We start from the raw sequence: 144,179 nt of genomic DNA on the forward strand, positions 1-144,179 counted from the left end.
TAAAGCTCCATACAGTATAAATATGTTTGTGTTAAAGCTCCATACGGTATAAAGGTAGATGTTTGTGTTAAAGCTCCATACAGTATAAAGGTAGATGTTTTTGTTAAAGCTCCATACAGTATAAAGGTAGATGTTTGTGTTAAAGCTCCATACAGTATAAAGGTAGATGTTTGTGTTAAAGCTCCATACAGTATAAAGGTAGATGTTTGTGTTAAAGCTCCATACAGTATAAAGGTAGATGTTTGTGTTAAAGCTCCATACAGTATAAAGGTAGATGTTTGTGTTAAAGCTCCATACAGTATAAAGGTAGATGTTTGTGTTAAAGCTCCATACAGTTTAAAGGTAGATGTCCATGTGTAGTGTGATTATAAAGCAGCTCTAGGTTATATATTAATACTGTGAAAGTATCAAAGCCTCAGTCCATAGAGAAATGCACACAGCCTGTATTCAGAAACTGAGCCTTAAAACCAGCCGTCAGGACTTCCTGTCACTTTGTGATGTCACAACAAAGCAGTCACCCAAAGCCCCGCCCCCTCACCACCTGGACCCACCACCATCCAACACTTTGCAGAATTTGATTTCTCTGAGTGTTTTATTCGGAAATCGGTTCTATTTTTATTGGATTACACAGAAAACAGTCAGCCAATCAGAAGAGAGGCTCAGAGCCTCATAAAACCTTAAAATAAAACACAGGAGAAGAAGGAAAATACAGAGCTTGAAAGTTTGTGTCACAGTATACTTGTATGGTTATTTTTGTGGTAGCCTACACTTTTGGTGTGCTGTATAAATATTTGAACTACCATGCATAAATATTAGTTTTGCTCTAGGTAAGCATTTGTGGTGCAGTAAAGATATTTGGTTGATTGCACATAAATATTTATGTCTTGGCATTTAAATATCTGTATTCATGCATAAAAATTATGTGTGCTGCATATGAGTATATAAATATTGTATATACATATTTCATTTCCTTATTATGGAAATATATTTTGTGTTATTCATGAATGTTTATGGCGCTGTTATTAGCTAGTTAGTTTCCTGTTGTAACACAGGTCGGTCTCTCTGATATGAAGCTTCACATGTGTGATGCAAAACAAGGCCGTGATGCTCGGCTGCTCTGATATCGATGACTGCAGCTCCTCTCTCCCTCTGGTGCTGCTGGAGATATATTTAGTCCAATTACAGTGATCCAGCTGCCAGACAGCAGCAGGTTAGCTACTACAGCCTGAGAAGGTAACTGAGAGAATGAGGACAGGAGGAAGAAAGAGGAGGAGGAGACCGACGGTGTGAAGGATGTTGATACTTCACCTGATTTCAAAAGAAATCAGTCGACTCTTTTTTTTTTTTTTTTACATCCTCTCATCTGGACCAGAAATTATACAGTCAGCTCTTAGCTTAGCTTATCGCAGTTTAGCATAAAGACGGTTGCTTTGTTTCCTGGGGTCCCATTGTCATGGGCTGTATTCGAAACCACATGCGTTAGTCTGTAGGCTACTGCATACTGAATGTGTGATTCAGTAGCCTATGCCATTTTGGCTGCACTGCAGTGTGAAGCCTGTACAAATATCCCAGAATGCATTTCACTCCAACCGGCAGCGATAGCAAAAAAGCAGGTTAAAAGTTGCAGCACTGTTAATAAATGCCTTTATTCAATTTAAATATTTTTTCAGGTGAGAAACTGACAGAAGAGCAGCGCTGCCTCGGGGCTCTGTATGTACACAAATCAACACATATCAATCAATATTAGGCTATATCAATAAATAAATGTTTTATAATGAACCGTTTGGTCTACATCAAATTTAATTTAAGCTTAATAAGCTACATAACAGGGCAACGATACTTCACTAGCTACTATACCGTCTTTGGTTAGGTTTGGGGCGCATTGCATTGTGGGATACAGTAGGCTACGCGATGTAGACAGGTCAGATGAGAATCCAACAACTCCACAACGCTCTGGTGGACAAGTTGTGACCTACACATTCATGATGCTATGAGATAATCATGTAACATTACGAGACAGAGTTGTTTTAGAGGTAAATGTGTAGCCGGAACTACATTTCAGACACGGCTGCTGGGCGGAGTGATTTCAAAAGCGCAAGTAGTTCAGAGTATTTTCTTTGTGTGTCGTAACGTTACATAATTAGTATACATGATTATTTCATAGCGTGGTGAATGTGCAGGTCACAACTTCTCCACAAAAGTGTTTTGGAGTTGTTGGATTGTGTATTTGATGAGTTTGATGAGGGACTATAGCCTACTGTTTCTACCGTTACCTGAGCAGCTCGCGCGCGCGGATCTCAAAACAACATGCACCAATAATTAAAGGTAACAAACCCACACAACAATAGGAAAACAGCTTGTTTAGCTACTAATGGTTGCTTTGCTACTACTAGTACCACTTAACTACTACTTTACTACTAGTAGCTACAAATATCCAGAAAATAATAACAAATAACTTCCCTTATCAGCTCCTGCTCTAATGTTTTGGAAATGTTGCATTTGTTTGGGACTGTTTTCAGCAGTGGATTAATCCACATTTGGTGCTCTAGTGCACATTTGGGACAGCAGGATGGTGTGTGTGTGTGTGTGTGTGTACCCGAGTCATAATAAAGTACACAGTGTGTGTTCACGGTGATGGATAATGGAGCTCCATGGCTCCGAGGAATCAGATATCTCTCTTTTTTCCCTGTGTATGTTTGTGTGTCAGTGACGGATTCATCTGATACGGATTAAACACAAACACTCACACACAGCGAGACGTTCACTGTCCTCTGTATTCGCCAGAACAGCAGATGTGTAATGCAGAGCTGAGGCCGGCCACCACAGTGACTCTCATGTTGCATAAGCACTTAAAACAGTGTGTGTACAGGGTATGTGTGTGTGTGCGTTGTCCCAGAAATGTGACAGGCAGTGGAGGAAGCAGCAGCCCCGAGGCTCCTCAGACCTCTTGAAGGATCTTGAAGGAGTCTGGGAGGCAGAGATGCATCGTTGGCTCTTATCGCGCTCTGCAGACGAAGCCTGTGGTGTTTGGCGCTTTGAGTTTCTACCTCTGTGACGCCGACACCTGAGAGATACCTGTGTGCGTGTTTGTGGCGGTTTGCAGGTCTAGACTTGTTTAGACTGGACTGTTTTGTGTTTGACATGAATAAAAAAAACACTGAATTAAACACTGGGACCAGCTGGGAAACTCTCAATTTTTAATTATGAGCCTTTTTTGTTCCTCTTATCAAGCCTGTTGCATTCTGGGTTATAACACCGTGACTGCGTCAATTCAGAAATGAAGCGCCACATGATCAGACATTAAAGGGATAGTAGCATTTTTTAAAAGTGGGGTTGTATGATCTACAAATAGCCCCTAAGTACTTTAATTGCAGTAGAAGACTCTCTGCACTCCTCCCGTTAGCAACGCCAGCCCATAGCCCTGCCCAGAGATTTACAACATACAGTGTTGTGAACAGACCCAAAGAAACGGCCTATTTTCGAGGAGTGCAGAGAGTCTTCTACTGCAATTAAAGTACTTAGGGGCTATTTGTAGATCATACAACCCCACTTTTAAAAAAATGCTACTATCCCTTTAAAGTTGAGGGATTTGTAGACAGACCTGCATTTGTTTTCTTTGCTACTTTGTTTGTCCAATGTAGACAACAGCTGGGGGACAAAGTTTCAGTCACCACAGAGGATCAAAGAAGATAAAAGGATAAACTATAAAACAATAAAGTACTAGTCAGAAATGTTAAACATGTGGGGGAAAAAACCTCCAAACAATCAAAGGACTATGAATAAATAAACATGAATTAATGCAGGCTCCAGAGGGACCTTAGGAGTTAAACTGTTTTTATAGCAGTACTTGGTTTTTACACATTGAGACTAAAAAAGCTGAAAGTCACTGTGTAAAGCTCCAGGTTGTCAATTAAAGTGCAACTGGATATCTGCTGTAACTTTCCAGTGGTAAACACAAGTAATAGACTAGTAACACAGCAGAATAAATACTATTAAGACTACTATTAATTATATACTACTACTATTAAGCTATGAAAGCCCATTTCTGCCAGTGAAAAAAATAAATCCCTAATGTAAGTCATAATTATGAGATAAAAAAGTAGAAATTGTGAGGGAAAAAAATCGTAATTATGACATGAAACGGCATAATAATGACATGAAATTACGACACAAAGAGTCATAATCATAAATCGAAATTATTAAATAAAAAGTCATATTATGAGATAAAAAGTTGAAATTATTAAATAAAAAGTCGTAATTTTGAGGTAAAACATCAAATTATGAGATAAAAAGTTGAAATTATTAAATAAATAGTCGTAATTATGAGATAAAAAGTCATAATCATGATAAAAAGTTGAAATTCAATTAACCCTGCCACTTCAACCACATCAGTAAACTTATCTTTTCGACACCAGAGCCTCTTCTCTCTCAAAATCCTGTCAAGAATGTGTTTGCTCATTCATTCATAATTTTGACTTTATGTCTTATAATTTTGTTTTTAATCTCATAATTATGATTTATCTTGAGGATATTTATTTTCTTTCACTGGCAGAAACGGGCTCCTATAGTTTGCAGACTTGGACTGGTTCTATAGATTCAACAACAGTGTCAACTCGTCATTGACCCTGTGAAGCTTATAAATGTCACAGTAAGTGACTTTACTATAAGAGGCTTAGATGCAGCGAGCGCCAGACCATCTCTGACCAAAGACACTTAATCTACTCGTCTGGTTTCTGAAGCTGCAACAAGTGATGTTTCCAAATGTCAGGATGGCGACGAGCAGCTCCCATCAGGCTTCAGACCAGCTAAACACGTCCGTCTGTCTCTAATGTCTTTAATGTCAGCAGACAGATCAAAATCAGCAGAATCTAGTTCCCCTCAGATTCCCATGGGGCCTTGTTGGTATTTTTATGTGTCTAGACCAAAAATACACAGCATCATCTTTATTTGTTACCACAAAATAAAATAAGAAGACAGGGAGAAAAAGAAGGATTGTCAAATCATTTGGATTGAGGTGTTTCTTCCTGAATGATGCTGTCGTGATGTGAATACACAGTGTTTGGTCCTAGAATTTGTGCTTGGAAAGTCCTGGAAAAGGTTTTTGAATTTGATGTAAGGGACGTTGTGGGAAACCTAAACTTTACTTTAAAGCCCCAGTATGTAACTTATTTGGTTTTTTATTAGCAAAAATCAAATATTGCTTCCATAAATACGTATTTCACTGAAGTCGAATCACACCCGCACACAAATGAAAGCTTTCTCGTACCTTAGAATGAGTTGTTACAAGTTGTTACAAATATACAAGGGAGGGCGCACCGAACTTTCCAGGTAGTGCCTGTTAAAACTGTCACCACTGTGTAGTGTGAGGAAGGACGGAGGCACTGATGTTGCATTCAGGTGCAGTCAGGCAGATGGCCGTCGGCAAACCAACTGGATGTCATTTTACTCAACGAGAGAAAGACGGTAAAACGTGGGTCAGGTAAACAATACGGCATCACCATGACAACATATTGTCAGGCCTGTATTGTTTTGCCTCGTGCTGGCGGATCACTTGTTTACATAGACGCTGGTTTATCCTGTTACATGCAGCGTCTGTTGTCTGTCTGATGTCTGCCCGATTTCACGTGAATACAACATCAAGAATACGTTCAGATATGCAACCGCACCGCTAGATGGGGGGAATTCCTACACATTATACCTTTAAGGAAACCACAATAAAGTTGAGAATCAAATGTCAAAATTTCTCCCTTTTTATATTTGCTTTTACTTTTACATTTAATATCAGATGGCTTTTGATACTGGAGTGCAGTGGATAACACTTTTACTCAAGTAATATTTCAACATGGTGAGGAGACACTGAGATGGTTTGATTAATCCAGTTTTTGTGGACTCACAGGCGAACATGTGACTCACACAAACTGTTTTGTTTTGAAGTGTTGATTCCTAAAAAGATAATTTTGTGGTTTGATGAAACACAAACCATCTCAGTGTCTCCTCTCTCAGCTTCTCTCTAAAGCTGACAGGTCGGTGTGTCAACCAATCAGAAGAGAGGAGTCTCTACGTCTGTATAATTTTTAATTTCAGAATAAAACACTCAGAGAAACCAAATCCTGCAAGTCCTTGGATGGTGGGTCCAGGTGGGCGGGGCTTTGGGTGACTGCTTAGTTGTGACATCACAAAGTCACAGGAAGTCCTGGCAGCTGGTTTTAAGGCTCGGTTTTTTTTTAACACAGTCTGTGTTTGACCTCCATCGTGGTGACGGTTGTTCCTCTGGGGAACATGAACATCTGTGTAAAATGTTCCAGTCTGGACAGATGTCAGTCGTGCTCCTCTGCTGCTACTCTCCATTTCAGTCAGATCCACTCACATCAGCTCCTCTCTCCTGATGAAACCGCTCTGACAGACGACGGCGGAGGCAGCAGCTTCTTCATTCAATATGAATCAGCCCTGAGTCTGTGTCTGTGTGTGTGAACCTGCAGGTAACAGACCACAGACTGATGAGCTGCAACACCTGTCCACCGTTAAATTAACCTCTGTTTTATTCATTCCACTGCACTTTATTAGCTTGTTAACATTCATTCATTCCACAACTTATTTATTCAATTCTTAATATTAAAATTAACGTGTATCTTATCTCATGACTAAACAGATGACTCATTAATCACAGCAGAGGTGAAACAGCAGATTTATCACCCCGGATATTGAAGATCACTGAAACATTGTTTTTTAAAACAGAGGTAAAACCACTAATAAAAGCAGACTGACCCCTTTTCCACTGCCAGTCAAGGTTATCTTTCTTTTTTATTATCTAATATTGTATTTTTATTGCCTCATGCATTTTGATATTGACTTGTGTGTTTCTTCTTTTTCTTGCACTGTGATATTTTCCCAATGCGGGACAAGAAAACTCTTATCTTATCTTTGTATTTACTTGAGGATTTTTGCCTTTAAAGGGATAGTTCACCCAAAATTCAAATTTCATTTCATCTCATTTTCTACTCACCCTCATGTCGACTAAGGGCTGGGAGAAGTTTCAGAGTCTTCCGTGCCTTCTTGGAGTTACAGGGGGTCTCCACACGATTTGCACTGACACCGGCAGAGCAGTGAGCTGAGACACTGGGAGCTTCCACTACAAACAAGCTTAAAGGGACAACGAGGAGTTTGTATTTGGTTATAAAAAAGTCTCACATTAATGTGGATGAATCTACGCTACCCACACTTGTTAATGGCTCCATTTTCGATCAATATATCGTTTTGTCTCTATCGTTGTTTTGTCATTATAAGTGGTGGTGGAAGTGCTGGGCGAGCCGACCAGCGTTTCCTTACTTTCGGTTTATGGTAAATGTAGTATGAGAACACTTCGCTTTCCAAAACTCCTCGTTGTCCCTTTAAAATATAGATTTATTTAATTTTTTTCGGAACAATTTCTCATGTCGGGGCTTCAGTACAAGAGGGACATTACAGACGAGCACTATGTTTTTATGGTGTGTCTTTTTGGACAAAGAAAAGTGAGCTCCGTTCGCGACCGTCATATGGACATGCAGTGCTGAACGGAGCCCCGCTGTAACTCAGAGAAGGCACGGAGGACTCTGAAACTTCTCCCAGCCCTTAGTCCACATGAGGGTGAGTAGAAAATTTGTGAAATTTGAATTTTGGGTGAACTAATTGATGGATACTGGATACTGGGGGAAGGATATGCCATAAAGACCGTCTTGGTCGGGAGTCGAACCAGTGATCACATGAGATTGTGCTCTAACTACTCAACCACTCGAGCAAACCACCCACACCAGATGATTTTAGGCCTGACACCACCAGACATGGGGGTAAATATCAAATGAATGAATGGATGAATGACTTCTGATCAGCTGGAAATATCTGCAAAAGCCAAATGAGAGCAGAAGACTTTACTTCTTCTGCAGTTCATGATCATGGCTGGAAAACCAAAAACATGAACAGCTCCTAGTGGAATTAAAATGTCTAGGAGAAGTGTGACTTCAGTGTGATGTAAGTTTGGTCACGTTTCTGCGAGTTCTTCTGTCTGGGGAACCTGCACTGTGACATCAGTCCTGCTGTGTGTTGGGATGATTATGGTGTTAACAATCAGTTCAAACTGTCCTCATGTCAGCGATTTCCCACATTTTGTATGTATGGTGACCAGGTTTTATTGTAGTGGGTGATATTGTCTTTCATGGTGAATGTGAGTTTTTCCAAATTTGAATGTTCAGTTAGCATATTATACCAATGTTGTATTGAAAGTTTTGTTCTGTCTTTCCAATTGAGTAGTATCGTTTTTTTGCCCATGGTTGTGGAGATGAGGATGAATGTTTGATGATGTTTTGGGATTGGTGAGTGAGAAATGTCACAGAGTAAGGCTATGGTGGGGTGGATTGGGATGCTGGGGCCGAGGATCTTGATCCTCAGTATTCAGTCAGACTTATTGGGTTTACTGACCAGTTAAAAACGGGCTCGAGCTGCTCAGACAGTGGAACGCTGAGGTGTCCATGACCTCTGAACCTCTGAGTCCTAAATTAAAAGTGGTGTTGGCTGTTGAAAAACATATTGAAATGATGTGAACTGGTGATTTTGGATTGATTTTTTTTATATATATAATAAAAATCTAACAAGAGAAACAATGTGAACTCCACTCCTGGTGTGTTTTTGGACTGAAGCTGAAGTTGATTCAATTCATAAATTCATGAGTTCTTCTGCACAAGGGGTTTAAAGTTATTTTTATTTCTTCTGAGAGAAAGAATCAAAAAAGAAAAAGTTAAAACCACCTTCAAGAGACGGAGCAACAAACCGAACATGACGTGACCCTGCTGAGATTCGTGTGAAGTGCCAGATGGCGACTCGCTGCCCGTCGAGTATTTTGAGCGGCTGTGTGAACTGAACTGGTGTGTGTCTCTCTGTTTGTGTCCTGCAGGATCATTACCGCCACCGCCGCTTTCCGATAGAGCTGTGCGATACTGCAAAATTTGGTATCGATCCAATACCAAGTAAATACAGGGCCAGTATTGCCGATTCCGATACCAATACCAATACTTTTTACTACTACCATCTACATGCATAATCTATATGCAAATTTGAATAAAAACTTCAATTTTCATGATTATTTAATTATTTTGTAAGTTTTCCTTTAATTAATCATGTCTATGATGATAATAAAACACAGGACAAAGTTGTCTTATTCTATTAATCAGTCTGCTAAATTACTGTGATGACCAATTACACTGAAAAATAACATTAGCTGTAAAAAAAAAAAAACTCCAAACGTCACTCCTCTTCCGCTCTGCACAATCATGAAGCCACAGCAGTGCACTGCTCGCCTCGCAGTGAGTGAGTGAAAGTGGAGGGGGGGAGCGGAGGAAAGGGGAGGGGCTAGTTGAGCATGAGTGAAGTGAGAGAAGAGCGGTGTTGTACGGCTCGTCGGTCACTTTGTAAATAACTGGAGTTGTACAGAAGAGAAAGTGAAACTTAAGAATCGATCTCATCACACAAGTATCGATCAATACCCAATACCAACGTTAGTATCGATACTATCGATATTTTAAATCGATCCGCCCACCCCTACTTTCCGAGCTCTGTCTCTGCTCTCCACTTCCCTCCCAAAAAAAAGGAGGAGGAGGTTAATTACTCCTTCCTTCGTCCGTCACATGTTTACACCAACGTGGACCGTGCTGCGGCGCCCGCTGAGGCCCCTGAAGGCCACTGGCTGATGCACAGTTTGATTGGCATGTGATATTTGGGTGGGCGAGCCAGGGGGGAGAGAGAGAGAGAGACGGGGGGGGGGGGGACACTGAAAACACTGTGGTGACACATAAACACACACACACACACACGCACACACTATACAAAACCACAGGAAGGAAGACAATATGAATATGTGTCCTGAAATAACTTTGTGGCTACTCAGTGCTGCGGAGATTGAACTGTGATTTTCATCATAAGAGAATAAAACAAAATGAAAAAGGAAAAATGACCTTTTGTCCCGTCGGTGGATGGAGCTCTGTAGTGACTGTACTACTGGGTGTTGTGCGGTCATGGAAGCCGTGGGGCAAGAAGTATGAAATAAACCATCCAGTTTCAGTTTGTACACTGCAAAAACTCAAATATCTTACCAAGAATATTTGTCTTATTTCTAGTCAAAATGTCATTTCTAGTCAAAACAAACCTCATTACTCACTTAAAATAAGAAACATCACATAAAAAGTAGCTTGTTTTTAGACACTTTTTACTTTTACTTTACAAGTGTATTTTCACTTGAAATAAGTAGAAAAATCTGATAGTGGATAGTTTTTCTTCCTTATTACAAGCACAAAAAAATTTGCTTTCACTGGCAGATTATTCTACTTATTTCAAGTGAATATTTGTTTGAAACAAGTGAAAGTTATCTAAAATCAAGTTAATTTTTAGGCGATGAGTCTTAGTTTTGACTAGAAATTAGACATTTTGACAAGAAAAAGGACAAATATTCTTGGAAAGATTTTGAGTTTTTGCAGTGTCGAAAATGTAGCGCCTTCTGCAGGTCACACTTTTCACTTATCTCAGGGTTTTTCAACCATGGGGCCGCCTGGAATTCAAATCGGGTCGTCTGAAATGTCTAGTAATTGATATAAAAAATGAATGATAAAAATATTCTTTTCACTAATTATCATTCATTTTAAAAACACCACATACAATCTTAAACAACTATATTCTTTCACTTTCTCGATTGTGGGGTTGCCAGAAATTTGTGATGTCAAAATGGGGTCACAAGCCAAAAACGGTTGGAAACCACTAGGTTAACTTGTTGTCCCCTCGTTAAATGTGCTTTGAAGATGAAGCATAGGTAATGATCTGACTTTTCATCCATCTGGGGGACGATATCTCCATGTATGCTAGCAAATTTTAGCTTCATGGCTAGCGTTCATTCATTTTGGCCTCATTGAGATTAAGCTATCGGAAGCAAACACTATCAGAATACCTCCATACATCTGATTTTTCTCTAAACTAAAATGAGTTATTCATAAGTTTGCTGCTAATGTTAGTTGTGCAGCAATAACAAAAACTAATGTAGCTCCTTTGAGTAGCCTAGATTGCAAAAAGAAACATGGTTTGCTTTTTTCTTAAATGTTTTATTCCTGTTTTATTGAGTCTGTTCTTACCTTTTCTTTTTATCTAGCAGTAGGCTAGCCTACAGGTCCCTTTCTGTTAATCAGAAAAATCGCCCTCAGGAGATTGTGAAGGTGTCGCAGCAAAATAACTGGACCGCTCCAGTCTGACCTCTGTGACCTGTATAAGATAAGGTCAGTGAAAAAGAAAAATCTGCTCTATCTTTGTTGATCCAGGTCATCCGTTATGGTGTGAAGTCATGTTGATGCCTTCAGGTACAGGTGCAACAGGTTCAGACGGTTGTTTGTTCCTGCAGCAAATGACATTTGGTGGCTGTAAATTGTAAATTGTGTTTTAATTCATTTTTGATTGCTTGATGAATGTGAGACTTCTGGCTGTGAACCGAGAAACCTTGAACCTTAAACATCAGAAAGTCACAGGAAGTCTACAGTACATCTACTGGTTTGGACTGTATATGGAGGTTTTATTTAAAAACACAACACTGTCAGCTGCAGAGGACAGATGTTGCCGGTCCTGCAGGGAAGTGAGGGCGGCTGATTCCTCCAGAAATGTGCACTGTTTGGTCACATAGTTGTTGCATAAGAGAAGCAGCACAAAAGAAGGATTTCTGCATGAAAGCCTATAGCACTGAGTGTACAGTACCTCTGTCTTTATGTGCGTCGGCAGGATTAGTCAAATTAGCTTTTATTTTGAAAATCCACTCAGGGGGCGCTGAAATGTGGTTCGACTCGCACTTCCTGGTTCTGCTCCTGATGAGTTTGAAGGGCTCAGCTGGAATCAGCTTCGTATTTCACTGAGGGACATTTTAGATGTTGATGGAGATGAAGTTGAGAGTCTCTGCAGGTCAAAGAGTTTGATGGAGCGATGCGACGCTGTTAAACGCAACGTCACACTTTGATTTTTCTGATAAATTAGCTCCACAGGAGGTGACGCCTGAGGTTTTCTGTTCCTTATTAACTTGGACTGTGGGTTTAAAAAGATGGATGGATTTTTTTTTTTTTTTCATTTCCTGATGATTAATTAAGATGTGCTGGATTTAAAACGAGCTTCAGACTCATGCATGAGACATATATGAGTAGGCCTAATTAAAATGAGACTATAGCTAATGAACAAATTTTGATATGACATATCTCTGCGGACTTTGTTCAAGGACATCTTTTAAAAGTCTTTAAAGTATCCAGTAAAATAAATACTGTGTTTAAATGTTAGTTTATTTTTTCTGAATTGCCTGTGAAGACGAAACCTGCTGCGAGAATCAATCAACGTCCTGTGGTCAAGGTTTTTATTAGAGCTATAGAAACAGAGACACTTGAAATCATTTTTCCTGTTAATTAAAGGCAAATATTTTCTGTTGAGCTATTTACAACAAAATACTTACTCTACAACTTCCTGTTTTATAATCTAAGCCCATACGTTGTATGTACAGCATCTTTTGTGTAGTGTTCCAGGCAACCCATAGCCTAACTCGTGTTTTTCCCCACCTGTTACCTGTGTGCACTGGAACGGCAGTCAAACCCGTAACTTTCTACCCGTGAACTTGTACCAGAGTTTCCCGTTTTGGCCGGGAAAGTCCCGTATTTTACCCTTCTTTCCCGCCGTCCTCCCGTATTAGTATTTTCCCGTAAATATCCCGTATTTTAACCTGCGTTACAAAAAAATAATAATACCGGGCCCGGGCGGAGTAAAAAAAAAAAAAAAACATCCCCTGCCCTGAGCTCTGTCACTAGCCTCGCGATAACTGCAGTAGCCTAGGTGTAGGTGGCAGTTGTCGCGAGGTTAGCGTCAGATGATGGTGACAACGCGAGAAAAAAAGAGAGGGAAGATGGACGATGGACGTGACAGAGCGGGCGCGCCTCCTCCTGCCAAAAAACCTAAGCCGCTGTGTAATTACCGTGACCGGTGGGACAGTGACTTCACTTTTTTGAAGAGGAGCAGGGTGGGGGACAGTCATGCGTTCTGCAGGATTTGCAACTCTGACTTCAGCATCTCGCACGGGGGGAGGAATGATGTAGGACAGCACGAAAAATCTGCAAAGCACAAGCGCGGGCTGGAGGCACAAAAAAGTGCCCAGTCCATGTCAGCGTTCGTGACGAAAAATACCAACGCAGACCAGGTCACACGTGCGGAGGTCAAAATGGCAATGCTGTGCGCCAAAAATAACATTCCTTTCTCCTTCCACGATGACTTCAACAAGTGTGTAGCCGACATGTTCCCAGACTCTGCTATTGCACGGAAATATTCAACGGGAAAAACTAAGGCTACTCAACTCATCAAAGGTAAGTTAGCTAGCCATACAGCTGTACACTGAGGGAAAAACTCTGGCATTGAATGACATAAGTATGACTATTGTGTAACGTTAGGCCTGGCTATTTGATAATGTGCCCATGGCATGCTTGTTCTGGGCTACTAGCTAATTACTGGACACTCGACAGGTGCCATAGCAGCAGAACTACAGGACGAGTTGGCCAAAACATGCCGATCTCAGCCCTTTTCACTGATGTGCGACGAATCTAATAACAGAAATACAGACAAAGAATTCGTCATCCTGACTAGACTCTACGATGAGGCCACTCTGCAGGTCGCTACAAAATTCCTGGAAATGCCTACATGCAATGTGGGAAATGCAGAAAATCTTTATGAAAAGCTGAGTGAAGCATTAAGGTAAGGGGAACTGCACTGTGTTGACATGTTTGTAGTTTGCATTTAGTTACAACCTTACATTTTGTCTGAGACATTTTGTGGCATTTTTTCCCCTGTTTCCAATAGAAAAAGAGGCATCCCATGGGATAACCTGATTGCCTTTAATTCGGATAATGCGAGTGTTATGAAAGGCCGACATAACTCGGTCATCAGCAGACTGAAGACCAGCCAGCCCCACATCCAGGACCTTGGCTGCATCTGCCACTTGGTACAACTGGCCACAGGCTGTGGGATCAGAGCAGCCAAGGTACCGGTGGAAGACATCCTGGTGGGGATATACACCCACTTTGATAAAAGGTAAATGCATACATATGGGCCTGCTATTTCTCTCGCCTAATATTATATAACATTTCCTGTAGCTAACTCATGAACAAGGTAGCCTAGTAGGCCTGCAGTTCATATTCTTCACTCACTCACTCACTCACTCACTCACTCACTCACTCACTCACTCACTCACTCACTCACTCACTCACTCACTCACTCACTCACTCACTCACTCACTCACTCACTATTCCAACCACTAACAGAGTAATTTTCTATCCCTCAGTGCAAAAAGATGTGAAATCTACAAAGAGTTTGTAGACTTCACTGATTCAGACCACCTGAAGCTCCTCAGGTAGGCCTACTGCAGCACCAGATGGCTGAGTCTGTTAACCTGCATCCAGAGGGTGCTGAACCAGTGGGACGCGCTACAGGTAGGATGGTAACTCCACTCAGCAGATATCTACACAGTTTACTATGCTATATTTCTATTTTAGGGGTTTACGGGTTGCCTGGAAGTTACGCACCATTATTACGACCTGGAGTTCTGTTTAGTTGCCAGGCGACATCTAGTGGCCATCATGATTATGACAAGAAAAGGGAAAAGTGCTGTGACGTCATTTAAAGATCTTGACCATCTTAAACCAGTTTCAATATTGTTACCATGACAACAAAGAGCATCTGATTATTTTAACTTTTATTTTAAGCCTGCCGCCACAAAGGGGAACCATTAGTGGAGATAGCCTACTACTACAGAGGGTTTGATTCTGCTCCAGACCTCCTGGTGGCGCTAAAGTGTCCATCACCACCTTCGATAGGCTACACAGTTGCTATTCAATTTACCTCAGTCAACCACTTTCCAGTTGGTAACAAGTGGGAAAACCAGCGCTTTTGTTAAATATTGTTGTTAGCTAATAGCAGCTGATAACACTAAGTTATAATCTGCATGGAGTCAACATACTGTAACAACATGTCTACAGGTAACTAATCTAATTACGCTAAAACAAGACTACATGGCTGATAAAGGGCTTTTATTCACTGTCGGTACACAGAGCGGCCATCTTGGATTTACTGAAGTTCCTCCGAGTTGTAATTCTGACTTCGAGGAGCATTTGTTGTCTGGTACTTTGCTAAAGTAAATAGATAAAAGAGAATCTTCAGCATCTTCAAAATGGTTTTTAATCACATTTACTTGTGTTTGTAAGAAAAGCAAGGCAACACATTTATCATGCTGAGCTCTGCCTCAAAGTCAAACTGAGGAGTCACATTTCCAAAAAAGTGTGAGAAATATAATCACATAAACAGGCCTTTTGTTTAGAGGCTGTGTTTTCTTCCTTAACTCACTTTGATTTGTTTCTTATCGATTCTTTATTAGGTTTCATCCAGTATTCATTGTGTTTCGATAAACTCCCAGCCAGACTGCCTATCAATACTCTGGCCTAATTACAGCAGCTGATAAAAACCACCCAGGGGCAATGATGAAACATGGAGGTGAATAAAAGTAAAGTCCAGTTTCACTGAAAGAGTGAAACTGGCTCCATTTTATTTCCTTAATTAAATCTCTCCACTCACAGAGTAATAAAGAACTGATTAGTTATATGAAACATGACGACGTTGTGTTTAATGAGCGGGTTGTGAAGAAGATTAATGCACTGATGGAAATGCACCTTTTTACTGTAATAAACTCACTAAAAATACCACAAAACGTCTGAAAAAAAGCCAGTTAACAAAGTGACACGCAACAAACGGCGTGTAAACAGACACAGCAGCTGCTCAGCTTCTATTAAACACAGAGGATTTAACACGATCCACAAGATTGAAGACCGACAAACTAACACAGCTGGAGGAACGTGAGGAGGCAAGCGGTGCGTTTGAGGACTCATGAATCATTCAGTGTCTGTTTTACTCCTGAGGAGCTCGGTGGACGAGGACGTCTCCGTGGGACGTCTCCATGACTTCATCAGAGCTTCTCTCAGCTCAGCTTTCAAAGGACACGTCGTCCAATCAGCAGGAAAACAATCGTTTCTAAGATGACAAAAACCTGGGCTGCGTTCAAGATCAGCAAGGTTGATGAGTTGAACTGTAGAGGTTTAAACCTTAAAGGGATAGTTCAACATTTTGGCAAATTGGCCCACTGCCATAATCCCTATAGTCGTAGCAGTAGGTTCGTTACCTTTAATTGTCGGTGCAAGCTATTTTTAGAACGGCGGAGCAGAGCCGCGAGCTGCTCAGAGCTACGCTACGGAGGCTAAAGGGATTTCTTGGTTTCCCTCATCTAACTCATCAAATACACAATCCAACAACTCCAAAACGCTCTGGTGGACAAGTTGTGACCTGCACATTCACCACGCTCTGAGATAATAACACAACGTTACCAGACAGAGTTGTTTTAGAGGGAAATACAGAGACTGCTTGCTGAAAAACTGTCCCTGAAGGCAGCACGCATCAGTGGTTTTGCATGAATTTCCCTCTAAAACAACTCTGTCTGGTAACGTTCTGTTATTATCTCATAGCGTGGTGAATGTGCAGGTCACAACTTGTCCACCAGAGCGTTTTGGAGGTTTTGGATTGTGTATTTGACGAGTTTGAAATCCCATTAGCCTCCGGAGCGTAGCTCTGAGCAGCTCGCCACTCTGCTCCACCGTTCTAAAAATACCTTGCATCGACAATTAAAGATAACGAACCTACTGCTATGACTATAGCGATTATGGCAATGGGCCAATTTGCCAAAATGTTGAACTATCCCTTTAACGGAGCAAATGACCAGATGTTTCCATCCGTGCTCAGGTTTAAAGTTCCATATTTTCTTCTTCTCCTGTGTTTTATTTTGAAAGGTTGATCCATGAGAAGATCTAAAACACTTTAAAATACCAACAATAGTTTTGTTTGCATCGTTGCCGTTTTTCAAAATGACTCATGAACCAGAAGCGACGCCACATTTCTCAGTTTAATTAGCCTGAAAACCACAGTGCACAGTCTGTGAGGGCTGTCAGGCAGCTCAATTATACAAACACACGCACACAGAGTGTATACATGTAATAATCAGTCCCTGTGTCAGATCACGTATATGAAGTTGACATTGCGTGTGTTTCCTCCTGCAGCAGAACTCATTACAACACTGCGTCTATTCAGCAGCAGAAGAAAAACTGAACTGAACTGTATTAATGAAAAAAAAAAAAAGTCACATCAAAACTAAAACGTCTTTCAAACATGGAGCAAATGTTTGCCAACACACACAGAAAGTACCCAGTGTGTGTGTGAGTGTGTGTGTGTTTGGTTCCCGTCACTGAGGTAAATGTGTCGTCAACATTTCAAGCTGTGTGTCGACTGTGATTGGTCGAAACTGGAGGCAGCAGTGGAAGGAAATAATGTAAATACAGTTTGGAGACAGAGTGAAGTCGACTCTCACTGTGGTGTTTTCACAATAAAATCCCCTGAGACATGTGCACAACTTAAAGGGATAGTTCAACATTTTGCCAAATTGGCTCATTGCCATAATCCCTATAGTTATAGGAGTACAGTAGGTTTGTTACCTTTAATTGTTGGTGCAAGCTATTTAATGACAGAGTTGTTTTCAAGGTAAATTCATGCAAAACCGCTAATGCGCGTTGCCTTAAGGGGCAGTTTTCCGGCAAGCAGTCTCTGTATTTACCTCTAAAACAACTCTGTCTGGTAATGTTCTGTTATTATCTCATAGCGTGGTGAATGTGCAGGTCACAACTTGTTTACCAGAGCGTTTTGGAGTTGTTGGATTGTGTATTTGATGAGTTCGATGAGGGAAACCAAGAAATCCCATGTAGCTCTGAGCAGCATGCGGCTCTGCTCCGCCGTTCTAAAAATAGCTTGCACTGCTATGACTATAGGGATTATGGCAATGGGCCAATTTGCCAAAAATGTTGAACTATCCCTTTAAACACCAAGCAGTCCTGCAAGTGGTATTGGTTTGTGTTGTAGAAGAGAGAACAACACAGGCACTAAATTTACATATAAGACTTTCATCACAGTTTTCCTGTTTACGTCATGCTACTTTGCATAAACAGATAATAAATTGCTTTATAAATAATATAAAGTGCTTCAAACGTGTCTTTTGAAGTGTGTGTGTGTGTGTGTGTGTGTGTGTGTTTGTGTGTGTATGTGTGTGTGTCTTGGCTTCAGACAACAACAACATTCAAATTAAAACACATCTTTACTTTGTGCACACACAAGCTTGTTTTTAATGGAGTATCATGCAATGCAAGTCCGAAACAATAATCCACTTGAAACTGTCAAATGAGCATATTATGTTTCCGACACACAACTTTATAGCAGATTGGTTATTTATTTATAGCATAAACATATAAACTGATATTATAATTGTATAATTATATAGTTATTATTAGATTTTAGATTTTCACTCCGCAGCTTTCATACAGTATAGACTTTTATACAGTTCAGTTCCTAAGGGGAATTTATGACCAGTTTTAGTTGCCACATTAAATTATACATTTTCTTTTAGTGGAAACACCTCGAAAATGTAAATGTAAATGAATATATGACTAAAATAGAAGCTTTCCATGATACAAAGAATATAAAATCCTTCTCCATCACACATACACACGGATAATCTCCCTCAGTTTTGTGTCTCTGCAGACGTCACAGTGTGAGATCATCTTCACACTGTGTTGACAGGTGATGTGTTTATGTGTTTATGTATTTTTTGCTGTAAACATCGTCTAGATTCATATCCGCTCATAAAATCCAGGAGCATTAAAGCGGCAAAAAGCAATTTTCTCCGGTAGGTTGTCAACAGCTCATGATGGAAAACGTGTATTAATGATTTCTATGTGTTTTTTATGAACACACACGCAAACACCGCCAATGAATGGTGTTCTTACGGTCCTATTTCAGTCCTGGCTTAAAAGAAATATTTACACTTCATTTACATACAGTCATGTTTCTGATGTTTTAATGAACTCGTCCTGGTCTGCAGCCGACGGACAGTTCAGCTCCACTGGCTGTTTATCTCAAAGTGTCCGACTCCGACAGGACTGGACATAAATACACTTTAACAGGAATTTTATTTTGAAGGTCCTACCTAATTTCCTGGAAACCTTCCTCATAATTTAACAAAACTTTGGTTGTGAACTAAAACTTGACATAAAAAAAGGGGGAAAAACTATTATATAGATGTAGAAAAATAAATTAAATAATACATGGAAATGTTCCACTCGGTTTATTTTCTAGATCCAGATGTTGACAGCTCAGGTGATATGTGACTCCAGACCTAGTTGGAGTATTTCCAAGGTTTTTTTTTTATTAAGAAACTGTAGTGGGAGTTAAGGGGTAATGAAGGTGGTGAGGGTGGACGGTGCCCAGAGGTCAGAGGTGAAGACCGACAGATGAGGAGGCAGTGTGCACCTGCAAAATCAGGTCAGTGAGGAGCAAGAGGGAAAAAGACCAGATGGACACGGCCACATAATGTGAAACCTGAATGTTATTTACATCAATATTCACTGATCACAAAGCTGTGTGTGTGTGATTGTGTGTGTGTGTGTGTGTGTGTGTGTGTGTGTGTGTGTGTGTGTGTGTGTGTGTGTGTGTGCGTGGGAGATGATGTACGATGTATAGAAGTGAAACTGAGTCCAGTCATTCCTCATCTCTACTGTATCTCACGATGCTCCACAGTCTAATTAAAGAAAATTCAGGTTGTTGTTGTTTTTTTTAACTGGTCCCTGAACACCTCACATGGTTTATTCTGACATCAGTGTCATGGTCCAGATTTCATTCATCTCATCCACCATCAACAACTCACAATGAAATCTTTGAATGTTCTTTTAAGGTCTTACTCTGTATTTATCTGTGCTATTCTGTATCTATCTGCTGTTTGTTTTATGTTATGTTAAACTGTGTTTTTCTTAACTTATGGTTCTTTTATGCACACGTCAAAGAAACTTTTCCACTCCTTTTTGCAGGGGACAATAAAGGTTTTCTGATTCTGATTCTCATTTAAAAACATCTGTAAAAGCAGATGCATGCATGCTACATTCACGTGAAATTGGGCAGACAGCAGGCGGACGACAGCCGCTGCACGTAACGCCGTAAACAAGCCTCTATGTAAACAAGTGGTCCGTCAACACGAGGCAAAACAATACACGTGACAATATGTTGGCATGGCGATGTCGTATTGTTGACCTGACCCACGTTTTACCGGCTTTCTCTCGACTTCTGTGACTAAAATGACATCTGGTTTGGGGCGGTGCGTGGTGCAGTGGTTAAGGCGGCCGCCCCATGTAGAGGCTATAGTCCTCACTGCAGGCGTCCCCGGTTTGAATCCCGCGTCGGGCAGACCTTTCCTGCATGTCATTCCCCCTCTCTGCCTCCCCTTTCCTGTCTATCTCACTGTGCTGTTTTTTAAAAAGTAAAAAAAAAAAAAAAATGACATCTGGGGCCAGATTCACAAAACGTTCTTAAGAAAAAAAATCTTCTTAAGTGTAATTTTTTTCTCAACTTCTGTCTTAAGAAGAAAAAAGAGAAGAAGTCATATTCTCCAAAAAAGTTCTTAAGTATTTTCTCAACTTTGTTCTTAAGTTTCTTCTTAAGAAAAAACTTAAGATCAAATGGTATTCTTGAAATCAAAGTTCTCAAATTTGTTCTTTACTTTTTTCTTAACTTTAAGACAACCCTGACCTGTCTTAAATTCCCACGGTGTATAGGTAAACCTCTAAAATCGCCTTTTTCAACAAATTTTAGACAAGTTTAGACTAGTAGCTATAGGTCATATTTGTGCCCAAAATTAAATGTTAGACTTATACATATGAAATCCGTTTTAATTATCACCTAATGGGCTTCTAGTCCTGTGTGGTGGTATTTGTTTTGTTGTGCACATCGTTTCTGGGTGAAGAGCGAGAGTTGATGACAGCTCAGGTGGAGCAGAGTGGCTGAGGGCTGCTAGCTGCACTAACTTAGCTGTCTCTGATGCTGCTGAGTGCTAGCACGTTTCTCTCCCTCAGCAGCAGCAGTCAGGACTGCAAAGAAAAAGAAATACAGTCTGAATGAAGCGCTAGAGCCGCGGACCGATTCCCGACCGACACAGGGTACTTGTAGTGAGCTAGCTCGATGCTAACTAGCGGTTAGCATCCGCCGCTAACACCGTCTTCCCAGCTCACCGCGATGGCATAACTACATAACGCCGGAGGCTCCTGTGACGGTCGGTTATCGGCTCACGGCTCCAGAGCTTCAGACTGTATTTCCTCTCCTTAGCAGTCCTGACAACTGCTGCTGTCTGGGGCAAGAGGCTACACAGCTTAGCCCCAGAGGAGGGGCTGAGTTTCAATGTTTTGTTTACAAACTGCAACGAACAAAACTCCACACTCTACCTGCTATGCTGCTGATGGTGCATACAATGCAATGCAATAACGTATTTTAAGAAGTTCTTAAGTAGGAAAAATAAGAAATTCGTAAGAAATGACTGTTCTTAAGACAGTTCTTAAGAAAATATTGAGGAATTGCACTTAAGAACTTTCTTATGAACTTCTTAATTTTCTTCTTAAGACATTTCTTAAGATCTTTCTTAAGAACATATTGGTGAATCCGGCCCCTGGTTTGTTAGCGACGGCCGTCTGCCCGACTGCACATGAATGCAGCATCAGTGTAACGCTCCATTCCTCCTCACTGCGTTACCGCGGTGACTTTTAACAGACGCCACCTCGACCTGAGCCGACAGCTCCGGTGTCTCCGCTGAGTTTCCGTGGTTTCCTACCGTCACGCTGCCACTGAACGTAAAAACATGGCGACACCACATGGCAGCCAGCACCGAGCTTACCCGCTCCATGTAGATATGAACGATATGAACGGCTCATTCAGAGCTGAAAGGAACACTTCACTTTGTTGATGGGGGGGATTACCAATTAATGAAAAACAGACTTTTGAACCAAATAATCGATTTTTGTCAATAGAAAACAGGTGAAGTTACACAATGTCCCTGTAATGGGAGGCATTAAAACCTCATCAACAGTGTCCAGAACCGCTCAGATACAAACAGACCAACACTGACTGACACATATAGATCAGAGGAAAACAAATGTCTTCAAAATGTCAGATTTTTAAATGTCAAGAAAAACACAGAACCACTGAGGCATCAAGTCGAGATTATCAGTGTTTCAGTGTCGTGTACATGAGATTTCCTCTCTACTGTAAACACACCTCTCACCAGGAGTTTGTGTGTGTGTGTGTTTGTTGTGTGGAGAACAGACGCCATATTTATCTCTGCAGTTTATCTCCTGCTAAGACTCAAATTATCTCCATCCCTCCTCCTGTTCTTATCTTTGTCCTCTTGCCTCTTTTAGTGTTACAAAGGCAGGTCAGTGTGTCAGTGTGTGTGTGTCCTGGAAGCTTTATCTTTTCCCGTCTCTCTCTAGAAGAGACACATCCTTGCAGACTGTCTGTTTGTTCACTCTGCATCTATTTAAAGTCAGAATCCACTACGTCTCCTTAAAGTCCAGTTTGATCCTTTTGACTTATGTTGTTTACGCTCAGTGTCACCTCTACATTTCAGTTTTCATCAAGTGTTTCTGTCACATTTTAAATACCTACACTCTACTAAGCCTCAGCTAAGTATTGTTAAATAGACATTTTTTATTTTTTCATTTATTTCTGATAGATTCCACACATTATTCCAGTCACTAGCTGTGTTTCCACCCACACGTTAATCCAGAGTTAAACATATATAATGTTTTTATAGATGAAAAAACTGTGAGAAATAAATGTTAAAATTTAACATCAAAAGGACAACGAGGAGTTTTGGAAAGCAAAGTGTTTTCTCACTACATTTCCCATGAGCCTCCGCGCGCACGGTGAAATTCATGGACCGGCGCAAGACGGACGAAAGCGAAAACATTTTCCAAGAATGTTTTCATTGATCAAGAATGAAAGTCAGAGGTTCGAAGACGATCAGATACCATCGTAGTTCCGACCATAAACGGAGATTCGATGGCGGTATTCCCATGACCCGCCGGGCAGCGTCCGCGAAACCGAAAGTAGGAAATGCTGGGCAAGCCGACCACTAAATAATAATATCAAAATAACTACAAAGACAAAATGATATATTTATCGGAAATGGAGCCATTAACAAGTGGGTAACGTAGATTCATCCACATTAATATGAAACTTTTTTTATAACCAAATGCAAACTCCCCGTTGTCCCTTTAAGATAGAGACAAAAAAAACATCTGAATTATTCTGATTAAAGGGATAGTTCACCCAAAATTGAAATTTCACTCATTATCTACTCACCCTCATGTCGACTAAGGGCTGGGAGAAGTTTCAGAGTCCTCTGTGGCTTCTCTGAGTTACAGGGGGTCTCGGCGTAGCAGTGCATGTCCATATAACGGTTGCAAATGGATACCAACTGTCTTCGTAACAAAAAGACACACCAAAAAACATCCAAATACCTCCATGCTGCTGGTATGTAATGTCCGTCTTGTATTGAAGCTCCGAAATGCGAAATTGTCCCGACAAAAATTAAATAAGTCTATATTTCAAGCTTGTTTGTAGCGGAAGCTTCTCTTCCCGGTTCGTCAAATTTGGACGAACCGGGAAGAGGAGCTTTGAGGAGCTTCCACTACAAAACAAGCTTGAAATATAGACTTATTTAATTTTTTTCGGGACAATTTTGCATGTAACTCAGAGAAGCCACGGATAACTCTGAAACTTCTCCCAGCTTTAACATGAGTTTCGACATGAGGGTGAGTAGATAATGAGTGAAATTTCAATTTTGGGTGAACTATCCCTTTAATAAAGAAAACAGTGTCTACTCTCAGGTAACACACACCTGAGGCCTGTACCAGGCTTCACTGCAGCAGTTGAACCACAAACCGTCCACGGATCAGGCAGGTGTGAATAAAGCTGGAGAGGATGAGCTTCACGCTCGGCCGCTCGATGTCAGGTGGAGTAAACAGAACCGTGGTCGAGGCCTCGGCTGATTGATGCCGGGGTAAAGTTGTTGTGAGAGGATCTTTAATGTGTAATGGTGTAATTCCTGCTGCTGCTGTGGCTGTGGCTGCCGAACACAAACGGGCAGGAAACAAATAACAGAGCCGGAGAGAAGCCGACAGAGCGTCGAGCGAGGAGGTGACGGAGATGGTGAGAGACACGGTGAGTGGACGAGAGAGACGGTACTGTAATTACCCTGCTGAGATCAACAGAGAGAGAGAGGGTGGGAAGAGTCACAGATGCATTTTGGGTCGTGGTGTAGTTTAAAAGTGAAAACAGTCTTCATTACGGGGGACAAATTTGGTTGGGAAAGCACTGAACAAGAACATGGTATGACAGGTATGATCAATTTTAAAGTTAACAATATGCTACTCTAAATGTCCCTTATGGAATAACTTTACATTTTTGTTTGTTTCGTTTTTTTCTTTTCTCCTTCTCTCATTTGTACTCTATAGAAATGAAACATTTTATTGGTAACTATGATTAACTTGATTTTGTCTTATCAGGCCTGCTATCATCCTTTACTTTCTGTCTGCCAGTGACAAAAAAGGAAAACATTAGTTCATAAGAGGAATATTTAAAAGCTACAGGAAGTCATTTTATCATTTATATTTATAATAATGCAGTGACGCGTGTTTTACAAACTTCTGAATTGGCTATTGCCTCCCTCTAATCTGCTCCCAGGCTTTATGCTAAGCTAAGGTAAGCTAATCCATTTGCCTGTAGCTTCATATTTGACAAAGGTCTCACATTGACCATTTACAGTGTTCACATCGGCCACGAGTAAAATGGCTCGCTCTACTCGCTTGAGTTTGCCCACTGGAGTTCAATATTTTGAACTTGAGCGAAGAGGCAAATTTTGCATGTTCGCTTCATTTGCGTCGCGCCATTCGCGTAGCCGGCACAAATTTGCATCTGTTCGCGTCTTAACATTGACTGTACGTAATCTTATCACGCGAGAAATTCGAGGTTGGTGATAAATTTCGAAAACACTTCTTATTCCTAAAAAATTTCAAGCTAGAAGGAAGCTAGCAAATTTTGCTATTTCCACATAGCTAGCAGTGCTACCAGTAGCATTAGCAGATCAAGAGGCTTCTTCAGGGAAATTTGGACACTATGATGATTCCATAATATTCATCTGTTTGAAATTAGACAAATGTATCAGCTAAAGCTATCATTTGATGGGAGCGTGCCTATGTTCCCTCAGCCCTATGTTCCCTCTGGACTCTCTCTACCTATCTGGACTCTGTCTATCTGGCTTGTCTAGCCTCTACCTGGTCTTTTTACTAAACTTAACCAACTCCTTTCTTCATTGCCTAAACCCAACCAATGGTGGGACCGAAGGGCTGTGGGAATAGGGCCTAATTTTCAGTGACAACAAAAGTTAGAAATGAGGGAACATAGGGCTGAGGGAACATAGGGCCTAATTTTCAGTGACGACAAAAGTTAGAAATGAGGGAACATAGGGCTGAGGGAACATAGGGCTGTGGGAACATAGGGATGACCCCCATTTTTGATGACGCTGTGGGTTTAAGCAACATCAGCTATTCTAGTGGCCTTCATAGCTAACTCTACGTTCGATGTAACATCAATAGGACTGTCTAGCCCAGACTAAACTCTCAAGAAACGATAGTAACAGTACATTTTGTTTTCTAAATGACTGTGGGAGTACAAGACCTTGTTGTATTTTAAATCTGCCTCATACCGTAGAACCAGGACTGTCCTCGTATTACTGATCCTGTTTGCCAACATTGACTTTTCTGTGTTCATTTTTATCAAAAAGTCATTATCTAATTTAATCACCTGCTGTTCAGAGGCTTCACACTCTGTCCGGACGTGACTGAGACAGATGGAGGGAGGACGGAGGGTCAGAGAAGACCCTCATCACAACAGTGCATTATTCTTCATGATGGATCTGTCCTCTCACGTAAAGGGCAGCGATGACAACTCTGTGCCCGGCAGCAGGAGGGAAAAATATACAGATATTAAGTCGGACGGTGCAGAGGAAAACATGGACTTCACACAGTTTATGTAAAGTGGTAACCTTTATTTCTCAGCCTCTGAAGCAGATAGAGACATGAAACACAAAATATCTACGACCTTAAACACTTGACTTTTATTATAATTCATTGGTTTTACCCTACTGTTCATGAATATTAAAAAGAACCAATAAACTGTGCTTTGGTTTAGGACACCGTAGTTTCTGTCAGATTATTTTCTTAAACTTATTAAGAATTGTATGCAGTTGTGTTGGTTTTATATAGAATATACATTGAATGCATTTGCTAATTGTTCCTAATTAGCAAAATGAACCTAGAAATCTGCCCAAAAAGGAGGAAAAGAGCACAGATATTTGCACAGAAACAAGTCAACAGTCTAGTTGTTGACTCCAGACACAAAAGAAGACGTTGTGTCTGGAGATGAGAGCAGAGCTGATGAAGTAGGAAAAGGTTTGATGTGAAATCTAAGGCTGAAACGATTATTGGCAAACACTGAGGAGAGACTTAGAAGGGATTCGCCCAGAGTTATCAGAGCTGGTCCAGCGCCTCGGAGCCATTATCAGTAAGATAGCACAAATATCAGCTCAGCATCTGGAAGCAGCACTGGGCCGCGTGTCAGCGGTTTGGTCTGCTATCTGAGAATCAGAGGCTGAGCTGGTTCTGCAGAATTAATACAATTAGACGGTGAAAGTTTATCTGCAAGCTACAGCTGGAAAACGAAGCTCATTTAACACGAGAGCTCCAGAGAGGAAAATCTGTGTTCTTCCCTTCAACATGAGTGTAAAGAGTCCAACCAAAGGGTTTAGTCTGTGTCCAGGAACAGTGAACTCTCCAAGTCTATTAATTAAGTCTGTTTATCATCATGTTTCATGTTGACTTCATGAAAGGATGCCCCAAGACTTTACAGTAAGATGTAAAAATGGATGGTTTTAATCTAAACCTGGGATGCACCGCTTGTTGTGTAGCAGTTGACACCTCGTGATGAATCTGATTTAAAGGAGACATATTCTGCCCCTTTTCCACAAAATAAAATAGTTCCCAGGTGTCTTAAAGACATGTCTGTGGTCAAAATACCCCAAGGATCAAACATCACAGCTCTTTTCATCCTCTCAAAACAGCCCTGTTCAGAACGGCTGGTTTCAGTGCCTGTCCCTTTAAATGCAAATGAACCACTGCTTGCCCCGCCCCTTCTACTGGTATTATATTACGTAGGGGTGGTATTATGTAGATTCGAAAGCTAGTTACATCACTGGAAGGCATTTGAGGGAACAGCTCATAAAACCAGAAATAATGGACCGTAGAAAGCAGCGATGGACCAATCAGAGAGCAGCATTCAATCGAGCCGTGTAATAACACATGTTATTGATCATATGTAGGCTACAGTTAGCTTAGCATTAGCCTTTAGCCTGGTTTGTCAGTTTGTTTTGTACCGGGAAACACTCAAGTTGTGTTTGGACGTTTTTGCAGCTCATGTGTTGTGTCAAACTGATTAAAATGGCTTTTTGAATGTAGCACGTTTGTGTCTTTGCATGTTTTCTTATGCTGCAATTAGTTGAACCCTCAGGGCCACCATAGTTTTGGTCCCTTGCCGCAGTTTAAACAAAAACACCTGTAACACTGCAGCGTCGATCGCCTTCCTCTGAGAGCAGCTGCAGCCCTGAGATAAGTTTTAAAAACACACCATCACAGATTGAAGCGTCACACACGGATGCTTCAACAGTGACAGGAGAAATGACAGGTGTGTTTTAGCAGTTAGCTCGGCGGCTAGCAGCGCCACTGTGAGTGTGTCCTCTGGGAGTCTGAGCAGAAAGACAAAGAAGTAAATCTGCTTTCATCATATTTGTGTTTACCTGCGTTTAAAAACCAACTTATACCTGGTGTTTCCCTTCTTCCCTGAGGGAAATATCTGATGGAAGCATGTGAATATCGGAGAAACAAACAGTTACACATGGAAATAATATAAATATCAGGCTCCCATCATGTTTTCCATCGTTTGTGATGTCGTCCTCCTCTTCCTCTGCACAGACCGGAGGAAAACACTGGATGGAAACGAGTATTAAAGCTCTGTGTCTAAATTCTGTGCTACATTTGGAAACTTGACTTAAGAGGGAGCGAGAGAGGCAGCGAGGAAGGAGAGAGAGGGAGAGAGAGAGGGAGAGACACTTAAGGAGCGAGGGAAAACCAGAGAGAACAGGAAAGAAAGTGCACAGTCAACGTTTAGAAAGAGAGAGAGAGAAACGCTTCAGAGAGAGAGCGAACCAATACGGTATGAGGGAGAGGGAGATGGAGAGAAAGAGAGAGAGAGAGAGCAAAGGGGATCCCAGTGAGAGAGCTGCAGAAAGAGAGAGAGAGAGAGAGAGAGAGGCGGCATGTGGAGAGTAAATTCATTCAGCTCCTGATCATCAGAGGAGGCGACTCAACAACTTAGCGACACCTGAAAAAAATAGAAACCACATGAACCCTCGTCAGTCTGAGCTGCTGCTGCTGCTTCACACAGGATTTAGGAGGTTTCCCCCTTTTCTCCTTCTTCTCCTTCTTCTTTTTTTTAAAAAATTGTGTATTTAATTCAGTAAAGTGACAGAGAGTAAGAGAGGAGGAAATATCCTCCCCCCCTTGGAGCAAAAGATGAGGGTTTTAAAAGCTGCTGAAGGAATCCTGAGGTGATTTACGGAGGATTTTGGAGAGTGACTGCCGGTCTCCACCGAGGGGCTTACGCAACCGGGAGAAGGAACAATTACAGGAGTATAAAAGATCTCAGGAGGGCTTTCTCGCTCTCTCTCTTACACACACACACACACACATGAGGATGCTTCTACTAACTGATGTGAGTGTATGTGTGTGTGTGGAGGAAACTTAGGGTAACACACACACACACATACACACACTCATGTCAGATCTCATCATGTTGATCATCCATCTCTATCGGCTGCTGTCGCCGCGCTCTCACAGGTGCGGGGATGAGTTCAGAAAAGACGACAAGGACGTACGTACGCCCGAGGGGTTTTCACACTGACATGTGCAGGTATGTAAGTTAACGTTTAAAACCGGACTTGTGCGTGACATAGTAAAAAAAAAAAAAAATCTGCATTGAAAAGACAAAAGTTTCTCATGGTCCGTTCCTTTGTTTGCATCGTGAAGCTCAAAGACTAAAAGGTCACGATCTGACGAGATGAGATGATCTGTAAGGACGGGATAGAAACACCTGAAGCTGCCGTCCTTCCACCTTCAGGAGATGAGTTTGTTTGGAGTAGAGTTTATAAAAATCGACTGGATCACTTCTCTCTGCTGTTGTTGTGTTTCTGCGGCTGCACAGACAGCGTTATTAACCAAGCGGGTTAATTCTGCTCCGTTCATCCATTCATCCAGTCCTTTGAGACGGAACAGCTGCTCTTTTTTTTGTCATGAGTCTATTTCTGGTTCCCCGTGTGGAGACGTTGATCTGTTGATCCTCCGACGGGGGACGATCCGAGGCTGGAGAGTCCCCCCCCACCGCCCCTCCTCCCCCGAGACGATGGAGTGAGCAGGAGATGGATGGGACGTGTCCACAAGCGACCACGTGATGACCAGACTTTCCCCTGTTGTTGTTGTTTTGCTTTGACCCAATTTCCTTGAGGCGTCCGTCGAGCTTGATACCATGAACCTGCGTGGTGGCGGCGGCGGCAGCGGTGGCGTTGGTGGTGGCAACAACGTGTCAGAGTTGATCTCCAACGCCGTCCGAGCCGCCAACCCCAGCTGGCCTCCACGTGGACTTGAGGAAAGCTCCTTACGTAGTAGCATCAGTATCAGTAACGGGACAAACTCGGGGTGTCACGCCAACGCCGGCATCGAGGCTCAGTTGGCTCAGTTGGGGAACTGGTCGTACCGCAGCGCCGGCGAGGACAGGATTTACGGCCCTCAGTGTCCTCCTCCCCAAGAGGCGGCGGCGGCGGCGGCGGTGGCAGCTGCAGCGGCGGCGGCGGAGAAGAACTGGGCGGCGCTGCTGATCCTCGTCGTCATCGCCGTCACGGTGATGGGCAACATCCTGGTGATCCTGGCGGTCTCGCTGGAGAAGAAGCTGCAGAACGCCACCAACTACTTCCTGATGTCGCTGGCCGTCGCCGACATGCTCCTGGGCATCTTGGTCATGCCGGTCTCCATGGTGACCATCCTCTACGGTAAGTGACGCTTAAATATCGGGCTTCATTGAATTGACATTTGGTGTTTGTTGTTGTGGATCACGGTGGCCGGTCGAGTTGGTCACCGGGTAGAGGTTCAGATCTGAGGTGGAGGACAGATGGACAGCAGCAGTGATGGAGGTGTTGTTGCTGTTGCTGTTGTTGTTGTTGTTGTTGTTGTGTGCACAGAGCTGCTTCAGTCCAAAGATGAAATGGAAAAATCCTGCAGCTTTAAAACTGATTTAAATGTAAATATTCAGACTGTGTCCAAAGATCGGGGACAGTCGTCTAATTGAGGACGTGGTGTTGGACCTATGGGAAATAATATTTACTGATACGACACACATTTGCATTTTACACTGAGCCTGAACAGGGCCGGATTCAGCTAATGTGGGGGCCTGGGGCAGACACAACCACCTCAACCCACCATCAGTGTTTAAAGGGGAGTTCACCCCCATGTTCCCATCATGGACACATTAGACCACTTATTATTTACATACAGACAAAACTGAGTGTTTATTTCGCAGTAAAACAATCTAAATGTTATTTTGTTTGTCTTTATTCATTGAACTAGAAAGTGAAGAATGAACTTTTGTGTTCAGATCGTGGATTTAGATTTGACACCGGGAGGTTTGGAGTTGTCTTTAGAAGTTGGTGAAATCTCTGGTCTTAACAGGAGCCTCAGACCCAGAGTTTTGGCATGTTTTTTCATATTTACTATACACAGTTTAAATGAATATTATTCAATATATATTTATGGTATATTTATTGTAAATTTACCTGCAACAATCCGGTCCTTCTGAACCAGTTCTCCACCCAAGCAGAACAAGAACCACTTGCTGCAGTCCAACATGGTGGAGTCCATTAGCAACAACTGAAGTTTCTAAATAAAACACATTACCTCAACAACAAAATTACAGTAGCTTGTAGCAGCGTGTGAGCAAACATTCAAAGAAGCATTGGTCTATAGTAAGCAGCAAACGTCAGAAATTTTGAAATTAAATTAAATGAAGTTTAGGGAAAAGACACAAAATAAAAGAGGTGGATAAAAGAAGGAATAGAGTGTGAGCTCAACATATACAGATGTGTTTCTCCTCTTATACCTTTTTCCCATTGACCTTTCAGCCCACTCTCCTCTCAAACAGTGAAACATACAGCAGTGAGTACTAATGCATGACTGTTGCTGTTGCACTGTCTGGTTAAGACTCGTATTGATTTACTCTTTCAAGGCTTTGGTGGACGTGAAGATGTGCAGTTGTGTTTGATACTCTGCTGCCTGTGGAAGTCGATTACAAATCCCAAGATGCTTTGAGCTCAGCTAAGATTTCTGAGTCGTTCGGAGGCAAAAGTTCTTTAACTTCTTTGTTAACTTTCTACAAACTGATACTAAACCTGATCATTACTTTAAGTTTGTTGTTTGTACGTTTAATTTCTCACCAACTCCTTAGAGATTTCTGCCATTTTCCAAAGTTTTCTTCTTCATTGTATTTTGCTGGTCTACATTGCTCCACGCTGCCCCCAATGGTTTCCACTGGTACTGCTTTGAAAAGTCTGTATCCGTAAGCCTCTAGTCAACTATTTTATCACCTTTACCTGTAGCTTGACAAGCCAGACTATATCATTAACATAGTCTGGCAACGACCGGTAGACCTCGGCTCAATCCAGGGGCCGGGATGAAGGCTGTTTTTCAAACTGCCTCTGCACGCAATAGGGTAGCGCTACGCTATGCTAATCAGAGCAAAGAGCAGGATGACGTAGATTTAACTTTTCCCATATCCCGTCGGCAAAACACCAAATACATCCTTCTTCAAAATGAATGACTTCAGTGCAGTTTCTTGCTCAACTGTTAAAGAAAATGACAAGTTTAATTCTTTCAAAGTTGATGCCAGTGCCGATTCAAACGATTCCTTTGCCAAAGCCATCTTGTCATGTTGTTCACCATCATAAGTATGTCGTCATTGCGTTAAGCCCGCCCAACGACTTTCTGAACAGATAGAGCGCTGTGATTGATGAACACAAACGGTGTTCGAGACTCAAAAAGTTCCTGTGGCTCGTTTCTAGACTGACCTGCTGAGCAAATATATTTGCATCTAGATTTCTAGGCTACTTTACCTGCTCATTTTGGTGAAAAAGGTTGAAATAGTCACTGTTCAAGCATGTCGGGTGTGATTTCTACAGTGAGAACTTTTGCAAACTTCAGTTTCTTGTGACATTTGGAGGGATGTTTCTGTCTGACCCTCAAATCGCCACCTGAGGAGGAGTCACAAGATCACAAGTAAGCTGTAGTTCATCCTCTGGGGAGCATGAACGCCTGGAGGAAACCTCAGTCTAGACCTGGTTCCACCTCCACAGAGCCATGGGTAATAAATGTTTAAAGCCTGAATACGGAAACCTGAACACTGTCACTCAGATGGCTGCAGATTTAAGCCTCACTTTCCTCTGCTGTGTCCCTCATTTTCCCTGTTTATCTGTCTGCCACTGTCCCACACACACACACACACACACACACACACACACACACACACACACACACACACACTCAGATAGCCCTTCCAGACACACACACCCTCCACAGTCCTTCGGTGTTGCCCCTTTCCAGCTGATCCCTGCTCTTTTCGCCTCCCTCTGCGTCTCTGTAAATGTCACGCACCGCTGCTCACGTAAGAAGCTTTAAACCCTAAGACGCAAATTCATTTGCATGAGAACGAGTGCGGTAAATTAGTCAGAGCAGAAGAGCGTCTCAAAAAAAAAAAAAAAACTCAACGACCCCCCCCCAGCACTAATGACTTAGCCTTCCTCCGTCTTTAACAAGGAGACAAAAGAACTCATTAGCGACGTCGACGGCAAACATAAACACACGCCGCAATTACTTCCTGCTGTTGTTGCACGGATTCAGTCGGTGAGTGGGAAAGTGAACACGTCGTTGTTACAGGGTGAGAGGGCTGAGTGATGATATGACAGCGAGAGAGAGAGAAATGGGTGATGGAGGTCAAAGGTTATTATTGATGCCACAGAGAAGATCACGCGTGAGATGATGGAGGGCTGAGGTTTGTGTTTGTGAAGATTAAATTATCAATGGGGTCATTAATGAGGTCAATAACACAACAACACGGCTGATAATTGAAGTTTAGACTTGGTGAGATTATTAGTTATTAATGGTATTAATGTGATAAATCACATTGCACTGGCGTTAGGAGATGAGCAACTAATACGGATTAATAATTTACTAACGGTTTCTAGAAAAGTTCTGAACCATTAATAAGAACAGCCTCTGGGTTGCCAGGTTGCGATAAATCCTCACCCAGTGCAACGTTTAATTCATTAGTGAGACGCCGGCAATGGAGAATTTATCTTCTAGATAAAAGAGCTGCAGGACGTCTGGACCAAAAACCATTAAAGCTCCATACGGTATAAAGGTAGATGTTTGTGTTAAAGCTCCATACAGTATAAAGGTAGATGTTTGTATTAAAGCTCCATACAGTATAAAGGTAGATGTTTGTATTAAAGCTCCATACAGTATAAAGGTAGATGTTTGTATTAAAGCTCCATACTGTATAAAGGTAGATGTTTGTATTAAAGCTCCATACAGTATAAAGGTAGATGTTTGTGTTAAAGCTCCATACAGTATAAAGGTAGATGTTTGGTTAAAGCTCCATACGGTATAAAGGCAGATGTCCATGTGTAGTGTGATTATAAAGCAGCTCTAGGTTCTATATTAATACTGTGTAAGTATCAAAGCTTCAGCCCACAGAGAAATGCACACAGCCTGTATTCAGAAACTGAGCCTTAAAACCAGCCGTCAGGACTTCCTGTCACTTTGTGATGTCACAACAAAGCCCCGCCCCCTCACCAAGTGGACCCACCATTCAACACTTTGCAGGATTTGGTTTCTCTGAGTGTTTTATTCTGAAATCTGCTCTATTTTTATTGGATCTCTCAGAAAACAGTCAGCCAATCAGAAGAGAGAATCAGAGCCTCCTCCTCTCTTCTGATTGGCTGACATTGACCTGTCGTTACTAGAGCTCCAGAGAGAAGCTGAGAGAGGAGATGGAAAACTACACTGAGATTGTTTTTGAGAGCCGTCCAAGACTGAAATTTCTCAACCAGTTTCTGGTGAATGATGCTGTTAATTTTTGCTCAGAGGTTCATGATCCCAGTGACTTCACCTTCAGCGCTACCTTGAGGTTCACGTCTGTAGTTTTGAGTAAAATGCCTTCACAACAGTTCAGACTTTGCTGTTCACCTGAGGATGAACTGTAGTAATAACGATTTTTTAAATTCTGATTTGTACAAATAGCTGAAAATCTTAAAATGACATCTCCTTCAGCCTCAGGTGTCCTTTGTATTCAGTACTAACAGAGTCCTTGACAGAGTTGTTAGCGTGGCTGTAGACACCGGACCACCTCTATAAGTTCTTCATCACTTCTTAATGGTTGTGAGTTTCTTATTGAAGCTTCCTGTCGTCCTCTCTTCTCCCTGTAGAGGAACAGTCACACATCTGAAATGACCTGTATCAGCAGATCAGCAGATATTTATCTATCTGCTCACCGGCCAAATACTGCTCGATACGCTGTTGTGGATGATGTGTTCGTCCTGTCGGCCCACTCTGGCATCAGGCCCGGTAATGATTTAGAAATCCCGTTTGACTCTAAAAACAAATAGTCGGAGTGTCCGGGGAAATTTGGGATTAACTCTGCCGAGCAGCAGAGGCCGAGCGGACGCCGTCTCTCCCGTCTATTATACATGAAAGGCAAATAACCTTTCAGTCACTGTGAAGTTTTAATGTGCGTGTCCTCGTCCACGCCTTGTTTTCATCCTCGGAGATTCGCTGTCATAATAAACTCGACAGACTGAGGAGCTTCCTCACCTCGCACAATCCTCCCGAGTCCCGACGCTGCTTTACAACAACTCGAAATAACTCAAGGGTTTCACTTGACTGCAGTTTGGACCCATGACAGTTGAAGATGTGAAGTTAAGAGCCTCTATTTAATCATCCTCCTTCTAAGAAAGAACTGACGGTCATCGCCTCTTTTAACAGATGGATGCCTCTCCGTTTTTCTTTGAGACGTAAATTTTTCCCTAAAGAGAGCGATGACGGCACTTTGAAGGTGAGGGCTCATTTGCACTGACGCTGGTCAACGTACTGCAGATTTAGATCTTAATACTGAGGTGATTTGGGTAATTCAGCTCTTTTTCTACCACTTTACTGGCAAATGTCAACAGAGTGAGTGGCAGAAATAATGATGATGATGATAATCTCTCTGAGCTGAGTTGACTTTACAGCAGAAAATGAGCTGACGGAGAGAAACTTAACTTAATTGGCACTTATATAATATATTTTATACTATATTAAAACGAGGGACTCAGAAAAATGAACAGATGAAGTACTGTGCTCAACATGTTGGAGGTCAGCGGGTTGATGAGCAGCTGAGAGCGAATCAGACTGTTTTTACCTCTCAGTCATGACTAACGAAGAGATTAATCAACACTAAGTTCAGAGGGTGATTAATAAAACCTATAATTAAAATCTTAAGTCTTGTGATAAAGACGTCTGCTGCAAAACAGAAACTCATTTGTAACCGTCACCGGGACAAAATGAGATCACAGGTCAGGTTCAAGTGTTACAATGATGATGATGATGATGTGAAGGCCCTAACAAGTCAATTACTGAATGCAGTAGAAAGGTAAGCAGTCCAATGACTATGCTTTTCTGACTGTGATAGTTTGAGCAACTCATCTCTGTTAATTTCCCTGTCAACACTCACTACTGTAGTTATTGTTAGAGACAGACAGGGAAGACAGAGAGGAACGCTGATGCATTTGGTAATCGACTTGTCAGGGCTTCCCCGGTTGGCCCTGGCTACAAAGACAGCAGTAGTTTGTTATCTGTCTGTCTGTGCTGAAGTCGCTACAACTAGAGAAGTCTGCTGTCGACAAACTTGATCACTCTCGGGGGTGTTGCATAAGTTAAACTTATGCCGGAATATCCCCTTACTGTAAAGGGATAGTTCACCCAAAATTCAAATTTCACTCATTATCTACTCACCCTCATGTTGACTAAGGGCTGGGAGAAGTTTCAGAGCCCTCCGTGCCTTCTCTGAGTTACAGCGGGTCTCTGTGCAGCACTGCATGTCCATATGATGGTTGCGAATGGGCCTCACTTTTCTTCGTCCAAAAAGACACACCAAAAAACATCCAAATACCTCCATAGTGCTCGTCTGTAACGTCCCTCTTGTATTGAAGCCCCAACCTGAGAAATTGTTCCGAAAAAAATTATCTGTCTATATGTTTGTAGCGGAAGCTCCCAGTGTCTCAGTTCACTGCTTTGCCTGTGTCTGTGCAAATCTCGCGTGATTTGCATTGACACCCAGTTCACAGCTTCGCAAATCGAGCAAGATTCCAGCAGAGCAACACTGGGAGCTTCCGCTACAAAACAAGCTTGAAATATAGACTTTTGAAGATTGAAAAAACGATAGATTCTTGAACAAAAACAAATATAAACGTGTCACATGCTGCAGTTGGGAGTATGGATGGTATGAAATGAACTTATCAATATCTGAGGTAAACATTGATTACGACTGGAAATGCCCTTTAAGGCTCCCACAGAGTCGGCCGTACTGTGAGCGGCGCGGACTCCATGCGCACTGTCTGCAGACGTTTGAGGTTTCATAGTCGAGTGTACAGTGTCACATTTAATATTGCTTCATCATTTGTTCTTCATTTTACTTGATTGTCTTTGTGATGTTTGTGTCCCTTGTCAGACAAGACAAGGTGGAGAGGGACACAGCTTGTTGACGTGTTTTTTATGGTCTCTTATTATGGAAATTCTTTTGCACATGACCTTTTCATTACACCACAAGGACAGAGCAAGCACACAAAACACACATAGCACAACACATTTATCAACAGTCTAGAAGAAGAAAGAAAAGTCCACACTCATTGTTTTTATGGTGTTTGTTGTGTGTACACTGCAAAAACTCAAAATCTTTCCAAGAATATTTGTCTTATTTCTAGTCAAAATGTCTAATTTCTAGTCAAAACAAATCTCATTATACTTAAAATAAGACTCATCACATTAAAAGTAGCTCGTTTTTAGACACTTTTTACTTCTTTCAAGCATATTTTCACTTGAAATAAGTAGAAAAATCTGATAGTGGAGCAAGTTTTTCTTTCTTATTACAAGCACAAAAAACCTGCTTTCACTGGCAGATTTTTCTACTTATTTCAAGTGAAAATTTGTTTGAAACAAATGAAAATTATCTGAAAACAAGTTCATTTTTAGGTGATGAGTCTTATAGAGTTTAGTTTTGACTAGAAATTAGACATTTTTACAAGAAATAAGACAAATATTCTTGGAAAGATTTTGAGTTTTTGCAGTGTAGGGTTGTGACGTAGAAAAATAGACCTCACTCTTGTTGCATTTTAGCTGCGTAACATTCATGGTCTGTGTGAAAAGACTCATAATGCAAACCAGTTAAAGAAAAATATATTGTCGGTGAATTACCCGCATGAAAAATACTTCCCCTGAGTTTAAGGGCCTTAAAACTGCAAGGGAAGCTCTGCTTGGTCTAAAATGTCAAAAAATAAATGGTCGGATTTTATGTTTTGGACAGAAAATTAGCTTCCCTGCTTAGAAAGACCAGCAGCCGCCGCTGTTTTTAGGTTTTTATACATTTTCATAATCCCACCTGACTCGGACGCCTCCTCTTGTTAAGTGTGATATAGTATGAGAGTATACACAGTATGAGAGTGTAAATGAGTGCTGGATGCAGCTCAGCTTTGTGAACACTGATGCTCTCTTCCTGGAAACTGTGGGTTTTTGAAGCAGCAGGAATTTGCAGCGGCGACGTAACTAATGTCCTGTCGTCACAGTGTGAAAAGCCTGAGTGATTCTTTCACCTCGGGCTCCGGAGGTGTTTGGTGCAGGATGAAAAGTTTATGAGGAGCTGGGAGGAGGAAGATTTCACTGTGTGTGAAATGTGCTTCAAATACAGTTTTGTTGAGCAGAACAATAAACCAGGCTCAGATCAGTGACTTTTGCACCAAACAGCGGTGACACATCATCATTATATGTGTGAAAGAACCAGAAACAGAGAGATGACACGTCTGACTTTTGTTTCAGTGGTAAAACAACCACATGTGTATGGAAGACCAAAGACACCACAGTAAAAGTTTCATATTTAAAAAAATGGAAATTAACAATAGTAATAATAATTAGGGATGTACCGATACTGATACCGGTATCAGGTATCATCCACATATTTATACAGTTGACAAAATTAATTTGTGATTTGCATTTAGTGTACAGAGAAAACAGAACAGGTGAAAGAACACATCCATGTGGGTTGTGTGGAATTAGGAATTGTTGAAATACTACATGTGCTAATCTGTAAATGGCTAAACTGCAATTAGCCACAGGATTTAACGAGCTCTCTGATTGGTTGGAGAAATGACTGGTGGATTTTTGCCGCAATGAAGAACCAGTGTCACAGAAATACTAAAATTAGAAGCTAAATAATCTAATTGATTATAGAAACAGGTAACACATCTAAAAAAAAAAAAAAAAGGAAATAGAAATTGAAGAAGAAATCCAATAATTTATTCCGATTAAAAAAAACTAAACTTTTCAAACTCAGTAATTTATGAATATGAATCAAGGGGGCAGTTGTCGGTCTGAGAAGTGAAGCTCACTTCCGCGTTCAAAAAACTGCAATCCCCTCGGATTCCTCTGGGGGCTGCTGTCAGAAGGGAGCATTCCCCATAGACCCCCATGTTAAAATCGCCGACTTTACATCCTCAGTAAACATGTTTTCATCTCAATCGATAGTTTCTACCCCCGCACACACTCTGAGGGGGGTGAATTTTTTTTTAACTCTACAGTTTTACTGTTATTAGGTTAAAATTCTGGCCAATCAGGGCGCGGAAACATTGAGTGACAGGTCCGAGCAGCTCCGTGGACAGGCTGCTTCGAGGCCAGTGGGCGGGTTCTCGGCCGGCCAATCCAGCATGGCGCTGTTCAGGCCGCCATTTTTGAGTCACAAAAACGACTCCCCAAAACCAATGGGTGACGTCACGGACGCTACGTCCATTCTTTTTACAGTCTATGATATGAATTCATAAATGATTTATTTAGTGAGAGTTGTTTGAGGGAAATCCACTTCTATATCTCATGTATTTATAGATGGTGAATCATTGTTTCTAATGTCTTAATATGAAATGAAGGGAAATGTTTATTACGTTTTCTTTGATACCCCTGGTCCTCCGTACATGTGAGTCCTCCCTGACTCCCAGTCTGTACTGTCGCTGCTTTGAGTCTGACTGGGGACAGAGTCAGCATTAATCTGCACACGCTGATGTAATCTGATTACTCCGAGCACCAGTCTACATGTTCTGATCGTGTCTTCTTGGTTCTTTAAAGGGATTATCATGTTCTTAATTATTCTTAGACGTAATTCTTCAATCCTATTTTCTGGGCTGAGTGTGTGTGAGTGTGAAATAAACAGATGACTTCAAAGATCCTCCGTGCTCCTGAGAACGTCGTCGACCTTCACCGCTTCAGGACGGAGCTCTTTGTTACTTCTCCTGGTTCAGGCCTCTGGTCACTGGGGACGAGGGTGAAAAGCAGAGGACCAGGGGGAACAGAGTCTCCTTGTTGTCTGGTTCTGGTTCTGGTTCAGCCCGACCTCAGAGGCTCATAAACCACTTAAAGGGATAGTTCACCCAAAATTCAAATTTCATTATCTACTCACCCTCATGTCGACTAAGGGCTGGGAGAAGTTTCAGAGTCCTCCGTGGCTTCTCTGAGTTACAGCGGGGCTCCGTGCAGCACTGCGTGTCCATATGACGGTTGCGAACTGACTTTTCTTCGTCCAAAAAGACACACCAAAAACCACCCAAATACCTCCACACAGCTCGTCTGTAATGTCCCTCTTGTATTGAAGCCCCAACATGAGAAATTGTCCCGAAAAAAATTAAATAAGTCTGTATTTTAAGCTTGTTTGTAGCGGAAGCTCCTCTTCCTGGTCCGTCCAAATCTCGCGAGATTTGCGCCGGCGTACTAATTTCTCATGTTGGGGCTTCAATACAAGGTGGACATTACAGACGAGCTGTATGGAGGTATTTGGATATTTTTTGGTGTGTCTTTTTGGACGAAGAAAAGTGAGCCCTGTTCACTACCGTCATATGGACATGCAGTGCTACACGGAGCCCCCCGTAACTCAGAGAAGCCACGGAGGACTCTGAAACTTCTCCCAGCCCTTAGTCGACATGAGGGTGAGTAGATAATGAGTGAAATTTGAATTTTGGGTGAACTATCCCTTTAACTCTGTATTGATTCCTGCGGTTTCCTCGTCAGATCTCTCTCCTCTGCTTCCTCCGTCCCTTGAGGATCTAACGTTTGTTAGTCAGTTAATGTCTTTCCTCTCTTTTACTTTGAAGACTTTAACCTCTCCATCCTCTTCATCCTCCTCCTCCTCTTCCTCTTCCTCCTCCTCTCCGAGGGCGTACGACACAAAGACAACAAACAGCCCTGTCTCGGGAAGCCCACGGGTTTTGTCCTCTTTCTGTGGACGGGCAGCTGTGCAGGATGAGATTTGCTTTAAAGATTATAGTCTCTGTTTCTTCTGCTGCCGCTGATTCATCCGCGACTTAAATCCACTTCCCTTCGAGTAACTATATAACTCGCCTTAAATCCTCTTCTTATCACATGTGAGTCAAAGACAAATAATCTCTGCGAAGCCAAACAAACAAGAAATCTGTTCTTTATTTACTCTCCTCGCCTGTTTTTGAGTGACCGTGACGTCGACGACGCGCCGATTCTCCGTATCGACATATTGATCTATTGATGGAGCGAAGACGTTTCCATCAAATTCTTCACCTCAAAGGAGAAAAGAGCTTTAATTCCTCTCATCTCCACAGCAACAGAAACAACTGAGCAAACAAAATAATGTCTGAAAAACCCTCCAGTGAGTCGAACCATCTGTTACCTTCAGAAAACCGTAAATAATGTATTTGTTTATCCGTCTGTCAGCTTCATCATCATCATCATCACCTGCCAACTGGACCCTGTCTAAAAAAAAAAAAAAAAAATAGGAGCAGAGGGAAACGTGAGGTGATGAAGTATAAAAAAGAGAAAAGAAAGTCCAGGTCAGGAGAGAGCTGGTGTTTGATTGCTGCATTGAAACTTTGTGTTTATTATTATTATTATTATAACCTTTATTTAACCAGGTTTGTCCCATTTGTCCCTGAACGCAACTCGCATCAGCGGTTTTGCATGAATTTTCTCTAAAACAGCTCAGTCTGGTAACGTTGTGTTATTATCTCATAGCGTGGTGAATGTGCAGGTCACAACTTGTCCACCAGAGCGTTGTGGAGTTGTTGGATTGTGTATTTGATGAGTTTGATGAGGGAAACCAAGAAATCCCATGAGCCTCTGTAGCGTAGCTCTGAGAAGCTCACGACTCTGCTCCGCCGTTCTAAAAATAGCTTGCACCGACAATTAAAGGTAACGAACCTACTGCTATGACTATAGGGATTATAGCAATGGGCCAATTTGCCAAAATGTTGAACTATCCCTTTAAAAGAATTTACAAGATTAGTCAAACATTTGCACTCAAGTAAAACATTTGCACTCCTGAAGCCTGGATGTGATGGAATTTATCATGGACTTGAATACATTCAGAGATACCAGACTTTGGAGTTTGAGTTCTGACTGCAAACTGTTCCATGTACTCGGAGCAGAAAATCTAAAAGCTTTCTTCCCCGTTTCTGTTCTCACCTTAGGAACAGTAAAATGACAAAAGTCCTGAGAGCGGAGACTGTCGGCCCTGTTAGTCAAGATTAAAAGCAGTGGCGGCCTTAGACATCTGGGGGCCCGTTTCAATATTTCATATGAGGCCCTACCCTGTTAAACATAACATTATTTGCCAGCTATGTGCCCATGTGTCGCTGATGCTTTAAACCCTGAAAGGACGCAGTAAACGCACTATCCATGCATCGCAGGTACGCACAACACATTAAGTGTTAAAATCACTATAAGGGCAAGAAACCAGGGATCTTAACACAATCAAAAACTTTAACAATATTCTGAATTTAAATTGGCAACAAAAGTAATGAGAGCAAAGTGCTCCGTGTTATTTCAGCACCACGACCACGGACAAGGAAAGGACGAGACATGCGGACAGACAGACAGACGTCTACAGGCGCTGATCCTGTCGGTGCTGCGGTGCTGGAGCAGCAGACAGACAGCTGTCTCCTCCATTATTACAATCTGTAAATAAGCTGCCAATAATGTCACATTTTAATTGTGCTCTCGCTGTGTTTTATTTCTCTGTTAAGTTAGGACGTACTCATAGATCGCCTGTTTGGAGGCATTTTAACCCGAGGAAAAAAAGAAAAGAGGAGGAAAGTGATTGACAGACGTCAATCATCAGGTTACGCAACTGGCGCACGTCAGGAGGAAAGCAGGAAAAACAAAAGGACATTAGAAACGCTAAGAGAAAAGGAATAATACTGGGAGAAGGAAAACGAGGGTCTATTGGTAGTTTGCGGGCCGTTTTCAAAGGTAAGCTACGTTGTTATTGATATTTCCTGCCGTATTATTAATTAGGAGCGACTAGTAGGCTACAGTCGCGGTGTGGCATGACACGCGCATCAGTGGTTGTAGAGCGGATCAGGGGTCGAGTGTGTGACCGCACGGTGGACAGAGCTGTGTGTGGTGGATGTAGGCCTGTGTGTGTGTGTGTGTGTATGTTAAGGTGAAACCTAGGTGATGAATTATTGTGCTGTCTTTGACTTGGTGGCTGGCAGCTGGGGGCCCCCCTGGTGGCTGGGGCCCGTTTCAATTGAAACGGTTGAAACATAGGTAAGGCCGCCTATGATTAAAAGGGATGATAAATTAGATGGAGTCATCTCAAGAATAGCACATACCAATGGCTGAGCCTATGCACATATAAAGATGGCCAATTTACTTTACTGTATAAGACACAATGATGAGTTATGTCTTATGTTTATGTCTTTACCATGACAACGGAGATCGTCCGATGTTGAGGAGCGAGGGGATTCGTCGAGGGTTTGGTAGTGAAGCGAGAGCCGCAGCAGTGGAGACTAATGTGATCCTGAAGTGATCTCAGACGACAGTGAGGCGTTCAGGGACCACTCAGGGCTGCACTTTCTCCCCCTCCTCTTCCTCCTCCTCTTCCTCCTCCTCCTCCTCCTCCCCCCGCTCTGTGATGATGGTTCTGATTCTGTGTCTCGTTGTTTTTACTCCGCGCACACACACACACACGCTCAGTATAAAAGTAACACAGTGCAGTTGTTGGACCTTCGGGTTGTTTGTGACTCATCATGCGTCACAGCTTCGTTTTCTTTTCTGCTTCATTTATTTCCCGTCGACATGGCCAACGTTCATGTAAACAAATAATTAAGGATAATTCACCAGGCAAATCAGAGCAGATTGAGTCAGTAATCAGTGGTTATTAACCTGAACCGCCTGTGACATGAACATGGTGTCGTGTTCACAGACTCAGGTCATCGATTGTAAAACTGTTGAGACCTCAGGCATTTGTGAACAGTCAGTAAAGGTCAAAGGTCAAAGTTAATGTTGTTAATTAGCTCAATATGAAAATAAATAAATGAAAATTAACTCGACTTGATTTAAAGCAACCTCTGCTGCCCGGGCTGCTGCACAAGTTTTAAAGGGATAACGAGGAGTTTTGTAGAGCAAAGTGTTTTTACACTACATTTCCCATGAGCCTCCGCGTGCACGGTCAAATTCTTGGACCGGCGCAAGACGGACGAAAGCAAAAATATTTGTTGTTGAATATTTTCATAGATCAAGAATGAAAGTCGGAGGTTCGAAGACGATCAGATACCGTCGTAGTTCCGACCATTAACAGCAATTCGGCGGTGTTATTCTCATGACTCACCGGGCAGCGTCCGCAAAAACGAAAGTAGGAAATGCTGGGCGAGTCGACCACTAAATAATAATATCAAAATAACTATAAAGACAAAATGATATATTTATCTAAATGGACCCATTAACAAGTGGGTAACGTAGATTCATCCACGTAGATTCGTCCACGTTAATATGAGACACACAACACAATCAGAGAGTTCATGCTCCCTGTGGTTGCTATAGGCGACAGGAGCAACGGATGATGCAAATAACATCCAAAAAACAATCAGGACGAAGTCTACCTGACCACAGCAGCCGTGGGTTTGATTCCGACCTGCGGGCCTTTGCTGTATGTAACTACTTCCTGTCTCTCTCTCTCTCATACTGTCCTATCAGAATAATAACAAATAATTTAAAACATTTTTAAAGCAAAATCTAATGTTGTATCTGAACCACAACGTCCTCAAACCTCATGAACAGAAACCACCGTCTGATCAATAGAATCATTAATATAAAACACATCAGTGACGCAACATGAACTTCCCCCCGGCGGCTCTCTATTAAGTGATGATATGATGAAATGATTAAGGAACAAACGAATCAACATCAGAGATGGAGTGACATCAAACAGACGACAGAGGAAAAGAGAAAAGGTTAAAGAGATCAAACACCATCAAACATGGCCGCCGCACCACTGCGCCGCCACGCCACCGCGTCGCTCAGGCCTCGATGATCATCAAACTGATCTGATGCGACAAACTCCTCAGATCCTTCTCCTTCTTCTGGATGAAGCAGTCGACCACCCTGAGAAAAAATAACCTCTAATTCCATCCTGATAAATGAAGGGATGAAGGAGGAGAGAGAGAGAGAGAGAGAGAATGTTCATCCATTTGTGCTCAAGTGCAGATGGTGGAGAAGAGTTTCTCCACTTTGTGTTTGAAAACATCCTGAAAAAAACCTCCTCCTCCTCCTCCTCCTCCTCTTCTCGTATAACCAGACGGAACAAAATGAAACAGATGTGAACTAAAGGCCAGCGACATCATGAGCCTCTGCTGTCCAGATGTGAGACGAACATAACGAAAAGGTCGAGACGTGGAAGGAATATGTCAAAATAAGAGCGCGGAGTGTCAGAGGAGGTCAGGCAGTGAATGCAACATGCAGATATTCACATGAGATGTATCTTTTCTAACTGTAGTAAAAAGTTATTATATATTTGATTGTAGTTTTGAATTAATTTCTATTAATATAATGATAATTAATGAACTCATGGTCTGGAGAAAATGAGATTATTTCCCTTTGGTCTGATGTTGTGAGATGCTTATAGAGTAAAACTGCTCTAATTTCTGTCTTTTGATGGTTTGTGTTCACTCATGCAAACTTCTCTCCTCCGTCCTGAGAGCAGCGTGTAATTAACGTGGAATAATTAGGGTTTATGATGACACACTGCTTTGGCAGCTGAAAGTTGGATCGAGCACATTTGCTTCAATCTCAGAGGAGGAAACTCACTTTTCTGTCCAAGTCCACTGCAGTGTGTGTGTGTGTGTGTGTGTGTGTGTGTGCAGGGCAGTAACATGATGAAGACTTTTGGATTTATTGTATTTTTCAGAATTTATTCATTTAGTTCTAGTTGTCAAAAAGCTCCTGTTAAAACCATGATGCCATTATAACCCTAACCCTTTGTGCACGACTTCACATGCGAGGTTATCAGTGGTACTGTACTGTATGTTCCCTGAATGCCTCATATGTAGACTACATGTTCATTGACCATTCATTGCCTCACGTTATCATCATGCTATGAGATAATAACAGAACGTTACGAGACAGTTGTTTTAGAGGTAAATTCATGCAAAACCACTGATGTGCGTTGATGTGCTTCAGGGACAGTTTTTCAGCAAGCAGTCTCTGTATTTGCCTCTAAAACAACTCTGTCTGGTAACGTTCTGTTATTATCTCATAGCGTGGTGAATGTGCAGGTCACAACTTGTCCACCAGAGCGTTTTGGAGTTGTTGGATTGTGTATTTGACGAGTTTGATGAGGGAAACCAAGAAATCCCATGAGCCTCCGTAGCGTAGCTCTGAGCAGCTCACAGCTCCGCTCCGCCGTTCTAAAAAATAGCTTGCACCGACAATTAAAGGTAACGAACCTACTGCTAAGACTATAGGGATTATGACAATGGGCCAATTTGCCAAAATGTTGAACTATCCCTTTAAACACATCACATAGTAGATATTCCTTGAAAGCCTCATGTAGATATGTTGTTCCCTGAACGCCTCACATACAGATTAAATGTACTTCCAGACGGCTAGATCCTTCTGGCAGACTATGTTCCCTGAACACCTCATATCCAGACTGAATGTTCCCTGAACGCCTCACGTCAGGATTAGACGGCCCCTTAAACTTCATACATGCAGACTACGTGTCCACTGAACACCCCACATTCAACAAGGTGTTCCCTGAATCTCTCACATACAGACTCAATGTTCCTTAAACGCCTCACATAGAAGATATTCCTAGAAAGCCTCATGCAGATTTGTTGTTCCCTGAACGCCTCACATCTAAATTAAATGTATTTTGAATACTTCCAGAAGGCTAGATGTCCCCTGAACGCCTCATATTTACACTAGATGTTCCCTGAACACCTCGTATCCAGACTGGATGTCCACTGAACGCCTCACGTCAGGATTAGACGGCCGCTTAAACGCCATACTGTACATGCAGACTGCGTGTCCCCTGAACACCCCACATTCAACAAAGTGTTCCCTGAATGCCTCACACATTAAATGGATCTTAAACACCTCACACTTAAATGCCAGTGAACACTTCACATCCAGACTAGATGTTCCCTAAACACCACAAAATTGGATCAGGTGTCCTTTGACCACCTCACTTGCAGACCGGATGTTCCCTGAACGCCTCACATGCAGGTTATCAGTATCAGTCGCTACAGTCACATCATCAATGCCCCATTTAGGAGGTTTATGGTGCAGCAGCAATTTAAGAGGGTTTACACTTGTTGTTGCCAACACGAGGGCCCATCTGGGGCCCCTCTTCTCCCCTGGGGGGCCCAAACATTCGCCTGCTTTGCCTCTGATGATGGTGCGCCTGTGATTATCGATGATTAACTCAGCAGCTGTGCTGTTTGTTTGCTGTTTAATTACCGTCATTAATAAGTTAATGAATTAAATGCATGAGCTCAGGGTGACTGTTCTCACTCACGCTGCAGAGACTGTTCTCGACTTTGGTATACATGAAGTTTTCTGAATGAATCTCATTCATGTTACATATTGTGGACAGTGACGGAGCCTCAAACACCGAGCGGCTCATGACTCAAACATCCAGCAAACGCTCTTTATCTCCAATAAGTAAATAAACAGCTCTTTTAATTCTGGTGTTCCAGTTGCTTCTCGCTGCGTCTGTGAAGTGCTTTTGTTCAGATCTTTGTCTCAGTGAGGAAAATAATCCAAACCAGAAGGAAACAAACAAACAAATCCAGAGGAAGAGGACCTGCGGCGCTCCTCGCCGCCTTCATCACAGAACAGAAAACTGAATTAAAGAAACATCTGCTGCAGAATTCAACCTGTGATAAAGTTGTGAACCCTGTGATCTTTTTTTTTTTCATCCTCGTCTCCTCTTTCTGCTCTAGGCACATGCTTCGATTTAAAACCTCATTTAAATCCCTCGTTTTAGGGAGTCAAACACAAACGCCCTCACAGCTCCATGGATGGAGAGCGAATGTGTTTATTCCCTCTATTACTATTCAGCCGAGCTCCATTAATCCTAAATATGACTGAAGCTGATTTACATTCGGGACTTAAAACAGAAAAAAAAAAGAAAAACAAATGAGGTGCCAGAGCGAACAGTCATCCAGGACGCCTCCGTCTGGACACATGTGAGTGGACACGGACCCGGCAGCAGAACCAGAACATGCAGGAGGGATTATATGTTTCCCATCTGGCCTCAGGAGCTGCACAGAGGGAGCAGCTCAGCCTGCGGAGCCCAGACCTGGTCAAACATCAGAAAACAGACGGTCATGTTGGATTTGAAACATCACCTTCAATCTGCACATAAAAACCCCTAGTCATTAAAATTTCAGTGGGTTTCATTCACGAGCTTCTCCTTTATTTCAGCGTATTTGTGTTTATGTAAGTACATGTGTTGTGTGTCTGATCTCACTGTGAGTTCGATGCCAAAGCTTTTCATGTGCAAAGCAGCTTCTCTCCCGGCTAATTAAATGTTCAATGTTTACTTCCATCTCTTCTCTGTTTCTGCTCTGATCTGTTTAGTTAAGACAATTAAGTTGATGACAAAGTTCCCTGCAGCTCTGCAAACACTCAAACACAACCTCAAACACACACACACACACACACACACACACACACAGTGGTAAACACTCATACAGGCAGAGACATGAGTGCACAGCAGTTAAAATGAAGCTAACAAGGGTTTTAACTCCGTGAAAGCAGCAAAGCTTTCACAGGAAGTGCAGATCATGCTGAAGAGTGTTTCTGCTCCACAGCTGTTGCTCCGCATCAGTTACAGCTGGAGAAGAGGATGTGGTGCTGATGCGAGACGGGGAAACTCTTGTTACATCACCGTGTCAACCAGAACGGCACCCTTTGTGCTTTTATCAAAGATATTCTACTGTGACAATGATATGAAATGTTTTATACTTCCTGTCTCCTTAGTTGGCATGGTCATCAGTCCCCCCACCTCGTATTGTGAACGTGTGTGTGGATTTATAAAAGGTGGTGATAGAGGAAAGTAAGCTATTTATATTTACTTATGATAACATTAAATATTTACACAGCTAACAGTCATATTTATGAAAAATTAGTTAGCCCGGGCAATTGCGAACATTGCGAACGTTACCAAGGAGATCTGTGCCAAATCTGGTGAGAGTGTGTTATTGAGACTGGTCTTGGACAAAGTTCATATATTCCCGATATGTCCATCTGAAATCAAACGTTCAGAAGAGATGTGGCTTGTAAAAAATGAGTCCAATATTTACTTGGGTGACTACGGAGCGAAAGAATCGACCGTAATCTGAGCTCACGTTCACTTCTCCCATCGGAGTCAAGAGAGTCAAGACCTGCTGCTGCTGCTGGTCTCCTAAAAGGGGCGGAGTCATGGTCTGCTGGTCTCCTAAAAGGGGCGGAGTGATGGTCTGCTGGTCTCCTAAAAGGGGCGGAGTGATGGTCTGCTGGTCTCCTAAAGGGGGCGGAGTCATGGTCTGCTGGTCTCCTAAAAGGGGCGGAGTCATGGTCTGCTGGTCTCCTAAAGGGGGCGGAGTCATGGTCTGCTGGTCTCCTAAAGGGGGCGGAGTCATGGTCTGCTGGTCTCCTAAAGGTCATGGAGAAACTCACGTGACACAGATACAGGAAACTGACTCGTAGTGGGGCGTCTTGTTTCTTAACCGTCTTTGTTTTTACCCCTGTGAGCCTACGGGGGTTGAACCTACCTGTGTGATGATTGGCCCCCCAAATGGATAAGGACCAGGAAAATATTTGGGGTCCCCTCAAAAGGCAAAGGGCCCCCCTATGGCCCCTCTTTGGCCACTAATGCAACGACAGCTAAAACCTCCACTTACACAAAGTTACTACAGTTCATCCTGAGCAGATCAACAATAAAAAAAAATTATATCTTTTTTTTTATAAAACAATTTTAGTCAATTTTAGTCATGTAGTGGATTAAAACCACAGATGTCAAAATGAAACATCATTCTCACGTCTTCTATGTTGGTACTCATGGCTGTCACACACATGGTCAGGTTATTATCAATGCAGATGAATCCCATTATTGGAGGAGCTGAGCAGAGGAGTCACGTGGCCGCTGCAGCTGAGTGACTCATGGGCCGATGTTTGTCGCACAGTGGAGGCCTCGTATCCACAGAGATGAAGGCTGCGAGAGCAATGTCAGGACTGAATGGTGTTACCATGGGCGATGCTGAAGCCCGTCAAGCTGCAGGCTGGAGACGTTTTCTTTGGCTGCAGATATGAACAGAGAGAACAAAGAGGGAGAAAGAAAGAGACACTGTCACCTGCATAAAGAAAGATCTCTCCTGTATTATAACCTGGAGCAGCAAATTAGACTATCACATGTCTTAGTCCTCTACGTTCATGAGACACATTAAAACTCTAAACACAAATGGCTTATAAAGTACATTGTTAAATATGAGACCACGTGTTTCCAGTCTTTTCAGGGGTTTTTTTGTCAGTTGTCATTTAATTCGTGGGATAAAAAATACTATTATGGAGGAATCTGAAAAAATAGATTAGATTTTTGACATTTTCTGTGACCCCATTTGATGTTTATACACATTTGAGCTAAATTGTGTCATAATTGTCATGAGTTATGGACAAAAATGTCTTTTATGAGGCCACAGTGACCTTTAAATTTGACCTCTGATCAGCCAATATTGAACAGTTCATCCTCAAGTCCAAATGAGTGTTTGTGCCACATTTGAAGAAACTCCGTCACGGCATTAGTGAGATATTGTGGTGCAGAATAAGATGGACGTTTGGATGGATAATCTCATCTCTCACTGAAAACAGACTGAATGGTTGTGTATTAAAACTCAAACTGTGACCTTGAAAAGCAAAAAAAAAAAAGGAAAAGAACATCAGCTCATCTGTGGAGGATAAAAAAAACAGCAGTCATAAAAACACCTGTTGGAGCGGCGCTGCCTCGAATGACATCGTCTCATCGTCTCCACTCCAACAACCTGCAGGAAACTGATGTGATTAGATGAGACAGCTACTTGACAGACAAATGACTCTGCCTTTCATCAAGGCGCCGTGATGTAATCAAAGGAAGAGACAATGTGCTGTCAGACAGTGTGTGAACAAATGAGACAAAGGTTTAAAACAACCTCAGGTTACTGGAGGATCTGAGGTATAAAGCTTCGCCTGGGGCTGTTTGTTGTGACACACTGTGATGAATGTTACAGTAAACCTGCAAAGTCTTCATATCCAACACATACATATCTGTATCTGAATTGTATTAATGGAAACAGAGTAGAAGACATTTTTTAACCACGTGGGGGCAAAACAACAATGCTTTGAACACAACATTTACACGCCATCATATTTGTAGCCTAATTGATTTGTTTGTAGGCTAGGTTAACAGTTGTTGGCATTTACAGAACATCATAGTAATTTATGGACCAGCACTGGTTAAAAATCTCTCTTTTAGCTCAGTTTTGGTCTCCACCAGCTCTTGGGGATTGGTCCACTATGTAAACATTGACATCATTTTAATTAAACATTACCATCAATTTCATGACGAAATACCTGCTAAATGAAGGACATTCCCATCAGTCTGCCAGTTGGGTGCTTCTCTGAATTCGTCTGATATTTTTAACAAAAACTTTCAAGCCTGTAACAATGACTCATACCCTAACAGTGTTTTTTGTTACAGGGCTGAATGTTACGGGGTTGAAGATTTAGAGTTAAATAGCCAAAAATCATCAGTTAGCCAAGGTATGTAGGCTAGCATCACATGACTTTAGGAAATCATGAAATTATAATATTTTTCAACATGATTTTTTCCTAAACCATTAGCATATACTTGATAGCCACTTTTCTGGCTAAACATGTTGATAAGATCATTGTGAGCTTGTTAGCATGCTACTGAACTTGGTAAACATTTGGCTAAATCATAAGCATGTTGATATATATTTGTTGTGATAATGTTAGCATGCTAAGCCAGTGAACTTGGCAAATTTTTGTCTATTGATAGGCCATTTGAATTAGACATATTTTTGACCTTATTTTGACTGACACTTCTTGTTACGTTTTAATTTTGACCAATGATGTTGTAGATTCCCGCTCAAACTTTAAGGGGAATTGCAGTTTTTTTTTACAATCTGTACCTTATTTCTAGCATAAAATGCAATCATTTACTCACCCAGATAACTTTGGTGTCATTACAAGTCGTTCCAACGAAATTGGATCCAACCAAGCGCTGCGTATATCCATATAATGCGAGTCTACGGGGCAGCGCAATGCAGCCTCTAAATAACACATTATCTGCAGCGAAACTCGTTCATTTCACCAATATTTTGTTATGCTAGTAGCCTATCATCCATCCATTATGGATACGCGGCTCTTGGCTGGATCTAATTTCGTTGGAAGGACTCGTAATGACACCAAAGTTAGTGAGTAAATGATAGTATTTTATGCTAGAAATAAGGTCCAGGTTGTAAAAAACGGCAATTCCCCTTTAATCAGTATTTCAGAGTTATAAAGTCGATGTTGTAAAATCACTATAAGAGAGGACTCAGAGGTTTTGTCATCATGTGGAGTGTCTATAGCTTCATGATGTGTTCGTTGTGGGTGGAAAACATTAATCAGAGGAGCTCACGGCTCTGATCGCGGTGTTGTTACTATGTCTCTGTTGTGGCTGCGGCTCAGTGCACTGATTACACTCATCAGCTGTTATTTATGCAATTACACCGACACTTAGAGAGTGGGCAGTGAACTTTACCACAGTGCAGTTATTGATTCAGGTTGAGAGAGAAATGATGAAGAAAAGACACAAAATGAAATGAAGAAAAAGGAAAATGTTCTGGTGTTTTTGTGGTTGAGATTGATCAGTTAAAAGCCGTGCGAACCGCAGCTCTCCACCAAAAACACTGTATTTCTTTGCACTTTTGCTGCTTGAATGTGGTGATGGGACGATTTTCAGATCCACTGAAGGCAGCCTGATGTGGAGCACAGAATTACAACATACATCAGGATTAGTTGGACAAATTGGAGCCAGACTCGTCTTGTCTGTGATCTGTAGGTCTGTTACCCTATTCGATTTGTAGTCAAACTTAACTTGACAGCTCATTCAAGGATATGAAGTTCTTCTGGTGTCGGTTCCCCATCAGCTTCCTGTGCGTCACCACCTCCTCTTCCATATGAAGCCGAAAAAACAAAGACAGATTGACCAGACTCTTTTTTTTTATTGTTAAGTTGAACCAGACTCTGATCTGACTTATAAATTTATCTGGATGCAACCTCAGGAGACATGTTGACAGGTTTCTTCACAAAACGAATCTGCAAAACAACTGCATGTGTTTGTCTGACAGATGTTTTGGTGTAAACAAAGTCCAATCAAACCACAGACAGAGAGATAAATAGGACAAAAAACTAATAAATAAGTGGTGAAGCCAATTATTTCTGATTGAGACAGAGGAGGCCTTTGTGGTTTTTGAAGACTCTTCCCACAGGACAGCTGCAGAGTCTGGGTCCAGACTTTCTGTCTCACATCACTAGGACTTTGTGGTCCAGATCCATTAGCAGATCAGAGGGAATATAAAAAGGTTCATTCACCTGAATCATGGAGTTCAGGTTGGATGGAGCTCTGTGGGGGATCATTAGTGACTCGACCTTCATGTGAGCAGCAGGTTCGGTCTGTTTCCTGCTCCTGAACACATCACGACTGTATAATAATCATTTAAATATAGATAATAATATCTGTGTGGAGTGTCACAGACTCTCGGCTCCTTGCTGTGTTTTTAATCTTCTCAAATTCGCTGTGGAAGATTTATCAAACTAATAATCTTGTTTGTATTAAGACAATTTTCTTTTTGATCCAGAACAAACAAACAATTATCAGCGTTTAAAGAGGATTGTCTCCACTGGCTCCTTTAACGCTGCAGCTTGTTACATGCCGAGATTAAGTTCTCTATCGGCCTCTTATCCACATCTGTTAACATTCAGCATCGACACCTCCCAGGAGTCGCAGCCTTTTGGTCGCCGTCACAGTCACCACCGCTCGGGCCCAAGAGCCGTGAGAGAAACAAACCGTGCTCCTGATACTAAGAGAGTTTGTAGAAAAGCAGAGCAGGAAGTGGAGCTGACAAGTGGAGATGCCGGGTCACTTGCAGGAACCAAAAGGCCGTCGACGGAATCACCGCGGAGCAGAGAGGGTCACGCAGTATGGGCTCAGGTGGACGAACCGAGGGGTGAAGGTGGATGTGTCACCATCGTGATGAAGAGTCTGAGCAGCTTGTGTCAAAGTCTGAAATATCTGAACCACTGTTGCAGGACTGAAAACACAGACCTGAAGTTACCTTAAATTAAAAAACATACACGAGTCATTTGATATTAGCTGCATGTGACCAGACAACCTTGAAGTGATCAGATGAGTCCATTCACCTTGAATTAAAACGCATTCGTCCTTATCTGCATAGAGAACACGTTTTATTGCAATTGTGTCACCGTGACTCTCAGGCCACAAGACATGGAGGGAATCAAATCAGAATAATTTACAGAAAAGAGAAACAAACATGTAATTTAAATGTGTAAAATAGACGATCAAGTTGGTAAGAAAGGTGCTGTTATATGGTGCAAAATGCAAGCGCAACCAAATCAGACAAAATAAACAATGCAATGCAAAGGGAGAAGCTCCAACAATGGGGATGGATGGATGGATGGATGGATGGATGGTTGGATGGATGGATGGAGGGATGGAAATGTTGGGAGGACCAGCCAGGTTCAATCCAGGTGCACTTACACTAACTCCGCCCACCAGAAACTAAAGAGGAGGAGGTTTGAAGGTTGAATACTGCCAAAAATCCTAATGATGGATTTGTAGAGATGGTAGCATTATTACACTAGTGCTTGGTTTCAAGTGGCCTCCAAAGGGAGATACCTCTTGACGATGAAGTGAGAAGTGTTACAAGTAGAGATCTTCCCAATGGGACACCACTTACCGTAGCCGACGTGTTAACCTACATCACGCGGAGGAGCCATAAACTGTAGTGGGTTTTCATTCAGGTTTGAATTGATCTTTCCTCGTTTGATGAACCAATTGAGAAGAAATGGAGAAAACAGAAGACGCCTTCGCCGCTTCTCATCTTCAAAGTCTGCATGTGGCCTCCCTCCAATTTAAGGGGTGGTTTTAAGGATTGAAAAGCACTTCCCTCTTGCTTTTAAAAAGAATTGGGACGCCCTACCTCTACATGAGAATATGCAATACCGAGTGCTATAGAGCCATAATCAAATGGAAGTGGTTAAAATGGGACAGCTAGGGCCTTAATGCATGCTAGTGCACTAACACTAACTGAAAATGAAGGAGGAAAAATCCCTGGAGGGGGAGGAGGTTTTAAGGTTAAATAGCTAAAATCCAAATGACAGATTTGACTGGAGCTTCTCTAAACTCATATTTACATGTGTCATGGTTCATGCTGCAGTGGTACTTCAACATCTCTGCTGTTTATCCACCAGCTCATGTGCTGGAGGTTGAATCCTCAGTCTCACCTGGATGCAGGTGATGATCCTGTTGTGTGTTTCCCCCCCTTATCCTTTGATGCACAGTGAAGTGAGAATCTCTCGCTCTCAGCTCCGACTTTCTCTGCATGAAGAGGCTGGAATCAGCAATTTTCCTTGAACAGTGTAAACCCTCGTCAGCACTTTTCATTCTTAGGAATTTCACCTCTCAGTGTTTTGTTGTGAGAATAACAAAGACATAGTTAGACGGTGAACACACTGCGAGTGAGGTGCAGGAAAGACAGACGGCAGCACATTGGCCATGTTATTAGATTTCACTGGATTTAACACATGATGACATTTTCATTCTCATCTCCATTAGGTTTTGTTTCACTCTTTAATCTTAGATATTATGAATTATGTTTTGTTTTGTTTTGTTTTTATCCATTAGATGTATTAATGGTTTTAGGAACCAAAGCCCATCTCAGTGTAGTCTTCCATCACCACTCTCAGCTTCTCTCTGGAGCTCTAGTAACAACAGGTCAGTGTCAGCCAATCAGAAGAGAGGAGGAGGCTCTGAGCCTCTCTTCTGATTGGCTGACTGCTTTCTGAGCGATCCAATAAAAATAGAGCAGATTTCAGAATAAAACACTTAAAGAAACCAAATCCTGCAAAGTTGTTGGATGGATGGTGGGTCCAGGTGGTGAGGGGGGCGGGGCTTTGTTGTGACATCACAAAGTGACAGGAAGTCCTGACGGCTGGTTTTAAGGCTCAGTTTCTGAATACAGGCTGTGTGCATTTCTCTGTGGACTGAGGCTTTGATACTTTCACAGTATTAATATAGAACCTAGAGCTGCTTTATAATCACACTACACATGGACATCTACCTTTATACTGTATGGAGCTTTAACACAAACATCTACCTTTATACTGTATGGAGCTTTAACACAAACATCTACCTTTATACTGTATGGAGCTTTAATGAAGTGATGTTAGTGAGGATGAAGTATTTTAAACAGTGTTTAACTAACAGTCGTCCTTACTTAATGTAACTTAAGGAACATTATGCTCCCTTTAAATGACTTAGCTATTGTCCTTTTATTTTGTGTGTATTGATAGAATCTGCTCACGGAGCCTTGTGCAGCAACATGTTTGTATTTTTATCTTACTCCTCACTTTTTGCTGACTTCTTTCAGACAAGTCTTTTCTGTTCTATCTATTTTCATCTATTTGCTGATTTCTCTCTTCTGTCTTTCCTCGCTGCTCCCATGTTTTAATCATCTGTATTGTTTCCTTTTCTGCACCACCATCATCATCATCATCCTTATCATCATCGTTCTGTTATTTGGACTCCAGCTCTCGGAGGAGACAGCTCTGCCTCCTCTTTCCATTGTTCGTTCCAACGGTTTTTGTCACGCTGTCGTCTCAGGGGACAGCGCACTCTTAATAAAACAAACAACACAATCAACTTATTTTAAAGCCACAAACAATCTGTACGATGGAAGCGTGGCAATAATTTCCAGAAAATGGGTTTGCAGCTGAACACGCAACCTCCACACGGATCTCTGAAAGAAGAAGAAGAGAAAAAGCAGCAGGAACAGTGAAGATCCTAAATCACCTCCTGAACATTGTTAAAGGGATAGTTCACCCAAAATTCAAATTTCACTCATTATCTACTCACCCTCATGTCGACTAAGGGTTGGGAGAAGTTTCAGAGTCCTTCGTGCCTTCTCTGAGTTACAGGGGGTCTCGGTGTAGCAGTGCATGTCCATATAACGGTTGCAAATGGATACCAAAATACCTCCATGCTGCTCGTATGTAATGTCCGTCTTGTATTGAAGCCCCGAAATGCGAAATTGTCCCGAAAAAAATTAAACAAGTCTATATTTCAAGCTTGTTTTGTAGCGGAAGCTTCTCGAAGCTCCTCTTCCCGGTTCGTCAAATTTGGACGAACTGGGAGGAGGACGGACCCTGGTTCGTCCAAATTTGACGAACTGGGAAGAGGAGCTTCCGCTACAAACAAGCTTGAAATATAGACTTATTTAATTTTTTTCGGGACAATTTCGCATTTCGGGGCTTCAATACAAGACGATATGGACATGCACTGCTACGCCGAGACCCCGCTGTAACTCAGAGAAGCCACGGAGGACTCTGAAACTTCTCCCAGCCCTTAGTCGACATGAGGGTGAGTAGATAATGAGTGAAATTTCAATTTTGGGTGAACTATGCCTTTAATAGGAGGTTCTCTACATCTGTTACATCAAAAGACAGGTGAGATACGTCACCAACAGGTGAGGAGACACCTGAGGTTGTTAACAGCACTGGGAAGAAAACCTGGGCTGCGTTCCAAAAGCGGGTTGTAAATGAACCAGAAATTTGAACAATATTTTAATTCTCACCTGGAAAGATGTTTAAACTGTAACAGGTCTCTAATTCAGTATGCAGCACACTCATAAAGTATATGTAGCAGGCCGTACAGTAGTAGGTGGCTCCAAACACAGCCCAAGTATTTAAAGTGGACTCTTGATGTTTGGAGTGGCACTGTCACCTCACAAGAAGAAGTTTCTGGGTTCGATTCCTGCATGGGGCCTTTATGTGTGGGGTTTCCATGTGGATTCCTTCCACAGTCCAAACACATCTACATTAGGTTGATTGGCTGACTCTGTGATAGGCTGTTGACCAGGCTGTTGCATGTAATTATGTTTTAATATAAAAAGTGAACATGAATGTGTTCAGGCAGTTCAGACAGTGTGATAACAAAACATGTAGTGAATTTCAGGTGTGTTTTCATGAGTTACTGCTTCGTGTGTGAGTGTGTGTGTTCCCTTTCCCTCTCTTCCTCTCCATCTTCCTCATCCTCCTCCTCCTCTTCTCCCTCTGTCTTTTCTCTGCTTCTCTTTCATCAAGCCAACCTTCCTGTGTGCATCTCTGTCCTCCTGGGAGCTCATTTTCCTGCTCTCCATTCTCCACTCACTCTTTTTTTTTCTTCTCCTTCTATCAATTATTTTCAGATCTCTTTGCTTTAGAGACAGCGTGCACACTTGGCCGTGAACAAGGACGACTCTGAGCCTCCGCACTGTGTTTTCTCCTCTGCTGCTGAAATGAGTTTCTTGTTCTCTTGTTGATTAGGACTCGTGATCTTTTTCTTTTCTTTTTTTTTGATCAGAAATCAAAGAAAGTTCCTGTTTAACTTTCTAGAAAACCTTCAGAAACGGATTCATTTGTATCCATTTTGGCCCCAGTGGCTCTGATCTTGGCAGTGCTTGACTCCGCCCACTATTTGCTAAGCCCAAAAAGAGGCGGAGCCTGTGGAGCCAACTGTTTGTTGTTAAAGTTGGACATTTACAGTCACTGTAGAGGAAACACTCGAGTGGTCATTGAAGGTACTGCAGCGTTGCACTTTACGCTTGAGCTGCTTATTTGAAATCATCCTTTTTCACATTTTGACTTAATATATTTGACCTTCTGACTTAATAGGGCATGTTTTATAGTTTATACCAACCGGTTTGATTGAGGTGACAACATAACGACACCTTTATTTTAACAATTAACCTCTCGGTGGAGGTGCTTGGCTGGTATATTTAATTTTCCAAACGTCAGATATTATATAAAACACAATGACAGCCTTATTATCGTCTTGCTCCTTCATTAATTGTGCTCTGACACTTTTTAAGTTAACAATAATCAGGCAGTTAAAGGTTGAAGCAGCAGAGCCAGAGTCCCAGCCAGGATCAGGATGGTTTCACATTATGTAACAGCTGAGGTGAACCACAGGTCAGAATTTAGAGTTTGATGTAGAGCCGCCGCAGAGTATCGATTGGCAGACGAACACGGACGTGAAGAGATTCGATCGCTGCGGTCGTCCCTCGTGGAGGTTAAATCTGGGTGACTGCACCGACCGAAAGCTGTAAAACCACAATGGAGGCTTTCAATACTACACACTGGGAGTCTTCAGTGGTTTGAAGCCACAAGCAACGACAACAAACAAAGCTGGAGGAACCTTTGTTTGTGTCTTCTCGGGTGCAGAGTCTCCACGGGCCTGCAGGTCTAAGTGTTTAGCTTTTGTTGTTGAACTCATTGTCTGGGACTTTTACCTGGAATCGGCACCAGCTGTGGGTTAAAGGCTCTTTTCAACTCTTTCATACAAACACAACTTCACTCGTGCATTTTAAAACCAGGGCGGTTTTAGTTCATGGTGCGACCGAAGTTCACAGAGAAAGAAAATTAAAAGACAAAAGCGGAATCCAAAGGATAAATTATTTTTATTCTACTAAAGTAGTCATTATTCAATGTTAAATGTAGCTTGTTTATTACACTTTACTTCTTAACATTAAGGGAAACTACACTGCAAACTACACTGTCTTATTTCTTGTCAAAATGTCTAATTTCTAGTCAAAACTAATCCCTTTCCACTTAAAATAAGACTCATCACCTAAAAATTTACTTGTTTTTAGATAATTTTCACTTGTTTCAAACAAATTTTCACTTGAAATAAGTAGAAAAATCTGCCAGTGAAAGCAAGTTTGTGCTTTGTGTTTGTGCTTGTAATAAGAAAGAAAAACTTGCTCCACTGTCAGATTTTTCTACTTATTTCAAGTGAAAATATGCTTGAAAGGAGTAAAAAAAAAAAAAGTGTCTAAAAACAAGTTACTTTTTATATGATGAGTCTTATTTTAAGTATAATGAGATTTGTTTTGACTAGAAATTACATTTTGACTAGAAATAAAACAAATATTCTTGGTAAGATTTTTGAGTTTTTGCAGTGTACAAATACTATAGTTTCCAACTTAAGCAACAACAAGATAGGCTAACTAACATTTTCTCATTTTTAGCTTTAGCCTGAAGTTTCAGTCTGGCTAACATTAGCTAGCTTCCGTCTTTAGGCCAATATAGCTAAGAGGTGAAAATGGAGAATATACAGTATGTGCTGTATTATTCCCTATTCTACCCTCTCCCCATCCCTAACATTTATTCTAGCCACAGAGAAAGCAGATTTGGTTAATGATCATTATTCTGCCACATTGAGAGCCTCAGTGTCCTGTTCAGAGCAAATGAGCTGCAGGCGGCCTGAATCATAATCATTTAAAATCAGCTCAATGATCCATTTTCCATGAGTGTCTCAGGGCACTATAATGCAGCACTGCTGCTTTGAACACAGGGAAATCGAGTCCTCTCACAGCCTGAACCGGGCTGCACACAGCTGAATAGGTCTAATTGGTGTCAGGTTATACTGAGAAATACAGTAATGTCACAGTCCTGAGGTCTGATCTCCCTGAAACTGCTGAGTTTTCGTAAGCAGAGGAAGCAGAAGCAACACAAGGACAATGTTGAGTGTAAAACTAAAGCAGAAAGTGAAGAGTCACATGTCATAGGTTGTTGTTCTCTTTGTGTGTGCGGTTCACTCTGGTTTTCATTGTTAATAACATGAAGCTGTAGAGGGGGATCCTCTCCTCTCCTCCGGGGGGTGAGATTACATCCCTGTTTGAGTGTTTTAGGTTGAACCACACGAGGACTGAGCTTAGATCAGCCAGTTTAAAGTACACCCTGTATACTGTATTAACGCTGTCCCAGTTCATGAGGCTGCGTTTGAAGACTGATTGCATCACAGCAGCAAAACTAGACTATTTCAAATCCTTCAGATGCATCCCGCTTTTCCTAAACAACAAAGCCTCTGAATCCTTTGTATCCCAGGATTCATTTCGCTCCTGATATGACAGCAAACACAGACACGGAGCCTAGGGATTACACTTTCAGATGTATCGGTTGAAAAACCACCCAGTTTTGGGCATAGTACTGGGAGGCAGGTGATTGCTCCGTAATATAAAGCAAGACTAAAAGGAGGGTGATGTAATGCGTTTCATAACCTGTAATATGTCACTTCTACAATCTCAAGTTTTCACGAAATAAAGTTGCATGCTGTCAGAGTTGACAGAACGGTAAGGAGGGGGAAGCTAGTGACACAAAGTGAAAATCTTCTAGACCAGACTGTCTCATTTTAGTTGGGACATGTGATGTAGTGGAAATATTCTTCGGTAATTTCTAACCTAAAACTGAAATTACAATTACTCCATCTAATGTTAGCTAATTTCTAACCTTAGCCATGAGCTAACTAATATTAGTTAGCATCAAGCTCATTTCTAACTAAAGCTTTAAGTCTCATCATCTCTTGCAAACTCCCTATATAGACAGAGGAGATCTGGTTAAAGGCAAGAAGACACTGTGCAATTTTAGAAATCTCATTGTTTAGCTAATGTACATTTTCTGCCATGTAAAGCAAAAGCTCAAGATTTATCTCCTTGCGCTGTTCATGTAAAAACGGCCCATGTGCCTCTACAGGCCGTCCTTGTTATTGACAATGTCAATAAAGATTCTTTTGAAAGCTCCAAGGCAGATTAATTTAATGCTAACAAGACCCATTCATCCAACGATTCGTGGAGTGGATTATTCGTTTTGGCTTGACAACAAACAACGCTCAACAAACTTTAAATTCAGCCGAACTCTAAAATAAGTGACTGGATCAGAAATCAGGTCAAAAACTGGACTGTAAAACTGTCCCTTTGGTCTGAACTGTGATGACCGCGAATGAGCAGACGATCACTACTCAGACTGAGAGTTCGTCCTACAGCCTCACAGCTCTGGATGTTACTCTGTGGATGAATCAATTTACCTTCCTGTGTGTCCAATATATCACACATATATTGTGTGGACAACACATTATTCTTATTGTCCACACACACAGAAGCAACCGTGGTCTGACAGAACCAAAGATTCATGACTCCTGCGGTCCTGATACAGCAAGATATTGATTTCAACACACATTTTCACACACACACACACACACACACCTGCTGCAGAGTGATGAAGGTGTAATTTGTCCTGCTTTGACAGGTGCAACAAAGATAATAGGAGAGCGAGGAAGAAGATGTCAATCAACCGCCGTCTGTCACACTCAGATCATTAAAATCATTAAAATCACCTGAGTGTGTGGACGTGGACGTCTCACGCTGTCTCACGCTCACTGACGAGCGTCTTGAATATCAGAACATCTACTGACAGGACTAGTTCAGATGTTCGTGGTCTTCAGAGGATGAATCAGCGACGTCCCACAGGAACAGAGAGAGGACACGAATTGATTGATTGATTATACAAATTTATCCTCGAGGGGAAATTAATTCATGACAGCAGCACCAAAATGATTTGCTGATGATGATGAGTGAAAAACAACAGGGACAAAAACAAAAAGGAAGGTGAAACCAAAAAAGGGGGGCGGAGGCGGAGGCGATGGCTGTGACCATGGCGACGTGGATGAGTCACCATCTACCATCAGGTCGTCTTTCACCTGTTGAATAGAGGGACCGACCGACAGAGAGAGTGGGACGTTAATCATCCATCATAACTCTAATTTAATAACCAGGTTCTCCGTCCTTCTTTGTCACAATATCTCTGATATCTCAGCCACGTCTTGACAGAACTTGAGGATTAACTGATTTGACCTCACAAAACACATCTATGGACATAACTCGGGAATTTCATATTGTACTCATACATTATGACTCAATTCATCTCAAATGTCCAAGACTGTCAAATGTCTGCTTGTCTTTTGGTTTGTATTATAGACAGGAGTGGAACTTTGTACAAGTTCGTTAGGACTTCTTTCCCTCCTTGCGCAGCGTTCCACACATTTTTTTTTGTGCTAAACAAATAAGCCTAAGCCTAAACCTAAATGTGAACAAGGCCTGAGACATGTGGACTGCATTGCAAAAACTCAAAATCTTTCCAAGAATATTTATCTTATTTCTTGTCAAAATGTCTCATTTCTACTTCCACTTTAAATAAGACTCATCACCTAAAAATTAAAGCAGAAGTAAGTGATATATTTGTGTTAATATAAGTCTTAAATAGTTATATCTTCCGACAACAATCACTTACATAGAGTGTTTGGTCTGAAACACGGGTCTCTCAGTCACTCTGCTGTGCTCTGAGCCGAAGAGAAAACATTTATCGTATCCTACAGTTTTTATCCAATGAGGAGAGAGAACGGCATGCAGGGCTGTGTGTGCAGCCAAGGAACGCCGTGAATGTGGCGACGTAGGGACGAGGACTGTTGTGGTGCGTTCAAGGAAACTCGTATTTTTCCGACCGTGAAGTGGTACCAGTTCGATCTGGTACGAGTTCACCGGTCGGAAGTTACGAGTGGCCGTTATAGTGACTTTCACCGGTAAAACAGGTCGGAAAAACACGAGTGGGTTGCCTGAAACGCTACAAAGTCGTAAGTTGTGACTTGAAGCTGTAATTTACGATTTCAAAAGCCTGCCTGGAACGCAGCATTAGCGAAAACGACCGGACCACTTACTTCTGCTTTAACTTGTTTTTAGATAATTTTCACTTGAAATAAGTTTTTTTGTGCTTGTAATAAGAAAGAAAAACTTGCTCCACTATCAGATTTTTCTACTTATTTCAAATGAAAATGACTTGAAATAAGTCAAAAGTGTCTAAAAACAAGCTCCTTTTTTTATGTATAACTCCTACATGTATATGTATAAATATACATATTTTAGGTATAATGAGATTTGTTTTGACTAGAAATGACATTTTGACTAGAAATAAGACAAATATTCTTGGTAAGATTTTGAGTTTTTGCAGTGTGAAGGAGTCATTGAACCTCTGATTCATGGACAAATGCAACTAATCAACCTCTGAGTAGACAGTCTACTTCCTATTTACACATGCTCAATACACATTATTGCTCATGTATGTGTTTGTTTCTGTGTTTTTTAAGACACAGGACATTTTTCTTGTTAAACGCCAGTAAGAATCCAAACACAGTCATGAGGTTGTCGCCTCGGAGCTCCTCTTGTCCTTCACACAGCGTCGTCGTCCCTGCTGCTGAACACACACTCATCCTCGTGGGGCTGACGTGTGTGACTGCACAAAGTCGTATTCTCTTCACACATTTACACACTCCTCTGATTGGATCGGTGTTACTGCTTCGTACCTGTGTCAGTCTGTTTGAACTGTCTTATGTAAAGAACGGCCTCTATAAATAAAACCTGCGTCACCTTGATGTATTGAACATGAAAGGCTTTAATATGCAGAATAATGTACAATCATATAATGTATTCAGCAGCAGCAGCAGCAGCAGCAGCCCAGTGCCTTCAACAACGATTTATAGGTCTATATTTAGAGAAGTTTCCCGTAGGAGCAACAGGACGACCATGAGGGAAATGGACCGGTGTGTGTGTGTGTGTGAAAGAGAGAGAGAGACATACAGTATAAGGTGAAGTTAAAGGGATAGTTCACCCAAAATTGAAATTTCACTCATCTACTCACCCTCATGTCGACTAAGGGCTGGGAGAAATTTCAGACTTATCCGTGGCTTCTCTGAGTTACAGGGGGTCTCGGCGTAGCAGTGCATGTCCATGTAACGGTTGCAAATGGATACCAACTGTCTTCGTAACAAAAAGACACACCAAAAAACATCCAAATACCTCCATGCTGCTCGTATGTAATGTCCGTCTTGTATTGAAGCCCCGAAATGCGAAATTGTCTCCGAAAAAAATTAAATAAGTCTATATTTCAAGCTTGTTTTGTAGCGGAAGCTTCTCGAAGCTCCTCTTCCCGGTTCGTCAAATTTGGACAAACCAGGGTCCGTCCTCTTCCCAGTTTGTCCAAATTTGACGAACCGGGAAGAGGAGCTTCGAGAAGCTTCCGCTACAAAACAAGCTTGAAATACAGACTTATTTAATTTTTTTCGGGACAATTTCACATTGCCGAGACCCCCTGTAACTCAGAGAAGGCACGGAGGACTCTGAAACTTCTCCCAGCCCTTAGTCGACATGAGGGTAGAGTAGATAATGAGTGAAATTTGAATTTTGGGTGAACTATCCCTTTAAGTGCTTGTCTATGGTACGTGTGGTGGAAGTGTGTGCACCTGCAGCTCAGGAGGCGTGGATGTGCTTTCAGCCCTCAGCCTGTGAATGACTCAGTCCATTTGCACCGTGTGGTCAGTGTGTAATTAACTTTTCAACAGAAGAGTCCATGAAAGCACCAGACCTCAGTCACATTAACACCAACACAGTCAGAGAGGAAAACAATAGTAATCTTCACTCTGTGATTCCTGTTGGTTCGCGAGGACGAGAGCAGCTGCTAAGTGGGTTTCAGCCTTTTTAGTTCTAATGCAGGTTGTGTTGGCGTTCATTTCTTTTCAAACAAATGATGGACCATAAGGTTTTTAGATAATTATCAGCATCGTTAGTCGAGACCACAGCCGGAGCTCATCTGTCTTTGAGCCAGCTTCAATTCTTTTGTCTCTACTGGTGCATTAATCAAACCACAACCAGTCCTAATGACATGACCCAGAAACACTGTAGCTGCCATAGACTGTATGGTAGCAGTGGGTGTTTACGACCTTGAATGAGAAACATACTGTACATCCTCCTTCCTCCGTGTAGAGGCTGCTGCTGCTGATATTTTCCACTATTGAAATAAAACATTTAATATACTGTATATTGATTACATATTGAAACAATAACTGACATGTTACAATGTCATTCCTGTTGAAATATATGTAACTTGTGGATAAATGTGTGATATTATTTATATTACTATTCAGAGTTGTTTTAGAGGTAAATTCATGCAAAACCGCTGATGTGTGTTGCCTTCAGGGGCAGTTTTTCAGCAACCAGTCTCTGTATTTACCTTTAAAGTTGCGTTCACACCGGACCTTTTGTTTTTCTCGCTGGCGACGAGTTTACATGTTAAGTCAATGCAAACGAGTGATTGAGTGTTTAATCGCTCAGGGGAAAGATTGCTGGGGTTCGGAGCGACAGAGCGATTTTTCACTCTGTCGCTCGAGATGAGAAATCCCAACTCTCCGGCCGTCAGTCGCTCGTCGCTCAGCGCTGATTGACTGCCATAATCCCGGTGAAACAGAGACACATGGCAGTGGGCATGGCGTCATCAAAGTGAAAATGCGAGTTTGTGACAAACTGACGAGCGAATGCAGCTGAGCGACGGAGCGATTTCTTTTGGAGCGATATGAGCGACACAACAAAAATAAAAGGTCCGGTGTGAACGCAGCTGAAAACAACTCTGTCTGGTAACGTTGTGTTATTACCTCATAGCGTGGTGAATGTGCAGGTCACAACTTGTCCACCAGAGCGTTTTGGAGTTGTTGGATTGTGTATTTGATGAATTTGATGAGGGAAACCAAGAAATCCCATGAGCCTCCGTAGCGTAGCTCTGAGCAGCTCGCGGCTCTGCTCCGCCGTTCTAAAAACAGCTTGCACCGACAATTAAAGGTAACAAACCTACTGCTATGACTATAGGGATTATGGCAATGGGCCAATTTGCCAAAATGTTGAACTATCCCTTTAAAAAGAGAAATAGAAGATTATAGAAGATTTAAAACTTGGTGTAAAAGCTGATGAAACTTATAGAGTTGAACCACCTCACCTCATTTCTGTGCTGCTGCCACTCGTCATTACAGGTCTTTGCTCCGCTACAAAGACCAGAAATCCGGACGGTAAGCAGGTTGTCCATCACTATACTGTAATTAAAATAATTAAAAAGTCTCAGTGTCAGCTGGAAAAAACAACGATCCTGAACATTCACCTGGATGGAGGCAGGAATGATTTACGTCACAATGAGCTATTAATAAAAAGGTGAAGCAGGTTTTATTTATAGAGGCTGTTTCCATAGCTACTGCCGCAGCATCACTGATGTCATGTCGTCACGTCCTCATGAATAAAATTCAAATTAAAGCAGCTGATACGAACAAACTCTTTTTCAAAATATCCAGGTGAATAAATATTCAAAAAGACAAAACTGTATATTCTTTCTTCTTTACTATGAATACGCAAAGATGAAATTCACTCGTCTAACTCTTTTATTCATAGAAAACTCTTTCAGCATAAATTCAAGCTGAAGAAAAATCATTTTATAGAGAAATTAACACAAAAAGCAACATGTTTTTTTCCCATTTGTTCCAGGTGTTGACTTTTGATTTGCAGGAACAACAACAACAACATAGGATTATTTAATAATCTTCACCGATTCAGATATTTAACCTTCTGCGTCCCCCTCTTCGTCTCTCATCCTCTACAGACTACGGGTGGCCCCTCCCTCTGGACCTTTGCCCCATCTGGATCTACCTGGACGTCCTGTTCTCCACAGCGTCCATCATGCACCTGTGCGCCATCTCTCTGGACCGGTACATCGCCATACGAAACCCCATCCACCACAGCCGCTTCAACTCACACACCAAGGCCCGGGTCAAGATCATGGCCGTGTGGACCATCTCAGTGGGTGAGGACACACACACACACACACACACATCCTTGTAAATCTATCTTTGTGAGGACATATCATTGACATAATGTATTCCCTAGCCCCTTACCCTAACCTTAACCATCCAAAACAAATGCCTAAACTTAACCATTAGTCTAAACCTAATTTAAACCTAATTATAACATAAAGTCTTAACCCTCAAACAGCCCTTTGAAAAAGTGAGGACCGGCCAAAATGTCCTCACTCTGTTGGTTAAAAACTTGTTCCGGTCCTCACAACGTAGCATGTACAAGAACACACACACACACACCTTGAAAAGTTAGACTTAGATCCGCAAAATGTTTGGTGGTTGATTGGTGTGACACTGAAGCCACATTTAGCTGTTTGTGTTTTTTGTGGTGACGTTGGCTACCTCTGTTTCGACTAAACTGTGATTATTTATGGAACAGTCCCTTTGAACAAGTCGTTTCAAACGGTGATGGAAGTGTCCAGGAAATGCAGATGTTATTAATGTAGATGAATCAATATTGTTTAGTTGAGTTGCTCATTTCTTCTTCCTGTAAGGCTGATGGAGTATTTCCCCTCAGAAAACACTTAAGTGGTTTCACCGATCGTTCAAAATTGATGCAAACACAAAACTGACCTTCAAAGGCATTATTTTCTGACAAGCAAAACAGCAATTTGGACCAAACTTCCAGCTTCCAGTACTTGTATGGCACCTCTCTCCCTGCTGCTCCATCACAGTTTTGACTTTTGGTGATGAAATAGTTTAAAGGGGAACTATGCAAGTCTGGTCGCTTTTCCGCTGATTTGGTAACGCTCCTCTCGTCCATGTGGATTTGTTTACAACGAACTACACTGATGTTGCACAGTTGGTTTTCAGTCATGAGATGCCAGGTGGAAGGCAGAGAGCCTCCAATGTCACTCGTAACAAGTCACATGTCTTGTAGTTAACGATCACAATTACTTCGGAGATTTTTAATTAAAGGGATAGTTCACCCAAAATTCAAATTTCACTCATTATCTAGAGATTTCGAGATCGAGATTTGCGCTGACACAGGAAGAGTAGTGAACTGAGACACTGGGAGCTTCCGCTACAAACAAGCTTGAAATATAGATTTTTAAATTTTTTTTCGGAACAATTTCACATATCGGGGCTTCAATACAAGACGGACATTACATACGAGCAGCATGGAGGTATTTGGATGTTTTTTGGTGTGTCTTTTTGTTACGAAGACAGTTGGTATCCATTTGCAACCGTTAGATGGACATGCACTGCTACGCCGAGACCCCCTGTAACTCAGAGAAGCCACGGAGGACTCTGAAACTTCTCACAGCTCTTAGTCGACATGAGGGTGAGTAGATAATGAGTGACATTTCAATTTTGAGTGAACTATCCCTTTAAGGTTAAAATGTAGCATAGCCACGGGAGAAATCCTGTTTAGTTCCTCTTTAAAATGACATTGACAGACTTTTAAAGAGTTGAACCCCTGCAGCAAGATCGACTCGACTCGGAGTAAAACATTGTTCAACATCAGTTTCATATCTCAGATGTCGACGTCATGGTTGCACAACAGGAAAAAAAAAAACAGAGAGTTCCTCCTCTCACATATAAACACGGGAACACATAACACAAAGTTCTGGACCAATAGAACTATTGGTCCTTTTGTCTGGACCAATAGTTTGTGTGTTTGAGTTGAAGGTCGAGATCGCACAGTGTCTCAGTCTTACACAAACAGTCATGAGAATAAAATGTACCACTCATCTGTGGACACACACACACCGAGAAATCGTCAAACCAGGGCTGAGAGATAATGACGGCGGTGACGTTTGGTGTCAAGGTTTTGGTCGCTGACGTCTTCGTCCTTGTTCGTTCTCCCTTCGTCATCGGCGAAAACACTTTGCACACACTGAACAAGATTTATTCAGTCCTGCTGTGGTAAAGTAAAAGGAACTGAAACGCTTCTGCAAGTTCATAAATAGATGAAATTAAGTCTGAGAGAGGCCACGGTTGAACGAACGCACAAAAATGTGTAGATGGAGCACTGAGAGAGGAGAGAGAGCAGGAGGAGGAGGAGGAGGAGGAGGAGGAGGAGGTCTGACAGCTCCTCATGAGAGGCAATTTTCCTGTGTTTAAGACAGAAGTGACGTTTATGACTCCATATAATTTTTTATGGAGGCGAGGGGAACAATCAGCTCCTGATAATTGGCTTCTGCCTGTCTGGCTGCTCTCCAGCTGCTCAGGTCAATGGGCCTAGATGAGCAGGAAATGTAATGATGGGGTTGCAGACGTAGAGGCCTGGTGGAGGTGCAGGTGGAGGGAGCGGATCGGCTCTGTGGCCTCTGTTTATACTCAGTGGGTGAGACAGGGAGGAAAACGACGAACAGCATGAAAATCAAGGCAGTTCTCGGCTTCAATAAACAATCTGCAACAACACACCGGCGCCTTATTGTTCGACTCGACTGAAGCTGATTTAGCCAAAAACTTTTCCTTCTCTCTCCCTCCTGATTGATCTTTTTCTCCTGGTTATTAATCGGCACGCTTCCACACACACACACATACTGTGCTAATTATGATGAGAAATGCAAAGGAAAGCTGACTTCTCTCCAGGTGGCAGGGCGCCCAGCCCTGAGATTTTATCACATTAATGGATGGCAGGAACATTACAGCATTATAGCCTCGGCGCTGGTTGGTTTGCCCTAATGATTTACAGCAGAAGTAAACGAGTTAGTCTGATTTTTGGAGGATAAGAGACGATACGAGCAGCAGAGTGACGCAAATGTCAAATCTACAAGAGGTACAACGAGGAAAGTTACAGAGAAATACGGCACTGGATGTCACTATATTACTGCTGAGATAGCTATAGTGAGGCAGAAAACGGTGCAAAACAGCCATAAAATTTAAAAAAAAATACAATGATAAAGAGACAGAAATTGACCACAAAGTGAAGCAGAACTACTAAGAAAACACACACATGACAATAAATCAGACAGAAAACAAAGCAAAACAAACATTACAGTAAGAGACATGAAATGATGGGCAGCATGAAATATAAAGAGACACAAAGAAAGACAGAGTGTCATGCAAAATGACAATAAAACAGAGCAGAAAAAATATAAAATCAACACAAAGACAATAGGTTAATCAACCCAGAAGGACAAAAAACACCACAAAAATGCACAAAACAAAACAAAACAAAACAAACATTAAGCAACATCAAATTAACTCGAAAACAGTCCCAGAATGACCAGATGACAATATAAAAACGCTAAATGACCACAAAGTGATCCCAAACAACTACAAACACATCTGACATGGGAAAATACAGACACAAACTGTGCAAAATGAACACAAAGGCACACAAAATAAGACACAAAATGACAACATACAGTTGTCAACCCTTATTGATCTGATCTGCACAACATATGTAAAGACACAAATCGACCATGAAAAGACAGAAAAACACATGACAAAAAGACACAAAACAATTCAATTAGATGACAAACGTCAGACGTCACGTGCCATAAAACTGCTAAATGAACCCCAAGCCGCACAAAACATATGTAAGGATGCAAAAAATCTAGACACAAAGTAAAGCAAAACAACAAAACTGAAAAATGAACACAAAGACACAAAAAAGCTACTTAGAGGCACAAAACAAGGAGACATGCATCATCATAAAGAGACAGAAAACACAAAAACGCCATAAAGAGATGCGAAACAACCACAATGTGAAGCACAAAACGAGGCGGATTCTGTACTTTTGCTATGTGACTGATTGAAGAGCTTTTTTTAAAATCACTTCCTGCTCTCGTAGAAAACGAGTGAATGATGAGACAGTCAGTCGTTCAGTGTGAACGCCACAATCACAGCAGCAGGTTAGTGATACTGAAACTGTCTGATACATGAGTCATGAGGTGAGTCATGTCAGATTTAAAAACATGGTCAGTGATTCATCACAGACACAGCAGGAGTCTGTAGCTCAGCTTTAAATAAGTCAGAACAACCTGGTGTCGCTCATTACAGCGATGCTCCTGCAGACGAGGATGAGGGGCAAAGGGTCGTCGTGTGACCTTTGTGTGACTCGTTCTTTGAGGCTGAATTCAAATGTTCAGGACATTCACACTTTATCTGTGACTATGGGCTCTATGCACAGCTCCAATACTTCCTGAACTTAAAGGGATAGTTCACTCAAAATTCAAATTTCACTCATTATCTACTCACCCTCATGTCGACAAAGGGCTGGGAGAAGTTGCAGCGGGGCTCCGTGCAGCGCTGCATGTCCATATAATGGTTGCGAACGGAGCTCACTTTTCTTCGTCCAAAAAGACACGCCAAAAAACATCCAAATACCTCCATAGTGCCCGTCTGTAATGTCCGCCTTGTATTGTAGCCCCAACATGAGAAATTGTTCCGAAAAAAATTAAATAAGTCTATATTTTAAGCTTGTTTGTAGCGGAAGCTCCCAGCACTGCTCTTCCTGGTCCGTCCAAATCTCGCGAGATTTGGCGGACATTACAGACGAGCTGTGTAGCTGTGTGGAGGTATTTGGATGTTTTTTGGTGTGTCTTTTTGGACGAAGAAAAGTGGGTTCTGTTCGCAACCGTCATATGGACATGCAGTGCTGCGCCGAGCCCCGCTGTAACTCAGAGAAGGCACGGAGGACTCTGAAACTTCTCCCAGCCCTTAGTCGACTTGAGGGTGAGTAGATAATAAGTGAAATTTGAATTTTGGGTGAACTATCCCTTTAATGCTGCTCCTTTGTTTCCTGTCTTACATTATTGGACAAATCCAGGTGTGTCTGACCATTGTGACTACTCAGACACACCTGGATTACTCAATTTGTCCAATAATGTAAGACAGGAAACAAAGGAGCAGCATTAAGTTCAGGAAGTAGTGGAGCTGTGCATATAGTCCATCGTGCTCACCGTCGCCGTCACGCCAGAGGTTCAGGACCTGAAGGCCTCGTTGTTTCCATGGAGATGTACAAAAGTCTCCGACCCTGTAACTCATTGTCTCAGCAGTGTTGATATTGGCAGTAAAAAAAACAAAGTCCACCACCCTCAGTCCTGGTGGACTTCATTAGAGAGGAACCTCAGCACCCTGCGACCTCCCACTTCAAAGTTGTCCTTTGGTTTACCCATAATTCCTTTCTGTTTGACCTGTGTATACTAATTCTGCTCATGATCAGGTCAAGTAGATGCACAACTCACCTGACCTCACACACAGGTAGGCAGTGGCGTGCACAGGGGGGGGGCAGGGGGGGCGGTCGCCCCCCCTCGTGGCCCAATTGTTGAAAAACGCGTGCTAAAGTGCCCCTTGGGAGCCAAAACGCGCGTTAAAGTGCCCTCTTGGAAGCCAAAACACGTGCTAAAGTGTCCTCATGGGGGCCAAAACGTGTGCTAAAGTGCCCTCTAGGAGCCAAAATGTGTGTTAAAGTGCCCTCTAGGAGCCAAAATGTGTGTTAAAGTGCCCTCTAGGAGCCAAAACGCGTGCTTAAGTGCCCTCTAGGAGCCAAAACGTGTGCGAAAGTGCCCTCATGGTAGCCAAAACGTGTGCTAAAGTGCCCTATAGGAGCCAAAACGTGTGCTAAAGTGCCCTATAGGAGCCAAAACACATGTTAAAGTGCCCTTGGAAGCCAAAACGTGTGCTAAAGTGCCCTCTTGGGAGCCAAAACACGTGTTAAAACAGGCCACATCGACGTTTTTTAGTCTTAAGATATCGATATTATAAAACAGGCCAAATCAACGTTAAAAAAGGCCAAATTTTTTTCGCCGCCGACCTATGGTCGCCGGCCAAACGCACCATGTCGCTACAGTCTCACTCTTGTCATTTTCTGAAACTTGGCAGCCCTGAAAGTGGCCTCTAGGAGCCACATCTAGGAGCCAAAACGCATGCTAAAGTGCCCTCTTCAGTGGCGAGGACGCGCTATTAGGTGCCCTTTTTTTTCCTTTTCGCCCCTGCCCTTCAAAAAGTCTGTGCACGCCACTGCAGGTAGGTTATAGGCTACAGAGCTGTGGATGCAGGGAAAAGACAGATTATAACAAATGAATATTAAAGGGATAGTTCACCCAAAATTCAAATTGCACTCATTATCTACTCACCCTCATGTGGACTAAGGGCTGGGAGAAGTTTCAGAGTCCTCCGTGGCTTCTCTGAGCTACAGGTGGTCTCGGTGTAGCAGTGCATGTCAATATAACGGTTGCAAATGGATACCAACTGTCTTCGTAACAACGAGACACACCAAAAAACATCAAAATACCTCCATGCTGCTCGTCTGTAATGTCTTGTATTGAAGCCCCGAAATGCAAAATTGTCTATATATCAAGCTTGTTTTGTAGCGGAAGCTTCTCGAAGCTCCAAATTTGACGAACTGGGAAGAGGAGCTTCCGCTACAAACAAGCTTGCAATATAGACTTTTAGCATTTCGGGGCTTCAATACAAGAAGAACATTACATACGAGCACTATGGAGGTATTTGGATGTTTTTTGGTGTGTCTTTTTCTTACGAAGACAGTTGGTATCCATTTGCAACCGTTATATAGACATGCACTGCTACGCCGAGACCCCCTGTAACTCAGAGAAGCCACGGAGGACTCTGAAACTTCTCCCAGCCCTTAGTCGACATGAGGGTGAGTAGATAATGAGTGAAATTTGAATTTTGGGTGAACTATCCCTCTAACAACCAATGTTATAATACGCAGTCCAACAGTGGGATTCAACTGGATCCACTGAAGCTTGTCGACATAACAGGACTTTTATTTTAAGTCCAATTAACCATGTTCAAAGAAATGTGCTTGTGCCTGAATAAGTTCAGTAAGAGCTCCAGAAATTAACCAAAGACAAACAGGATCATTAGGCCAAACGACTCTGTCCACTCTCTGTGTTTTCTACAAACTCTATTGACCAGAAAAGAAAAAACATAGAGGCATTAATTTAAGTTTAAGTCGTCAAATTAAGTCGTCAGCCTTGGTTGTTGCCTCCGAGCGGCTCCGTGGTTCTGTGTTTGCTTCCTGTTGCCTCCTCTTCATTAAGCCGTGTCAGTCTGCGCTGCAGATCCACAGCTCGATACCTCGGGTTGGCTCATCGCGCTCTCCTCCCGGTTGATAAATGCTCTCATGTCTTTTTCTCTGGGATCTGGTTACTAGTGGAGATAAGTTTTATACATTTAGCTGAGGGGGGACAGACTGAATGAGGAAGTAGTGCAGATAAAACTTTCTACTGGGAGTTATGATAAAAAAGATTTAGTTCTTTTGTTGAGTCATTTGCAGTTTGCCAGAAGCCGGTTTTCTTCTCTCATCCCTAGACAGATGATGCAAAAAAAAATTTAAATTATAAAACTTACTGTAGTAATTTTTAAGGCTACAGATAATAATTTAAAAAAAAGGAAATATAGCCTACTTTTAAACTGATACAAATTACACTGCTAATACACCATGACAATTGAGCAGCAAACTCACCACAGAAAACACAAAACGCTATTAAGATAAGAATAATAAACTTTATATTGATGTCAACAGACACATCTCTACAACTAATCTTCCATTGTCTCACTCTTCATGACTGAGCCATCGTTTGCTAAAATGTAATCAAAGGCTTAAGTTAGAAGGGTTCCAGGGTGCCATTCCACATATTAACTGCGATTTTATTGGCCTCTACCTAACCTTTTTACTAAACTTAACCAACTCCTTTCTACATTGCCTAAACCTAACCAAAGCACAGAGCAAGGACATTTATTTTCAGCAGGAGTGCCGCGGCTGCATCAGACCATGGATGTAATGCATCAGACTCGCACCTGGGTGAAACTTTGGAGGCGGAGGGGGAGGGGGAGGGGCCGGTCGGGCGCTGTCCCTGCGGCGCGTCGTGTCAAGCCGGGCAGGAAGTCAAACCACGAGAGAATCCGGTCAATTTTCAAAATAAAACACATTCGGAACGGCGGCCCCTCGGGAAGTTCGAAATGACGGACCTTCGGGAATTTTCGGAATGGCGGTCCTTCGGAATGGCGGTCCTTCGGAATGGCGGTCGCCCCCCAGTTAGAAGATAATGTAAATGAGTTAGCTAAGCTATATATAACTGTTAGCTATCTTAACTGTAACTCAGGTTGTAAATCTGAAATCAGCCAGCAGCTAAACTGTAACTTAAGGCTAAAAACTGGCTAACGATAGTTGGCTGCTGTAATTTACATCTTAAGTTGACGGAAGGCTAACATTTGAAACTTATATCTTACGTCACAATTTACCAGCTCCTTCCGAGGCACCGCTAACGGCTGCGTCAACTGTTGGTAAATGGAGCGGTCAAGCCTTCTGAGCATTTCCTGATAGCGTCCAAACTCAATCAACGTCCTAACGTTAAACATTTGAAAGTGGCGGCTTTTTTACACTTCCAATGGCTCCTCAGAATAAGAGCCCTGCTCAGCGGGCAACCACTAGTTGGCATGGTGGATGGCAAATAATAATGGTGTGCAAAGAACCGTTGGATACGGGAGGTCATGAAGGATGTGCAGTTAATCCTCCTAGAACAGGCAAAGGAGGGCCTTGGCCACATTTAGAGAAGTCTTAAGATTGAGACAGGCCTTGTCGCAACACTGTGACGTAGTCAACCTTCAAATCCTGCCTCCAGCTATAACTCTAGGCCAAATTAAAAACTAGTTGGCTCAACTGCAAATTCAGACCTAAGTCAGAAGTAAGTCAGTACTAGGAACTAGGATAGGAACTAGTTTACACACTAAAATTAACTGAATTGTAACTTAAGGCTAAAATGAGTAGTCAACAACAGTAAGGTAAAATTTAAGGCTATAGCTAAACTTATATGACCAAAGTTAGAAAATGTCAGTTGCTTTTGTACGTCCCTCTCAAATGTTTCAAGAAAACATTTTTTTATGAGACAGATTCATCACAGTTACAATTCAGACTGAGAAACTGTGAGCTCCAGTACGTCCAACTTTGCACTTAGTGGTATTGAAGTGTGTGGAAAAAGGAAAATAAACAACAAACGGCCACAGTCAGAGTTTGTCCTTCACATTAATCAAACTGTAGTGTTGAAGCTTCTCTCAGTGCAGAGAGTTTTAAACCTTAGAGAGACCACCTGATCCTCTGACTACCACCTGCCTTTAACTTGATGTATGATACTGCCAACCACTGTTATTCTGCTTCACCTGAAACCCTCAAGTCAAAATGAGCATTTGACATGTTTTGTCAGCTCTGACTCGCCTCTTCACTTTGATTATTCTCAGTTGTTTATTTTTAATTCCATACTGTCACTTCTGCTTCAAGCAGGAAAACTTTCCTCTGACATAATACACAGTTAATACACACAGATATAATATAACATATACGGGATTAGTTTCAGGTGGAGTGCTGTCTGCACATCAGCTCAGGGGCTTAAAAACGCATGTCCAACATGTTCCTATGTCAACAATTTTTATTTAAGAAAATTGTAGGCCTATTTGTTATGTGTGTATTCTGTTAAACCATCTTTCACCAATAGGTTTAATTAAAAAACAAAATAATGGAAATAGAAAAAAGGGAATGTGACCCCAGAAACAAATGATACTCAGAAATTAATTTCCATTAACAAAATATTGAAATAGTTCAAACACATTACGGTAATTAACACTAAACAAAAGACCAAATTAGCCCCATGAACTGACACTATTTCATTTTGTATTATGTTTACTTCTAGTTTGCAGAAACAAGAAACTTAATACTGAATAGCCTAATTAAAGTTCATACAGAATATTAAATATTTAAACAAAAATCCAATAATTGCATGTATTTAAATTAAATTAAAGTGGATAAAAACAAGCTTTAAGATTGAATATAGACATAATTTTAAAAAAGTTCATAGTAGTTGCATGGACAAATGGACATTTGCACAGTTTAAAGCAGAAGTGATATATTTGTGTTAATATAAGACTTAAATAGTTATATCTTCCGACAGCAATCACTTACATAGAGTGTTTGGTCTGAAACACGGGTCTGTCAGTCACTCTGCTCTGCTCTGAGCCCAGGAGAAAACATTTATCGTATCCTACAGTTTTTATCCAATAAGGAGAGAGAACGGCATGCAGGGCTGTGTGTGCAGCCAAGGGACGCCGTGAATGTGGCGACGTAGGGACGAGGACTGTTATGGTGCGTTCAAGGAAACTCGTGTTTTTCCGACCTATGAAGTCATACAAGTTCGATCTGGTACGAGTTCACGGGTCAGAAGTTACGAGTGGCCGTTATAGTGACTTTCACCGGTAAAACAGGTCGGAAAAACACGAGTGGGTTGCCTGGAACGCTACAAAGTCGTAAGTTGTGACTTGAAGCTGTAATTTACGATTTCAAAAGCCTGCCTGGAACGCAGCATTAGCGAAAACGACCGGACCACTTACTTCTGCTTTAAGTCTGCATTTTACCAGTACAACTGTTGTTTATCAGATATGTCAGAAACGGAGCCAGGATTTCCTGTGACTTTGTGATGTCATAACAAAGCAGTCAGCTTAAGCCTGCAGGATTTGGTTTCTCTTGGTGTTTTATTCTGAAATCTGCTGTATTTTCTTTATATATTTTTATTAGATCACTCAGAAAGAGAGGCTCAGAGCCTCCTCTCTTCTGATTGGCTGACAGTGGTTATTACTAGAGCTCCAGAGAGAAGCTGAGAGAGGTGACAGAAAAACTACTCTGAGATGATTTTTTTTAGATCTTCTTAGGGATCAACCCTTCAAAGAAAACACAGAAGGAGAAGAAAACGTGGAGCTGTAAAACTCTAAAACTTTGATAAAAGAAGACGCCTCTGAAGGACGTCGGTGTAGAAGCAGCAGGTGTAAAATCACTGAAGAGGATGAAGAGGATAATTTGTAGATAATGGATAAAAAACCTCAGCGTGCTCCTCAGAGAGCGACGCTGTGGCTTCACTTTGTAATTAGTGCGGTGTTGTGGTCGACGTTGGCAGAGTCTCCAGCTCCGTGCGTCGAGCCGCTTCTCTCCCTGTGAGCGGTTTGTTCGACTCCCACTCGCTCTCTGAGCTGATTATTTTCTACAGTTTTTAACATGTAGCTGCAAAGAACTCGAGGCTGAAGCTTAAAAATATATAATATAATATATATAAAGCAGCTGTGCAGTGATGCAACTGAGCTGAGGCTCCACAGAGTTGACAATGTGACGTCAGCGTGGAGGGCAGCAGGTCGCGCCCCCCCCAGGCCAAACACGCCGCCCACGAGCCCAATGAGATTACTGCAGGTTTACTTACAAGTGTAAAATTTAAGGGGATAGTTCACCCAAAATTCAAATTTCACTCATTATCTACTCACCCTCATGTCAACTAAGAGCTGTGAGAATTTTCAGAGTCCTCCGTTCCTTCTCTGAGTTACGTACAGCAGTATTTGTCCATATAATGGTTGTGAATGGATACCAACTTTCTTCATCCAAAAAGACACATCCAAATACCTCCATACTGCTCGTCTGTAATGTCCCTCTTGTATTGAAGCCCCGACATGAGAAATTGTTTTCCGAAAAAAATGAAATAAGTCTATATTTTAAGCTTGTTTGTAACGGAAGCTCCCAGTGTCTCAGTTCACTGCTCTTCCAAATCTTGCGTGATTTGCACTGACTTCAATACAAGAGGGACATTACAGACGAGCAGTATGGAGGTATTTGGATGTTTTTTGGTGTGTCTTTTTGGACGAAGAAAAGTGGTATCCATTCACAACCATTATATGGACAAATACTGCTGCGCGGAGCCCCCCTGTAAAGGCACGGATAACTCTGAAAATTCTCACAGCCCTTAGTCGACATGAGGGTGAATAGATAATGAGTGAAATTAGAATTTTGGGTGAACTATCCCTTTAAGATCCGATCTGCACTCCGGGCCTCGGTTTTCTCCTCGAGTTTTGTCAGGAGGAGGAGGAGGAGGAGGAAGGAGCTCTGGTTTCCCTGTGGGAGCGTGGCGGTTGGCGTTAAGTCGAGCCTGCTAATGTGAGTCGTGGTTACACTATGATCTGATTGGACTTAACATCAGGAGGGGGTGTATGTGCACACACTGGCACCCGTGAATTCATGCTGATAATGCATGAGTGTATGTGAGTGTGTGTGTGTGTGTGTGTGTGTGTGTGTGTGTGTGTACATATCCAAAATTACATAATCCAGACCGTTCATGCATTTCTTTACAAATGTAATTCTCCATGAAACACATGCTGCACTTCACTGTTCCACCTTATTAACTACTCACAGTTTAAGGAAAATTCACTGGACTGAATCAGGGTTACATCTTTCTTTCTTTTTTTTTAAATAAATGACAAATAATTGTGTTTTTTTAAAGAAATAAAGTAAATGTAATCAAATGTCAGTAATTATCTTTACAGCAGACATTAACATTCACAACATTAGACTGTGTGTTTAGGCTTTAAGCTGCTTTTACAAATACATAATTATCACGGTATTTAATATTAAACTGATGGAGGAGGACTTGGTGATTTTAACATGGGAGTCTATGACGAGATTTGAAATAGTGCATTTTCACAGCTCATTCAATGTGCTCAAGAGAAATAAAATAAGCATTAATATAAATATATGCACAGTGAGAAAACGAGACAGTAAGATGGATAATATCTCATCGGAGAGGAAATATTAGGGGAACAGAGCATTTTTTTCCGACTCTAGTGGCCATTGGAGGAACTGCAGTTTTCAGCGCTTCTGTTTCAGCTTCTCAAGTTGCTGCTTGATCAATAATCAAAACATGTTGATTGATGTCTTCATTGATCTTTAAAGACACTGATATGAACAATACTCCTGATTAATAATAGTAGGATCTGACCTGTGAGTTTAAGCATCAGAGTGAGGAGGAAGAGGATGAGGATGACAACGGGTGTCATGACGACAGGTGAGACAGGAAGTACTATGAAGGACTGACAGTAATGAACTGAGACTCGTCGTTGCGTTGTGACTGCAGTTGTGCGACGCCGTGTGATTGTGAAGCTGCTAATTCAGGACGAACACACGTTTATGAATTGGAACATGAACTCGACAAATATTGATTCAGTGAGGTGGAAACATCTTCTGACACAAACCACATTCATTACAGCCAATTTCCTGCGAGGCTTGTTTTCACTTTTCCGCTCAGTCGAGTCTGACAGATGTGAGCGCACACACACACACTCACGCACACACGTCACTCTTTATTTTCTTTTTTTTTACCTCTTGCTGAAGTTTATTTGAACAAATGACAGAAATTGACACTGACTGACGCTAAATACTGATGTGAGCCATGTTTTGTTTTCAATCAACTTCAAAGTTTAATGTTGATTTTCAGTTCTGTGTCATAAACACTTTAAATCTTCATATTTTACACTTCTTCTGTCTTTTATTTTGAAATGTTGACCCATAAGAAGATCTTTAAAAAAAAAAACTCTCAGTGTAGTTTTCAATCTCCTCTCAGATCTAGTGACAACAGGTTAGTATCAGCCAATCAGAGGAGAGGATGAGGCTCTGAGCCTCTCGCTGACTGTTTTCTAAAGCGATCCAATAAAGAAATGGAACTGATTCCAGAATAAAACACTCAGAGAAACCAAATCCTGCAAGTTGTTGGATAGCAGGGCTTTGGGTCACTGCTTTGTTGTGACATCACAAAGTGACAGGAAGTCCTGACGGCTGGTTTTAAGGCTCAGTTTCTGAATACAGGCTGTTTGCATTTCTCTGTGGACTGAGGCTTTGATACTTTCACAGTATTAATGTAGAACCTAGAGCTGCTTTATAATCACACTACACATGGACATCTACCTTTATACTGTATGGAGCTTTAACACAAACATCTACCTTTATACTGTATGGAGCTTTAACACAAACATCTACCTTTATACTGTATGGAGCTTTAATACAAACATCTACCTTTATACTGTATGGAGCTTTAATCCAAACATCTACCTTTATACCGTATGGAGCTTTAACACAAACATCTACCTTTATACTGTATGGAGCTTTAATCCAAACATCTACCTTTATACCGTATGGAGCTTTAACACAAACATCTACCTTTATACCGTATGGAGCTTTAATACAAACATCTACCTTTATACTGTATAGAGCTTAATACAAACATACAGCCAAGAGTCATGTGTAGCCTGGTGTGTTAAACTGTTTGTTTCGCTGCTTATTTAGAAAAACAACAACAAACAAACACAAAATCCTGCAAAACTACACAGGAAAACAACCTTGGAGTCCTGCCCGCTGTGCTGCATGATTGACGGTTGATCGAGCAGACGCAGCACAGTAATAAGAGCTGTCAGACCCTGAAACTCAAGGACGAGCATGTGCTGCTGATATTAAAAATCCGGGATGATAATATTCAGGCTAAATGTCGAGGTGCCGCTGGAGGCTGATGGTGATGGTGCTGAGGCTGACAGACGGAGACAGAGGAGGAAATAAAGACACAGAAAATATCATTATTAGCCTCAAACCCCTCATATCCAGCTGATCAAATGTTATTTATTTGTCAAGGTTACTCGTGCTCCTAGAGTCACTGTGCTCCTCTGATAAAACCCCCCGAGCATCCTTCACACTGACATCACTGAAAACTAAGGCATTTTTTAAAAGTCTTTTTTCTCTTCTCCTTCCTCTTCTTCCTCTTCCTCCTTCTGTCCCTGACGGCACCTCGCTGCTCTAAATACATGAAACAAGAGACACACATTCACACACACACACACACAAAAAAAAAAAACTTGACACGACGAGTGGGAGAAAAGATTAAAGAGGATCAAGTGAGACACAAAGGAGATGAAGGAGAAGAAAAAGAAGAGAAGAGACGGAGGGGATGGAGACTTTCTGGATTTGATGTCAGATTGCAGCAGAGAGGTTTAAGAGAAACGCCGCAGCCTGAAAAGTGATCCGACGACAGCCGCTGAAAACCCCTCATTTTGAAATATGACTCACTTAAGTGCTTTTTATTACACTGCTGTCATTTTGTTAAAAAAAAAAAAACCCTGTGATTTCTCTCAGTCATCTGATGTACGTAACTCTGGTGTGAAGGTGAGAATCAAAAGAAGTAGTTGAAAGTAAAACATAAGGCAGTTACCCAGAAAGGTCTCAAGGAGAAGAAGAAGGTGAACCCACAGGTCGTCTGTGCAGCCGTATGAGCTGAATCCAGTTATTTCACTTCAAAGGCGTCTGACAGGTGAACAGTTCAGGCTACACCACATGTGACTTGTGATCGGGATTGTGCAGCTTTGAAGTCCTAAAGGTTTTTTGGGGGGTTTTTGGGTTTCAAATACAAGAGGTTCCTAGATCACCCCTTTTCGTAAGGGATGGAAATAGAGAGATGGTGTAGCCCAAAAATCAAGTAAAGATGTGAGTCTCCTTATTGTCAGACTTCGCATCAGTCGACCTGTGATAAGTAGCTGACTCGAACTCGTGTTAAAGTTGAATGTGTTCTAATGCATTTTTAGGATAGGATAGGATAGACTACATTGTCCCAATAGGAAATCTGTCTTAGACCATTCAGTGAACAATAGCAAAAAGACAACACATACTAAACCCAGTCGTGATAAAATATGACATAATAAAATACAACAGTAGCCAGCTAGCTCAGTTCGATTGCACTTGCCCATTGACACGTGCAAATTAGTCGATGAAATGTAAACACAACAGTTCATATTTGACTTTTTATTGTTTGACATTTCAGAGGAAGCAGAGCTTTCCTTGAAGTCTTAGAGCAATCGCCGAGAAATTTATGACATTGAAGTTGAATGTGTGTGATTAAACATTTATAAATCGTCTTCAAAAAAGTGTTGGTCACAACGTCAATGACATCTTTCATCTCCAAAACTCAAACATGTTCAGTTTCCAGTGATAAAAACTCTGAAATAGAATCAATGTAGAGTTTGAAACAGGTCTGACAGGGATGGAAAATACATAAAATAAATATTTGTTTCTGGGGACTGAACCAGTCCTGCTGGTTTTCTGTCAAACCACTGAGTCCTAATGAGAAATATCTGTCTCTGGACCTCCTGTCCACCCTCATTGTGTCTGTCCATCTCCTCCCCTCCTGCCCTTTATTCCTCTCTCAGTCTCTCACCCACTTCCTGGGTGATATGAGTTGGTAATGAGGAAGACTCAGTTTATCTCCTTCTACCCAGGTCCTGTTATAAAATATAAATGCATAATAAAAAAAAATTGAAAATTTTATTCCAGCCTCACCACAGAGATCAGGACTCACAGCAAACTCCATCTCTGGAAACATAATGGATGAATTTATATTATACTTAAAGTGCAGAGGACAGAGAACATGCGGAGCAGCTGGAAACCAACTCTTTCCTCCCACATTGTGACAGAGACACAGTTCAGCCTCAGACTTCATGTGAAATTTAACACAGTTAATATTGAACTGTTCGATAAGCTGCTCTGACAGAACCTCCTGCTGTGTCCTGCAGGAACACATGGATGGAAAATGATATATAAAGGTTGTTTGTCCCCACCCAACTAACTAAAAGTCACTTAGTCACACTAGTTTACTGTCCATCATCAATGTTGTTAAAGTAGTAAATACAGCCAGTTGTTTTGATAGTTGGTTGATTGGCTGGTGGTTTAGTTGGTTGGTTGGTTGGTTGGTTGGTTGGTTGGCCAGGTGTTTGGATAGTTGGTTGATTGGCTGGTGGTTTAGTTGGTTGGTTGGTTGGTTGGTTGGTTGGTTGGTTGGCCAGTTGTTTGGATAGTTGGTTGATTGGCTGGTGGTTTGGTTGGTTGGTCGGTTGGTTGGTTGGTTGGTTGGTTGGTTGGTTGGTTGGCCAGTTGTTTGGATATTTGGTTGATTGGCTGGTGGTGTAGTTGGTTGGTTGGTTGGTTGGTTGGTTGGTTGGATAGTTGGTTGATTGGCTGGTGGTTTAGTTGGTTGGTTGGTTGGTTGGTTGGTCAGTTGTTTGGATAGTTGGTTAGTTGGCTGTTGGTTGGTTGGTTGGTTGGCTAGTTGTTTGGATAGTTGGTTGGTTGGTGGGTGGTTTAGTTGGTTGGTTGGTTGGTTGGTTGGTTGGTTGGTTGGTTGGTTGGTTGGCTGGCTGGCTGGTCAGATGGTTGGTTGGTTGTTTGGTTGGTCAGTTGTTTGGATAGTTGGTTGGTTGGTTGGTTGGTTGGTTGGTTGGTTGGTTGGTTGGTTGGTTGGTTGGTTGGTTGGTTGGCCAGTTGTTTGGATAGTTGGTTGATTGGCTGGTGGTTTGGTTGGTTGGTTGGTTGTTTGGTTGGTTGGTTGGTTGGTTGGTTGGCCAGTTGTTTGGATAGTTGGTTTATTGGCTGGTGGTTTAGTTGGTTGGTTGGTTGGTTGGTTGGTTGGTTGGTTGGTTGGTTGGTTGGTTGGTTGGTTGGTTGGTTGGTTGGTTGGTTGGTTGGTTGATTGGCTGGTGGTTTAGTTGGTTGGTTGGTTGGTTGGTTGGTTGGTTGGTTGGCTGGCTGGATGGCTGGTCAGATGGTTGGTTGGTTGGTTGTTTGGTTGGTCTGTTGTTTGGATAGTTGGTTGGTTGTTCGGTTGGTCGGTCGGTCGGTCAGTTGGTTGGTTGGTTGGTCAGTCGGTTGGTTGGTGAACCACTGCAGATAATTATCCAGCTTTCCTGTCACTGACCTCCTCACACACATACACATATATTCACATATACGTATATCTATGTCACTGCTCTATTTGTGTTTCATCCTCTGCAGGGATCTCGATGCCGATACCTGTGCTGGGTCTCAGAGACCACTCCAAGGTTATTAACAAAGATGGCAGCTGCGTCCTGTCAGACGACAACTTTGTGCTGGTCGGCTCCTTCGTGGCGTTCTTCATTCCCCTCATCATCATGGTCGTCACCTACTTCCTGACCATCAACGCCCTGCAGAACGAGGCTACCCTTTGCCTGGACCAGCTGGTGCCGCGGCCCAAGTGGAGCACAACTTTCACCCTGAGCTTCTTACCGCAGACCTCGCTGTCCTCTGAGAAACTCTTCAGACGCTCCATCAGCCGCGAGGCCGGCGGCAGAGGGAGCAGCAGCGGCCTGGGCGGTGCCCGCGGGAGCGTCTCGGGCTCTCTGTTTGGCCGTCGCACCATGCAGTCGATCAGCAACGAGCAGAAGGCGTCCAAGGTCCTTGGGGTGGTGTTCTTCCTCTTCGTGGTCATGTGGTGTCCGTTCTTCATCACCAATGTACTGATGGTGGTATGCGACAAGGCCGTGTGTGACGCCGAACTCATGGGACGTCTGCTGAACGTTTTCGTCTGGATTGGGTACTTGTCGTCGGCGGTCAACCCTCTGGTCTACACACTGTTCAACAAAACGTACCGCGCCGCGTTCCTACGCTACATTCGCTGCCAGTACCAGCCGCAGAAGAAGCCTCTGCAGCTCATACTGGTGAACACCATCCCGCCGCTGGCATACAGCTCCACCCGGCTGCCTCTGGGCGACCTCGGGAAGCTACGAAACGGAGCGCCGCACTCAGACGGTGACGAGAAGAAGGCCTATTTACCCGGGCAGGAAACGGAGACGTGTAGACCGGATAAAAGTCAAGGAGACAAAGATGAAAGCAGCGTGTGAGACAAAAGATAAACCTGTTTCAAACTTTAAACTCTCATCCGGCTCAGGAGCGAAGGGTTCAAGGTGTAAAGTCAAAGTGCCAAAGACAAAGTGCCTCAATCAACACAGAGGTCAAACGTTGCCTTCCAGTGCAACCTGAGCATTTACAGAGAAACTCCAGAAAGTTTGATTGTGCAAATTATCCCAGATTTTGAGATATTTCAGAACATGACGGCATATAAGATGAAATCAGGACACAGCGTTGTAAAATTTCATATCAAAAAGTACCAGATAAGATCCAGATTCTTGCAAGAACCTAAAGAGAACATCTCAGGATTCTTGGGGTTCAGGTTGATCCTCATCATCATCAGGGTCTGGATCTGTCGAATCAAGCTCCTTGTTCCAACAAAATCACCTTTTATGCTGCATCCACACTGATGCATTTCTGTTTTAAAACAACATTTTAAATTGAAAATGAGATGATGCATTTACAGTCATTTCCTGCATCTGTGTTTTAAAACTCAAAGGTACCAGCATGGACGTATTAGCTTCAATAAGCATTTGCCCCCAAAGTGATGTCAGTCAGCTTCATGTGTTTAAATCTCAATGCTGTTTCAGAGCCTCCTGCACACTGCCACTAAGTGAAGTTTGTTTATTGTTCACTTGAGAATCTTTTTTTTTTTTTTTTAAAGATATTGGATCTGTCTGAGGCTCCAATGAGTCGAGGAAATTAAAAAAAAATATCCAACAAACTCTTCAGAAAGGTTTAAAAAAAAGAAGAAAAGAAAGAAAACTTCTTCACACAATCTCATTTTCCACGGATGCTAAGCTGTGACGACCTCAACCTCCACCTAGTCCTCCTTTTCCCTCCGTTTCTCCAGCTTCAGGTGGCTTCTACCTCCCATCATACCTTTGGGTGGATCAGTGAGGATTAGACCGGATTTCCTGCCCCCTTATCAGATGTTAATGCTGGAGAGAGCAGATCCAGGATGAGCCTCCAGGACTCCAGACTCTCACTGAGGTTCGATAAAAAAAACTGATTCTGTGTCTTCAGCTCCGAGAATAAACAGGCCAAACTGTCACAGACATGAATAGATCTATATTTGTATTTAGTGCAGATGTGTGTGAGTACATGTAGACGATGTGCAGGGTGAGAAGAGGATTTAAGGTTTTAATGTTTCCATTGTTCAAGTAGCACTTTTAAAAAAATTGTGTTCATGCATAAAGGAGGTTTGAACATGGACGTGTTTATGAGGTATTCAGACCTAAGATCAGACATGAAGGAGAATTGATCATGAAAAAACAAATCACAGTGTGGAGAGAATCTGACTGCACTAACACTTTTTAAACTAACTTTATTTACACTGGGTCGATAAATGAATTCCTCTAACCATACATGTGTTGAAATATGATGAACATGAAAGAAAATATAAATAGTATGGAAGTGTATTGGTGCCACGCCAGAAAAAATAGTGTTAAATGTTTATTATTCTAACAATATGTTTTTCACATTATAACAGTGTATTTAAGTATACAACATGAAAATTTAAGACTTATATATGAAACATGAAATGTTATAACGTGAAATGAAACCGTCTTTATCATGTTGTAATGTGAAATATTTATTGTTTTTACAAAATAACTTATTATATTATATAACAAATATATTGTTATATTGTGATAAACATGTGTTATAACAATGGACTTTTCAAACTTTTCACGTTATAATAATATTGTTTTGTTTGTTTGTTTTTTCCGGCATGGCAGCAATATGTTTCCATAAAATAAAGAATGTTGTTAAAATTAAAAATAAATCATGATTATAATTTAACGATATAGTAAAGAATATAAGAATATGTAAAGTATTCTGACATTTCGTTATTTAACAATTCTTAAGTAAAACAACATGGGGGTGGTCACCTCTGGGCCACCGTACTAAAGTCTTTCAATCATTAAATTTATTGATCTGATTTCAGAAACATCAAATATGAACGAGCAGATTTACTCTGTAACATAAAAAGATGTCACTCTGATTTTTACCTGTTTGTACTTCAATACTTTAATTCAGTCTGTCCTCTTTACTACATCTCTGTTTTTAGTTCTTCATCCATCCCCCGCCCACACACACCATTAGACTTGACACTCATTTTATACGAAGCACAATGAAACTGCTGTTTTATTCTCTGAGGACGTTTTATGCCCCATCAAGTCATTACTGCTCAAACATTCATACACAAAACAGTGATAATGGAGCTGGTTGTAGATTGAACAGGTGTGTTTTACACTCGTCCACAGGGAGAAGCAGCTTCAGCTCCGTAACACACTGATGCTTCGTCCATGGTTCATTAAGCTGAGGAGTATGTTCAAATTCAAATGAGAAAGAAGAAGAGAGGCGAGAATAAAAAATTAAAAAAAAAAACAATTTACAAAAATAAAGTTGCACATGAAGATTTCCTCACAGATGTGGAAGGAAAAGAGAAACATTGTCTAACAGAATTTAAGATGAAGCTGGTTAATGATGTTTTCTACTGTTAAAAACTGTTTTAATGGTTCGTTGTTGGAGATAATGGTTGATTTCATTGTGGAGCAGAGTCTTCACAGATGATGAGGAAGATAAAAGCTAAAGCTCAGGGTGAATCCAAAGCTAATGAAACATTTAAAGCTCGTTGCACAAAGTGTGAGTGATAGGCCTACAGTCTGTTATTCAGAGGAGAAGAGGAACAGGAGGAGATGGGTTCATCCCAAGCAGCAGCAGCAGGTTATGAATCATCACACCAGGTGTTATTTAGAGACAAATATTAACACTTTAGCTTCACAGCAGCGATTAGCAGTGATGCACCTCCTACTTCCTGTTTTCATCACAACCTTAATTTACATATAAACAGAAAAAAGGGTGGTTGAGTTGAGAAGAGGCAGCGGGTAAACAAGGTGTGGCAGTGTGCAGAGACAATCTGGGTGGAGAAGTCCGACTGAGTATTAGGGCCACATTGAGAAAAAAAAACACACAGACTTCGAGAATAAAGTAATAAATTTACGAGAATAAAGTAATAAATTTACGAGAATAAAGTCATACATTTACGAGAATAAAGTCGTACATTTCCCAAGAGAAAAAAGTCATAACATTACGAGAATAAAGTCATAAATTACGAAAATAAAGTCATAAATTTACGAGAATTAAGTCGTAAATTACGAGAATAAAGTCATATATTTATGAGAATAAAGTCGTACATTTCATACGAGAAAAAAAGTCATAGCATTACGAGAATAAAGTCTTAAATTTACGACTTTATTCTCAAAGTTTGTGATTTTTTTATTTGTCAATGTGGCCCTAATAGTCCGTCGTAGAGAAGAGCAGGTGTCGGAGGAGCAGGTGAGCAGGTGAGCAGGTGGGCGGGGCTCTGCAGGGCAGGGGGAGGGGCCAGGTGAGTGAATAGAAGAATGAATAAACTGTGACATGTTTTTTTTGTACAGATAAAACAAATATGTTGAGTCTTTGACCTGTGGACAGTTTCCAGTCTTTGTGCTAAGCTAAGCTAAGCTAAGCTAGGAGGATCATTCTGAGCATCTGAAATGAAGTGAAATGGACATTCAATGTGACAGAAATTTGAAAAAAAAAAGTTTTTGAGAGAGTTTTGTTTCTTCATCAGAAAAAAAAAGAGTAAAATTCAGATTCTGGTTCAGTTTCTCTGCTGTTTGGATTTTGGAGACGTGAAGCAGCTTCAAACAGAAACTGTGCTGTCTGTCACCTGACAGTTCCACTTCTGCTTCGTTGGACCAAGTTCTGAAAAAAACTTTATTGACAAAACAGAACTAAAAGGAGCCCTGAGTCGTCTGAACATCTCGTTAATCATCTCTGTTGTGTCGCTCGTCCTGGACCTGGACCTTCTGAGATGATATTACTGCAGTGTGTGTATGCGTATGTGTGTGTGTGTATGTGTGTGTGTGTGTGTGTGTGTGTGTGTGTGTGTGTGTGTGTGTGTGTGTGTGTGTGTGTGTGTGTGTGTAGCTCTGTTGCAGTGGTGTGAAGAGCACCGACACCTCGATCCCCTGCTGACGAGGTGTGTTTTTAAATCTTCAGTGGTGTTTGATGTTCGATGGTGACGTCATGTTTCTTTTCTATGTCGACTGTTTTAAATCAAAGTAAAGAGACAAAAATGGAGCTGAAGAGTTTTTAACGTGTGTGAGTTTGATTCATTTTACATTTTACATTTTCTCCCATTAAGACCAGATGAGACGTCGTTCACTCATAAGTGTGTGGTTATGTCTTTTCAGACCGATGCATGAAATGCATTGTTGAAACTCAGTCAGAAAGGCAAATGTATTTCATTGGATTTTTCCACTGGTTTTAGCTGCAGAACAAATGGATCAATGGCTTTGAAATCAGATTACAACAGTTACCTGATGAGTCAGACACTGATCTCCGCCCGCGGCTCCTTTAAAGCTTCAGGGGGCGGAGCCAGTATCTCTGTAGCTGATGTAACTTTTATTTCTCAGCCTCTAGATCAGATAGAAACATAAAATAAAAAAAACATCTAAGACCTTAAACCTTTGACTTTTATTGTGAATCATTGGATGTTCATCAATATTAAAGAAAACAAAAACAAATGTTGAACTGAAGTGCAAATATTACCCAAATATTTTACAAATACTTGTCTTTCCACAGCGAGGCTAATGTTTTATGACTCAAAAAAGAAAAATCCACATGCACATCCGTGCCAAAAAAGCTTTGGGCAGGTGCTTAGTGGGAAACATACAAAAGTGAAAAGGAAAAGAAGACGGCTTGCACACCGCAGGGCTCCAATTTGCAGTCCATTTACTGTATTTGCACAGAAAAAGAAGTAACGTTTAAAGCAGAAGCAAGTCAAGTCTGACGAAGAGCTGCTTCTGCTCTAAACGTTACTTCTTTTTCTGTGCAAATACAGTAAATGGACTGCAAATTGGAGCCCTGCGGTGTGCAAGCCGTCTTCTTTTCCTTTTCACTAATGTTTTATAATTAAAGCCAACATGTTTCAGGTCTCTGAAGGTTTTTATTTCTACCTGATTCTAAGGCTGAGAAATAAAAGTTTTAGAGCAATATACAGTTTAAAAAAAAACAAAAAAACATGAGGTGTCGTAAAAGTCTTAATGGTCTTATCTCAAATGTCTGTATGGTTAAAATAGTATATCCAAATGGTCAAAGTTCAACTTCACTGTGACATAATAATGTTTTGTGAAAACACTTCCATTATTGTCCGTTAGTCTGTGACCGTGTTTTCCACAGTTTGGTGCAGGAAACAACGACGATGTGACGATTATTGACTGTCATGTTGTAAAATAATCCAAGTTACATCTCTGACAGAAACTCCCACGTTACCGTCCCTGCAGGTTTTAATAATGTAGGTTTACGTATTTACCAAACTAATAATAGTTTGTCAAATGTTTGCTTAAAAAACCCCAAATGTTTGGGACTTGAAGGGAACTCACATGTGAACAGAAAACATGAGCTGTGATTGGCTGGTTCTGTTCTGTACATCAGCGTGTTGTTATATGAACACTGACAGCGACGGGACGAGGCAGCACAGGAAGCGCCAGGATCAACATGACTCCCACATTGACGACGTGTAGCTGTAATAACCTCCGACAGTCTGGTTCCTGAGCTCTTCACACGTCTCCTCCGTTCAGCCTGAAGTGTCTGAGTCCACATCGTTTCCAGGACAGATCCCCCGACGCCGCGCCGACTGAGCCGCCGCCGCTCCCCGTGTTTTGATGCCTCATCACAGACGAGTGTCTGAAGCTGGCAGCATTTACATTCATAAAATTAAGTAGGTTACACATCAGTGTGTGTGTGCGCGTGTGTGTGTGTGTTTACACGCTGCAGCAGCTGTTAAAGCAGCGCTGTGTGAGTTTTGCTGAGCAGCAGGAACAGGATCGTGAACAGCGCCCTCTGCAGCCACATGTGGGAATTACAAGATGCTGGTTCATTCTCAGGCCCGACCGAAGGCTCACACACAGTCGGCCGTACTGTGGCGCGTCCGCAGTCGTTTGTGGTTTCATAGTCTTTCATAGTCAAGCGTACAAATTTCCTTCGTTTCCCACAATCCCCTTTGCAATGTTTACACTGCAAAAATTCAAAATCTTTCCAAGAATATTTGTCTTCTTTCTTGTCAAAATGTCTAATTTTTAGGCAAAACGAATCTCTTTCCACTTAAAATAAGACTCATCACCTAAAAATTTACTTGTTTTTAGATAATTTTCACTTCTTTCAAACAAATTTTCACTTGAAATAAGTAGAAAAATCTGCCAGTGAAAGCAAGTTTTTTGTGCTTGTAATAACAAAGAAAAACTTGCTCCACTATCAGATTTTTCTACTTATTTCAAGTGAAAATATGCTTGAAAGAAGTAAAAGCTATTTTTGTGAGATTTGTTTTGACTAGAAATAAGACAAATATTCTTTCCAAGACATTTGACTTTTTGCAGTGTACACTTTCTGTCTCATGACTATGCAGTAAAAAGAAGCAGAGACGGTGGTATAAGGCCACTATTAAGGGATATAAGGAAGATGAATTCATGATGCTGGTGAAGGACATGCCAAGAAAAATAAAATACTTTCAATACTTCAGGATGAAACTTGGAAAGTTTCATCGCTCACCGGTCAACAGTGCAGAGAGAGTGGCCGTGACATTGAGGGTTTTCACCACCAATGTTGCAGCCAGTTATCAATGTTTGTGTAGCAACAGTGCATGATCCGCCCGTCTCTCTGGGGCTTTTAGTGTTTTTCCTAATAAAGTTATAATTTTTAATATTTTCATCAAGTGCTGCAGATATACAGGATCAGCTTAGCCTCAGCAAACTGTTTGTGACAGTCAATTAAGGCTTAAATGCAGTGTAATTGGAGTTTTTATCCCAGAAAAACAAAGAAGGGACTTATTTTAATAGATAAAAACTGAACCACAATTTTATATCTTAGCACAAACACAGTTATGAGGAAGAACAGAGAAAATTTAAGTGTAACGCTCACTTCCTAGTTTCAGTTTCACTTCGTTACAGGTGCAGCAGCTTCTCTTCCACAATAATGTTTTGGTCGACGATGTCCTCGTCACCTCCTCAGCGTGGAGTCGACAAACAGCCGTCAGATTTATGATTTATGATCCTGACTGAGACACACAAATGTTTTAGATTCATCATCATCATCATCAGGAGGAGGAGGAGGCGTCTGATTGGTCCCACTAGACAAGACATGGAGTCATACAATCATCTTATGATGTTATAACGCTGCTCTTCCTGCCTGCTGAAGCTGATGCTTATCGCCGTGGTTACGTCATCAGTTGTTCCCTTTAACAATAAAAGCTCATTCACAGTTTGAGATCATAAACATCTGTAGAGTCGGTTCAGACCCTGAGGGCTCCAAATGTTTCTTTGTTCTTCTTGTGTTCGTTCTGCCGCACAAACACTGTGTGTGTGTGTGTGTGTGTGTGTGTGTGTGTGTGGTGTGTGTGTGTGTGTGTGTGTGTGTGTGTGTGGTGTGTGTGTGTGTGTGTGTGTGTGTGTGTGTGTGTGTCGTCCCCTCTGTCGCTCTGCACCACAGATTTTCACTAAAATAACCAGCTCTGCTCTGATTCATTAGTCATGTTTCATTTACAGACCAAAATAAATGTGGAGAACCAGAGAGAGAGAGAGAGGAAGAAAAGAGAGAGAGAGAGAGAAAGAAAGGAGGAAAAGAGAGAGAGAGAGTCACTGATATTGTATTAATCTGATTCGCCCACAGCGAGTTCTGTCCAACCATCCAGTCTCTACTTTTTTTGCGGAGAATTTATCTTTTCCCCATCTGTCTCCTGCTGTTTAATATAGCACCAGCCAAGAGCACACACACACACACACACACACACACACACACACACTCACAGACACACACACACATACACATACACATAAAATGTTGTTGTGCTAATTAAAAATAAGTTTACATTAAAGGGATAGTGCAACATTTTGGCAAATTGGCCCATTGCCATAATCCCTATAGTCATAGCAGTAGGTTCGTTACCTTTAATTGTCGGTGCAAGCTATTTTTAGAACGGCGGAGCAGAGCCGCGAGCTGCTCAGAGCTACGCTACGTCGGAGGCTCATGGGATTTCTTGGTTTCCCTGCATCAAACTCATCAAATACACAATCCAACCACTCCACAACGCTCTGGTGGACAAGTTGTGACCTGCACATTCACCACGCTATGAGATAATAACACAACGTTACCAGACAGAGTTGTTTTAGAGGTAAATACAGAGACTGCTGGATGAAAAACTGTCCCTGAAGGCAACGCGCATCAGCGGTTTTGCATGAATTTACCTCTAAAACAACTCTGTCTGGTAACGTTCTTGGCGGATGGCAGAGAGCCTCTATTCTCCCTAGAACAAGCTGCAAGTCATTTAATCATCACAATTAGGGGTGTAACGGTACACAAAAGTCACGGTTCGGTACGTACCTCGGTTCAGGGGTCACGGTTCGGTACGGTTTCGGTACAACAGACACTAATTGAATGTAAAACTAAAATCTGTCTTGTGTTATAAAAGTTAAAATAAAAAAGAATACAAAATAAAACAAGTGCATTAGGAGTGTTATAATGTCATTCATTCATTATAGAGGGGAAAAAACGTGCACTTGACAACTGGCAACTATTATTCGAATTATTAAATTATTATTATTATTAAAAAATATTATTAAAAAAACAAAACAATAAACTGACATCAATGTTGGTTTACACAGTTAAATTAGACTAGCAGTTACTTTGGTGATGTTTCTGGTCCTGCCTGTGTTCATAAAACATATTAGGCAGCTACACGCACATCCCCCAAAAAACTGAAGACTAGGTGCTGGATCACCAAGAAAGACACAGGTAAGGAAAAAAGGAGACCGCACACTAGTTAAAAGCTCCCGTGACAGTTTAATGTCACTCACACGTTTCAGGCATCAGCCCTTCATCAGACAAAATGTGTCTGATTATAATAGTGTGCGGTCTCCTTTTCTCCTCACCTGTCTGTGTTCATGTCAAGAGGCTTAAAAGCTGCGGGATAAGTTGTTGCACACAACTTGTCTTTTTACTTGCACCAGTGATTGACATATCGGGTTGAACATGCGCTACGTGTTTGATACGTTTCTAGCGACTCACCGCGCATCCGTGAAAAATCGCCGACGGACTTTGTCCGGTGGACCAGTCGCGCGAGCCGCCGCCGCCGTTTGTTTCATTGAGAAGCCACAGTGACATGAATGAAGCAGACAGCTCTCCTCCTCTAACCGCTCTAACTTCACTCTCTCATCACTTCTCTTCTTCGTCTGCTATGACGGCTGCAGGCAGCTTCGAGGCTCATTACCGCCACCTGGATTCGAGTGAGGACTCGACTTTTTTTTTTTTTTTTTTTTTTTTTAATATTCATTCAGACGTATTCGTCGTGTGACTGTGTGCACCGAACCGTGACCCCCGTACCGTGACGGCACGGGACGAATACATATACCGTTACACCCCTAATCACAATTACTAAGAAACTGTTTAATTAAGGTGAAAGTCTTGCATAGTTCCTCTTTAACACAGAAGAAACTCATCATAGCCACAGTCATAAACCAATACTGAGTAATTCTAATTTTCTCTCAGCAGGTTTCATTTCACTGATAAAACACTTTGTAACTCTGCTGAGAAATAAATATAAAGTTTATTATTATTGTCATAGAAGTTGCTGAGTAATTTTCATCTGAACCAAAATGTAGGACGAACAGAGCGAGGCTGACCTCGTTATCGTGTTGTTAATTTCTTTTTTCTAAAGTAAATGAGTCAGAAACTCGTTACTGAAACTTCTAAAACACAAATCAACAGAGAGTTTGACGCCTCATTACAGATTTATTAGTTGACAGATACGAACTCCAGCACATCTTCACCCTGTGAGACCTCAGTGTGTGTGTGTGTGTGTGTGTGTGTGTGTGTGTGTGTGACTTTATAATCCTCTGGGTGGGTCATAATCCATCAGCCAACTCTATCACAACACCATGGTCTTGAAATGTCAGTCAGCATGACAGCTCACACACACACACACATCATATCTTTACCCTTTAAACACACACACACATCTCCTCTTATCTAATCTTGTTCCATTTGGATCATTAATTATTCAAACATACGATCATCACTCACATGTTAAATCTTCTCTTTAACCCCGTTGTGACACACACACACACACACACTGTCCTCGGTGGCGTCTCCTCCTCCTCCTCCTTTGACTCGGAGCTCCGGTCACCTCGGGCCAGGTTTTTATTGGGGAGTGAAAAAGTTTAGTTTTTAAGTGGTTTTAGAGAGAGAGGCGAGGTAATTAAAGGATTCCTCCCAAATCCCCGGGGAGATAAGCGTAGGAAGAAGAGGGGATTAATTACAAATCAGAGCGGGGAAGGAGGGAGAACACAGGAAGAGACGAAATGAGAGAGAGAGGGAGGGAGGGAGGGAGGGAGGGAGGAAAGAGGCGTCGGAGGAATGGATAAATGTGCAGAGGAGACAAAAAAGTGTTGTTGTTGTTGAGGAGGATGAGGAGGAGGAGGAGGAGAGACCTTCTGGTTTCTAATTGGTCAAATTCAAAAAGATCAACTTCCTGTAAATCTGATTATGCACTGAACAGAGTCTCTGTTACAGTATGTCCATTATGTTGACACCACAGGTCAAAATTAAATAAATAAAAACAAAGATGGCCTACCAAATATTACCATGGTAAACATGGTCAAATCAAAAGTACTGAAAAACGAACAAACGAAACAAAAGAAGGTTGTTTTCACACGTCTACAGTACATCTGATCTGGTTGGTTCTCATTTCAACGCACCAAATAAATATTTATGACATATTGACGTCCTGTCCTCATCACCTACATGCTGCGTCTACCTACACTTGACATTGGTTGGTGTGCGTATGATGTAGTTGCGTCACCAAAGATCTCCTCAAATTCGCTTGATGGCAAAGTAGTGATCTTGAAAAAATGAATGAACAAGTTCGTGGCAACAATAATTATATGTTACGGTGTCGCTACCAGCAGCATTAACTCCTTCAGGCCCAATATGGATATATATATATATATACGTATATATATTGTCATTATCTGATGTGATATTTTGTTTCATTGGTGTTATATTGTGTTACATTTTGTAATGTTTTTTGTTACGAGGAACAAGTGTCTTGGATGCAAAAAAAATTTCAGAAGAGATTCTGACAATAAAAAAGTACTCAACTATAGAGCCTAGTTGGGATTCGGATGAACGTCCTCGTCATGTGGAGGCTTTATCGTCATCGGCAGGAGAGGAGAAGACGACTGAAGCCCTGCTGAGTCCTGGCTCCATGTCTATTCTCCTTTTTATCTTTATCCACCTGATCTTCTCTGATCTTTCCTGAAGGAACCGACTGTCACTGTGCTGTATTATAATCCTCTGCATACAAATAATAACAAGAAGGAAAAAATAAACTATATTTAAACAGGACCTTTCATAACATTAAATGCAGCTCCACGTGCTTTACATGAGCAGAAAATAAAAACTGAAATTAAACGGTAAAGCGGCAACAAAAATAAGGAATATAGGTAAAAAATAGTGTCATAGGTAACAATATGAAACTGTGTGACTGTGGAGCAGCTCGACTTTAACGTCTCAGCTCTTGAGTTTAATGATAAAAATCTCTCCAGATTCCTGGAAGAAGCTCGCAGACGTTTCCAAGTGTTGATTCTTCAGTTTTTATCTCAGAACATCCTCAGACGTCTCCAGAGACAACGACTCCTCCTCCACAGCCCCACGCTGAGTATCTGAGGAGGAGGAGGAGGAGGAGGAAGACGGGCTGACATGTGCTTTAATAACAAAAACTTATAAACAAATAAAAGACGAGCTAAATCCAATCTTCACACACCCACACACACACAAAACCAGAAAGTTTCGCTGTGTCACTTTCCTCCAGTTTCCTCAGCTGCTTCAGTTTCATCATGAATTCACTGTATATATCGAAAAATATGTTGCATAATTAAAGCTCCAACTAAAAATGACCCTAATAATTATAAAGTGTGTGCGTGACTGTGGCCATAAGAGACAACTAAAGGATTCTCTGGGTTGTTTTGCTTCATGTTTATTCTGATTTACTGTTAATTCAATGATCAAACAGATGTGGCAGAACAATAAACACACTTGGACTCATTCACACCTGACATTAAAACAAGTCTAATAAGATTTTAACCTGGTTTTAAAGGGATAGTTCAATATTTTGATTTTTATCATCAAACTCATCAAATACACAATCCAACAACTCCACAACGCTCTGGTGGACAAGTTGTGACCTGCACATTCACCACGCTATGAGATAATAACACAACGTTACCAGACAGAGTTGTTTTAGAGGGAAATTCATGCAAAACCTGTGACGCGTGTTGCCTTCAGGGACAGTTTTTCATCAAGCAGTCTCTGTATTTCCCTCTAAAACAACTCTGTCTGGTAACGTTCTGTTATTATCTCATAGCGTGGTGGTCATTCAACAAAATGTAGATTCTGATGCAGATATCCTACTGTTATTTATTTTTAAAGACAGATCGATGACCCACAAACTTCACACAGCGACCTCCATCGGCTGCCATCGATCTGCGTTTAAATAAAAGTGCAGGTTAAGTGGTTTTAATGCAGGAAATCTGAGCCTCCTCTTCCTCCTTGTCCCTGCACACCCCCTGCTGAGGATTCACCACCAGATTACATTAATCCAGTCATCTCCAGCCTGTTTACACACAGTTCACAGCATCCAGCTCTGTCCAGATGAATAATAGCCTGTAAAAGAGCAGCAGGCCCACATGCTGTCTGACAGATTACAGCTGAGCGCGCTTTGTGTTAGAGACGGGAAACAAAAGACGAGAGAATTAAACGAGACCGGGAGGAAAACAACAATACATGTAGAAACGAGGAGGAGATAAGAGGGAAATAAAAGAACAGAGATCAAAGTGAAAAAGGAGCAAAACAAGAGCAGCAGGAAAACTAGTGGAAAAAAAGAAAACATCAGATTTTAGTAAGTGTGAATGTAAGTGCAACTATTCAGAGGAACAACGACGTCTCCACCGTCCACAGAGAACTGTGTGTGAGAGTTCAACAAGAGTTGAAGTTGAAGACTGTTTTTCTTCATAGTGGAAAGTACAAGGACGAGTGAGTCATCTCGAACGCAGCATCAGAAACTAGCTCAGTTTAATTGTAATTTAAGACAAATCTAGAAACTAGCTAAAAATTATTGTAAAAGCCAAAATAGCCTAGATTGGATGTAAATTAAGGCTGAAGTCAGAAACTAACAGTAAATTGCAATGTGTGGCCTATTTAGAAACTGGATAATTTGATTAATATACTGTATGGCTAAGTTAGAAGATGCTAATACTGTATTAGTAAGCTTAACTGAAGCTTAAAGGGATAGTTCAACATTTTGGCAAATTCTCCTATAGCCATATAGTCATAGCAGTACTAGGTTTATCACCTTTAATTATCGGTGCATGTTGTTTTGAGATCGGCGGGGCAGAGACGTGAGCTGCTCAGTGAACACAGTGGAGGTGAACGGTACAGGTCCACTGTCCTTCATCAAACTCATCAAATACACAATCCAACAACTCCACAACGCTCTGGTGGACAAGTTGTGACCTGCACATTCACCACGCTATGAGATAATAACAGAACGTTACCAGACAGAGTTGTTTTAGAGGGAAATGCAGCCGGAACTACATTCAGACACGGCTGCTGGGCGGAGGGATTTCAAAAGCGGAAAGTAGATCAGAGTATTTGCTTCATGTGTAGTAATGTTACATAACACCTGGGGGAAGTTTGACGTACACACACACACACACTATAACACACACAGCTATGTTTATTTAAAGAGGCGCTAGCTATATTGTATAGGAGGTTTTTCAATATTTAAAGTATTGAACCACTGTTATTGGTTAATAGGTCCGTCTGGGAGAGGTGAGGAGGGGGAGGAGAGGAGAGGAGGGTGATGGTGATCGGACGGATTATTTCCCAGCAGCTGCAGGATCAGAGGTTCAGAGGGAAGCTGCTGCTGCTGCATCGATCCCCCCTCTGGGCTGATGAACACGTTACCTGTTCAATGACTGAGCTCCTGTGAGGCTCCTGTCACATTGAAAAAGTTTTAATGCAGCTAAAGTTAATTAGAAATCAAACGCTCATCTCTAAACTATCGAGGCTAATTTGGAAAAATAATGACGGTAGGAAACACTGAGCTCGTGAGCAGAGGAGTGGATTCTGCAGGACGGGGATGATCAATTCAATTTCTGCATTTAAAATGGGAATAAAGAGTCATCTTTCCACTTAAGTCTGAAGAAAAATCTAATAAATAAGACATGAAACGCATTGATGTTTTCAAATATAAAGGAAATCATTATCTCTGGTGTCCTTTCAAAATAAAATCATCACATTTCTACATTTTCACAGTGATCCAGTGCTACATCCCTGTTTGTCTACATGTTCACTGCAGACTAGTAGCTGTAAATAGTAAATTTAAGCTAATTTGATGACTTTTTAATAGAAACTTTTAGCGAAACAAGTATCTTGGCACCATGAGAGAACAGCTGTAGCTACAGTAGATACGTTTTTGCAGGGTTCTGCTCTCCTGACGTCATAATTATCCGTTATTATCTCATAGCGTTGTGAATGTGCAGGTCACAACTTAATTTGTCCACCAGAGCGTTGTGGGGTTGTTGGATTGTGTATTTGATGAGTTTGATTCAAATCCTCCTGCATTTATGTTGTATTTAGTCGGCTACTATATCTGAGAAACTTTGCTGTCTGTGGTCGTCCGTGTAGATAAAGTTTTGCACAGTTGAATCCACTGATGGTGATGAGTCTTTTTTAATTAGGAGACTCTGGAGTCTGGAAAAAAGTTTGTGGCTGAAAATGTTGATCATGTGGCCGGTCAGTCGGTCCTATAGAAAGAGAAGAGGGAGAGAGAGAGGAGGAAAGAGGTTGTCATGACGACTCTATTCACTCCTGCACTCCTTCAGTTGGCTGCTGCTGCTGCTGCTGCAGTGGCTGCTGGGAAACGATGGATAATTGGGCCCTGTGAATAAACGAGAAGCAAAACAATACATCAGCTGAGAATTTAGAGAGGGCGCGCACACACACACACACACACACACACACAAGAGGTTGATAGGAAGATGAGGACCAGGTGCTCTGTTGATTAAGTTGGATGTTGATGCACACAGATATTTGTCTATATTAGATATTTCTACACAAACACACACACACACACAGATAGCGACCATGTTTCCATCCACACGTTTTTATTTGCATTAAGCAATGTCGAATTAAAAATGTCTGATGGAAACAATAAAATTCGATTAAATGTCATGAATATCGATAAAAAGTTAATACGGTCGATCACATCGGATTATCTCTTGATCGATACAAAGTTTATGCGACAAATGCTGATGGTAACAGTTCTTCCGGATAAATGTGAGTTGCGACCATGTTTTAGGGTTAGGGCAGCCCGACCTCGGATAATCGGTTAAAGGGATAGTTTAACATTTTGGCAAATTGGCCCATTGCCATAATCCCTATAGTTTTAGCAGTAGGTTCGTTACCTTTAATTATCAGTGCAAGCTATTTTTAGAATGACGGAGCAGAGCCGTGAGCTGCTCAGAGCTACGCTACGGAGGCTCATGGGATTTCTTGGTTTCCCTCATCAAACTCATCAAATACACAATCCAACAACTCCAAAACGCTCTGGTGGACAAGTTGTGACCTGCACATTCACCACGCTATGAGATAATAACAGAACGTTACCAGACAGAGTTGTTTTAGCGGGAAATGCAGAGACAGCTTGCTGAAAAACTGTCCCCAACAGGAACAGCGGTTTTGCATGAATTTAGCTTGCACTGATAATTAAAGGTAACGAACCTACTGCTATGACTATAAGGATTATGTCAATGGGCCAATTTGCCAAAATGTTGAACTATCCCTTTAAAGATGAAGGATGGATGTCCTTCTATTTTGCGATTTAGTACAAAAATGAATTGAAACACCTTAAATTGCATGAAAACAAGTCGATATGATCGCAAAATAGCACATGACATCATTACACACTGTTTTTTCTTCTCTTTAAAAGATGGAAACGCACTTGGTCCGACGTTATTCACATTAAAATATTTTTTATCGATCTTCACATAATTCGATCAACAACATGATTATAGATGTCTTTGTACAGGCAGGAGGAGGTTAGGTGAGTAATTTCTGCAGGTTTGATTCTCGACGTGCGTGTTGATGTCAGATGTGAGGAATTTCAGACTTTGACCTTTAACCCCTGATGCTCTCCATCCCTCTTCCGCCTCCAGGTCTCTGCCCACGCCTCCTTTTTTCTGAGCAGAGTGAGACCTCTCTGTACTGCAGCTGTCTTTATCATCTATCTTCTCTGGTGTGATTCTCCACCTCTGCTCCACACACTCTTATATTTATAATCCGTTGAAGTCGACTTCCTGTCGGTCGTGGCAGCAGCGGAGCAGCTCTCTGCCCCTGAAGGTTAAATTAACATGAAGGAAAAAGATTGCAGTGAAAACTGATGAATGGAGGGATGATGATGGTTGGTTGGTGCGGTGACGTCTTCATCTCATCACATCGCGGCTCTGTGTGGAGAGAGAAACCCATTACGCCGTCAATTAACCTTTATTAACAGCAACACACCTCCACTGACAGGGGGTCAGGCTGTGATTGGTCCTCGGACGCAGGTTATTGGAAATGTTTAATAATAACTGATCCTGACAGTTGGTGATGAGTTAGACCTGGGGGAAGTTTGACGTACACACACACACACACACTATAACACACACAGCTATGTTTATTTAAAGAGGCGCTAGCTATATTGTATAGGAGGTTTTTCAATATTTAAAGTATTGAACCACTGTTATTGGTTAATAGGTCCGTCTGGGAGAGGTGAGGAGGGGGAGGAGAGGAGAGGAGGGTGATGGTGATCGGACGGATTATTTCCCAGCAGCTGCAGGATCAGAGGTTCAGAGGGAAGCTGCTGCTGCTGCGGCATCGATCCTCCCTCTGGGCTGATGAACACGTTACCTGTTCAATGACTGAGCTCCTGTGAGGCTCCTGTCACATTAAAAAAGTTTTAATGCAGCTAAAGTTAATTAGAAATCAAACACTCATCTCTGAGCTATCGAGGCTAATTTGGAAAAATAATGACGGTAGGAAACACTGAGCTCGTGAGCAGAGGAGTGGATTCTGCAAGACGGGGATGATCAATTCTATTTCTGCATTTAAAATGGGAATAAAGAGTCATCTTTCCACTTAAGTCTGAAGAAAAATCTAATAAATAAGACATGAAACGCATTGATGTCTTCAAATATAAAGGAAATCATCATCTCTGGTGTCCTTTCAAAATAAAATCATCACATTTCTACGTTTTCACAGTGATCCAGTGCTACATGTCTGTTTGTCTACAGGTTCGCTGCAGACTACAGTAGCTGTAAATAGTAAATTTAAGATAATTTGATGACTTTTTAATAGAAACTTTTAGCCAAACAAGTATCTTGGCACCATGAGAGAACAGCTGTAGCTACAGTAGATACATTTTTGCAGGGTCCTGCTCTCCTGACGTCTTTAAAGTGTTCTGCCTCCATGTTAATCGTCTTAGAAGCATGTTAGCATGCTTTTATATCCATTTCCAGCTGCTTAATCCAGGGTTCAGTCATGTTGGAAGTCCAGACATTGTCATCTCCGTGAAGGATCCTGAGACTTTCCCGGCCCTGATGGGAAATAATATGATGGTGGCATTCATCACTAAACTAAGTATTTGGTTATAAATTATTGGATTACATAAACATTTTGACCTGATAATGCACAGATAATCACCGTCAGTCGTCAGGATTCGTCCTCTGAGAACCATGAATGATTTCAACGAACATCATGATAATTAATCAAATAGTTTTTGAGACGATTCAAAGTGGCGACACTATCGATGACAGAGTCTGGTGAGTTATTAAAATGAGAGAAATCCAGTCGTGACAAACAGCAAACAGAGGCCACACTCGTCTTTTCTGAGTGTGAGATCCATCCGTCACGTCTCCGTCTCACAGCCGGCGGAGACATCACGTCCTCCGCCGACCGTCCTCCATCGGCGCCACGACTCCATCACCTCCTGTTCGCACTGAATAAAGAGGTTCATATAGTGACAGATCGACTGTGTGTGTGTGTGTGTGTGATAGTGGGTCAGGCCACAGCTACAGTTTGATGGATGTGTTTACTACTGCAGCGACCTCACAGAGACAAGAGAAAACACACAGTCATAGAGACACAACAAACAAACAATCAAACGACATTGTTGTTGTTGTTAGTTGATCCACAGACAGATGAATTGGGTGACGTTATTTTGACATCATCATCATCATCATCATCATCTGTGTTTTCCAGAGTGATGATCCTTTTCAGCCGTCACACACTGTAACTAACACGTGTTCACACCTGAGAGCAGGTGGAGGAGACGTGTTGTCAGGTTTATTACACAGTGAAGGAGAAAACACATGACGACAAACACCGAACAACGTCACAGCGACACGGTTCCCACTGTTCAGGAAGCTTTCCTTCCTCGTTCACCTCAGTCTCTCCGGTGATGGAGACGACTCTGCAGTGATCATGGTGGCGGCAGCACCGTCGCCTCACAGGAATACGGTCCTATACTGCCCTACAAAGCAAAAAGGCAGTAACTACGCAGAGTTCCGAACTGAGAAAAATGACTTTAAAGTTATCCTGTTGTCCAGCCTAAGTAGTTGTAGGTAGATTATTGGACATGAGGCAGTTTTGTTACTTTGTATTAGCTTATTCTTTGTACATATTAATTCTCATATTTGATTTGATGTTTTACCCCTATTTTGCAGTTACTGTATTCTTGCTCTGTATTACTTGCCAAAAATGTGGCACCATACCAAGCAAAAAGGCAGTAACTGCAGATTCTTCAAAAACTATTCTGTCACAACTTGTGCTCTAGGTGTGTTAGATACACTGTATTTGGACTAATTGGAACCATTTGTTTCCCTGAACATGGATATACCAAACCCAAAGTAATCTGACCATTTTAGGCCAATATTTTCCACCCGGAAATTCTGGTGCTGAAATTGCTGTTTAAAGTGTCTCACATTCCTAAACTGTATCAAAGCCCAAATTAGGACAATTTATTTTGAATAGTACCAGTATGGGAAACATGGAAACAGTAACTTCACTCTGCGGCAACACGGTTGTTTTTACCGTACGTTAAGTAAAACAAAGCAAAAGTACAGTAACTGACAGAGTAACGGTAGTTACTGCCTTCTTGCTTTGTTTCACTAGGGCTTTTTGCAGTTACTGTAAAAACGACTACCATTTTTCTCCAAAACGACACACATTTGAGATAAGATATTTTGTCACATAACAAAGGATGCCTTGAATGTCATGAAAATGATAATAACTCATTTTCGACCAAAAATGCAGTTACTGCCTTTTTGCTTTGTAGGGCAGTATAGGTCTAAACCCCAACGTCTGCAAGTTCTCCCCATTCCTGTGTGGTTAATAATGTTAATGTAGTTAATAATAATAATTGTTATTATTATTATTATCATAAGGAAAAGAATTCATAGGGCAGATTTAAAAACAAAGTGCTTTGATATAAAACACAAGAATGATGGCAGAGGAACCGAACTAAAATGACATAAAATGTCATTAGAGCCCAAACACACAACACAATCAACATATGAGAAAATTAACTAATCAATATAATATGTATAGATTAAAGGGATAGTTCACCCAAAATTGAAATTGCACTCATTATCTACTCACCCTCATGTCGACTAAGGGCTGGGAGAAGTTTCAGAGTCCTCCGTGGTTTCTCTGAGTTACAGGGGGTCTCGGCGTAGCGGTGCATGTCCATATAACGGTTGCAAATGGATACCAACTGTCTTCGTAACAAAAAGACACACCAAAAAACATCCAAATAAGGTTTGTCAAATTTGGACGAACTGGGAAGAGGAGCTTCGAGAAGCTTCCGCTACAAAACAAGCTTGAAATATAGACTTATTTAATTTTTTTCAGGACAGTTTCAGATTTCGGGACTTCAATACAAGACGGACATTACATACGAGCAGCATGGAGGTATTTGGATGTTTTTTGGTGTGTCTTTTTGTTACGAAGACAGTTGGTATCCATTTGCAACCGTTATATGGACATGCACTGCTACGCCGAGACCTCCTGTAACTCAGAGAAGCCACGGAGGACTCTGAAACTTCTCCCAGCCCTTAGTCGACATGAGGGTGAGTAGATAATGAGTGAAATTTCAATCTTGGGTGAACTATCGCTTTAATTAGGTGAAATTCACCAGTCCAGAAACTCTATTATAAAATGATTAAACACTATTGTCATTATTCTTACTATGACAATGTTTGGTCCAACCACGTCAACAAATTGGACATAAAAAAACATCATCAGCATCAATCAAAGTGGAAGTATAGCCTTTATTGTCATTGCAACACAACAAAATGCAACAAAAAGGGGACAGAAAGTCTGACATCAGGACTTCAAACCAAAGTTCAAAGCGATGCTCCACAGGTTTTAGTTTTTGAAGCTGCAACATCTGGAATCAGCCACATGTTTCTATCGCAGCAGCTGTGCGATCGGTGACAACTGAACGTTGATAATAATAATAAAGAACAATGGTTCAATAATCCGGAGCTGCTCAGTCGTGCAGCCACAGATCCAGTGTGAAGTTGCAGCTCCTCTCTTTGGTAACAGACTCTCAGCGTTTGAATATAAAAACCTTCATTATTAACTGCTCTTTTCTGTTTCTTTCTGCCGTTCGTTCTGCTGAAGTCTTTGATTTGACATCTATTCAGAACTGTGAGAGCTTCGATGATGAGCTAATTACAGTCGGCAAAGAACACGACATCAGAAACATGTAGATGAAGGTCTGGTATTATCTGTGAGAGGCGAGCTGCAGCCTGGTCACAGCCGGAGACGGAGACGCTGAGACATTCACCAAAGGTCAGAGACGATCGCTCAGCTCTGTCAGCTTCACGTTGTTTCTCTGTGGAGCTTTGATTTTGTTCTTTGTTCCTCGGGGTTAAGACGCTTCACGTTCGACTCCAGAGAACCAGTGAGTTCAATAGAGATGAACCACCTGTTGTGCTGAGGTTGTGAGTCATGGAGGAGTGTGTGTCGGTGTGTACAGGTGTGATGTATGAGTATAACCTGTGTAAAAAGTCCAGAAACAAGAACGTCTTAGTCGATATTTCAAACAAACACAGACCTATAACACTGATTTATATGATTATATCAATTAGTTTTTTTGTTTGTTTGTTCTTTCAAGGGGACACAGGATTTAAAAATCTGTCAAACCAGGAAGTAGGCCAACAGAACTTTATTAAGGAAATAATAATGATTCAGGAGTCCTACATTAAAGCGGATATTTGCGCATTGTCTCTTCTGCTTTGTCTTTGAAATATATACATTTGTACAAGAGGTTATAATACATAAGGATACTGTGATGGACTGCAGCATGCTAACTTAAAGGGATAGTTCAACATTTTGGCAAATTGGCCCATTGTCATAATCCCTATAGTTTTTAGAGCGGCGGAGCAGAGCCGCGAGCTGCTCAGAGCTACGCTACAGAGGCTAATGGGATTTCTTGGTTTCCCTCATCAAACTCATCAAATACACAATCCAACAACTCCACAACGCTCTGGTGGACAAGTTGTGACCTGCACATTCACCACACTATGAGATAATAACAGAACATTATGAGAGAGGAAACATCATGAGAGGGAAATTCATGCAAAACCGCTGATGAGCGTTCCCGTCGGGGGCAGTTTTTCAGCAAGCAGTCTCTGTATTTCCCTCTAAAACAACTCTGTCTGGCAACGTTCTGTTATTATTTCATAGCGTGGTGAATGTGCAGGTCACAACTTGTCCACCAGAGCGTTTTGGAGTTGTTGGATTGTGTATTTGATGAGTTTGATGAGGGAAACCAAGAAATCCCATGAGCCTCCGTAGCTTAGCTCTGAGCAGCTCACGGCTCTGCTCCGCCGTTCTAGAAATAGCTTTAAATTGTTGAGATGAGGCTTGCTCTTTAGTATTTTAACTTCAATTTGATATTTCTTCTTCAAGTAATCGTAGTAGCTAATGTTACTACAATTATTTTGTGCGATGTCATGTACGTTAAGTACTTTTACATTCAGTGCAGAAACCAGGCACACAGTCACTGTTGTTGTTGTTATTCGTCTTCTTCTTCCCCAAAAACATTATATTTACTAAGTGCAGATTGATACCACCCACACAGTGAGAGGTCGGGAACATAAAAATGCATCTTCCAGTCATTGACGAAATATTACAACAGCCCGAGAGATGACAATATACGACAACATCAGTTCCAGGATGTGATAAATCAAAGGTGTGTGCAACACAGAGAGATGAATCCACTGTGGATGGCTGTGAACACTGGGGATGAATAAAGAGCCACGCTGCTGTTAGAGCAGATGATAACAGGTCCATCCATCAGCGCTCTGCATCTAAAGCTACTGCGTTGAGATAAATGTCAGAGTCGATCCTACAGAAACACCAGGACACACCGACAAAAGCCTGAGAGTTCAAACCCAGAGCTTTTTTTTTTGTTTCAGCTTCCTAATTGTGAGACAAGAACAAAGGGAGCTGAGTGAAGTGGAAATCCTAATTGAGGTCAAAGAGTTTGATCATTTCTCTCTGTGAATTAAAAGGTGAAATGATTGTTTGCGTTAATTCATCACATCCTCTACCTGACGTATCTTTCATTCTCTTCACGCTGTGTCTGTGTTTAGAGTCGCTAAAAAAAAAAGGCAGAATATAAAATGAAATAATCATCAAATACAGTTATGAGCAGAATCAGTAATTGTTCACTGCAAAAACTCAAAATCTTACCAAGAATATTTGGCTTATTTCTAGTCAAAATGTCATTTGTAGTCAAAACAAATCTAATTATACTTAAAATAAGACTCATCACATTAAAAGCAGCTTGTTTTTAGACACTTTTTACTTCTTTCAAGCTGATTTTCACTTGAATTAAGTAGAAAAATCTGACAGAGGATCAAGTTTTTCTTTCCTATTACAAGCACAAAACAACTTGCCTTCACTGGCAGATTTTTCTACTTATTTCAAGTGAAAGTGAGTTTGAAAAATATGAAAATTAACTAAAAACAAGTTCATTTTAAGGTGATGAGTCTTATTTTAAGTGGAAAGAGATTAGTTTTGACCAGAAATGAGACATTTTGACAAGAAATAAGACACATATTCTTGGAAAGATTTTGAGTTTTTGCAGTGTTGTTTATCTGTGGACACGCAGAGTTTTGACTTTCCCAGACTGCTGCTGCTGCTGCTGCTGCTGCTGCTGCTGCTGCGGTCGGCTCCTGTAATTGACCCATCAGGCCGTTTTGCGTCGTCCAAACCGCCGCCGCCGAGTCGTCTAATCGATGTGACCGTCTAAAGGTCGTCTGACATTTCGTCCTGAGCGTGAGCTGCTTCTCTGCAAACTACTCAGACGTCAGAGCGTCGACATCCAGCATGAGTCAGCCAAACATGACGCCAACAACAGAGAGTGTGTAGTGGATGGATGGATGGATAGATGATGGATGGATGGATGGATGGATGGAAGGATGGATGGATGGATGTGTGGATGGATGGATGATGGATGGAAGGATGCGTGGATGGATGGATGGATGGATGGATGGATGGATGGATGGATGATGGATGGAAGGATGCGTGGATGGATGGATGGATGGATGGATAGATAGATGAATGGATGGATGGATGGATGGATGGATGTGTGGATGGATGGATGGATGGATGGATGGATGGATGGATGGATGGATGGATGGATGGATGGATGGATGGATGGATGGATGGATGGATGGATGGATGGATGGATGCCTCAATGGTTGGATAGATAATGGATGGATGGATGGATGGATGGATGGATGGATGGTTAGGTTAGGTTAGGTTAGTTTAGTTTATTAGTCTCCACCAGGGAGAAATTTGTCGCGGAGACAGGGAACATGTTGCATACATAAAAACACATATAGTACAAAAAGAACATCAAGTTAAAAGACTGGTGGAGTAAACAGACCACACTGGACAATCCTGCACATGCAGCAAGCCGACGTGAACGTCCTTCACATGCATCCACACCGCTACTCTAACTGTAATCATAAATATACATTCATATCAGCATCACATAACCTCAAGCATACATTAATCCATTCACTCACATATGTCCATAGTTTGACTCATAATACATTCATTTCCATATACACATAGCCTATGTTCGTATACATATACAGAGACATCGCAATCATTTCCTGCTGTTGAGAAGCTTGGTTGATACAGGCACAAAGGAATGTTTGTATCGATTGTGCCTGCACAAGGGAAGCCTATATCTCTTTCCAGAGTTCAGGAGAGTATATTCACTATTCAGCACATGAGAACTATCTGTTAAAATGGCATTTGCCTGTCTGATCATCGCCTGCTCAAAAAGGTCCTGTGGATTTAGGAGGGGTGTTATACCCATAATCTTGCCAGCAGTTTTGACAAGGCTTGAGATTTCAGCTCTAGATTTAACAGTTAGATTACCAAACCAGCTGGATGGATGGATGGATGGATGGATGGATGGATGGATGGATGGATGGGATGGAGGAGACCAAACATGCGCAAAGTGTGACAAGGCCCCACGGCCGTTACAAACCGTTTCAAGTTGTTTGTGTTTTATTCCTGGAAATGAAAACACAAACGACCTTTACCATGATTATCACAACCCTCAAGGTCTCCATGGTAACGAATTGAAGGAGCTGCCGTGTCCCGGAGGGGCAGCAGCCTCGGTTAAAACCGTGGAAGCAATTACAGCCGTAACAGAGACTAACATGATTACATGAAGGAAACATGCACACACAGTTTGAAACATGAGAAACATTTAGGGGGCTCAAACATAGACTGAATGCGTCAGTGTCCACAGGAAATAGATATAGGGATCACATTAAAGCTCCATACGGTATAAAGGTAGATGTTTGTGTTAAAGCTCCATACGGTAAAAAGGTAGATGTTTGTATTAAAGCTCCATACGGTATAAAGGTAGATGTTTGTGTTAAAGCTCCATACGGTATAAAGGTAGATGTTTGTGTTAAAGGTGTACAGAAATGGCCGTTTGTCCTGTTTGTTGCGCCGAGTTGTCACGAGCTGCAACACGAGTTTACCCGAGCGAGGAAAACGAATTTGATTGGTCGTTATCGAGCGGGCGGGATATTCAAAGCTTGGGGCGAGCCCGAGCTCCGTGTGTGTGTGCGTCTCTCAGACGTTTGAATGACGGATGACAGATCCAATATCAGTGGCTGGTGAATCGTGTACAGGCTGACGTATAATCCGTGCGCCTGCGTTATCCAATGCGAAAAAAAAAATACACACTTTCATCCCGGATTTACTCAAAAATAGAATTTTGCACAAAGTTTGGCCTACATCGTCTGTAAGATGAGTTATCACATTAATTTTATGATCCAGAGTGGGCTCAAATTCAGTTTTCTTTTCTGTACACCTTTAAAGCTCCATACGGTATAAGGTAGATGTTTGTATTAAAGCTCCATACGGTATAAAGGTAGATGTTTGTGTTAAAGCTCCATACAGTATAAAGGTAGATGTTTGTGTTAAAGCTCCATACAGTATAAAGGTAGATGTTTGTGTTAAAGCTCCATACAGTATAAAGGTAGATGTTTGTGTTAAAGCTCCATACAGTATAAAGGTAGATGTTTGTATTAAAGCTCCATACAGTATAAAGGTAGATGTTTGTGTTAAAGCTCCATACAGTATAAAGGTAGATGTTTGTGTTAAAGCTCCATACAGTATAAAGGTAGATGTTTGTGTTAAAGCTCCATACAGTATAAGGTAGATGTTTGTATTAAAGCTCCATATAGTATAAAGGTAGATGTTTGTGTTAAAGCTCCATACAGTATAAAGGTAGATGTCCATGTGTAGTGTGATTATAAAGCAGCTCTAGGTTCTATATTAATACTGTGAAAGTATCAAAGCCTCAGTCCACAGAGAAATGCACACAGCCTGTATTCAGAAACTGAGCCTTAAAACCAGCCGTCAGGACTTCCTGTCACTTTGTGATGTCACAACTAAGCCCCGCCCCCTCACCACCTGGACCCACCATCTAACACTGTGCAGGATTTGGTTTCTCTGAATGTCTTATTCTGATTTCTGCTCTGTGTGTGTTTAATTATTGTATTTTCATACTTAATAAATCATCATTGTATTCATCATTTATAAATCAAGTATTTTATCAGTCACAAACCAGTTATTTAGGAGACGTCAGTGGTTCATTAGATGACTTATAACTTGTCACTTGTCTGTGAATGATTATCATCACTTATGTATACAATGATTTAGACAATAACTAATGGTCAATGACTGTGTTAAGAGATATTTTACCGTAGATGAGTTCAATAATTCACAGTTTAACATTTACAACGGTGTTTATAAATTACAGACTAATTAGTATCAGTGTGGTTTTTAAATGATGACTGAAGTAATTAATAATGTTAAACTTAATAGTGCGTAGCTGTTATAATGTGTCACAAACAGTAACCCTAACAACAACAATAATAACACATAAAAGTCACAGTTTAAATTTCAGTTTATGTGTCATTAGAGGTAATAGATGTAACAACTGAGGACTTATCATCATGTTAGTGTGGTTTGTCCTCTGGTCCTGTAGGACTGCGTGTCATGGAGGCAGCACACCTACTGCCTGACACACACACACACACACACACACACAGGTTTCACCTCCACAGCGTGAAGACCCTCTCACACAAACTCCCCTGAGGCCTCATGTCAGAATAATGACGGGTGTTGCTGTAAGAAGAAGCTGGACGTGATGCAGCGGGACCACGTTCACACCTCACAGGCTAATGTGTCTGTAAAGGTGCAAACACACACTGACACACGCACACGCGCGCACACACACACACACACACACACACATACACACGTCACTTCAGCAGATCAGCAGAGGATAAGTTGTCATGGTGACACCAGCATCGTCTCCCTCGGCGGCATCAGACTCTCTGGCTCTCGCTCAAATCGATTTTTTTTACCCAAAAGCCCTTTACTACAGAGAGTGTGTGTGTGTGTGTGTGTGTGTGTGTGTGTGTGTGTGTGTGTGTGTGTGTGTGTGTGTGTGTGTGTGTGTTTGTGTGTGTGTGTGTGTGTGTGTGTGTGTGTGTGTGTGTGTGTGTGAGTGTGTGTGACGTCACGCTGGCAGCGCTGTGGGAACCAGGAGGATATAAATAAACAGGTGGACACGCTCACCTCTGTCCAAACACCTTTGTTACATCACAGTTCATTCTACTCTGCACATAGGATGATGACTGACAGGACTCTGGAGGTGTCGCTGTCACCTGTACGTCTGATTAACGAGAAACATAAACAACTTTATTCATATATAATCTTTTATTTTACACATTCATTAAGTTATTTAAAGTTTTCCAGGAGGTTCTAGCTCACAAGCCCATTGGTCGGTTGTAGGCGACACCGATTATGACAGGATGACAGTGAAAATTGCGTTGACGTATTTTAGAGAGACAAAGTTCATGCTTTTTGTTTTTGCCTTTTTTTAAATTGTAACCAACAAATATAGGCTATCCCAATTCTGTTTCTTATGCATGTGTATCAACAGTTGTACATACGTTGGTAGCCTATGTATGCATTAGAATGATAGATGCTATTAAAGTCTGTTTTTCTTGTTTTATGTGTGAATAAGTTTGTGTAGTTGCCTGTATTTTGACCTTTTTTTTTCTTCTTTCCTGTCCTTTTGATGTGAATAATAATATTATTCTGTATATATATGTATATGTGTGTATGTGCAAGCGTATATATGTATATATTATTTTTTATTTAGGCAAAGGAGTGAGAGCAAACAAGCTATGCTTCTTCTCACTCCTTTTCGAATATGTCACTTATTTTCTTTTTCTTTTTTTGTGTTTTATTATTTTTGCTTCCTCAATGTTCTTTTCTATATCATGTTGGACAGGGATTTGCTCAGTTGCAACTGGGAAGCCTTATATTATTTGCATATTCAAAATAAAACAGTACAAACAAACCATCACTTCATTTACCATCAGCTCCATTTCGCCACATTTCCTCCCTCTTTTCTAACTCACTCACTTTGTATTTCTTCCCTTTATTTAGCTTTAATGCGAATATTCTGGCTGTACTATTGTTGTCTTTGAGATCAGTATGTTATATTAACATTATTCCTCAGTCTCTGTGCCATATTAGGATGATTTTACGACTATTTGCTTTAGATTTCTTACATACAGTTCCTTTAACAGATAGACTGTATAGACAGACTGATTAACTGCCTAAAAAAACATGTGTCTGCTGCTATTGAATATTTGACTATTGTGTAAAACATAATTTGTTGAAGTGAAATAAAAGTGAGTGTGATGGACTGAGAGAAGGAGAGGGATGTTCAGACTGATCTTTTCTAGGTCGCACTCTCAGTTGTTTACTGACTGTTGAGAAATGTTCGTTCGGCCACTTCAGGTATAAAACGCTCCATTCAGGGGCCTTTTTTTCCCACGTCCAGACGAGCCGCTGCCTTGAAAAAACCACGAGAAAGCATCCAAAGTAAACGTCTCCATCACGACGCTGCAGCAGAGTCACCGAGGGTCGACTCGTCGTTTTAATGGTGAGGAGAGAGACAGTGGGAATAAAAACCTCTGTGGTGAGGAATGAATGTTCTGAGACTGTGTTCAGGTCACGTCACATTAAATCATTAAGGCTTCGTTCTCTGATCGGCCTTCAGATAATGAGAGACATGTGAAGTGATGCATGAAGGGAGATGTATGTGTGTGTGTGTGTGTGTGTGTGTGTGTGTGTGTGTGTGTGTGTGTGAGCAGTTAGCACAAACCTCTGGTGGAAATAACAAGAAAAACATCCAGAAGTAGGAGAGAGAGAGAGGAAGAGGAGTGTGTTTCTGTTCACCTGGTTTCATCTTTTTATATTTTCAATTTAAACCATCTCTGTGCACCTGTACAACCAGTTGGCAAAGTTAAACCTCTGACCCAACATGTTCCTGAATCATCATGGCCCATGTAACTTCACATCTGGGCTGTAAAGTTGGTCCAGATGTGGAAGTAGCATCAGATGATCCTACTGGAGCCAGGTCCACACTGATTTAGGGTTAAGACAGATTCATTGGGCCAGAAGTTTCATTCTTCAATTGCTACGTTGCACATGCATGATAGCGTTGGTTAGCTGTTACTCGCCTTTATTAGCTTTGTTAGCCAGCTAGTGTCGGAGCTATATGAGCTCTGGCAGTTTTCTTTATTTTTTTAGACTTTATGTTCATGCAAAATTGCTTATGCAGTAAAAATACTACCTAATACTAGAATACTAACAATAGTGTGAATATGAGGTAAACAAGAAGCTATTATCAAATTTCAACATGTGATCCAGAGTGAAGCTGGACACTTGACACGGTGCAGACAGAGTGACAGTCTTGAAGTATAAAGATTTTTCAGACATGAAAACAACATAAAACCTCTGATCCATGGCTTTTATATCATTCATTATAAATATTACAATCTCATCAGGCTGACATACTACACCTGCTCTACTGTATTCCACCTTTTCAACCACATTATGAAACATTTTGCTGAAATTTCAGAACATGGTTGAATCCAGAACACGCTGTCAAAGATAGTGGATAGTTATAAATCATATAAAATAGCCATACATACTGTATATAATAATAAACAGTTACAGCATTGGAGAGAATCTCATCCACCCAGTATATGAAGACTTCACCTTCAAAATCCTATATGTATAATATGTATCTGCAACTAACCTCTAAAACTAAATAAACAAAAATATAATAATATCCTGTGGAAATGAATCTAAAATCGTCTCATCAGAAGATCCTCTGTGGCCTGAACGTGAAACCTGAATTATCTCCAATTATTCTGAGGACAAACCGTTAAATTACACGACGGCGTACACACCGAGCTGCTCGTTAAAACGGATCATATCGTTTCCACGGAGACGATGCTATTTTAATGGCAGAGGAATCCAGCGGGAAGAACGAGTAAAAGGTCAGCGCAGAGGAGGACGACTGTAACGAAAAGTGAGCTTAATGTCACCTAACAAGCGCCCCAGGGGATTCTGGGAGTGTGAGTTCAGTTCAGTTATGAAGGCTGAACGTGAACACAGAGGGAGGAACATGTTTGACCTCAGTGAGCTCTGTGTGGAGCTCTGTTGCTGGGAACATGGACGTTTAGTTATCAACGTTTTTTTTTTTTTTTTTTATGTTTTATGTTTTTTAATGTTTTTCATCCCTGTTTATCCACAGTTACATGAAATATCGATCATTTACGTGAAAATTTCTCATAGCTGCTGTGTGAAATGTTTTCTGTGGTCACCACCATGACCGTTGACCTTTGACCTTTGACATTTTGCCACCAAAATCTAACTGTTCTTGTGTCCATGTACGACAGAGTATTAGGGCCACATTGAGAAATACATTTTTTTTACAGACTTTGAGAATAAAAGTTTCACAAGAAAAAAGTCACAATTTTGCGAGACAAAAGTCATAATATTACAAGAAAAAAAGTCATAATTTGTACAAGAAAAAGTCATAATGTTACACCTTAAAGTCGGATTTTTTTTTCATCCTGTTGTTTTAGAGGAGGAAAGTTGTTGAAATGAGGCTGTGGAGCATTTTGTGAAGTTGTACTTCAGTATAGGTTTCACAAACAAGGAGATACTTAATCTTTTGACACATCAGCACCACGTCGTCATCAGTATCAAGACTTTGACAGGAATATGCAAGAAAATGCTTCTAAGAACCAGAACAGTATCCACTTACTGGTACAATTACGACTTTTTTCTCATAATATTTTCACTTTATTCTCGTAAAACTATTTCTTTATTCTCAAAGTCTGTGAAAAAATGTTTTTCTCAATGTGGCCCTAATGCTCCATCGTCTGGCTTTTGTAAGGTCACCATGACCTTGACCTTTGACCTTTGTCCACCACAATCCAGTCAATCCATCCTTGACTCATCTATACCAGATCCGATGGGAGTAACTCAAGGTGTTACAGAGATATGCTGCAGACTAATCAGTTCTTACTAAATGTTTCATTAATGTTTTTCACAAATTTTGAAAAAGTCTCATTCACAGCTATGTTTTCTTTGGTCACTATGACCTTTGAGCTTTGACCTTTATCCACTAAACTCTAATCAGTTCATCACTGAGTCCGGCTGAACCTCTGTGCTCAATCTGAAGACGTTCCCTCAGGTGTTACAGAGACATCACGTCCAGATAAAAACAACTCGTCTCTGTCTGTCGCCTGTGAAAACATAAAAACTTATATTTTGTCATGTTTTTCTAAATTTACAGACGTAATAAAAATGTGTTTTTCCGTCTTATCTCAGACGCCAGAGCCGCTGTCTGTAGGAAATAATGATGACATCCTTCACAACAGAAACTTATTGAGAGCAGAGAACAACAAACACAGAGGAAATAAAACAACACGGAGGAGAAGGAAACAGGAGATGATTCCCTCAAATGACTCGTCTCATGTTTCATCTGGAAACGAGAGGAACCAGCGGCTCCAATGTGTTTCATTTACAACTCAACAACAACAAACACCACAAGTGTTTGGGTTTGTTTTGTGTTTTTTCCTGATTCTCCATGAACTCATCATCACAGACAACAAGAAAAAACCTCAGACAGCAGCGATGAGACGAGGGACATGACAGGAAACAGGATGAAGGAGCCTGAACTCATCACATGACCTCATCACCTCAATGTTGGTTTGTTTGTTTGTTTGTTTGTTTGTTCCAGTGCAGCCTGTAAACAGTAAACAGTCTGTATCTGTACACGTGTGTACTTTTTACAGTTACCACAGCTGAATAATAATAATGTCCATGAAGTGTGTTTATTCACTTCATAAAGCCCAGTCCACTCGATGTGCTTCCACTGAGTCACAACCTGAATATAATATAACATATCATAACATATTGTAACATAACATAAGACATATCGTGACATAACATATCATAATATATAACATAACATCATAACATATCATAACATGTAACATATAGTAACATAACACAACATAAAACATATCTGACATAACATATAATATATAAATTAACATCATAACATATAACAAGTAACATAGTAACATTACATATCGTAACATACATAATATATAACATAACATATCGTAACATAACATGACATAACATATTATAACATAAGACATAACATGACATAACGTAATATATTATTACATATTATAGCATACCGGTATCATAAGACACAACATATTGTAACATATCGTAACATATCGTAATATTATACGTCACACGTTCAACCAACAAAGTCCCACCAACAACAAACCTGAAACACAATCACATGTGACACCCAGGGCAACATGGAACAGGAAGTGAATACTGTACTACACACACACACACACACACACACAGTGATGAACATTTCAGAGGCCGAGCTGCTTCAGGCTCTAATAAACTTCTGAATGAAGAGTCGACCCCCCCTCCCTCCTCCTCCTCCTCCTCCTCCACCCCCCCGGCGCCATGGAGCTAATTTTAACTCTCTGTTCAAAAACGTTGAGAATTGAACATCTGTGTGGAGGAACCTCAGCATCACACAGTTCATGTGATGGAGACCGATATAGAAGCAGCTATTCCTGGAGGATGAGTCACAACCAGTCTCCGTCGCCTCGCTCCTAAAATTCACCTGTGGGACTAAACGAGGAGATGTACTTGCACCTCAGTCTCTATACGTCTCCACATCAGACACTTAATGAAGCAGAAAATTAAAAGAGAAGTTTTCCACTGTGGTTCAAATAAAAAAACACACTCTCTGTAGAAAACATCTGCAGTTCTGTGCTGATGGGGAAATAAACCACATGAACAATGAATCGAATCCACTTTATTATCATTATTTATTATTCTGCCTTTTAGTCTGTTCCTGTGTGGTCCAGCTACTTGTTTTTGAAACATTTCACAGAAGAAATAAAGTATATAAATGAACTGTAAATACATCTTAATAATATAATAAAACAGTCAGTGATTAAAAGAACTGATCAGACATCTTTCAATGACGATATTGTTACGATTCAGGAGGTTTCTGAGGTTTTTCCAAACGTCTTTCTGAACCTGTCGAGTTTCTTCTTTGTAATTAATAATTTATCTTGCCCAAAGCAAAGATCAAAGGTCGTTCCCTTCAGCCGACCTGTTTGCTACGGTGGCCCCGAGAGGTCAATAATGTAAGAAAACACACACTAAGACGCAAACAGGCTACAAATTCAGAAAATAACTTCATCACTTTAACATCACATGATGAGCTGCAAAAAACCTACACATTAAAGTGACGGACCAGTCTGAGGCGCTTTAGTTCTTTTTCTTCTTGACATAAGAGGTTGTGAAAGTTTGACAATAAGTCGTTTGTTTTTGTTTATTAGAACGTCAATATCACATGATTCACATTTTATTGATCATATTTATTTTTATTTTATTTTTTATTTTGCCTTTATTTAACCAGGTCGGTCCCATTGAGACACAATGGCCTCTTTTTCAAGGGAAGCCTGGCCAAGACAGCAGCAGAAAAGTTATTACACATACATAACACAGAAATCACACAACACACAGATAAAATACAATACAAGATAAAAGCAACAGGATATGTAGTACTGTTAGCTTAGCATTAGCCTTTAATCTGGTACGTCTCTTTATTGTATCCCTCAGAAACACTTCTGACCCTCGGGGGCCTCCGTAGGTGTGGATGCAGCATCAAGGTTAGTTTTTCCCTCTGTCGTCATGTCGTGTGTGTGTGTGTGTGTGTGTGTGTGTGTGTGGTTGTTCACATGCTGCACACAGGTGAGAACATCTGTGTGTCTGTGTGTCCAGCTGTCCCAGGTGTCGTCCTGCTTTTCCTGTCCCACCTGTCTCCTGACTGTCTGCTGCTGAGATCAAAGAGTGTGTGTGTGTGTTAACCTCATAATAAAACCTTCAAAAAAAGTTTTAAAGGTGCACAGATAAGAAAAATTAATTCCAAAATTCTATTTGAGTAAATCCGGGATGAAAGTGGGGTAGTTTTTTTTGCTTTGGATAATGCAGGCGCACGAATTATGTGTCACGTTGCTCACGATTCATCAGCCACTGATATTGGATCTGTCATCCATCAAACAAACGTCTGAGACACACACAAACACACACACCGAGCTCGGTCTCGTCCCAAACATTGAATATCCCGCCCGCTTGATAACGACCAATCAAATTTGTTTTCCTTACTCGGGTAAACTCGTGCGGCAACTCGTGGAAACTCGTAGAAGGAGGCGCGACAAACAGGACAAACGGCCATTTCTGAACACCTTATGATCCTCTCTGTAGGATTTTATTAGATCGATTGGCAGAAATGTAAGAAATAATATTCAATATTATTTAATAACATTTGTATTCATCATTGCTGAATTGACTTATTAATTATTAAATTATATTAATTATCACAAATGAACCTGACGGTGGCGCTACAGGAGGCAGTCAGAGGATCGTTATCAGTCTGCACAACATTTCAATGCAGGCAGTGAAACCACTGTGTGTGTGTGTGTGTGTGTGTGTGTGTGTGTGTGTGTGTGTGTGTGTGTGTGTGTGTGTGTGTGTGTGTGTGTGTGTGTCAGCTCCATCAGCAGCAGGCAGCCTCGTTTATCTATATTTATGAGGGAAGGGTCCAGCCGATCCTTTCTTCTTCTCCTTTACACCAGAGAGCGGCATGAGTCATCACACACTCCTCCACCTGCAGAGAGAGGGGGGGGTCTCTATCTCTCTCATTGAAAACAACCGGCTGCTGCTGAATTATAATAATAAAACCTCCTTTTTCACTACAAACAGTGTCACTGACCTCGCTGTTGATTTAATGAGGATTTAATCTCATTCTTAACAACCTGTTTGTTTGTTTGTTGCTGAATTACTTTGATCCAGATGCAGTGAATTCAGCTTCACAGAAACACTGTGTAACTCTGAACTCTGATCCTGACAAAACATATTTGAATTCATCACCTTGTCGACTTCTTTTGTGTGAAGAAATTAAAACACTAGTTTTTAAAAAGTATTTATATCAGTGTTCATCACTAATTTAACAAAATATATATTCTCTGTAAATTCAAGGTTTAGTTTTAACAGACATTTTTATATTATTTAGTAAAATCCTGAATGTTAATGTTGCAGTAGGATGTTGCAGTAAAATCCTGAATGTTCAGTCAGATGTTTCAGTCAGGAAACGTCTGTGTGAAGTGAAGAACAAACGATGTGAGACCTGCAAGAAGATGAGTTTCTTCTTAAATCTGCACGAGAGAGGACTGATCAATGGATCAATCAATGGATCAAGACCGTTTTTCAAGACGATACAGTGTAGCTAGTTACACACAGCGAGGGTTAAAACACTGTTTACTGTGACTATAACAATGTTATTATGTCCCAGTCGTGATGCTTTCAGGTTCCACATGTGACAGTGAGGAAGAGATGATTTTTATTATCAGCTCCTCTGCAACTTCTTACTCAGTTCACTAGAAACAGACAAATAGTCGATTTTCTCATTTCCAAATCAGAAATTGACCAACACCCCCCCCCCCCACCCCCACACACACACACACAACCCCTACCCACACCCACGGATACACACTTCTCATCCTTCTTCCCCCAGCTCAGTGAGGTCCACCGTCCTTATCAGAGCTTTAAATAGCCTAAACCACCAGCTGCAGCAGAAACTTCTCTAAACTCTGAACCTTATCAGAGAGAGAGAGAGAAAACAGGAGGAGGAAGAGGAAGAGGAGGAGGAAGGGGCTGCAAAACAGGCATCTTAGGGACTAATAATAATAATATCATCCATCAATTTCAGAAAAAGCTCCTGATTCTCAGGCTGAACTGTTTCCAGGGGACACTGAGAGGTGGTGGACCAGGTAGCTATAATTTGTCTATTAATTTCTATTAATCTAATTTCTTTTTTTTCTTTTCTGTTTTTAATTTTGTTCTGATCTCACTTCTTCACACTGAGCGCTGCTCCGTTTTCTGAAGAATGTGTTTTAATAAAACACGAGCAGAGGAAGTTGCTTTGAATTTGCAAACGACTAAACGACTAGGCTAACTAACAGCTAGCTAGCTAAACAACTGGGACCTGTTTGTCACCTTCACCACCACCATCTTAGTCAGGGCTGGACGGATTATATCATTGACCATAGCGTCGCCATCTTTCCTTACGTCACCACTCGGGGTAAGTAAACAATTACGTTAGCGTCTTCATAAAGAGTTTTTTATTAAATATAAGCCGGCGTTAGCTTCTTTTTTTGTTTTTTTCACAAGTCATTTTCAGATACAGAGTTACTTATTTTCAATAAGTAGCCTACCTTTACTTTTGGACAGTAGCCTACTTATGGAAAAATATTTTTAAAAGTATGTAAGCCGGTGTTAGCTTCAATTGCTAACGGTAACGTGAATGTTGATATGACACCATTGCTAATGTAATGTAAGATAGAAAAGCAGTAAAACTGTGGATCAACGCACAAGATACATTCACATTATTCAAGCCTGGAAGATGCTAACAAGCTTATATTTTTAGCCGATATTAGATGTTGTGGTGAACGTTAGCCTACATAGCACAATGGTTGTTATGTGACGGCGTTAGCACAGAGGAGCTAAAGTTCTGAGACGTCTTCATGCTTTCACTGAAATAAATCTTGAAACAAACCATGTTTCACTGTGGCATCATTCAACAAAACAGTCATCAATTCACAGCATGACGGGGTTGCATTAACAATACATTCCCAAATTAGCTCTATTAGCTCTTTTGGTAAATCAAACAGCTTTGCTCAGGTACAGGACGCATCTCCTACCTCGGTGTTTGGAGTGTTTACTTTTAAAAAACGTTTTGAAAACCACGCTGTATGTTAACGTTTTGGTTGGATTCTACCTCGGTCACCATGGAAACCATTGGTTTACATTCAAAGGTACAGAGAGACCTGCAACTCTGAGCTGCATGAAGATTGTCTTCACCCGCAGGGATTTAACTACACAGTGACATTTAAACGGTGAGATGAAACAAGCTTTCTTGGATGTTTTTACACTAGTGGTCGAGTGAGTTTTTAGTGTTAGAGTCTAACACTAAAAGACACTCATTCTATATCAGTACATTTCTAGCCCATATGCAATGTGATAGATAGATATGGCATAAAATAAAAGCATTGATGTAAAATTGTATAAAACAAATCTGAAGGAATATTTTCATGTTGATAAATGTGATGTTGATGTAGAGTTCTATTACAGTATGTGCCATACATACACTGTATGTCCATGCTAAAGCCTGTATTATTACAATGAGATCCATGGGCTTCTTTTAATGAGCTTTAAATGTCATTTTATACCATATAACAAAATCATATCTATATTTTTAAAGAAATCTTTTTAACCATTTGCAAATGTATTCTCTTGGTTCTGTTGATGAACGATAGGAGGACCTTGCTGCTGTATTTTTGCAGTCATTGTCTTCGTTATTGCTCTTTTTTCCCTGGACTTTCGGTTTCTGAGTGTTGTTATTATCTTTGTCAGAGCTGACTGACTGATGTGGGAGAATCTGGTGTAGAAGAAGAGAAACTGCAGCAGAAACATGAGCTCCCCTACAGAGGTAAGACTGAAATATGACTGTAAATTTAACACTTGAAGTCAGCCAACAGACTCCGGACTTACTTGGAATGACTTAAAATATACCTTTAAAGGGATACTTTACCCAAAATCGATGATCCACCAATTTTCTACTCACCGTCATGCCAAGGAAGGGTTTGGAGACCTTTTGGAGTAATCAAAACACTTTTGGAGTTCCAGGGGGGGTCCGGCTGGCAACAGATTTTCATATAATGGCGGGGGATAGAGTTCACTTTTGAATCGTCCACAACACACATTATGAAACATCCAAATGTTTCCATACTGCTCGTATGTACTGACTCAAGTGTCCTAAAGCCGCGACATGTAAAAGTTGTTCGGAAAAAAAAATTTGATCTCTGTTTTTAGCCTTGTTGTAGCAGTAGCTCCCAGTGGCTCTGTTGATGTTTGTACGCATGCGTGAGATTTGCTGCGATATGTTCTTCCGTGTTTACATCATACATCCAATGGTTTACAATGACGAACAAACATCTCCAAACCCTTCCTTGGCATGACGGTGAGTAGAAAATTGGTGAATTATCGATTTTGGGTGGATCAGCAGTTACAAGTAGAATACACTGGATTTTTCATCACATCTCTTGTAATGTAAAACCAAAAGATGAACCTGTTGTTATGAACATTTTCCAAATCTCATTACAATAATACGCTTTCATGAACCTGCCCATTCAATATCACTTGTACATTTTCGTTCATTAGAAACATGTGGATCAAAACCAAGCTGGACCTTATGATGAGGATAAAAGGTGTTTAACTGAAGGACATAGGCCACATCAGCCAGAGTTTGTCCACATGGTGAAGAAGCCACATGTTTGTGAGCAGTGTGAGAAGAGCTTCACTGCTAGAAGCGGTCTCATCAGACATCAGCGCATCCACACTGGAGAAAGGCCATATCTTTGTGACCGGTGTGGGAAGAGTTTCACAACATCATCAAATTTGAAGGTCCATCAACGCATCCACACTGGAGAAAGGCCGTTTGTTTGTGACCAGTGTGAGAAGAGATTTACAGCTAAAAGCAGTCTTACTGATCATCAGCGCATCCACACTGGCGAAAAGCTGTTTGTTTGTGAGCAGTGTGGGAAGAGTTTCACTGCTAGAAGCAGTCTCATTGAGCATCAGCGCATCCACACTGGAGAAAGGCCGTTTGTTTGTGAGCAGTGTGGGAAGAGTTTCACTGCTAGAAACGTTCTCATAACACATCAGCGCATCCACACTGGAGAAAGGCCGTATGTTTGTGACCAGTGCGAGAAGAGTTTCACTGCTAGAAACGTTCTCATAACACATCAGCGCATCCACACAGGAGAAAGGCCTTTTGTTTGTGACCAGTGCGAGAAGAGTTTTAGTGATAGAAGCGGTCTCATCACACATCAGCGCATCCACACTGGAGAAAGGCCTTTTGTTTGTGACCAGTGCGAGAAGAGTTTTAGTGATAGAAGCGGTCTCATCACACATCAGCGCATCCACACTGGAGAAAGGCTGTATGTTTGTGACCAGTGCGAGAAGAGATTTACTACGAGAAGCAGTCTCATTGATCATCAGAGCATCCACACTGGAGAAAAATATCTTTGTGACCAGTGTGAGAAGAGTTATACTGCTAGAAGCGCTCTCATCAGACATCAGCGCATCCACACTGGAGAAAAGCTGTGTGTTTGTCACCAGTGTGAGAAGAGCTTCACTGCTAGAAGCGCTCTCATCAGACATCAGCGCATCCACACTGGAGAAAGGCCGTATGTTTGTGACCAGTGCGAGAAGAGTTTCACTGCTAGAAACGTTCTCATAACACATCAGCGCATCCACACAGGAGAAAGGCCTTTTGTTTGTGACCAGTGCGAGAAGAGTTTTAGTGATAGAAGCGGTCTCATCACACATCAGCGCATCCACACTGGAGAAAAGCTGTATGTTTGTGACCAGTGCGAGAAGAGATTTACTACGAGAAGCAGTCTCATTGATCATCAGAGCATCCACACTGGAGAAAAATATCTTTGTGACCAGTGTGAGAAGAGTTATACTGCTAGAAGCGCTCTCATCAGACATCAGCGCATCCACACTGGAGAAAAGCTGTGTGTTTGTCACCAGTGTGAGAAGAGCTTCACTGCTAGAAGCGCTCTCATCAGACATCAGCGCATCCACACTGGAGAAAAGCCCTATGTTTGTGACCAGTGTGAGAAGAGATTTACTGCGAGATGCAGTCTCATTGAGCATCAGCGCATCCACACTGGAGAAAGGCCTTGTGTTCGTGACCAATGAGAGAAGAGTTTAAGCCAACCTCAGACTCTTCCTTAGTATTCAGCACTTGAACTATTTGACAAATGAAAGGTCTGATGGATCACACTTTTGAAATGTTTCAATAACATTTATATGCATGCAACCTGAGTGGTCAGATTTTTTTGTTGTCACAAGTCATTTTCAGATACAGAGTTACTTATTTTCTTTAAGTATCTTTACTTATGGTCAGTACTTGTGGAAAAATATTTTTTTAAATATGTAAGCCGGCGTTAGCTTCAATTGCTAACGGTAACGTGAATGTTGATATGACACCCTTGCTAATGTAATGGTAAAATAGAAAAGCAGTAAAACTGTGGATAGTCAACACACACCTTAGATAGATTTCACGTTATTCAAGCCTGGAAGATGCTAACAATTAAGCTTGTATTTTTAGCCGATATCAGATGTTGTGGTGAACACCGGAACGTTACATAACTCAATGGTTGTTGTGTGACGGCGTTGGCACAGAGGAGCTAATGCTGCGTTCAAAACAACTCGGAGGTCGGAATTCCCAACTTGGATATTTCCAACTTCCGACATCATTGCGTTTACGCTGCAGAAACTCAGAAGAGAAAAAACATGCATACCCGAAGGAAGTTTGGCATATTGTGGCTCATCACTGAATACGAAAAATATATGCAGCAGTAAATTCTGTTTGTTTTGGAGGCAATAACCATTAAACATTATTTCCGTTACATACGAGGACCACAATTTCACACAATACAACAATCACAGCTTAATAGCAATAATACACAGAAAATATGCATGAAAACCTTAACAAATAACTTAATTTTCTTTAATTCTAACCGTTTAAGACGAGGGCCGCCATGTTTTGATGTTGTCATGACGGAAAGTCGGAGCTCTGAAATGATACCGGAGTTTCCGACCTGTAATTTCAAAGTTCGACACCATCCAATTCATTTTTTACAACTCGAAGCTGGTTTTTTTCCGACTTCCGTGTTGTTTTGAACGGGTCCAGGGTGCCATTCCAAACGTTTACTTTCATGTTCCAGAATGCCGGCCCTTGACTATAGAGGGTATGCACATGACGTCACGGTACTCGGAAGTCACTGTGGAACGTCCACTGAGTGGCAAAAAGACGAGTGGCAGAGCCGCCAAAGTTTAAAAACGAGCAAGTAACGAAGCGATTTTCTCCGAGCCCACACACGTCTGACATGTCTAGCTTTGCCAGCATGTACAGCATGCATGACCTAACAGAGCTGCTAGAAATCTTGAGGATACGTCTCACTTTGACCGAGTTACATTCAAGAACCTGTTCTCAATGACGGAAAGTAAATTCACTGGAGCGGTCATTTTTTTCGATCGATCAGCTGTGTTTACCGTTTCAGGTGTCATAGTTCTGATGTTTAGACAGATAAATTAGTCTCTAACACATCCTACAGTTTGACTGGTCAGAGTTTTCCAGAATAAAAGCAGCGCGCAGGTTTAAGCGTCGGGAGTCACTGTCAGGACGACAGTAACAGCTGTAATCTGGTCCCTCTGCACAGTAACAGCAGCCTGTCAGTCACTCTGCAGGTACCGCGGTCACACTGTGTTACAGGAAGTGTCCGTGGAGCAGACGGTTTTGGGGAGCTGGTTGTCGATTCCTTTTGACATCAATTTGTTTTGATATAAGATATTTTATCCAGTTTATGAGTCCACCGCTATCCGCCAGCATGTTGAGGGACGCTTGTTTTGCCACTCAGTCCGATCGAACGGGGCGTTGCCGAGGGCAACGTGACGTAAACGCATACCCTCTATTTTTGAAAAGGAGTGCCATTCCGAACCTGAAAAAATGTCCACCATCGAAAGGATTAAGGCACCTGGTGCAGCAAAAGCTACACTAGGTGCCTCCAGCGTTTTAGCTGCATTTTAGCAGAGACTTTCTTGGCCTCTACCTGATCTCCTTTCCACATTGCCTAAACCCAACCAAAGCACATAGCAAGGACATTGCATCAGGCTCGCACCTGGGTGAAATTTCGAAGGGGGGGGTGTCTGGTCTATGTGCCGCGGGCGATCGTGCCGGGCAGGAAGTCAAACACAGAAACACGAGAGAATCCGGTCAATTTTAAAAATAAAACACATTCGGAATGATGGCCCTTAAGGGATTTTCGGAATGACGGACTGTCGGAATGGGGGAGCATACATCAGTCCGACTGGCCAAAAGCCCGACGGCTCATTTCTCCGACTACCCATTCTACAGTGTTAAGGTCAGGTTTAGGGTAAGGTTAAGGGTTAGGGCTACTTAAGTCGGAGAAATGAGTGGTCGGACTAATGGACGCAAAAATAAAGAAATGTATGGTCGGACAAATGGGTAGTCGGACAGACGTCATGCGCCCGTCGGAATGGTGGTCCTTCGGAATGGGGGTCACCCCACGTTTTGAACGCAGCTTAACACACTGAAGTTCTGAGACGTCTCCACACTTTCCCTGAAATAAATCTTGAAACAAACCATGTTTGTGGCATCATTCAACAAAACAGTTATCAATTCACAGCATGACAGGGTTGCATTAACAATACATTCCCATTATGTTCTTATCCTTACATAAAATTAGCTCTATTAGCTCTTTGTTTTCAGCTTTGCTCAGTTTTATACAGGATGCTTCTCATAGAATACCTCAGTCTTTGGAGTGTTTACTTTTAAAAAACTTTTTGAATACCACGCTGTTAACGTTTTGGGTGGATTCTACTTCAGTCACCATGGAAACCATCTGTTGACATTCAAAGGTACAGAGAGACCTGCAACTCTGAGCTGCATGAAGATTGCCTTCACCTGCAGGGATTTAACTACACAGTGACATTTAAACGGTGAGATGAAACAAGCTTTCTTAGATGTTTTTACACTAGTGGTCTAGTGAGCTATTGAGTGTGTCTTTTAGTGTTAGACTAAATGTACATGTTATTAATATAACCCATATGCAAATGTGATAGATAGATATGGCATGTAACGTTACCTATAAAATAAAAGCATTGATGTAAAATTGTATAAAACAAATCCTAAGGAATATTTTCATATATTGATAAATGTGATGTTAAGATAAGATGAGTCTTTATTGTCTCCCTTGGGAGAAATTCATTTTGGACAGACCAGAGACTCCAGACGCCACAAATATGTATCATGTTGATGTAGAGTTCTATTATGTGCCACAAATACACTGTATCCATGCTAAAGCCTGTATTATTACATACAATGAGTTCCATGGGCTTCTTTTAATGAGCTTTCACATATAAATTCAATAAATATCATTTCATACCATATATAACAAAATCATCATAATCTTTTTAACAATTTGCAAATGTATTCTCTTGGTTCTGTTGATGAAAGATAGGAGGACCTTGCTGCTTTATTTTTGCAGTCATTGTCTTCGTTATTGCTCTTTTTTCCGTGGACTTTCAGTTTCTGAGTGTTGTTATTATCTTTGTCAGAGCTGACTGACTGATGTGGGAGAATCTGGTGTAGAAGAAGAGAAACTGCAGCAGAAACATGAGCTCCCCTACAGAGGTAAGACTGAAATATGACTGTAAATTTAACACTTGAAGTCAGCCAACAGACTCCGGACTTACCTGGAATTACTTTAAATACACCTTAAAGGGATACTTCACCCAAAATCGATAATTCACCAATTCTCTACTCACCGTCACGCCAAGGAAGGGTTTGGAGAACTTTCAGAGTCATCAAAACGCTTTTGGAGTTCCAGGGGGGGTCCGGCTGGCAACGGATTTTCATATAATGGCGGGGGATAGAGCTCACTTTTGAATCGTCCAAAACACACATTATGAAACATCCAAATATCTCCATACTGCTCGTCCGTACTGACCCAAGTGTCCTGAAACCGCGAGGTGAAAAAGTTGTTCGGAAAAAAAAAAATTGATCTCTTTAGCCTTGTTGTAGCAGTAGCTCCCAGTGGCTCTGTTGATGTTTGTATGCATGCGCAAGATTTGCTGCAAGATGTTTTTCTGTGTTCACAATATACATCCAATGGTTTACAACGACGAACCAACATCTCCAAACCCTTCCTTGGCATGACGGTGAGTAGAAAATTGGTGAATTATCGATTTTGGGTGGATCAGCAGTTACAAGTAGAATACACTGGATGTTTCATCACATCTCTTGTAATGTAAAACCAAAAGATGAACCTGTTGTTATGACTGTTTTCCAAATCTCATTACAATAATACGCTTTCATGAACCTGCCCATTCAATATCACTTGTACATTTTCGTTTATTAGAAACATGTGGATCGAAACCAAGCTGGACCTTATGATGAGGATAAAAGGTGTTTAACTGAAGGACATAGGCCACATCAGCCAGAGTTTGTCCACATGGTGAAGAAGCCACATGTTTGTGACCAGTGTGAGAAGAGCTTCACTGCTAGAAGTGGTCTCATCAGACATCAGCGCATCCACACTGGAGAAAGGCTTTGTGTTTGTGACCAGTGTGAGAAGAGCTTCACTGCTAGAAGCAGTCTCATCAGACATCAGCAGATCCACACTGGAGAAAGGCCATATCTTTGTGACCGGTGTGGGAAGAGTTTCACAACATCATCAAATTTGAAGGTCCATCAACGCATCCACACTGGAGAAAGGCCATTTGTTTGTGACCAGTGTGAGAAGAGATTTACAGCTAAAAGCAGTCTTACTGATCATCAGCGCATCCACACTGGCGAAAAGCTGTTTGTTTGTGAGCAGTGTGGGAAGAGTTTCACTGCTAGAAGCGGTCTCATTGAGCATCAGCGCATCCACACTGGAGAAAGGCCGTTTGTTTGTGAGCAGTGTGGGAAGAGTTTCACTGCTAGAAACGTTCTCATAACACATCAGCGCATCCACACTGGAGAAAGGCCTTTTGTTTGTGACCAGTGCGAGAAGAGTTTCACTGCTAGAAACGTTCTCATAACACATCAGCGCATCCACACTGGAGAAAGGCCTTTTGTTTGTGACCAGTGCGAGAAGAGTTTTAGTGATAGAAGCGGTCTCATCACACATCAGCGCATCCACACTGGAGAAAGGCCGTATGTTTGTGACCAATGCGAGAAGAGATTTACTACGAGAAGCAGGCTCATTGATCATCAGAGCATCCACACTGGAGAAAAATATCTTTGTGACCAGTGTGGGAAGAGTTATACTGCTAGAAGCGCTCTCATCGGACATCAGCGCATCCACACTGGAGAAAAGCTGTGTGTTTGTCACCAGTGTGAGAAGAGCTTCACTGCTAGAAGCGCTCTCATCAGACATCAGCGCATCCACACTGGAGAAAAGCCTTGTGTTCGTGACCAATGAGAGAAGAGTTTAAGCCAACCTCAGACTCTTCCTTAGTATTCAGCACTTGAACTATTTGACAAATGAAATGTCTGATGGATCACACTTTTGAAATGTTTCAATAACATTTATATGCATGCAACCTGAGTGGTCAGATTTTTTTGTTGTCACAAGTCATTTTCAGATACAGAGTTGCTTATTTTCGCTAAGTTTTTTTTTGATGAAGGAAACCACCATGCTGCTGTTTCAATGCGTCTTCATTCTGGCCGAGATGACATAAAATAATAAAACAATATATCTTCCTGGACACCACCTGAGCTCATACAAGGATAAACATCAGATGGATGCATTTACATAATTCAAAACATTAAATGAATTCCAAATAAAACGTAAAAGAACCTAGGACCGCTCACCTCTCCCACAGAGTAAGAAGAAAGAGGAAGAGTTTAGGTGGGATTGGGCCATTTTATATGTAGACAAGGGGTTCCTCAAAAGGAACGCAGGAGCACACAGGCAACCAAAAATTCCCCTCAAGGTTGGGAGACTATCACCGTCAGGTAAATTAAATACAACAATTTTGTGTGATTATATGACACTGTAATGCATAACCCCTGTTACACTCACTCCCCCGAGAATCACACAAAATTCTGGGCAGCATAACAAACACATGTCCAAAAGCTGGCCCAGATATAACAAAACATACAGTCAGCAATATAAACTTCCCATCAAAAGGATAAGAGACTCAGAGATTCACTTTGCCCCTAGACTTTCAAAAGCTTCCTCACAAGCAGGAGTCCCATCCTGGGAGGTAAGTTCACGGAAGGTGCCAGCACTCCCTCAGCCAAAGGAGCCTTTAGCCTTTCCCCTTCTGTCCTGCAGTAAGAGTGTAGAGCAGCTTAGCGATGGAAGAGCAGCCAAGGAATGAAGTGCTGGTAATAAAGCCCCCTGCTGAGAAAAAACTTTCCGCTGAGATGCAGTGCATCCATCGTCATTCATGAGGTCTTCCTTCCTAAAAGCAGAGGTCACTTTCTCCTGATCGACTGAGACACCACTGCTGTCAACCACATGACCAAGAAACCTTACAGAGCTTTGGAGAAAGTGACACTTCTTCTGTGCTAGCTTCAGGTTACTCATCCCTAAGACGTGAAAAGACGAAAAGATGCTTCAAGGCCTCCTCCTCAGAAGGAGCAAAGACCAGTAGTTTATCCAGATAACAAAGGATGTTGCTAGGATGTTACACAGGCCCTGGGGAAGCCAGTTGTATTCATAAAGGCCAGAAGGTGTTGTAAAGGCTGTGTGCCGCCTGTCAGACTCATAGAGGGGGATGTTGTAAAACCCTAATGTAAGGGGGGAGCATACATCAGTCCGACTGGCCAATAGTCCGACGGCTCATTTCTCCGACTACCCATTCTCAGGGGTGGAAAGAGTACCAAAAAAATCTACTCAAGTAAAAGTACTGTTACCTTGATGAAATTTTACGCAAGTAAAAGTAAAAGTACTGGTGTAAAAATCTACTCAAGTAAAAGTAAAAAGTAGTTCATTTAAAATTTACTCAGAGTAAAAGTTACTTAGTTACTTTTTTTGGGGGTGGGGGGGGCAGAGATTGGCCTCACATTCTCCGTGCATGTCTCTGTGTTCCAAATTTGTCCCTTCTCCATCGATACACTGGTCTACATCATCTTTTAGGGCGCTTTCACACCTAATAGTCCGGACCAAGGTCCGGACTTAATTTTTTTTTTTTGTTACATTGTTTCCATATAGTCCAGTAAAGTTCGCTTTCACACTGCTATTATGACAGCGGACCAAAGGATCTACCGACGTCATGACGGATGAGCGTGCGTCTGACGTTAGCGCATAGAAAGTGCTCTGAAAAAAATAAAATAGAAATATGTGTAAAAAAAAAAAAAGAAAAATATAGCCTACTGCTGGAAAGCACGCTGTGGTTTGTAATCGTGGTGCAGAAGAGTGAGTTTAGAGCTGATGAAAGGAGAGAAAAAAAGAGGGTTGTGCCGCAGCGAAATGCTCTCATTGATCAGAGTGGCAGCGATCAGCGATCAGCTGTTTTGTGTAGTGGAGGGGAACACACACACACACGCTATGCGCACACACGCGCGATCCTCCTGTCAGATGCTGCATCTCTCCAGGTCACTTGTGTGTGTGAGTGTGAGAGAAAGAAAAGCTCTGACTTGCTGGGGCAGACGTTGTTTGGTGTCACCCGCAGCCCGCTGATAAATATCCGTCTTTTTCAGACTTTTTTCGGCGGAAAAAATATATATTCGGGTCAATATATAGAAATAGGCTTGCATGTATATATAAAGAAAATGCATGTATCGTTTGGGGATTTATATTAAACACTCTACTGTTAAAAAGTGTAGCCTACACTGACACACCCATCCCTCTGACCAAATCTGGATATAATATGATCTCCTCCTCTCCCCAAGTGTTGCCGCGGCTCCTCTTTCCTTTTTTTCTGTTTATTTACTTTTTTCGGCACGTGCGAATCTGACGTTATTTCCTGTATTTGGTCTGATAGTTCGAACCTTCCAAAAAAATGCTTTCACACTACGCAGCAGCGGACCTTGGTCCAGGATAGTCCGGACCGAGACCACCTCCTGAGGCTGGACCAAAGACTCGGTCTTTAGTCCGGACCGTGGTCCGGGGGAGCTTTCACACCTGTCAATTTGATCCGAACTATCTGGAAAGTCCGAAAGTCCGGACCAAACGAGGTAGGTGTGAAAGCCCCCTTAGCTCCTGTGGCACCAACTTGATTCTGACCTTCTGACACTGCAGTTGTCCAGAGCCAATCAGATGGACAGTTACAGTTACTGGCACTAAGGTTGTCACGATCATGATCATGATACTAAAAGGAAAATATTCCATACTCAATACCATTTTTAATACGGATAAAAAAAGAAAAGAAAAATCTCTCTCTCCCTCTTTCACTCACACACACCTGTTTTTTTTTACTGTCTTTCCTGTCTGCTCTCTCACACACACACACACACACACTTGCCTCTTTACTGTAACTGCTCTGAAGCAGTGGGCTGCTTGTCTGTTCCTCTGAGCATGGCCATGGATCTGACTGGGCTCCTACATTTAACTCAACGGACTGCCGGTCCGGCCTTCAGCCCCAGTGTGTTTAGTCATTTAATCTGGCAGGGTTATGTGAGTTCATTAAAAAAAAAAAAAAACGGACGCCACAGACAGGACGTGAGAAGTGGACATGTCCGGGCAAAAGAGGACGTTTGGTCACTGTAAACGTAGTCTCGCCTGCCAGACCCTCCTCCAGAAAAGAAGGAGAGTCTGGCTGCTCCGCCTATGATTCTGCGATCAGAGAAAAAAACGCTCCGGCCGTTTGGAATTCTTTCAACCAGTCACAATCATTGTGGTCGGCGCCGTAGTAACGCCGTAGCAACGGCGCGCTTGCAAAATATTGCCGGTTGGAAACTGGATTTCGGTCCGCGGTGTAACGACGGTCGGCATCCGTCGACGGATATTTATTATTTTGTTTGGTTTAAGGGCGGTTGGCAACCGCTGACAGATATGTATTCTTATGTTCGGTTCATGACACGGATCCATGGTTCGGTTCCTGTTGTTGTTTGTTGATGTTTCCCTTTACCGGGCGGACTGTGAAAGCTGCAGCACGGAGGCGGGACTTCCGCCGGGTGGCTCGTTCCGACCAATCAGAGGCTAATCGCAGCAACGCACTTCCGGCAGGCCAGACTACTGTAAACGTAGTCTAATAGATGGACATGCCTGATAACGTTGTCTTTGATCATTAACGTCAGCTTTTAACCGCTAGCTGCGGCTAATGGCTAATATTAAGACGACAACATAGCGACGAGCCCTGTTATGCACAAACTCACGTAGCGGTGAGGGGAGAGGTGTGTAGCCTACAGTACCTGCTGCTGCTGTGTGCGTCTGTGAAGGGAGAGAGAGAGAGAGAGAGAGAGAGGCGGCAGCGGCGTAGCTACTTCTGACAACCCACACAGACGCAGTGCAAGTTGATACTGTATATATTTTTTACTTTGTAACGGAAGCTATTTAAAATGTAACTAAGTAAATTTCTTCCAACAATATGTACTCAAGTAAAAGTAAAAGTACTGATTTTAAAAATTACTCAAAAAAGTACAAGTACACAAAAAAGCTACTTAATTACAGTAACTTGAGTAAATGTAACTCGTTACTTTCCACCCCTGCCCATTCTACAGTGTTAAGGTTAGGTTTAGGGTAAGGTTAAGGTTTAGGGCTACTTAAGTTGGAAAAGTGGGAGGTCGGACTAATGGACGCAAAAATAAAGAAATGTATGGTCGGAGAAATGGGTAGTCGGACAGACGTCATGCGCCCAATGTAAGGGATCTTACATTGCGGATAAAGGCGTGTCCACCAAGGAGCCTGGTGGGGCAGCGGATGGATTTTTAATTAAGGTAAAAAAAAATAAAAATAAAGTAGCATAGCCACAGGAGAAATCTTGCTTAGTCCCTCTTTAAAAACACACACCTACTTGTTGATTATCCTTCTCGTGTTCAATGGTGGTTTGTTTGCGTTAACAAACCTGCTGCCATATGTATCCATCCACTTGTTGATCAAATTACCTAAAGATCGATAAAATATTTATGCGAATAAAAGAAACAAACATGGATCGCACAGGCCTCTTTCAACAAATACTAAATATAGCAATAGTTATAATACAAGTGCTTTTGTGTCAATTGGCACACGCATACCAATAAATCATCAGCAGACGGCAGCGTGAAAACAAAGTTTTGGCTGGCTCTGCTACAACAGACAAGATATAGGACCATATACAACCGGTTAACCGTAGTTAACTGAATGAATTGCCAAAAAATAATTAAATAAATAGAAATGTAATGTGATATCATACCTGAGCTGTTGATTGAGGAGGCCAGTGAAGCCACAATGGGCCTTTAGCCGAATATTTGATCCATTTCATCAAAGAAGGGAAACTTGACTTGTATTTTACCCCCGAACCACCGGTGGATAATTCCCTCTTCTGTGCCATATAACGCCATTTAAGTGCTTTCAATTTGCTCCTCAGGACGTCCCACGGCTTGCAATATCCCTCCTTCGCCATTTCCTTCTTGAGTTCCTTATAAATCAAGGCGTTTCTGAGGTTTTTACTGTCTAAAATTGCAGTTATGTTTTTCTCATAACATTAAAGTCAGAAAATACCTCATCTCCGCGTCTGTTCACTTGTGCCACTCTCCCGTCATGTCTTCGAGAGTCGTTGTAGTTATATTCTTAAAATAAATGTTGACAAGAGCAGTGCGTCCAGGACCAACAGGTTGGTTGCAGAGCAAAAACAGTAACAGTAGCGGAGACGTACGGCCATTTACGTCGCTATGTGCAGCGTAAATGTAAGCGAATTTCACATTTATCCGGCAAAGAACTGTTTCCATCAGCATTTGTCGCATCAGCGTTTTATCGATCAGAGAAAATCTGATAAGATCGACCTTATTAACCTTTTATCGATATTGTTGTAGCCATTTAAAGTCTGTAAGTCACACAATTTATTCTCTTTATTTGTTGCACACACATCAGTTACGTTTATATAATTTAACTTGGTAGCTTGTGTTTCTTAGGAACTTATTATGTCACATTATTTATATACACGTCACTGGGGGGCGGGGAGAAGAAGAACAATGTCGGACAGGCGGGTGTCGGTGGTAATCCACAGTTTTTGACCACACTCTTGATAGTTGTTTTACGACCTTTAAATCACATTTTTCGTTAACTGGATTGATCTTTCGTTGCCTTTTGGATTTTGTTATCATTGTGAACTCATCATTTTTGCTATAATTTGCCTGCTTGGAAAATAAATGGTAAAACGAAGAGCCATGCAGTGATTTTTTTGAGGTGCGTTCAAACGCCACAGACGACCCTGTCCACGGCACCACATGCCGGTACATTAAGTCAAAAACTTTGGAATCTGGACTGACTTTTTGCATCTATCATGGAGTGGATTGTTCGATGCTGGATGGATTCTTGCTGGATGGAGTTTCGTTGGACCAAAGTTGAAACTGTTTCACACCGTGAGTAGGAAGTGAGCCGCTGCGCTCCCACGCGGCCCTTTGTTTGTTTGCTGAGCGCAACAAGCCTTTCGGTTTGGAATAAGCCATCCAGTGTTTTTTGTTTATGATGAACATTATTTGAAAAGTTTGTGGAAAAGATGGCGAATCTTCCCGAAGCAAGTATGGAAAAAGAAATGGAACTATTACAAAAGATTAAAGCGCGCAGAGGAAGGCTGGGCGCCGTGACAAGAAAAAAGAATGAAATCATTAACATGGTTGAAAGAAACGAGGATAAAGATGTGGTAAAGAAAAATATGGACTCGTTTCATGAACTTTTGGCGCATTTTAAGGAGTTGCAAATGGATGTGGAAAACCTGTTGGAGCCGGAGGAAAAGGAAGCGGACTATATTGACTGGTATGAACCCAAGCTTGCAAATTTTGAAAGGTTTGTGGAGGATATCGAGTCATGGATGTATAAGGAGGAGACGGCGCTATGGACAGAGAGAGAGGACGGAGCTGCCGTTGGCAATGGAGACGCTAAAGAGGACGGAAACGGAGCTGTGGGCGGTGATGGCGCTGCAGGCGCTGCAGGCGATGGCGCCGCCGGTGATGGCGCCGCCGGTGATGGCGCTGCCGGTGAAGCGGAAAGTGAGATCGGCCCTAGTGTTTCCGAGGCGTCGGCTGGGTCATCAAGCAGCACCAAGAGCTCCAAGTCAAGCAGATTGACGGCTGCCTGTCTGGAGGCAGAGGCTGAACGGGCAGCGCTGCGCGCAAAGATTCAAACCTTGGAGCAAAAGCACGTTTTGGACATGGAACAAGCCCAGTTGAAAGCAAAACAGGAAAAGCTGGCTTTAACTGCAGAACTAGCAGCGGCAGAAGCCAAAGCGAAGCTGTTAAGGCAGAATGTGTCCAGGGAGGGCAGTCGTTGCTCAGCCACATCTGAATCATCTGCTGCTGAAACATCTGGATTAAAGAAAGTGCGAGCGACGGCAGATGCATTACGCAAAAGTAAGTGCCCTCCAATAAAAATTGAACCTGTCTATAACCCCGATGGCCACGGTGCTCAAGTTGAATTAAGTGCCCCCAGTAATGTTTTGGCAGATGTACTGAGAAGACAAAACGAAATAACTGAAATGCTAATAAAACAGCAGAGCATGTCACTTTTGCCAAGTAGAGACATTCCAGTCTTTGATGGGGACCCGCTTCAGTTTCGCTCCTTCATCAGAGCGTTTCAACAATGTATCGACAGCAAAACTGATAACATGCAAGACAAGCTTAACTATCTGGAGCAGTATACAGCCGGTCAGCCCAGGCAACTGATACGCAGCTGTTTACATATGGAACCAAGCAGAGGGTACACAAGAGCCATGGAGCAGCTTGAATGGCATTTTGGAAATAAAATGAAAATCTCAGCAGCATTCATGAGCAAAGCATTGAGCTGGTGTGCTATAAGGGCAGAAGATGGAGCCGCTTTGAGGTCATATTTACTTTTTTTACAAAGCTGCTACAATACTATGTCTGAAATAAACTACGAAGATGAACTGGAAAATGCCTCAAACATGAAAATAATTGTGTCAAAATTACCCTTTAAGCTGCGTGACACCTGGAGAACGACTGTTTGTGACATTCAAGAAGCTGAGGGCAGAAGAGCAAACTTTAAAGATCTCCTGCACTTCATGGAAAGAAAAACCCGTGCAGTACTGGACCCAGTGTTTGGTGAGGCAAATATACCCATAACCTTGGAAAAGAGGGCCAAACCTAAAATGCAGCACAAAGACATGAGGGGGAGTAGTTTTGCCACTGCTGTGACTACCATCCCTGAACCGGCTAAAATCAAAATGGAGGTGGGACAAAAACAAAAAAGGAGCAATGCATGCATGTTTTGTGGAAGAGACCATAAACTGGAAATATGTGGAGCGCTCAAGCAGAAGCACAACATGGAAAAGGTGGAGTTTCTGAGAGCAAATGGATTATGCTTTGGATGTCTGGAAAAGGGACACATCAGCAAGGTCTGTAAAAAACGCATGTCATGCCATATATGCAACAAAATGCACCCCACCATTTTGCACATAAGCCCAAGGGAAACCCAAAGGATAACAGATAACACTCACCTTTCACAGGCATCAATGTCTAGTGCTTTGGTTTCGCTAAATAATGAGGTTATGGGGGCCGGCACAAAAAAGTGTGCACTTGCAATAGTACCAGTAAAAGTTAAGTTGGAAAAAGGAACCAAAGTGGTGCAAACATACGCATTTCTGGATGGAGGGAGCTCAGCCACGTTCTGCACAGAAGCCCTGATGCATCAGTTAAACACAGATGGAAAGAAACAGGTAATTTTGCTCAAAACCATGGGGCAAACCAAACCAGTTACAAGCCACAAAATATGCGGATTGGAAGTTGCTGCTATTAAAGGTGATACATTCATTAAATTGCCAGATGTCTATACACACAAATCCATTCCAGTTGCCAAAGAAAACATTCCCAAAGTGGAGGATATTAAAAAATGGCCGTATCTTGAGGAAGTGGATTTGACTCCCATTAATGCTGGCATTGGGCTGCTAATAGGAGTCAACGCCCCAAGAGCCATGGAACCATGGAAGGTGATAAGCGGCCAGGGCAGTGGGCCTTATGCGGTGAAAACCTTACTTGGATGGGTCATTAATGGACCACTCAGCGACGATGGAAATGATGGATCCTTGCAGTGTAATAGGATATCTATTGAGGAGCTGCTGGTTCAGCAGTACAACCAAGACTTTGTTGAGCAACACCATGAAGACAAAAAGGAAATGTCTGTTGAGGACCTCGAGTTCATGAATATAGTTTCAAGCTCTGCTGTGCTGGAGAATGGACATTACAGCCTGAAGCTGCCCTTTCGTAAAGCCAATTTGGGACTTCCATACAACAAAGCTGTAGCCCAGCAGAGAGCACATCATCTTCTTAAGAAGTTTAAGAGAAACCACACATTCTTTGGTGAGTACAAAGAGTTCATGAACGACGTCTTTGTTAAGAATTATGCAGAGATTGTGCCAGAAGATGAGTTGGAGCATGAAAGTGGAAAGGTGTGGTTTATACCACATCATGGGGTCTATCACCCACGCAAAAAAACCTTGCGTGTGGTGTTTGATTGTGCTTCAACTTATTGTGGAACGTCTCTGAATAAAGAGCTCCTGCAGGGACCCAATTTGACAAATACACTGTTGGGTGTACTGCTTCGTTTTCGCCAGGGCCCTGTAGCCTTCATGGCTGACATTGAAGGAATGTTCCATCAAGTGAGAGTAGCCAAAGAAGATGTCAACTTCCTGCGCTTCCTCTGGTGGCCGGATGGGGACATAACAAAGGAGCTACAGGAGCACAGAATGCTGGTTCACATCTTTGGAGCGGTGTCTTCCCCCAGCTGCGCTTCATTCGCCTTGCTGAAAACAGCTGACGACAACCAACATGACTTCCCAACTGAGGTAATAAACACAGTTCGTCAGAATTTCTATGTGGATGATTGTCTCAAGTCGGTCAATACAGTGGAGCAGGCAATATCTCTGTATCAACATCTAACAGCCCTGTGTGCCAAAGGTGGATTTAAACTCAATAAGTGGGTGAGCAACCATCGCTCAGTCCTGGCAGGAATTCCCGAAGAGCGGAGAGCTAAAGATGTAAAAACACTTGACCTTGACAGAGACCAGCTCCCTATGGAAAGAGCACTTGGAGCTCAGTGGAACGTGCAGCAGGATGCATTCACATTCAGTATGGAGGTAAGACCCCACGCAGTGACCAGACGTGGCATTCTGTCTGTTGTTGGATCAATGTATGACCCTTTAGGGTTTATGGCACCTGTAATCCTGCCCGCCAAGCAAATCCTGCAAGGCTTGTGCATAACAAAGCTGGGATGGGATTATCAAATCCCACAAGAAATGGCTCAGAGGTGGCAAAAATGGTTGGATGAGTTTGCCCTCCTGAACACCTTCAGCATCCACAGGTGCTTTACTCCAAAGGATTTTGGTGAAGTGACAGCAGCACAGCTGCATCATTTTTGTGACGCCAGCGAGACAGGATATGGATGGGTGTCTTACCTCCGGCTGTTAAACACCAACCAAGATGTGAACGTTGCCTTTGTAATGGGAAAAGCTAGAGTGGCACCACTGAAGCAAACCACTATACCCAGGCTGGAGCTCGCAGCTGCAGTATTGGCTGTTCGCATGGATAAAATGCTGAAAACAGAGCTGGACATGAAATTGGACGAGTCTATCTTCTGGTCGGACAGCATGACGGTTCTTCAGTACATTGCCAGCAAAACAAAACGATTCAAAACATATGTGGCTAACAGGATTTCCATCATTCAGGAACTGTCAAAGGTGGAGCAATGGCGGCACATTAGCTCCAAACTAAACCCGGCAGACGTTGCATCACGTGGGATAAAGGCAGATGTTTTCCTCAGCTCTAAAGAATGGACCAATGGACCGCAGTGTCTGTTCAAACCACCCACACACTGGCCAGAAAGGGACAGTGTAGTAAAGATAGAAAAGATCCCTGATGATGATCCAGAAGTAAAAGGTGAAATCCATGTTTGTGCTGCAGTACTGGAACAAAAGGAGTGCCCGACAAGTAAGCTTCTTAACTACTTTTCACAGTGGAATGACCTTAGAAGAGCTGTGGCATGGATGTTAAAGCTGAAAGAATTACTCCTCCTGCAGAAAGAGCGGAAAAAGAACACAGCACCTGATTCCCAGGGTCAAGGTCAAAGGTCAAAACAAAAGGTAAAACCAGGCATCATAAGACTCTCTGTAAGTGACCTGGATAAAGCAGAAAAGGCGATTTTCTGCTTTGTGCAGAAACAGATCTATCCAGAGGAACTCACAGCCCTGCAAACAGGCATGTTAAAAAAAACAAGCCATCTGTTTAAGCTTGACCCTCAGATTGTGGATGGAGTTTTAAGAGTTGGTGGCAGGCTGCACCGGTCTGCACTCCCTGAAGAGGCAAAACACCCAGTAATTCTACCCAAGTCCAGCCACATCTCAACATTGATACTGCGCCACATTCATCAGATGGTTGGTCACGGCGGCAGAAACCACATGCTGTCAACTCTTCGGCGTCGCTACTGGATACCACATGCCAACTCTGCAGCCAGAGCGATCATAAGAAGTTGCATAGTGTGCAAGCGACAACGACAGCGACCAGGTGAGCAAAAAATGTCAGATCTCCCTGCCGACAGAGTCACCTCAGATCTTCCCCCATTCACAGATGTTGGCATCGATTACTTTGGCCCAATAGAGGTAAAGAGGGGCCGGCACACTGTAAAGAGATATGGTGTCATATTTACATGCTTAACCTCTCGTGCAGTTCACCTAGAAGTGGCACACACTCTGGACACCGACTCATGTATAAATGCCATCAGGAGGTTTGTGTGCCGTAGAGGTCAAGTCCGGAGATTAAGGTCAGACAACGGAACAAACTTTGTTAGTGCCAACCGGGAGCTAAAGCAAGCTATTAAAGAGCTCAAACAAGATAAGTTTCATAAAACTCTTGTGCACGATGGAATTGAATGGTGCTTCAACCCCCCACACGGAGCTCATCATGGAGGAGTGTGGGAACGACTAATTCAGCACATCAAGCGGATTCTGTGCACGGTGGTGAGACAGCAAGTGCTGGACGACGAAGCCCTAAACACTGTTCTGTGTGAGATAGAGGCCATTTTGAATGACCGCCCCATTACACCATCCACAGATGACCCAAATGACTTGGAGGCTCTTACACCAAACCATCTCCTACAGCTGAAAGCAAAGCCACTGCTGCCACCTGGATTATTCCAAAAGGAAGATCTTTACACCCGCAGGCGCTGGAGACAGGTGCAATATATCGCAAGCTTATTTTGGAAAAGGTGGGTGAGAGAATATCTCCCGTTGATGCAAGCACGGCAGAAGTGGAGCAGAATAAAAAAGAGCTTTGCAGTTGGAGACTTGGTGCTTGTTATGGATGACTCTGCACCCAGGAATTCATGGCAGTTGGGACGGATCACAGAGACCATGGCGGATTCCAAGGGATACGTTCGGCGTGTTCGTCTCAAGACTCAAACATCAGAGCTGGAACGGCCCATCACCAAGCTGTGTCTTCTGCTAGAAGAGCCATAGCCACGGTTCCTGCTGCCAGAGAATGGAACTCTGGCTTTACACATATACTGACTACACACTCCATAAAGCATACATCCACTACACCTGCCATTTGCAATACATTTCCTCATAATATACATAACTTTGCACACAATGCATGTTATGCATGCATCTCTTTCCTTTTAGGTTATTCCTGCCGACGAAGAAGAAGATTATAGTTTATTGTACACACAAAGAAAAAGGGGACTTTGTTGAACATTACTTATGGAATGTAACGATTAGCTGGTTTACTGTGCTAGTTAAATACAGTACAGAGTGTATAATAGTATTGATTTCTGTTATGGCTACACTTGCTTAATTTGTAATTAATTGTTAGACAATAATTAGGGGCCGGAAATGTTGTAGCCATTTAAAGTCTGTAAGTCACACAATTTATTCTCTTTATTTGTTGCACACACATCAGTTACGTTTATATAATTTAACTTGGTAGCTTGTGTTTCTTAGGAACTTATTATGTCACATTATTTATATACACGTCACTGGGGGGCGGGGAGAAGAAGAACAATGTCGGACAGGCGGGTGTCGGTGGTAATCCACAGTTTTTGACCACACTCTTGATAGTTGTTTTACGACCTTTAAATCACATTTTTCGTTA

At 41.7% G+C, this 144,179-nt stretch overlaps 3 protein-coding genes and 2 long non-coding RNA genes across 5 annotated transcripts; all 5 read left to right on the forward strand.

Moving 5' to 3' along the window:
* The first annotated feature begins 29,676 nt into the window (after positions 1-29,676).
* Positions 29,677-86,252, forward strand: htr2aa (5-hydroxytryptamine (serotonin) receptor 2A, genome duplicate a). The gene is made up of 3 exons (XM_085766221.1): positions 29,677-30,196; positions 67,395-67,595; positions 85,235-86,252. Exons 1-3 carry the CDS (start codon positions 29,677-29,679, stop codon positions 86,098-86,100), a joined length of 1,587 nt encoding a protein of 528 aa, XP_085622347.1. The 3' UTR covers positions 86,101-86,252.
* Positions 86,253-123,164: 36,912 nt separating this feature from the next.
* LOC146965473 (uncharacterized) lies at positions 123,165-123,845 on the forward strand. The gene is made up of 2 exons (XR_015034661.1): positions 123,165-123,252; positions 123,770-123,845. It is a non-coding gene; the product is annotated as an uncharacterized LOC146965473 (long non-coding RNA).
* A 749-nt stretch (positions 123,846-124,594) lies between these two features.
* LOC146965474 (uncharacterized) lies at positions 124,595-126,394 on the forward strand. The gene has a single exon (XM_085764693.1). The coding sequence runs from the start codon at positions 124,670-124,672 to the stop codon at positions 126,122-126,124; it is 1,455 nt and encodes a 484-aa protein (XP_085620819.1). The 5' UTR covers positions 124,595-124,669; the 3' UTR covers positions 126,125-126,394.
* Positions 126,395-128,814: 2,420 nt separating this feature from the next.
* LOC146965475 (uncharacterized) lies at positions 128,815-129,644 on the forward strand. The gene is made up of 2 exons (XR_015034588.1): positions 128,815-128,950; positions 129,569-129,644. It is a non-coding gene; the product is annotated as an uncharacterized LOC146965475 (long non-coding RNA).
* Positions 129,645-130,391: 747 nt separating this feature from the next.
* On the forward strand, positions 130,392-131,562 carry LOC146965476 (uncharacterized). The gene has a single exon (XM_085764694.1). The coding sequence runs from the start codon at positions 130,465-130,467 to the stop codon at positions 131,416-131,418; it is 954 nt and encodes a 317-aa protein (XP_085620820.1). The 5' UTR covers positions 130,392-130,464; the 3' UTR covers positions 131,419-131,562.
* Positions 131,563-144,179: the final 12,617 nt, after the last annotated feature.

Source organism: Trachurus japonicus, chromosome 21, assembly GCF_045865225.1.
Source record: "Trachurus japonicus isolate A0001 chromosome 21, Traja_1.0".
Classification (NCBI taxonomy): Eukaryota; Metazoa; Chordata; class Actinopteri; order Carangiformes; family Carangidae; genus Trachurus; species Trachurus japonicus.

Bases quoted from the DNA above. Each gene is read 5' to 3' on its own strand.
- LOC146965474 (XM_085764693.1), top strand. From the start codon at position 124,670: ATGGTGAAGAAGCCACATGTTTGTGAGCAGTGTGAGAAGAGCTTCACT.
- htr2aa (XM_085766221.1), top strand. From the start codon at position 29,677: ATGAACCTGCGTGGTGGCGGCGGCGGCAGCGGTGGCGTTGGTGGTGGC. The intron at 30,197-67,394 runs GTAAGTGACGCT...CATCCTCTACAG, and splicing joins CATGGTGACCATCCTCTACG to ACTACGGGTGGCCCCTCCCT. The intron at 67,596-85,234 runs GTGAGGACACAC...CATCCTCTGCAG, and splicing joins CGTGTGGACCATCTCAGTGG to GGATCTCGATGCCGATACCT.
- LOC146965476 (XM_085764694.1), top strand. From the start codon at position 130,465: ATGGTGAAGAAGCCACATGTTTGTGACCAGTGTGAGAAGAGCTTCACT.